This window comes from Pipra filicauda, unplaced genomic scaffold, assembly GCF_003945595.2.
Source record: "Pipra filicauda isolate LSUMZ 115617 unplaced genomic scaffold, ASM394559v2 scaffold388_size762695_pilon, whole genome shotgun sequence".
Classification (NCBI taxonomy): domain Eukaryota; kingdom Metazoa; phylum Chordata; class Aves; order Passeriformes; family Pipridae; genus Pipra; species Pipra filicauda.
Genome location: NW_024104518.1, coordinates 370,535 through 513,532, shown reverse-complemented (window position 1 = coordinate 513,532; position 142,998 = coordinate 370,535). Strand labels below are relative to the sequence as shown.

The 142,998-nt window shown below is 43.5% G+C and overlaps 2 protein-coding genes across 2 annotated transcripts; both read left to right on the top strand.

Annotated features, from left to right (window-relative positions):
* The first annotated feature begins 36,409 nt into the window (after positions 1–36,409).
* Positions 36,410–93,668, top strand: UBR4 (ubiquitin protein ligase E3 component n-recognin 4). Its single transcript, XM_027720551.2, has 73 exons — positions 36,410–36,541; positions 37,000–37,070; positions 37,195–37,342; positions 37,844–38,071; positions 38,269–38,439; positions 38,536–38,718; positions 39,339–39,497; positions 40,097–40,249; positions 40,554–40,781; positions 41,553–41,710; positions 42,713–42,884; positions 43,011–43,212; positions 43,478–43,641; positions 43,845–44,061; positions 44,449–44,665; positions 46,039–46,071; positions 47,178–47,241; positions 47,708–47,842; positions 48,161–48,326; positions 48,559–48,696; positions 49,138–49,259; positions 49,854–49,965; positions 50,456–50,586; positions 50,717–50,894; positions 51,087–51,191; positions 51,684–51,821; positions 52,818–52,986; positions 53,871–53,967; positions 54,386–54,493; positions 54,969–55,085; positions 56,770–56,979; positions 57,902–58,051; positions 58,721–58,948; positions 59,047–59,125; positions 59,868–60,110; positions 61,013–61,181; positions 61,727–61,871; positions 62,585–62,670; positions 63,158–63,245; positions 63,652–63,845; positions 64,846–65,085; positions 66,197–66,335; positions 66,827–66,952; positions 67,110–67,238; positions 67,996–68,339; positions 68,620–68,710; positions 69,058–69,142; positions 69,314–69,441; positions 70,146–70,275; positions 70,790–70,947; positions 71,411–71,520; positions 72,081–72,222; positions 72,953–73,034; positions 73,952–74,125; positions 74,548–74,669; positions 75,616–75,813; positions 75,928–76,008; positions 78,260–78,347; positions 78,743–78,870; positions 79,289–79,396; positions 79,708–79,827; positions 80,531–80,721; positions 81,070–81,243; positions 81,768–81,867; positions 82,459–82,677; positions 82,910–83,023; positions 83,391–83,533; positions 83,799–83,924; positions 84,951–85,145; positions 86,877–87,101; positions 90,805–90,895; positions 91,709–91,871; positions 92,555–93,668. Exons 1-73 carry the CDS (start codon positions 36,410–36,412, stop codon positions 92,617–92,619), a joined length of 10,737 nt encoding a protein of 3,578 aa, XP_027576352.2. The 3' UTR covers positions 92,620–93,668.
* A 10,546-nt stretch (positions 93,669–104,214) lies between these two features.
* On the top strand, positions 104,215–142,592 carry IFFO2 (intermediate filament family orphan 2). Its single transcript, XM_027720567.2, has 9 exons — positions 104,215–104,941; positions 130,572–130,632; positions 131,213–131,308; positions 133,786–133,926; positions 135,551–135,693; positions 138,259–138,379; positions 140,740–140,829; positions 141,449–141,579; positions 142,284–142,592. Exons 1-9 carry the CDS (start codon positions 104,337–104,339, stop codon positions 142,387–142,389), a joined length of 1,494 nt encoding a protein of 497 aa, XP_027576368.1. The 5' UTR covers positions 104,215–104,336; the 3' UTR covers positions 142,390–142,592.
* Positions 142,593–142,998: the final 406 nt, after the last annotated feature.

Below are 142,998 nucleotides of genomic sequence, written 5' to 3'. Positions count from 1 at the left end.
TATCTGATTAGACTATTACTGCAATCTACAGAGAAGCATAGATGAGTTTTACTGTGCAAGTGTTGCCAAATTTACATTCTTTTCAATCAATTGGGAGAGAAGTTAAAGGCAAATAGTCACAGACGTAACAATAACAATTTACCATTATATAATCAGAAAGCAAGAGAGATCAGCTTGATGCTAACTTATAACTAAATTGACAGCTTATGCCCACAATCTAATTTAAAAAACCATCACCATACAATACCCAAAAAAAACCCCACTGAGACAGTAGCCCTGTGTAGGGCAACATATCTATATGACATTTGATACCTTACTTAAGTCTAAGTCCAAGATGAAACCACTACACATAAGACCCAGACCTCCATCCAGGACTGGGACACATCACATAGTTGAAGCAAGTGTCCTGTTCTGCTTGTACCATGGCACTCGTCACAAGTGAACAGGAGAGGCACTTGATTGACATGAATGTGAAGTGTATGAGTAGAATATCATGATGAGACTTACAAAGATTAACAGAAGCAAGCACAAAGTTCTGCACCTACAGAATAAACCCATGCACCTGCACGTGCTGGGGTGAACCACTTGGAAAGTTCAGAAAAGGTCCTGGTGGTCCTGATAGGCAACAAGCTGAACATGAATAAGTAATGTGATAAAGAAGACCAACAGAATCCTGGGTTGTCTCACCAACAATGTAGACAGCAAGGGCAGGGGAGCGATTCTTCCTGTCACTTCTGGTGAGATTCCATCAGAGTTCTGTGTCTGGTTCTGGCCTCCCCAGCAGAGAAGACATGGACATACTGGAACAAGGCCAAAAAGAAATACTGATGATGATTAAGGGATTGGAACACCTTTCATAGCAAAAGCAACAGAAGAGTTGAGAATGCTTAGTCCAAAGAGGGGAAGGCTCAGGGAGAACGTCATGACTGTATGAAAATATCTGACTACAGGAAGACAAAACCTGAAGCCAGACTACTCTCAGTGGTGATCAATGGGAGAAGAAGGGGCAATGGACACAAATAAAAAACCAAAAATTTCTTCAAACATAACAAAAACCTTTTTTTAATATGAGGAATTTGAGCTTTAGAACACATTGCTCAGGCAAGCTTTGGAGTGTTTATTCTTGGAGATATTCAAGACCTGACTCAACACAACCCTGAGCAATCTATTATAGTTGAGCCTGCTCTGAGCAGTGGGGCTGGACTTGGTGACCTCCAGAGATTCCTTCCAGCTTCAAAGATTTTGTAATTCTATGACCGGAAATAAAAATAGATTTTTATCTCAAACGGGAACTGCTATCCACTCACTTTACCCATTCTGCTTAGTAAATAACTTTTAGGCTATACATCATAGTGTGGTGTGGCTTGGGTCTTGCAGCTGCCCTACACAAAAGCCTCAGTGACAGTATTCCATAAATAATATTTCCAGAAACAGTCTTTTAGAAGAAGTGTTTCTTTTTTATACTTTAGTTTGCTTTTCTTAAACTGTTTCCTTAAGAATCCTCTTCATTTTAAAGTCATGCCTGGAGGAATGTGAAATTTAATAATTCGTCTTGCAAAATTGTATGTCAGATTGTATTTCTTACGAAATTCAATTACTCATAAATAAAATAAGCTTCTGATTCCTACACAATTTATACCTTTGTCTAGTACAGGACTTTACAAATTTGTTTGTGTCATAGGTTTATTGTTCTAAAAATCCAAGTAGAAATTTTCCTTTCCTCTCTCCCACTGTAAGAGAAGCAGGTTGACTAAGGAGGGGAAAGGCGTGATTGACTATACAAAAGAACTAGTTGGATGGCCCATCCAGAACTGCAGTGAGGGGAGAGGAGGTTTTTCTCTTCCTCTCCTTGCAAACTGGAGACACTTTACTTTCTGCCTTAATGGAGGCAAGGTGTGTGGTGGAAAAGCTTTGAGGCCATTTTTCGCTCTCTACCTGGTCACCTGGCTGTTCTCTGGCCTCGGCTTGTCTGCGCACTGCCCTGTCTCCAGCCCGAATCTGCTCAGAATTCATCAGAGAGTTTGTGCTCGTCGGGGGAAGGGGGAAATCTCGACTGCAGCCAGCCGCAGACAACGTGAGTTTTGTGGGAAAGAAACCATCATTCTCTCCCCTTCTCCCCTTCCCCTCCTTGGTGCATGGGAAGATCTCCATTTCGGCTTCTCCCGTGATCTGGGGCCCCCACATGACGACCCCAGAGCCCAACAGCACCCCCTGCTGACCAACACCGAGCACTGCAGGCTCTGTTCCCCCAGCGATCCAACAGCGCTCCTGCCGACCGTGATTAGAATTGCGTTAGAGGACAGAGAAGGATCAAACTCTTTCCTTTTTTTTTTTTGAAGGGCACTTTTGGGTGCAGGATTATTGTTTAGTTGTTTTGTGTTCTGTTGCTGTTTTTGCCAATATACATATATCCTTTAATAAAGGGTTGTTATTTCTTCCTTTTTTCCATACTCCATTGGAGCCTTTTAATTTCGGATTTACAATTGCTGAGAGAGAGGAGTTTGGTCTACCTCATAACTCATCCTCCTTAGCAAAACACTTCAGTCTCCTTAAACTGAGACAGTTTTGTTTACAGATATAGTGGCAGAGTGCTGTCAAACAACAAACATATGAAGGTTGAGTTTAGGTGTATGGGCAGCTCTTGTGCATGCTGCTTTGTGAACAAAATGCACAGGAAGAATTTCCCTCTATCATCTGCTATGTGCGCTAGTGTTGCAAAAGTATTGACAGTAGCATGAGAAATGCTAACCCATTAAGCACAAGGTTTCTATGCAGATTGAGTCAATTTATACAAACTCAGGGGTTTTTGTTTTCCAATTAAAAAAAGTCAATCATATAATCTTTTGTTTCAGCATAGGCATTGAAACAAAAGCTACAAAACCATACAGCAAATACTCTCTCTTGCAAATATTGGTAAGCCTTTTTATCTGTACCTTACTAAATGACCTTTGGTTCTAAAGCTTGTAAACAAGCCCTCAAGTGAGAAATTACATAAATAGCTCACGTTATTATTGACAGAGTATCCGTATGTCAGATGACATTCTCCAAAACAAGAAAAAAAAATTTAAATATGCTCAAAATAGGAGATCCAGAAACAAAATTATACAAAGACAAAAGGGAAGACTGAAAGCAACGTGTTAAACTCCTTTCAAACTTAGATTACACATTATATTAATTATTCTGGTTACCTTATTGTTCTTAACACAATTATCATACAGACTTTTCTTCTACTCCCACTGACAAACCAAACAGAGGTATTTTTAACAATGAGAATAGGTTTGTCTACTTTTTCTATTGCCTGAGTACATCATAACAAATGTTGTCTTCATTATACTCCCTTTAAAAATCTGTCTACTCTAGTTGATCTTAACAAGCCTCAGATGTAGATACTTACCATCTTCCCCATTTCTTGCTTCAAATAGAATGTGTCGGGACATAATTTCGTTCTTTGGTTTAAAGAAACTGGGCCGACAAAATAATATTCACACTGTCTTACACTAAAAAAATCCCACAAAACCCCAAAGCTAAAGGTATGTTCACATTCTTAGCATATATAGAGGACAGGAATATTGTGGGAGACTAACTGAACCTTCACATTTTTTTGTGGGCGGATAACAGTATCTGATTTAAGATATCCTCCATGATGAAATAGCATACTTTGACAACTACTCCAAGAAGTCCTTTGCAGAGTCAATGTAGTTAAATCAAAGCATTGGGAAGACATTCTTATTGAGTTTATGACAGCCGTATTTATATCAGGAAATAAAACTAAGGAGAAAACAGAGAAGAAAAAAGCATGAAAAAAGACTAATACATCTCCCATTCAAAAAACCCCAAAAAAACAACAAACCAACTCAAACCAAACCAAATCTAACAAACCCAGAATATTAAAATACCTAAAAGAAAGTCTTCCTGACACACCATCTTCCAAATATCCTTTGATCTTTGTCTTAGAGAATGTTTTTGTGTCTAGATCAAAACTGTGCAAAACAATACTCTAACACTTAAACAGTATGAAACCAATTTTGTGGTCTGGAACTCTTTGGTTTTCAAGGATACATATAGTGTCATGGGCCTGGGCTCCAAGTTCTTGTTTCATAATGCTAAACATTCTTATGCTGCAGTAATCATTACTGTCTAGTAATCATGGAATTTCAGGTTAGCCAACATTAAAAAAACCTAAAAAACAACAAACAACAACAAAAACACACCAAGACCAATAACCCCAACTTAAAGAGAATCTGCATCCAAAATCAGACCCAATCAGATCCCCAATACTATTTTACTGGCAGAGTTGTTGTGATTTTCCTGAGATTTTGCAGCTTATATGCTTCTGACAAATAACAATGAAGTTCTCGAGATGTAGGGCATTCTTATTAAAGAGATCTCTTATTTGACCTTTACCTAACCTCTGGATCTCCTTTTAATGAGGTTCAGTACTTTCAAAATAAACTTTTCAAACTAAAGGTTGTCTCTGTTATCTGTTTCATTTTTCAAAAAATCCCAAAACTTTTCTTCTAAGGAAGAATCAAGAATTTGAAGATAAGAAAGAAACCTCTCATATTTAGGGTTTTAATTAGGTTTTTGGTCTCTACTTTTTTTATTTAATGCAACTTACAGTTATCTCCATCCTAAAATGTTCTTGTTTCATAATGCTAAACATTCTTATGCTGCAGTAATGAAAAGAGATAATATTGTTAACATGGTCAACAAAAGAAAACTTTTCTCAGTAATTTAAAATCAGATGTTCCTAAGACATTGAACCTGTTTGAAAAATAGTAATTAATATTTGCCTTGAGGTTCTCCCTATTGGATTGCGTTTTTCACTACTTTTACCACATGTTGCATTAATTTTGCTCAGATAAAAAAAATGGATAACCATATGCTTATTAATTTTATCCTTCATTTCCTTAGTTTATATACACAATCTGATGAGATATACCAATATGTTAGCAAACAACAGGAAGCATTCATAAAAATAATTTTATTAGTGAAAAATTTCCACGTATGAAGAAAATTTTATTTTTAAAATTTAAAAAATAGACTTTTTTAATTCTGTTAGACTATCACTTGGAATACAAGTGATAACAATACCAAAATAATGTCTGAAGAGAAAGATGCCTGTTTGTTGAAAAAGAGAAATTGGAAATTCTTTCTTCATTTTTTTAGTGGAGTTAATTTGTATAACTGAAAAGCCAGTGAAGCAGAAGTATATCTTCAGAAGTGGTTTAAAGTAACTTTTCTATCTTCTGGGCAGCAATAATATGAATGAGCACTGAATATATATGACCAGCATCAAATCATAATATGTGAACTGAAGTATAATCAGCACCTGGAAAAAAATAAAAATATGGTGGAAAAATATATTGAAAAAATACAAATCTGTTTATTCTGATAAAGTACAAGATAAAAGTATCTCCATTTTGAGCAATTTCTTTTGAGTTTTCCTTAAATTCTATATACAGTAAATCAAATGTACAAAATTTCTTTTAAGAGAATATATGCAGAATCATATCAATTTTAATCAAAAGACTCATATTTTCCTCCTACACCCCTGTATGTGGGTGATAATTCTGAAAGCTCAGAATTATCTTTCTATTGGCCAGGTTCTGACTGGTCTCAAAATGCTCTACCAAATGCCTGGGAACTTTGCCTCGGGGTGGCTGCAATTCAAAGCAGTATAAAACCAGAAACCTATAGCTCTGGTGGGAGATTAAAAGATTTTTTATTTGAGCTTGGCAAACTTGTTTTGTTGGTACACACTAAGGTTTTTTATATCTCTGTGTTGGTTTTGCATATTTGATAAGAGATGGACTATTAAGATTGTTTCTTGTTTTATAGCAACTCTCATAAGCAATTTCCTTTCTACTTTCCTATTCAGACCTTCAAACCACCTCATAGCTTTCTATTGGATTGAAACAAAACAAAAACTATTTTCAGAAACAGAAAGTTCCTGTATGTTTGCCCTCTAGAAATGGAGAACTTGGTACACAATCTCCTCAGGGAAACAATCTTATTTAGTTAATGTCATTTTTAGTGAATCAGAAACAATTTAAAAAACAAACATGAACTGTTTAAAACATTATCATTCTTAACTTGAGACAAAGCAGTTATTGGAGTTATACTGAGCTTGTATTTGAAGCAAATTTTCCCTTGCTTTGTTTTTGTTGAAATTGATGTCAAATTATGTGTTCTTAATTGAGGAAAACTGCTATTTCATATGTTTTGAGATATGACAGGTATCAGGAAAATACTGCATATTGGACCATCATTTCAACAAACCAGTGGTTGTACCCACCCACAGATTAATGGGTTTATGATTGCTTCCCTATTTAAACATGAAAATCCCTCCGTAAATCTTATTAAATTGGTTGGATATAAGACAACTTGAAAGAAGTGACTGGGGTAGAGAAGAAAAGCTAGTCTGTTGAGGAGGAATAGTTTGAAAATGCAAAAGATACAGAAACATGATAGGAATCCAGAATTCCGTTCATATGACTACATTTCTGAAGTTCACTTGTCACTACTTTTCCTGGAAAAACACTTCAAGAATTTATTTTTTCATCAAGAGCGCAATGTCAGTTTGAACTAACACTGCACAAGTGTCACTCAAGCAATGAAGCAAAGAGGTTGTGTGAAATCACATTCCTTCCATAAACAAAAAGGATCCTTCCTTTCATCTGACCAGTCTTGGAATATTTTCATTCCCACCTTATTTGATACTTTTTCTTTTTTTTTTGACTCCAACTGTGTAAATCCCTGCAGTACAGACTTATAGTTTAGACTTCAAAGTTTTGCTGGAAATTTATTTTACATCTTTCCTCTCTCCCATCCAAAAACAGTTCTCTTTTCTGTGTGGGTGGTAGTGTGGGGGAAGAAGGAAAATTAGGAGAATAATTTGTTTGAAAAATTGTGCTTTACATTTACACTATATACAAGGGACGACAGGCTTCTGCAGATTACTAAAGGCTGGTATAAGTGCTGTGGATGCCTAGAGCACCATTGTCATGTGACAGTGGGAGATTGACACTGGGACCAGAAGAAAAGTATCTCAAATATTATCAGTGATGTCACTATGATTTTTAAAAAGAGGTGAGGAGGAAAAAAAGTGGGTGCCCAGAACTCATAAGAAATGTCAGAAAACCAGAGATTTTGAGAAGATGGTACATAAACAGAGCCCTGAGACAAATGGTGTTCTAGTTCAAAGCTGAGCCTGTAGTGTTTTCCTGCCTTAAAAGCTTAGCCTTTATATTGTCAAATATGTTAAAACCAACATGAATTTCTTTCATATGGATAGAAAAATGTATCAATGTCACAACTGTCAGTGGCAATTTCAAAAAGTTTACCTTCCAGTCCCCTATTCCTGACTTTTTCATAGATTAGGAATTTACCTACTGGTGATTTAAGCCTGACTGCACTCACTATGTCACTGATTATTATCCTCTACTGTTCAAGGAAGATTTTGACAGAATTCAGAATACCAATCTCAGTTTGTATATGTATGTTTTTGTCCCTTCTTAAATATTTTTTGCAATTCCTTCTTAAAAATGTATTCTTCTCATTTGCTTTATTTTTTCATCTAGGCCATGCTTATGATTATATTGTTCCACAGTAAAATTTGAAATTCTGTATTTCAAGAGAAGATAAACATGTTTACTGTTGTCAAAGCGATAAAGCAGAGAAACAGAATGAGACACTGAGCAATCACCTTCTTAAATGTTTTGTCTAAGAAGAATATATTATGCTATTTCTTATTGTAGGGTACAGAACTTGGATCATGCTGAGCGTAAAGTAGTGAGATCAGACTTTCAAAAAGTGGGATGCTCAATGTTGAACTGAAAACTATTCTCTAAAAAGCTTGCATGTCCATATTTTTAAAGTTTAGAATTACTTTTTTTTTTCAAAGTGTTCCATAAAAGGACCTCTTCATTAAATGTCATAACAAAGAATACGTTCAAGTCCAGTAATAAATAATATACCTCTGTAAAGTCACTTTGTTAAACACAGGGTCAAATTGTGATGCATGACAATGAAAACAATACTGTAATTTTAGGACAATTGTTTAGAATAGAAAAGTGTGTTGAAAAACAAAAAGAGGAGGTCCCATTTTAAACTTTAAAATTTTAACTTTCTAGTCTACCTCTAAAGGGGGTAAGAGTTGAGTGGTCCCATTCAGGCAGTTTATGGTTAATTTTGGTTCATAATTGTCCCCTAAACCTTTAAAAATTGTTAAAAAGTCCGAATATTATTTTTTATTTCTTGGGAATGCAGAAAAAAATATTTTTATTAGAAAAACTCTTAACTGCCTGGAATCCTGTTTGACAGTTGAAGCTGTCACTGCCACAGCAATGTAATTACAGTAATTTACAATATTGCACCAGCACATGCATTCAGAGAACTTCTCATTTATTTTACTGTAACTCCCACCCAGCTGCTCAGTCACTCACCCTTCTTAGTGAGGCAGATGGTGCAAATAAAGAAAACAAGAACATGAAAGCTCGTTGAGATAAAGACAGCGAAGCTGCTTACAGAATTGACTTAGTCTAAACTAGTTTATCTATTGCCTATTCAGGGAAGGTTCAGAATTGACATTAGAAAGCATTTCTTTGCAGAGAGGATGGTCAAACAATGGAACAAGGTCACTAGGTGGTCAATGCCCCAAACCTGTCAGTGTTTAAGAGGCATTTGGACAATGCCCTTAATAACACGCTTTAATTTGTGGACAGACCTGAAGCAGTCAGGGATGATGTGATCAGAATATTCTATTCTATTCTACTCTACTCTACTCTACTCTAGTCTATTCTAATCTATTAAAATAGATTAATGTAGTGAGAAACAAGACAAATATTAAAAAAAAAAATCTTTCCTCCCCTTCTTTCAAGTGGCATAGATGGGATGGGGAGATTATCTCACACTTCCTCTGCTCTGCCATGGGCTCCTATATGGGCTGCAGGGAGAACTATCAGCTTTGGCGCCTGAAGCATCTTCTCCTCCTTGGACCTTGGTGTTCCCTCTGCAATTTCTTACCCTTTTTCTTCTCTTCTCTGATGTTTTTTGATGTTTCTTGAAAATGTTAACACAGAGCTGCTAACAGCTTGGCTGGTGGGATCAGCTGTGTCCTGTGCCGGATCTGTGTCTGGCCCTGAGTAAATTCTGACCTCAAAGTAGCCACCCCTGCTAAAAAAAACAGATCCCCGGCTACCAAAACCTTGCCATGGACAGCCAACATTAATCTAAATTTACTTCCATAAAATAAGATCTCTATTCAGTTACAATACTTAATTGCATCTCAGATCCCATAATTCAGTTCAGACTCAGAAAGTAAATCTTTATATTTAGGAAATATAGAAGATAAAAAATGTAATACCTGAAGATAAAATGAAATAATTTAATGGAGAGTAGAATCATAACTATACATCTTATAATCTACCTTCAACAGCAACAAATATACCTGCCAGTTCCCCATGACTTCTATAATTTCTGCCTTTTCCATATATACAAAATATGTGATGTACAATGGACATTTTATTTTATTTTGGCAATGTCTAGAGATATTCTTGAGAATAATCCTCCAATGAAGATAATTTCATAATGCTTGTTGCACCATGTGGAAATGTCAGGAGAAGGACAGTGTGATATGGCTAGAAGAGACCATTAAATGTCAGGTTGACAGTAGAAGAGAAGGGGAGAGGATAATAGTGGTCTGGTATTATGACTTTTCTACGATTCAAGAATTATTTTATCTAACTGGTTAGAGCACAGTCATCTGGAATACACATATCTGGTATGAGAACACACTAGAAAGTTAATTTCTTTTTAGTATAGTTCTTAAATCTTATGCTACTATTGGGATGTGGACAGTATTTGTAGGACCTTGATTATACTCAACACTGCATTCCTAAAATTTCCATTATGTTATTTTGGTAAATATATAATGCAGCATTATCTGAAACAAAACACACAAAGTGCACCTCATTAAGAGCATCTGCTAGAACAAATTGTGAAACAAAATACCTGAAAAAAATTATTCAGACAGTCATTGAATTATAATGAGGTACAGATTTTCAGGATTAGAAGCAAGCAGCAGAATACATATTTTCTTCTTTGGTATATTTCAAGACCCAAATGAATTCATATTACTGTTTCAATAGGACTTATATTGAGACATATGTGTTAGCAAATTTTGCTGTAATATAGTGGGGTGATGATTTTAAAAAAACATATGAATATATATATTCATCAGATGGCTTACTTATTCTGAGATAGCAGCTGTAAACAATATTTTCAAAATAAGGGCTAAAAATATTTTTATGAATTAATATTAATTTTAAAACATTATCAGAAAATATCATTATAGAATGCAATCACCATCTGAGTTTAGTTACTCCCTTAGTGAGGATCCAAGTTGACTTTGAGAATAATACCTATTTTGTATTCAAAAAAATAATTAATATAAAATTGAACTAATAGATATAAATAAGTCTCTCTGTATCTGGAACATGAAAATCTCAGAGTGGAGAGTCAATAACTAAGCGATTCCAGATATGGGGTAGAAATTGGAATACTCTATTGAACACACAAACACAATTTAAAGGCCTTTGGGATTGGACATGTTAATGAGGAGGACGAGCTATGTTAATTAGGGAATTACACAAGTTTTTACTACAGTTACTCAATGGATTAATATTTTCCTCAACCAGGATTACATGGGGGGGGAAGAGGATTAAGGAGTTTAAACATGGTCTGATACAATCATCTCCAAGTTGTCATGGTTGGAACGGACTACGACATATAATATTCAGCAAGAAAGTTTATGGGAAAGAGTAGGAAGCAGCAGCAGCTGTGAGCTGCAGTTTACAGTCTCTTAAATACAGCTCTTTAGGCACAGGTATATTACACAGATAGGTCAATTCTCACAGCTAATAGGTAGATTTTAGCTGGACTTTCTTAGTTCTACTTTCTCACAACATTTCTGCGCATCTGTCCCTGTTTTCCTTTGATGTTTATATTTTTCTCAGTCACTCTGTTCAAAACAAGTCCTCGTCCTCATAAGACAGTATCTTTGTTCTCACAGGAACAGTGTCCTTGTTCTCCTGATGTTTTTCTCCTCTTCTCAGGGTGCATGCTGTCAGGACCAGGGCCTCTATTCTCAGTCAGCTTTCCGTTTTATACCAGGGGTCTCGGTTTAGCCGAGATTCCCCACACCTTTCTTATTTTGCTTCAGGAGCCAGGCTAATCCATATAGCTGAACTTCAACAAGTCTTGTGAGGAAGGTCCAGTCCTTCAGGTCACAGGATTCCTCTCAGCCCCTGTTTTCCAAGGTTTTCTGCGTTGACCCATTAAACTCCTTTCTGCAGATATTATATTTTGGGATCCAACATCTGAGAGTGCTAGTTATGAACTGTAGCCAAAATCGGTAATTTTATTCACAAACCATCCCATTTTCTACTGATATAATTCATCTCAAAAAGCCAGAAAAAATATGCAAATTTCCTGTTATCGTATTTTTGTCCATGAATAGTACATTTTCTATTAAATTATACACTGATTTTCATTGGTTGAATAACATACAAAAAGAACTTCAATACTAACAAATGACTAAATGTTTCCTAAAAGACGCTAAAGTACCACACATATTTAAATATGTTAAGAGATCTGGGCCATGCCTCCCAGGATGTTATTTAGATTTGCAGAGCAGAGATTGATTCAGGAGCTGGTAAATTTAGAGGGTCTCACTTACTATAGTTCTTCAATGTTTATTTTCTAAAATAAATTTCCACTCAGACAAATGTCTCACACAAGGGCATACAATGTTCTTTCTGCATCGTTTCCATTATTTCTAACTTTCTTCATCGCTTGATGCTAAGTTTTAAGTAATTTTGTTACGTGAGTTCTCAGAAAAGCTTCTACCAAAATTCTGAAACAGCATAGTTCTCTATATTAATATTGTCATGGTTTTCTCTTTTTTAAGTGGAAAAAGCAGTTGTAAACTGAAGGAGAAAAATTTCTTTTATTGAGCATAGAAAAAAGTTCTCAGTGAAGACCTGATTTCAGAGCCTTTGATTCTTTGTTATCATCAGATCCTGAGAAGGATCAAAAAAAACTAATTTTAATGTATGTAGGAACAGACCTGATAATTTTCTTGTTTGTCACCTGTTTGAATTTTTGTAGATTCAAAAAAACCCTCCTAGAATTCTTATAAAGTGGTTTGGAAACCATATTTTCTAGACTGCATTCATAAATACATTTGCCTGTGTATTGAAAAGACCATTCAAGATGAGCTCCTGGAGCCTAGTAAATTTGTGTCAGTGAGGCAAAATACAGTATTGATGCACATCAAATTTTTCAACCTCTTAGCTTATATCCACTATTTTCTCTGTATACAATATTGCCAGACTAATGGGTAAAAATATTTTTTTTTTCTAGATAAAGGTAGCTAGTATTGTTGCTGAAATAAAAGAATATGCTTCTAATATCAATGGTACTTTATTTCACTTCGTGGGAGTTACGTCTGGGCTAAATGAGCAGATGCTAAGGTGGCTCAATGATTTTAAGAGCGGCACAGAGGCTACTGATGAATGGCTAAAAGACTAGTTAGAAACAAGTCACAAGTGGTGTGTAACCCAAGAGCCAGTACTGGGTTCATTACTGTTTAACATCTTTAGTAATGAGGGACAGAGTATACCCTCAGACAGTTTGCTGATGATACATAGCTGTGAGGAGTGACTGATGCACCAGAGGTCCATACTGCCATCCAGAGGGAATCTGACAGGCTGGAAAATGGCCTGACAGGAACCTCATGAAATCTGAAAGGTGAAGTGCAAAAGCCTACATCTGGGAGAACAAACCAACACAACAATATACACCAGGAGCCACACTACTGGAAAGGAGCTTCTCAGTAAAAGTCCTGGGAGTCCTGATGGACACCAAGTTGAACAGGAGTTGAAGGGAGGGGGCAAAGAAGGCAGAGCCAGGCTCTTTTCAGTGGTGCCCAGTGACAAGACCAGAGTCAATGGGCACAAACTGAAACACAGAAGATTTCTTTTGAATGTCAGGAAACATTTGTTTACTGTAAGGGTGATGGGGCACTGGAACATATTGTCCAGAGACACTGTGCTGTCTCAGTCCCTGGAGACATTCAAAAGCCATCTGGATGTGATCCTGGGCAATTGTCTCCAGGAGGCCCTGCTTGAGCAGGGATGGTGTTCGACCAGATGACCTGCAGTGATCTGTTCCAACCTCAGTCTCCCTATGATTCTATGTTTCTAAATTTATATTTATGTCGGCAAGACAAGACTATATAAATATGTTTGTATTAATTTATTATTAAAACAACTACATTTAAAAAAATTAAAATAGCTTAATGCTACTCATTCTCATGGGTGAATTTTCCCCCTGATTTCAAATCACTTAAGCACATCCTTTTAGAGAACAAAAATTTAAAATGGGATCATGATAAACTCTGAGGTACATTACCGTTTGTTGGCCATGCTTGATGCTTCAGAGAAGGTGGAAACTTCATTTCTTGGAGTAATTACTACAACTTTGTTTGCTCTTTCACCTCTGTCAGCCAGACGCTCTCGTCATTCACTGGAAAATCTTCAGTGCTTTTGCTGGTACTTCACTCTCACTGACATTTATTCATAGCTTAGCAGTATGGTACATTTTCTTCTGTTTTCTTCTTGATTAGTAGAGTAATATCAATTGAAAGCAGAATTTCAGTCTACAAATTGAGGCATTATCCTAGCTTTGCAACAGAACTTCAATGATTAAACCTTGATAAATGTTCTTGGCTACAGGTGTCCTTAACTGAAACTTTAAACTAACAGATATAGTGCAAATCAGACGCTAGCTAGCATGGATTCAGTATTCACTCATTCAGTATACTCAGAAGACAATTTAGACTCAATACAAAAATAAAATTTTACTAATAGATGTAGTTAGATTTATCTGCTTATGAATGCATTACTGCTTTGCCCCTTGACAGAGTCCAGAGCCATACATGAAAATAAATAGATAAAACAAACCTCATAAGAAATGAGGAAATTCATCCTAGTTTCTAAGTGACCCTAATTTAGTGAGGCTTAACCTTTCTCGTGCAAGTGAACTTGTTAAAGACTGATATCAGTAGCTTCCATAATGGTTAAAATGGAAAATGTTCATATTAGTACATCTATATGTATGAAGCTTCTTGCTATTTCTTTTCCTATCTTGCTTTATTGAAATGTAGACAGGTCAGTTACAACTCTTTCCTGCATTTTCTCCCCTATGCTTGCACAATCTCTAACGCTTTCTGTGTCTTTATTAAATCTTGGGTTACTGAAAGAGCATTAGCCAAGGACAATGTAAATGATAGGGAATCAGTGAAGGGAGGAGAGGTTTCATTTTTCTTTTCTTCTTTTCTTGTTTCCCTTCTTCTTTTCTTCTTCTTTTTCTTTTTTTTTTGTCTTTCCTTTTCATTGTTCTTTTTTATTTCCATATTTCCCATTGCATTTTTCACTTTCCTGTTCTAAAATTTTCTCAAGGGTATTTACAAATGCAGATCTTAAGTTTCTTCAGAGACAAGAAAACTCATTGGACTGATGAAAGTTAACACTAACCTCATCATGTTCCAGCTGGTGTACAAGACCATTTTTCTTTGAAAAGAGCCACTAAGTTTCAAAATATATCTACATTGACATGCAAGTGTTTAGCCCCTAAACTTCCCACTTTTTATATTGTTTCATCTAGCAAGATGATGGAAAATAAACATGCAAAAAATTTGAGTTCTTCTAAGTTATTTCAGAAAAAAATAATATTTATCTTTGTTAAACCTCTCTGCAAAGTATATATATCTAATTTAGATAACTATATTGTTCTAGTACATTACTTGGGTAGATTTGACTCTGAAATTACACCACTATATTATCTCTTTATATTTTTACTGTATTTGCTTTGTAGTTTAATGACTTTGAGTACATGAAGACTTACTGAGAAATAAAAAAACACTTACAGATGTTTTCATTGTGTGAAAAATATCTAGGAAAACTTATATCCTTTTTCTTGTTTTTTTTATGCAACAACGTATAATGTGATCCTAGACTGTAATCTCTGAGTTGCACTTTGTATATTATAAATAAAAATTCTATTCATTCATTGTTTCAAAAATCAGGATTTTTCTTCTCTTAGCACCATTTGACGAGAACATTAATTCAGTTCACTCTCTCATGTTTTTCCATTTCACAACGGCATGTGTTGAGTGACAGATTTTCAGTTCCTTTCTTCATCTGTTTTTCACAATTTTGTTTTCTTTTCCAAACAATTGTGGAGGTAAGAAGCTGATGAATCATAAATCTGATCATTTGCCCATAATCCTGCATCATTTCCTTATCCATTTGAGGTAAATTAAAAAGTTTTCAGGATTCTCTTCTGTGGAGGAGGTATTATGCATTGTGATTTTCTTATTCAATCCATTCTACCCTGTCAAATAACTGATGGACTTTTTAATAATACTGTATAAAGTTTGTACATCGTAAATACATAATTTACTCATTAAAACTAATGGCTCAATATTTGACCATTTGACTATTCAAAGTTGTGAATTACATTGAATAAAATCTCCTAATTTACACCATCTTCAGGTTCACTGACTAGCTCGCTGACTTCATTAAAACTGACAAAATAATTTTAAGTGAAACCTAATTTAAACCTTCTCAGAAAATTCAATTGATATGAAATTTCATAGTTTTAGAATTTCAGCACTTTCACTAAAAAGCTGGAAAGGTCTCTGAAACTTTCAGCGACATGATTCTTGTCATAAAGTGGAGTAAAATCTGTGCATGTTTTTTTGCAGTACTTTAAACTTCACAGCCTGACAGAAAAGCTGGATAATTTATTACTAAGCAGATTCAACTTAGAAGCAGAGTGTGGTAGTGCAGTATACCTACTTTGTGTGTTCTTTTGCAATAAAATCACAAAAGTACCCCTGTGGTATTTTGTCCTTTGCTATTCTTTTTTGTTACTTTTTCCCAGGCTATTTATTTATTTTCTTTAGTTTATAACCACAGTCAAAACAATAAAACTATTATCTTGTGTCAAATAATGTTTATGATGTTGTGATAATATACGGAATGCATACAGCACGACAGATATTCCCTTCAATGTCTGATGTATGTACAATACCATATTATATGTATAATTTCACTGGGTGCATCAAATGGTTGAAAGATAACTACCATGTCTAGGTTTCCCATTCTGCCTTCATAAGTCCCTTTATTCTTTCAAAATTTTTGCTCTTTTTAATTTTCGATTTCCATTTCTTTGCAGCATGACTAGGGCAGATAACTTTTACCGTCCTGGATGTTCTATTTTGGTATTATCACTCTGCCAGAAAAGTCAATATAGGCAAGACTAATACAACTCTTCCACAATCAAAGTCCTGAGTACAGGTCTTTAAAGGACTCAGCCACTTCAAATTGCATCAGGCTGAATCTTGATAAATGAGCTGTCAGTTTAAATGCACTTCAGAAAAAGAAGAACCACCAAAAAAAATCTCAATAGCAACAAAACTGCAACAATACCACAACAAACCCCAAACACCTAAAATTATTAAGCTATTTAAAAATATGGAAGATAAAACAGCTAATTAGAGAATTTCAGTTTACTCATACTTTTGACAAACTATAGAAAAATGCCAGTTATTTCTGAAGCATCCTAATATTTTCCAGTACAATCACAATATAATTATTAAGAAAAATATATATGATATATAAATCTTTAAAATGCTGAGAAGCTTTTGGTCAAGTTTTCTTGCATGACAATTGTGTTTTCTTTGTGCTACTTTTCTGTCCATTTGATTGTTTTAACAGTGCAACTTACAACTTGAAAGGCAATGATAGATTAAAAATTCACTATTCCATTTAACAGAGTTCAGAAAGGGCTAGTGAATTCCTTAGGGGCCTCATAAATTCAAATTCTCACTGCATATAAAAAGAACATGAATTAAAACAATTTAAGAATTATTTGAATTTTACTGGTATTATGATTACCTTGTTAGGTCCTTAGTGCTGATAATATGCTCCTTTTCTGGAACATCAGAAGCAGTGGAGGTCTGATGCCTTAGAGATCCAAAATCTGTATATTCTACCAATAAATTTATTACATATGCCCAAAACATAGGTCCCTTGAAGCAGCTGCTAGTATTTACTAGAGGGTTATTGGATTATGCTATACCTTGCACAGTTGAGAAATATTTTACAGAGAAAAGACTGACGACTTCTTTAAATCCTGAATGGTCTTGTAAATAGAAACTATAATTAGAATAATGGAAAGGTACTAATTGGTAATAATTAGGAGGTAAGAATTTCATAAATAACGTGGAAGATTACATTTAAAGTTCAAATGAAAAAATCCAACTGTCTACAAAATATTATAAAATCTTTATTTATGTATCTATTTATTAATTCATGATTTTGCTAAATCATAGAAGTAATTTCTTATGTAGCAGATTAAATCATAAAGTTTGCCTATGCCAAGACTCTCCATAGTGCACTCTATACATCCAGCTTTTTTGATCTCCCAGAAGATATTTGCTCTTTGCCTTCCTAAGTAATTTCATATTTTCCTTCAGTTTTCAACTTTGTTGTTAGCTCTATTGAACCTAATACATTTCAAACTCTTTCCCTCAAATAGCCCATACATTCCCATAAGATAAGATTTCAAAATTCTTTACTATGAATGTTCTCCAAAGAAAATAGTTTACTAAAGATAAGTGGAACTCATAATTATTCATTGTGCTGGATGTGTGAGCATGTCCTGGGGAAGGGACACCTGCAAGAAGTTTCTTCATTCTGAGAAGAATGGAAACATGCTCATGTAAGTTGGTTACAAATGTGGCTAAAATAGCTCCATGAAAACATCCCTAATTATTCCAAAGACATTAATTATATCCCTTTATTTTTCATGGTTATTTACACATATATTTACTTAAGAACATACTCCTTAAATACAAAGAGATATTGCAATAAAGACCAAGCTCCCAAGCTCCAAAGAGTTCATAGTATGAGTTACCAGTATGATAAATTGATTGACATAACCAGATCTCTGGCCCATATATCTACAGATTACAGTAATTTGTTGTCCTAGCTGTAGGGAAAGGAGGCAGGGTTTAACATTAGGTAGGTGTGATCAATTATATATTCTATCTCATTTTATCATTTTTTGATGGACTGTCTCCTTAAGCATGAGAGGGAAGGAGCCGCCACCACTGGAGTTTCAGTCCAGCCCCAGAGCCGCTGCCCTGCTATCACTGGACACCATAATCCCGGAGTTGCTGCCTTGCCTCTGCTTTTGCCCCCAGGAGCCACTGCAAACCCAGAGTCTCTGTTTTATCGCTGCTGCTGCCACTGCCAGTCAGCATTTTTGTCAGCATAACTGATTTCAGACAAAATAGTTTTCCAGGTTTTGCTTTGCCCCTGTTCTCCATTGTTTTCTTATCCCGACCACATGGTCCAGAGGGGAGGGGGAGCCTCTCAGACATATTGTCTTTGTCTGGGAAAACAGACAAATGGCTGCTGCCATTTTGTTTTTGACCTAAGGGTGAAGGGACTAGGAAACAATTTCTGCCTTATTTGACTTAAACCGCTTTCCTTAGTATCTTTGCAATTACTGCTATTTCCTTTAGTAAATTGTTATTTTTTTACTTATATCTCTTTGTATTGTCCCTTCATTATTGGGCAGGGGTGGGAAGAGGTTAAAACAAAAAGGGAGTGACTTGTTTGGAGCCTCAGTCCTCTGGTAACTCTTCAAAGCCATCACACTGATTTTCCAATGTGACCTGATTTACAGAATCAGAGCTATATCCATAATACATAAATGAAGGATGATGGAAAATATGTGATGAGAAAAAAATTGAATAAGATAGATTTATAATCTTAGATTTTATTGTTAATGTTCTTTTCCATTTTACTGACTTTCAAACAGATTTTGTTGTCATCTCAGGGAAAGATTTGACGAGTTCATGGGACCTTCAAATGAATAAAAAAAGTTCTCTGAGCCACTTCGTGACAGACATACTTTTATAACCAGCATATGTTCTGTCCAAAGAAGCGAATATACGCTGCCCATACTCAAAGAACTATACTGAATAACCTGTGAAATCAAACTTCAATATGTAGAACTTGAAGGAAGTGAAATAGCAGACTTTGCAGATTGGGTAAAAGACTGTCTTTGAGATGTTCAGAATAGCTTAGATGAAAGCCCTGAAAGAAGTGCTGTTCTTAACAAACAATGGCAATATATAGTATATTCTGCAACAAATGTTTATAGAAAAGTGAACTACCTTCCTCTCTTAAGTTTTATCTTCCATTATTTAAAACAAAGCAATGTATTAAACCTATATTTTCCTTTGAAGTTAATGTGGTTTTCATGCTATAAAAGTTAAAAAAAAACCCTTATGTAAACCTATAAAAAACATTAATTGGTCCTGCTGTTCAATATGTATTTTTAAATTATAAAATCTCTATGATAGGAATTGAGAACTTTAGCTCTTTTGGTCTTTACTCAAAATAAATAATTAAAAATCCCAGCTTTTTTTTCCTGACCTTCCCATTAAAGATTCATCATGAGGGATAACATTTCTGAGAATCTTAATTTTCAATGTATCATTACTTAAGGGTTGAGTAATCTCCTTTTGGCTGTAAAGAATTGCAAAATAAGCCTTTTTGGATTTTTCTGGGTAGCTAAACATACACAGGATAAAGTATTAATATTTTCAAAATAGTCTGAATGTCTTTATAATACTGGGACACTCCCACAGTAATTCCTGTCTGCAGTAGCACAGATGTGTCTTATTTATGTGTGTATTTCTGGTGTTGTATCTATTTAAAACTACACTAAGCAGAGAAAAAAACATCCTACTGAGCTATGAGGCTTCGTAAAAACTGACGTACACTGAATCACAGATTATGATAGGGTTCGAAAAGACCTCTATAAGTTATCTGGTCCTGATCCCTCTTCAGAACAGGGCTTACTTAAAATTAGATGAGGTTGGTCAAGGTTTTGACTGGATGAGTTTTCAAGGATGGAGAATTCTCAGTTTTCTTGGTCAACCTGTTCTAGTGCTTAATTGCTTTAATTTTGATTTTTTTCCCCCTTGCATTCAATGAGAATTTCATTTGTTTTGTTATTGTTCTCATTGTTTTACATTTTAAAAAATAGTCCTCCTCCTCAAATTTTCTAACCCCTTTTTAAGATACTGAGACACCATAATGTAGTTCTTCCATTGTCCTTCTCTTATCCAGGCTGAATAAATTTAATGCCTCTCCTTAAAGGTATTGTCCTCTATTCCTCAGTCATCTCAGTGGTTCTCCTTTAGATTCCAGTTTTTCAATATTTCTCTTGCATTGAGGGTCCCAAAATGGAAAAACTTATGCAAATGTGGACTCATAAGTGCTGACTAGAAGGGAATAATCAACTCCATGACCATGTGGATAAACTCTTAATGGAGCCCAGCGCATCGTTAGCCCTTGCTGCCACAAGTGTGTACTGTTGACTGAGTTCTGCTTTCTCCTGGCTATTTACCAGGACCCTTGGTCTTTTTTGCAAAGTTTTCTCTAAAACTGTCAATTCTTAGTCTGAAATTTCGAGCTGCTAGCCTACATATTTGTCTCCAGTGAGCTGCATGAGATTTCTATTATCCCGATCCTCTAGCTAGTAGATCTCCCTTAATGCCTGCCAGCCCAGCTATAACAGAAATGAGCTATGCTTTTAAGAAAAATAATTGTTACAGACAATGAAATCATAAAATAAAAGAGTTGCTTGCTCCTGAATATCATCAGCTAAGGTATTCCACAGCAATCTCTTTGAACACATCGTGAGGAAAAAGATATGTGCTTGTGTACGCATTGGTGTAAGGTTTAGGCAGTCTGGGTTGAATTCCAGATCTAACTGGTCTTTTAGTCTCAGGCAGGTAATTCCTCTTTTTACTTTAGTTCAAGGTAAAAAATATTGAACCCAGTGTTTTATTCATTAGGGCTTTGTAAGGTTAAAATCATTGATGCATGGGAGGCAGTCAAACAATATTTTGGGTGAAAAGCAAAACTCATAGCATAGAGAACAGTTATGCAAATAAGCTCCTATGCACCCATATATCCATTAATCAAGTTCACAGTGATTTTCTGAAATATATATTTGCTCCTTAAACTATATTAATTGTCAGTCTGAGTTAAGAGGAAAACATATCCTTTTTATTATTTATTTCATTATTTATATATATATAATCCTTTTTATTATTTATTAAAATTTAAGTCCAAGGTTTTTCCAAGTTTTTTTGCAAAACTTTATTTTCATGGTATTGAATAAATAATAAACAAAATTAATTTCATCTTCAGCTATGCCTGAATCAAAAGTGGTTAAAACTAACCCTTTTCAGTAAACGAAAACAACTTTAGAAAATTATAAATGGAGTAAGTGATATCTAAAGGTAATATTCAGGAAGGTTGTTGACAAAAGCTGATGAATTAGTGATCCTTAACATATAGATAATTGACACTAAGTGAAAGAAAGAAGTTAGGACAACTTAAAATCCATAAGCCTTGCAAAAATATTGGTATAGAGATAATTTCCATAGATGCAAATATTTGTTACCACCTACATATGAATATATACTTCTATGTACTGCATTAGAATTATTTAATAATCTACTTATATAATACAGTTTGATTTTCCAATATTCAACTTTTTATTTCATATTCTTCTCTTTATGCTATTCTATAAGAAGTATGATTTGCTATTATTTAAGTTTCGCTTCCCTTGAATTATATAAACTTTCTTTTCCCACAGGATACATTTTGTGTATGTGTGTGTGTGTGTATGCGCTGATGTAGCCAAAGATTTGTCATATATGGTTTCTGACATGTCTGTTCAATTGTTTATAATAATCTCTTTTCAGAGATTTAGGGCTGGTCCTCAGGGAAATATGACATGATGCTTTAGTGCAAAATGTCCATCAAGCGATGTTGCCAAGATTCATCTTTTTTCCCCAACATTTTACTTATGAATCTGTATGTAGAAAGTCTGAGAGCAATGCCTGCCATCAAATAAAACCCAAATTTGTCCTTTTGATGTTCTAATTAAGTTCTCTATTCATTTTACTGTGATATGCAGATACTGTACCTGATTTCTGACAGTACCCTGATGAAACATGGTTCATCAGCAATGTCTTTCTAAGTAACTACTGCAGTCATTCATATATGCTTCATTAACTTAAGTGTGGTGAGTATTTTAAATTTTAGGATGAAAAGAAAGCAGAATATCCATTTAGGTATAGTGTATTTTGCCTTAGCTGTTCTATGCACATGGTTTAATGACTAAATCAAAGGAAATGGAAGCAGAAACAGCAGCCTTCTGGGTCACTTCCTATTATTTCCTCTCTGATCTTCTTTAGAAAACCATTTCTTGTCATAAGTGCATATATTTTTAAGATCAGATGATGAGAAAGATGTAGTTTCAGGAATGGGAACATAAGTTTTAAAATCAATCCCTAAATAAGAGGGGAAAATGAAGAATAACAATTATGAATAATAATCAACAAGCTCTAGTAACAGACAAAATAATCACAGTAAGAAACAAATAAAAACAGAAGGTAAAATAAACAGAAGCTTCTGAAGTACAATAATGTAAAAAGAGACATAAAATCTCTAAGGAAACCATAGCTGGAATACTAAATTAATTTTTAAAATAAAGAATATTAAAGAAGATTTTTTTAAATTTTTTTTAGGAACATGTCTACATTTTCTCCACATGTCTAGCATTTGACTATATTAATAAACACACATGTTAATAAATATTACTTGTGAGAAATTGATGGGCTAAGATCATACAGATAATTTCATACATAACAATAAACAGCCTTCAGGCTGGGGACTTTCAATATATACTGATGTACTTTTCAGCTGAACTTCCCAGCACAGCGCTCATAACATACAGTTAGCCTAAATTGTTATTTCGGTATATAGCTGTTGATACAAAACTTCTGGAAATAACTATAATTTTGAAAATTTTCAATCTATTTACTGTTACAGTTATATTGTCTTTGTTCTGTTGATTAGAATGTATTAGAAAAGTAACCTTTAAGGACATTTTAACTTGCCAATTCATCCATTTATTATAAAAAGACCCAAATGAAATATAAACTACATCCCCATTAATAAAACATAGTTTTATGTCACAAAGCTGGAGGATGTACTTGAATTGTGACTAATCCAAAGTAGGTATTTATATCATATTCGTAAATTGGACTTCATTTTGTCAGAGTAGAAGCTGAAGAGGACTGAAAGAACCAAACACATAAACCAAGAGTTTAGTGTCTTACATATGCATTATACCATGAGATGTACCTTCGTTGGCTACTTTTCTATCACAAAAGTGAAGACATTGAGGTGATGGATTATAAAGGAGAACCACCTTGATGCTTTTAATCCTGATGGATAAGGTCTCCTAAGAAATCTGAAGAGTACAACAGAACATAGTGGTATAGCTAAGTCTAAGGTCACTGTGTACAGATTTGTCTGTGAGTATCACTGACTACTCAGGATGCTGTGGCACACAGATTCTAGCTTAATTATAATTTAAAACTGCTGTAGCCCCTTCCTGGTTGTTTGTTATCTAGACAGTTGTAGTCTGTATGACTGTAATGGGGAAGCAACAGTCATGACAGATGTGAGCATAAACATTGCTGAAGTTGATGTTCTCAGGATGAGTCTCCAACAGTGAGTCCAAATTAAAAAAAAAAAAAAAAGATATAGAAATTGTGGGAGCAAATTAAGTCAACAGGACCTGCATTTAGTTAATTAGAATCAAAAGCGAGTGCTTTGGCCTTTGAGATGAGAAGGAGTGTGTGAATGAAAACACTGAGTTTGCAAAAGGTCCTGCGAATTCTAGTTAAAGACAACACTAGGTGCTTTTTACCCCAAGAGGTTAATAAAAGGGGAATGCAGAGAGAGCTCTGTGGAGAATGCTGTAAACTGAATCATGGTGTGTGCAGCCTCATTTCTTCAGCACCCATATTTGCCATAAGAAATCATATCATTCAAATAGTTATACAATTGAAGTTCAGCCATGTCAGTCAAGACTAAAGGGTGTCAGACCTGTCTGGGGAAGTGACAGTTGAATATACTTTTGCAAGGTAGTGACTTTAGATAGTTCACCAAATCTCATCAAAATTATGTATGTTTTGATTGGAAGAACAGTACTTTTGAGGAAAAAGTCTAAATTATCTACTGGATCTAGAACCCAGTCAGCACCATAGCAACATTTATCATCAAAAACTCTGCAAGACAACTGCTAAATGATCAGACAATGCAAATACTTTTGGTGCAAATGTGTGTCATTTAAAGTTGTATCACGTACTGATACAGAAAAGTTCTCAGTTGCTTAAATTTGCTTTAATTGCTTTGGGTTTACTAAATTTATTTCATTTTGAAAACATGGCAGCTGAAAAATGTTAAAACAATATTAGTACAAAAAAATACAAACAAAATTACATACAAATCAGCTTTTATTGGCTACATTCTTGGGAAAAGTAAAAAAAAAATTTTGAAGAGGATGTTCTGGGTTTTATTGCCATGGGTTCTTCCACTCAGCCTATGATGTGATATGTTTGTAGTCATTAGAAATTAAACTGAATAGATAAGTACCATAAATCCTGATTTTAAAGATGTTTATTGGACTTAAGGTCGCAGAGGATGTGTGTGTAGGATTAGATACAAGTTATATACATTTGACTATCAGATATATATGAGATAGGTTAAGTATCAAGTATTTACATAAGCATTTAAAGTAGAATATTTCCTCTCTCCTCTTGGAGGGATAGCAACAATTTTTGCTATTAATGTATTTACTATATAATAAAATATACAATTGAAATGTTGATTTACTAATGTAAATCTGTGACACCTCATGAACAATAACAAGCAAAAGAAGTTTTTAAATCAAGTAGTTCGCCAATGATTTATTTGAAAGAAGCACCCTACAAGCAGAGGATGAGCTCTGGATGATGCTACCATAGACTAAATAAATGCCAAAGCAAGAACATTTGAGATAAGGGACGGGCAGGAAGAAGGCATTAGAGAATGGGAGGGGCAATAGAACTGAGCTGCAGTTCTGAATGTAAGAGATAAAGTCTTTTTTTTCTGAGTTTTTCCTACCTACACTTTGTCTTCTTAAAATGCAAGGTTAAAAGTCTTTTTACTTTTTTTTTAAGTGTCTTTAACTTTGCATGTCACAATTAAACTTCCAAACTAGCTTTTCGCCCCCCCCCCCCGTTTTATCCTCTTCCCACATTAAAAATAAGCATTCATTGGGAATATTGGGGTCAGAGATTTTTGGTCTTCAGTATTACATGAATACTGCAGTGCTACTGTAATCTTTGGATCACATTTCCAAAGAAGAAGGAAAAAACTCAGAATTTTTTTCATTCATAAACCAATACAAAATAAAGAGCACACAGATGCGATAGCTCTTTGGTGGCGCATCATGTCTTGTCTGAAACTACCATCTACCAGACAAAATAAAAGAGGGTAGCAGAATTTCTGCAGCTAAAAGACTGCAAACAGTAAATAAGGACATCCATGGCACTTGGAAGTAATTAAATAATTGGAGATTAAACTAATCTAAACTAAAAGCCTCCCAGGCATTGAAAGTAGATCCTAGAGTAAACTTGATTGAGGAAAAATGTTTTTTAAACAAATGATACTTTGAAAGAATAATCTAATCCTGTTAATGCCTAGAGGGCTGTTTCTGAGGCAGTTATAAAGGAAATCAATAAGAAAACAGAAATTCTAATGAATCATAAGTGACAGAACCAGGAAGGACTTTTCTCACTGCACCTTCTGATCCTCAGTATTTTCTGTTGAACTCATTACTAGTTAACGAAAGTTAGTTTTGAGCAATCCTGATTGCCCAAAATTCCTTTGTAATCTGACAGCCTTCTTGACTACTTTCCCTGTTAATAATCCTTTCTCTTTTTCATTTTTGGTTTGTTGAGTTTTGTTTGCTTGGTTTTTGTTATTGTTTTTGTTTTAGTTTGTTTTTTTTTAAGGGATGTGTTTGGGTTTTTTGTTGGGTTTTTTGTTTGGTTGGTTTTTTGGGTTTTGGTTTTAGATTTTTTTGTGCTTTGTGGTTTGGGGCTTTTTTTGTTTGTTTGTTTGTTTGTGGGTTTTTTCCTGTACAGTTTGGACTTCTCAGTTTTTAGATTTTGGCCATTGCTTTTTCTGCTGTCATATTCTAAGGCTGTGAATAACTCCTGTCTTTGATTTGTAATGTTATGCTTTAGAATCTTACATTTCAAGCATTGATCATATCTTAATATTGATTGAGCCTTGCTGAAATGCATCATGTTCAGTCCTTCAGTCCCTTTATACACATAATATTTATATCACTTTTTCAAATCTTTCATTTTATTTCCCACTATAGTTGTCATATATTTCAAACCATGAAATGAACAACTCCGTATATGAACACAAACTTTAGTCATTAAAGCTGTGCAATATATCATTACTGCTTTTCTGAAACACAGCCTTGGTGTTTACTTCACGTCAGCATCACAGTGAGCACTTGCGCTTTTTTTTTTGTGGTGGTGGTGGTGTATTCTGAGGTTTTGTCTGTGCTGTTTATTTCTTTCACTGTTATCATGTGGTGATCTAGAAGAGAAAGATTATACAAAAAGTGTCTGGTTGGTTTGCATCAGGGCTTGCAGCACTTACTGCTCTAAGAAGAAATAACTTCCACATCCTGGCTCTGGGACCCACTGAATATGTACAGAAATCCTGCTACAAGTCAGCTAAAAGGGCAGGCTGATATTCATCCACAGCTTCTGCAAGAAGCAGCTCTCATCTTTTGCAGAGTGCCCACTAAAGCTGTCATTTTCACTGATGTGATATGTCACATGCTAGAAGTTACTCCCATCTCCAGCCGAGGTTCAGTTCAGAAGCAGTAGTGACATTTTGCTATGTTAGTCAAAAACTTAATTTTAATGTTTTTTTCTCAGAAAAAATCAGTGGTTTTGCAAAGAAAAAACATCTATTTGAGGGGAAAAATTAGTTGTTCTTCAGAGAAAAGATTATTATTATGTTATTATTTAGTGCATAAAGATTCCTGAATTCAATCATCAACATAGTTATAAATTTTATAGTATGGGAAAGAAAGAGAAAATACCAAAGGAGGATAACCCTCCTTTTCATATTTATTCATTTCTTCAGCTCTGTACTGTGTTACATTTCATGGCACCTCATTTAGCTGATTCATTTCAGCATTTGTATATAACCTTTCCTATATATTATTTTGCAATAAAATATCAATAGATGTTTAGATAAAAGAAGTGAAGTTTGGAAAATCTTTTGAGATTAAGTAAGGAAAGTATGCAGCAATCAACACGTGAAAGAAAACACCTAATTTAAAATACAGAATATCAATTATTTGCTGGAAGAAATGTAGAGTATTACTAACAGAAATGAAAATGTATTTCAAATTTAAGATGAGACTAGTGTTTTATATAATAGTATATGCTTGAAAATGGCCTCAGATTTCCTAGAATCATAGAAAGGCTTGGATTGAAAGGGACCTTAAAGATCATCTAGTTCCAAATGCCCACACCTTCTACTAGACCATGTTTCTCAGAGCTTTGCATCCTCTACCATATTTTATTATTCAGCTCAGTCTTTGCTTCAATTCAGAAAATTATGAACTGGGCAAAAAAAAAGTTGTGTGTGTATGTGTATATATATACGTGTGTGTGTTGAGGCCTTTGAATTTTTAGAATTTTTAATCCTTTTTAGATTTTAATGTAGCTGGAGTTTTTCTTCACTTTAGACCGTTACTTTTTCACAATTTATGTGTCACATTCCTGAAGCTTCAGTTTAACCATCTTTTAACCACCTTTTCAAGACAATAGATTTTTAGCAACAACATTTCATTGGGATGTGTATCTGGACCAGAATAACAAGAGATATGGTAGAGGAAACAAGATAGAACACTCAAGGCCCTTGGAGGGGCTCCAGTGGGGCAGTTCTGAGGGTGGTACCCCGGCAAAAGGGGTTTTAGGATTGGACGTCCCCATTAGATATGATAATTAGTAAAAGATATAAAAGTGTAAGAATTCTGTATGTGAGTGCATGTACCTTTGTACTCTGTGGTCAGAAGGCCTTCTTTAAAAGAACTGCTCTCTATCTTATCTAATATTGCCTGGAGAGTTTTTCCTCCCTGGATCTTTAGGTAGCAGTGCATATGACTGAAGATCAGAGGAAGCCCAAAGTAGGCTCTTGTTGATATGCTGTGTGGTGTGAAATGACTAGTCATCTCAGAAGGGATATCCACTCTGTACTGCTCAAATTACCAGCAATAGGAAGAGACTACTCCCTGGGATAGATGCTTTTATCAAAACAGATGAAGCCAAATAGTAACCTATTTGTAATGTAATAATTCTCTTGAACATGAGCCTGCTCTTAGTCCCTAGAAATGATTGTTATTCGTCAGATAGATTCTCTTGAAATTATCCTCTTTCACTGCCTGTATTCAAACTCCTAAAAGATAAGATTGGAGCTATATCTCCATAGCACTTCTCTCTGTCTCTCTCTTTGAAAGCAGCATTTTGATAGCTATCTTCTCAGTTTTTGTCATGAGATTTTAATTTGCAATGTGAAACTGAGGTATTAATGCATAAGCAGCTTATGAAACATACATTTTTCAAACATTAAGATGCATTTATGACTTTCATTACAATCTTGTCATCGAGATTTACAAAATATTGTTTCTAAATATGAAGTTGTTTGCCCCTTATGTAATGACTTTACTAATAGTTGTGTTAATATGTTCTGTATACAAGCCATGATTCACAATTTTTTAAACTTCATTGAAAGCCTAAAAGACAATTAAAAATATTAAAGGAGACTATAAAAGTTATTAAGAGCTGGTTTTATCTGCAATGAGATGACCATGAATCATTTTGATGATTGTTCACGTTGCCTCATGATAAACTGCTGTATCTGTTAGACAGAAATGTATATGAATAGATTTAGTTAAATGTAGCACTACACTATAGTACAATACTGTTATTCTAAGGTCTTTAATGGCCTTTCTTTCAACTCTTACATATATTTACAACCACTTTATCTTGATTTTAAAATCTTAACTGTTTTAAGGCATAAATCAGATATATTGTGTAGCTTTGATATAAGATCTTTGTTGGATTGGTTTCAGCAATAGTAGAACAGGCAAAAAAGAGTCTAGTTTTCTGTCTTTCTGCTTACTTTGATTTTTTTCCCCCTATTAAATAAGAAAAAAGAAGCTGGTCGCTTGAAAATAGAAAAAATAATGTTTCAACTAAATGCAGAATCTATTTATTAACTTTTCCTGGGGGGAAAAAAAAAAAAAATTAAATGTCCTACAGTGATTTTCACTGAGATTTACCAATACTTCTATTTCACTCTTAATGAGACTCTCTAATTAAGCAAAACCTTTTAGGCTCCAAGGGCATATATGAATGGTCACTTTTATATCAGAAGATCTTATCAGTCCTGGTAGAATATTCCAGAACTGAAAATTAATTATCTAAGTTAAAAACTTCCCTGACGCTTTAAATGATTGTTCTTAATCACCTTTTTCTTGGGAGGGGGTGGGGGGGATGGAGAAGACAGAGTGGAGAAGCAGGGTTATAGTAGTGTTTCTGCTGGGGAGTAAGGGAGAGAGACAGGGACGGGGGGAGGGACAAAGGAAGCAAACAAGGAAACTTCTGGTAAAAAAATTGAATAAACTTTTATTAGTTACTAAAACATACTCATTTTAGGAAAAAAAAAACAAAACAAAACCAAAACAAGCAAACAAAAAATCATAACTAACCAAACCAAAAAACCCCAACATACAAAAAAAAACAAAACAAAAAAAAACCAAATTGAAATATTCAAATGAATTTAAAGGCACTGGGGTTATCTGTAGGAAAAAGAAATAACAGTTTATTGGAACAAGTCAGTGCAAGTTTTAAGAAATAGCACAGAAAGAAACCAACTAACATGAAATTTAAAGTTTTTAAAAATCAGTTCTCTATTTGTGTCCTGTAGCAGGACTTGTTAGTTTATCAGATCTTCAGGACACACTATCTACAATGTTTGATAGCTGTGAATATATTTCATTCCAGCTAGAGGAATGTGATTTGCTGAAGGCACTATTAATATGAAGGAGTAGGGGAGGAGGCACATAACTAATGTCTCAAATTCACATCCCAATTAAGTCTTTTAAGGATCTGGTGACTGCAGCTATACAGAAACTCTGGATTCTCCCTACTCATATTGAGGTTTTTTGGAAGATTTTGGAGACTTCCTTCAATGTAAAAATAGTTCCAAAGAAATGGAATTGTCTTGTTATAGTTGCTTCTACAGCTCAGACATATGATCTATCTGCATGGAACAGGAAAATAGGAGGATTATTTGATTATCATATCTACTTCCGTATTTCCCTGGATGGTGAAAAATACCAGATAGGTCTAGAGAAAGGCACTCCTTTCTCTTGATCACTCTATCTATGACAGCAGGGACTCCAGTTTTTCTCACTCTACTTCCAAGGTGTAATCTCTTATTTCAATAAAGTGTTTCTTCATTTTATGGAGTGTGCAACTGAATTTTGCTCAGAAATCTGGTTTTTTAGATTTTTTTTCTTTAATTATTCTCGAAACCATCTATTAGAGGCTACAGTGTTGAACCTCCTTGGCTTCTTTGACTCAAAATGTAGGACTTTGAGTCAGAATACCTCTGTTTATTGTCTGTGCCTTAGAGGGATTTAAATTCACTCAATAAATTGGGAAGTTCAGCTGATCATCAGTGTTTATTTCTAAGAAAAAAAGTTTTCCCTCAAACCAAATAATCACTACTTTTTATTGGAATTACACAATGAAAGTTCTGAGCCAAAACCAACTCGAATCATGTTAAAATTCATGGAGGATTTGGAAATGTCCATGGTTTCTGGTATCTACCTGCCTTTTCTCCTATTTTTCTTCTTAAACATAGTCTACATGCTTCTTTTGAAGCTCACTCCAGGGAAGTTTAATGTTAAAAGTTAATGTTCATTGGCTGAGGCTTCACACTGTCTCGGCAAAGGCAACTCTCTAAAATACATTACCTATTGAGTTTTAAAGTTTCTGATTAGACAGGCTGTTTTCCTCTCTTTTTGCCCAAAGCAAGATTTTAATCCATTCAGTTCCCATCAAATACCAACTGGAAATTTCGAGAAAAAAACTGATAATATGCAGTAAATATGAAATATGCAGTAAATATGAAAAATATTTTCCTATTTTCTATATTTCTTACAGGTATTCACAGGACATAAACAAATAATACATACATATATGTCTTCCATGGTGCCTTTTTTTCCTTGACTTCTTTTTACTGAAGCACAGAAGTGTATATTAAAAAAAAAAAAAAAATAGTTAAATAAGACTCACAGGATGGCCTGGGACCTTCAAGATCATCTGGTTTCAACTACCCTGCTGTACGTTAGGACACCTTTTGCTAGACCGGGTTACTCAGACACAACATGAATCTCACACAAACACAAAAACAATTCACAATGCCTTTTACTCAAATTAGCAAAGAAGATAAAACCTTTTTTAACATGGAGCAGATACACAGCTCCCTTCTGAATGTTCCCTATGGCTACATCTGTGCTGCTAAATGAAGTATGGGGAAGCATTCTCCCAGGCACAATGGCCAATGGGTCCAGAGAAGTGGGCATATATCTCTATAAACTCTCTCAGCCTCCAAAACCAACCAGAGATGATACTTGGACTGTCCTAACTTCTAAACTCTGCCTGAGAAGCATTTGAGGGAGTTCTACTTTACACAATCCCAAAGTTCTAAATGTCAAGGACTATTCTGATCGTTCACTAGTAGAGAAAGAATAATTGCTATGCCCAGTAGTTAAACATGGTTCTGTTCAATTAATTGATCCAGTCACAGCTCAGAGGCATAGTGTTGCCACCTGGGTTACCCTAAGGGCATAACCACTCAAATTATGACTGAGCCATTGAATCCAGCACAGTCACCACTTACTAAGGTAAGAACATGTTAGTAATGTTGAAGCCTGACTCTTCCACCTGGATCAGAAACCTTGATAACAAGTAGATTGAGGAATTCATCATATAGGCTGTCTTGAGTCTGATTCACAAAGGAAAGCCTCAACAGGGGTGCCGATAGTTGGCTTTAGATAAAAGCGAGTGAAGGTGAGTCTCCCTAAAGCAAAACTCTGGAGTCTTTTCAGACTATTCATTCCTAGATATTGTTCTCTTCATATTAGCAAATGTTCTCAAGCAGTTCATTAATGAATTTGGAGTTTCACCTAAGCTCTCAATCATAGAATCATAGAATCATAGAATCGATTGGGTTGGAAAAGACCTCCGAGATCATCGAGTCCAACCCTTGGTCCAAATCCAGTCCATTTACTAGATCATGGCACTCAGTGCCACGTCCAATCTGCGTTTAAAAATCTCCAGGGATGGTGAATCCACCACCTCTCTGGGCAGCCCATTCCAATGCCTGATTACTCTCTCTGTAAAGAATTTTCTCCTGATATCCAACTTAAATTTCCCCTGGCGGAGCTTAAGCCCGTGCCCCCTTGTCCTATTGCTGAGTGCCTGAGAGAAGAGACCAACCCCCACCTGGCTAGAACTTCCCTTCAGGTAGTTATAGACGGTGATGAGGTCACCTCTGAGCCTCCTCTTCTCCAGGCTAAACAACCCCAGCTCCCTCAGCCTCTCCCCATAGGACTTATGCTCCGGTCCCTTCACCAGCCTTGTTGCTCTTCTCTGGACCCGCTCCAGCACCTCAATATCCTTTCTGAACTGAGGGGCCCAGAACTGAACACAATACTCAAGGTGTGGCCTCACCAACGCAGAGTACAGGGGAAGGATCACTTCCCTGCTCCTGCTGGCCACGCTATTTTTGATACAGGACAAGATCCCATTGGCCTTCTTGGCCACCTGGGCACACTGTTGGCTCATGTTGAGCTTCCTGTCAATTAGTACCCCCAGGTCCCTTTCTGCCTGGCTGCTTTCCAGCCACTCTGTGCCCAGCCTGTAGCGCTGCAGGGGGTTGTTGTGGCCAAAGTGCAGGACCCTGCACTTGGCTTTATTGAACTTCATCCCATTGGAATCAGCCCATCTCTCAAGTCTATCCAGATCCCTCTGCAGAGCCCTCCTGCCTTCCAGCAGGTCGACACTCCCTCCCAGTTTGGTGTCATCAGCAAATTTGCTGATGATGGACTCAATCCCCTCATCTAAATCATCAATAAAGATATTAAACAGGACTGGACCCAACACAGACCCCTGGGGAACACCACTGGTGACCGGCTGCCAGCTGGATGCAGCTCCATTCACCAGCACTCTCTGGGCCCGACCCTCCAGCCAGCTCCTAATCCAGGAGAGGGTACACTTGTCCAAGCCATGGGCTACCAGCTTTTCCAGGAGTATATTATGGGAGACAGTGTCAAAGGCCTTGCTGAAGTCTAGATAGACCACATCCACAGCCTTCCCCTCATCCACCAGGTGGGTCACCTGATCGTAAAAAGAGATCAGGTTGGTCAGACAGGACCTGCCCCTCCTAAACCCGTGCTGGCTGGGTCTAATCCCTTGTCCATCCTGAAGGTGCTGTGTGATTGCACTCAGGATGATCTGCTCCATAACCCTGCCAGGCACCGAGGTCAGGCTGACAGGCCTGTAGTTGCCAGGGTCCTGCTTGCAGCCTTTTTTGTGGATTGGGGTGACATTCGCCAACCTCCAATCATCTGGGACCTTCCCAGAGAGCCAGGACTGTTGGAAGATGATGGAGAGCGGTTTGGCAAGCTCTTCTGCCAGCTCCCTCATCACCCTGGGATGGATCCCGTCTGGTCCCATAGACTTGTTAGGATCCAGCTGGCTCAGTAAGTTGCTAACTACATCCTCCTGGAATACAGGAGGGCTATTCAGCTCTCTGTCTCTGTCTATCTGCTCTAGAGGCCAGTTGTTCTGAGGGCCACCTGTCTTACTGCTAAAAACTGAGGCAAAGTAGGTGTTAAGTACCTCAGCCTTCTCCTTATCTTTGTTAACTATATTTCCCTCCAAGTCCAACAGAGAATTGAGGTTTTCCTTGCCCCTTCTTTTGCTATTAATGTATTTATAAAAGGACTTTTTGTTATCCCTAACTGAATTAGCCAAATTAACTTCAAATTCCACTTTTCTTTCCCTAATTTTTTTCCTGCATGACCTAGCTCTCTTCGTAAATTCTTCATAAGTAGCCAGCCCTTTTTTCCACAGTCTGTAAACTTTCTTTTTATCCCTGATTTCTTTCAGAACCTCCCTATTTAACCAAGCCGGCCGTCTTCCCCTCCGGCTGGCCTTTCGGCACACTGGAATAGCCTGTTCCTGTGCGCTCAAAATTGCCTGTTTGAAGCATGTCCATCCCTCCTGGACCCCCTTGCCTTTAAGGGTTGTTTCCCAGGGTATGCCCTGAATTAGTTTTTTGAATAGGCCAAAATCTGCCCTCCGGAAGTCCAGAGTAGAAGTTTTAATGATGGCTCTCCTTACATCCCTAAGGATTGAAAATTCTATTATTTCGTGGTCACTATGCCCTAGGCGGCCTCCAACCACTACATCATCCACCAGCCCCTCTCTGTTTGTAAACAGTAGGTCTAGTGGGGCCTTACCCCTGGTAGGCTCATTTACCAGTTGATGAAGGAAATTATCCTCTATACACTCCAGGAACCTCCTTGACTGCCTCTTCTCTGCAGTATGAAGCTCCCAGCAGATATCCGGCAGGTTAAAGTCACCCATGAGCACAAGGGCTGGAGATTTTGAGACATCTGCCAGCTGCTTGTAGAATAATTCATCTCCTTCATCATCCTGGTTGGGCGGTCTGTACCAGACACCCACAAGGATGTCAGCCTTGTTGGCCTTCCCCCTGATTCTGGTCCACAGGCACTCAACCTTGTCACTGCTGACCTCAACTTCAACAGAGTCAAGGGACTCTCTAACATATAAAGCCACCCCTCCACCTCTCCTACCCTGCCTGTCCTTTCTGAAGAGCTTGTAGCCCCCCATAGCAGCACTCCAGTCGTGTGAGTCATCCCACCACGTTTCTGTGACAGCAACTATGTCATAGTTTTCCTGCTGCACTATGGCTTCCAGCTCCTCTTGTTTGTTTCCCATACTGCGTGCATTGGTGTACATGCACTTCAGCTGGGCCATTGATTTTATTCTCAACGCAGGCACTACACCCTTAGGCTTATTTCTGGAGAGCCCAGTTGCCGCCCCCTCCCCCTTCAAACCTAGTTTAAAGCCCTCCTAACTAACCCTGCCAACTTACGGGCTACAGTTCTTTTGCCCTTCCCAGATAGATGAAGCCCATCTGGTTTAACAAGACTAGGCAACATGGAGTTTGCCCCATGATCAAAAAACCCAAAATTTTGACGATAGCACCATCCTCTAAGCCACCTATTGGTAAGCTGTGCTTTCCTAAACCTCTCCTCATTTATCTCCTCATTCATCCCAGCTAGCACAGGAACTGAGCCAATTACTACCTGTGCTCCTGTCCCATGAAGTGATCGGGTCAGAGCCTTAAAATCTTTTTTAATTACCCTGGTACTCCTATTATTGATGTCATCACTTCCAACCTGGATAACCAACAGCGGGTAATAGTCCGAGGGTTGAATAAGCTTAGGAAGTGTTTTCGTAATATCCCTCACCCTGGCCCCAGGAAGGCAGCAAACTTCCCTGTGGGATGGGTCTGGCCGACATATAGGGCCCTCAGTTCCCCTCAAAATGGAGTCACCAATTACAATAACCCTTCTCTTTTTCCTCTTACCTGTAGTTGTAACAGAGCCAGTAGACCAGGGGTAACCAGAAGACCTTGTAGACAGATCTTCCTCCTGACTGTCCTCCATCAGATTTTCTGAAACCAGGGCCATATACCTGTTTTTTAAGGGCACCCTGGCAGGTGAAAGGGGTCGAGAGGGGGTGTTTTTGCCTCTACGACCAGGCACCTGTTTCCATTCCTCCCCATCCATATTGTCCGTTCTGTCTGCCTGATGGCAGGGGGGGCTGGGCTTCACCGCCTCCTGCTGGGCTTCCTTAGGAATCGAAAGGGTGTGACTCCACCAGTCAATTTCCCTTTCACTCTCCCTTATACTTCTTAGCCTTTCCACCTCTTCCTTTAGCTCTGCCACCAGACATAGCAAATCATCCACCTGCTCACATCGTATGCAGGTGTTTCTCACGCTGTCCTCTGGTAACAGTTCTAGGCTCAAACAGTCTATGCAGCCAGAGGCCTGAGTGGCTGCATCCCTTTTAGAGGGTTCTGTCTGTATTGACACCCCTCTACTGGTAATAGGAGCAACAGCTTTCATTTTTTTGGGAGGCATGACTGTGTTGAGCTGTGAGAAAAAAAGCCGCAGAAATAACTTAGGCTTCTGCCCTGCCTGTTTGCCCTGTCTATGGGAACTGCCGTGCCACGCCCTCACTGACGTGCCACGCCCCTGTTTGCCCACTCCTGTGTGGGGTGTGTGAGCGAAGGTCGCTCACGCTCTCTTGGAGGCTCTTATTATGCCTCCCCTATCACCTGCTAATGAGCCTGACCCCTCCCACTCACCTTAATTGGTTCCGAGGAGGAGCCAAGCCTGAGCAGCAAATGGCCTAGTAGCTCTCTTGGAGGCTCTTATTAGATAAGACTTTGAAGTGCTGTTGGCTAGGGAAGAAAAGCTGTTATAATGCATTGTTTTAATTTTGTTGTACCAACATTTTTGTTACTGTTTCTTTTTCTTGTTAACCCTTTCATGTTATTATAATATGTCACCCTCTTTTTCATGTGGTTTGATACCAGCTGCCTTCTCTTAGCTCAGTGTTGCTATTCTTAAAATGCACATTTGGTGTCTGAGGAATTTATTCTGTACCATGTACTTTACTGTAGCTGCAGTTGCAGCGCCTTTTTGAAACAATTTTCTTCTCTATAGGATGAAGATTCTCTCTGTAATAAACTCTGTACCTTCACCATCACACAGAAAGAATTCATGAATCAACATTGGTAAGGATCTGAAATTTGTGTTCAGAATTTCAGCCTGATATTCCTGGCCATTGAGAAGGAAACCAGTGTGGTTTGTGAGCCTCAAGCAGTGTCTTTCATAACTCACCTGGCTTATTTTGGGCAGGTACCACTGTCACACTTGCAAGATGGTTGATGGGGTTGGTGTTTGCACAGTTTGTGCTAAAGTTTGTCACAAGGATCATGAGATTTCTTACGCCAAATATGGGTCGTTCTTCTGTGACTGTGGAGCCAAGGAAGATGGCAGCTGCCTGGTAAAGTGTTTTCATGTCCTCAGCTTTTAAAGTCTTTTGCAGTTTTCTGTTCTGCAATAAGTTATGTCAGGGTATGAGTGTGTAAGAGTCATAAGACTTGAAGGTATTTGTTTTATAATGACCCTTCAGAATTTACAGCTTGCCTGGAAATTAATGTTTTTGCACTGAATAAGAGCACTGGCAAATCTCTGTCCCAGTGACTCCTGGGATTCCACCTACCTTTACAGAATTCGCTACACAGCAAACAACACCTTTTCCCATGTTTTCCACTAGCAGCAAACAAAATAACTATATCTTAATTATGGAGGCTTTTTAATACTTGAGTGGAGAGTGACATGTAGGATGCTGTTTTGTTGTATCTTTAGAATTGCAGTCTTAAGAGATTTGCACTCTATTTCTTTAAAATTACATTAATCTTGCTACTATTACAGTCTGTATTCATTTCATTAGTAGTCAAACTGAGTCTGGTTTAGGCTCTTAGCATTCCTGTGTCATTCCCAGGCTTTGGTGAAGAGAACCCCCAGCAGTGGGATGAGCTCTACCATGAAAGAATCCGCCTTCCAGAGTGAGCCCAGGGTGCCTGAGAGTGTCATTCGCCATGCCAGCACCTCCCCTGCTGAGAAAGCCAAGGTCACCATCAGTGAGGGGAAGGGCCCTGACGAAGAAAAACCCAAGAAGAGCAGCCTGTGCAGAAACGTTGAGGGCTGTCGAGAGGAGCTGCAGTCCCAGGTATGATTATCTGTTAAACAAAGATCATTTATGGTGAGGATCTTAGGCAGAATGTGTTGGTTATCAGCCAAGTTGTTTGATTTTTATGATAAGAGGAGTCATAAAAAGGGTGTCAGGCTTTAAAAAGTGGTTGATGTGTAGCTGTTATGAAGGCTCCCATAGGAGCATTTTGTTCCTCACTTATCTCTTTCTTGTAGGCCAACTTCTCCTTTGCACCTTTGGTGCTAGAGATGCTGAATTTCCTGATGGATGCCATCCAGATCAACTTCCAGCAAGCTTCAGCCATGGGGAGCAGCAGCCGTGCCCAGCAAGCTCTCAACGAGCTCCATACTTTGGACAAGTCAGTAGAAATGACAGACCAGTTGATGGTGAGACTAAAGGAGTGATTAGATTATGGGGGGAGGACGGTCACTTTTTATAGGGCAATTCCAAGTGGTTTACTTTGGATGCTTTTACTGACTCAGGTGCCAACTCTCGGCTCTCAAGAAGGTGCTTTTGAGAACGTGCGCATGAACTACAGCGGGGACCAGGGCCAGACGATCCGGCAGCTGATCAGCGCCCACGTGCTGCGGCGCGTGGCCATGTGTGTGCTGTCCTCCCCGCACGGCCGGCGCCAGCACCTGGCTGTGAGCCACGAGAAGGGCAAGGTGAGCTCTCCAGCTCTGCAGGGAACCCTGCATTCTGAGGGAAAATGGAACAGCGCTGAACAACAGGCAGAATGTGATTTGTTCTGCCTCTCTGGAGAACTGGATCTTCTGTGTCGTATTGCAGCTTAGGGAAGCCTCTCTTAGAAAAAACTCTTCAGGGAAAAGAGTTCTTGCAGTGAGAACAGTGAGAACAACTCACTACAACTACCTAGAAGGAGACTGAAATGAGGTGGGGGCTCATCTTTTCTGCCATGTCTTAAGTGAAAGGATGAGAGGAGAAAGGCCTTAAGCTGTGCCAAGGGGAGGTTCAAATTAGATACTAGAAAAAAAAAGTCTCTGCAAGAGTGGTCAGGCATTGGAATAAGTTCCCCAAGGAGGTAGTGGAGTCACTGTCTCTGGAAGTGTTCAGGAGGTGTCTGGATATGGCACTTGGTGATGTGGTTTGGGAGTGATCAGGGTGGTGCTGGGGTGGCAGTTGGACTCGATGATTTTGAAGGTCTCTTGCAGCCTTGATTCTGTGATTCTGATTCTGTAAATGTGGGGACACATTCATAGAGCTGGAATTGAAGTGCCTTATTCCCCTCAGTTATAACTGGATAACAGTTCATTTTGTGGTGCAGATCACAGTCCTTCAGCTCTCAGCATTGCTGAAACAAGCTGACTCCAGCAAAAGAAAACTGACCCTCACCCGCCTGGCGTCCGCCCCCGTTCCCTTCACTGTCCTGAGCCTCACTGGGAATCCCTGCAAGGAGGACTATCTGGCTGTGTGTGGACTGAAAGTAAGTGCCTCCCGAACCCTTTCCCAGGCAGCTGGAAACATCAGCTCAAAGCCAGCTGTCTTTCTTTTCTCTGAGGAGCTGGCACAGAGCTGCCTCCAAAGTTCTGTCACTAATTTAGCTCCTGAATCACTTTCCTATTCGACAGAGGAAGCAGAAGAAGCAAGAGCTGTATGAATAATATGATAAATGAGACAGTGCCTTGAAATATAGTACTTCTTATTGTATTTAGGCCAGTTTTACGTAAGACAAGAGCCAAGGTTTAGTCATGTCAGACTTAGTGTGCTAAAACTAGTCTGTAACAACCAGTGTTCTTTGGCAAGGACTCCTCTTTGTATTCTCCCAAATTTAGATTCAGCTTTCCCAGTGCAGAATCCACAGATTTGTTATTTAGCTGAGAAACAGCTGCACTCTGTGGTTTTGGTTTTGTGTTTTCTTTACAAACGATCACGTAATTTATCTTTAATGCAGTAATTTTAGATTCTCGCTCTCTGAATCATTATTGGCATAAGAGAAATGCTGACTTTTAACTCCATTCTTGGCTTCAAATGTTTATAAAATGCTTAGTTCTAATATTTGACCAATTTTTTTCATTACTCCAGGACTGCCATGTATTAACATTCAGCAGCTCTGGATCAGTCTCTGATCATTTGGTACTTCATCCCCAACTAGCCACTGGGAATTTCATCATCAAAGCTGTGTGGCTGCCAGGATCTCAAACAGAGCTTGCCATTGTGACTGCAGACTTTGTGAAGGTATGTCTGCTCATAAGCTGTTGATGATATATCTTACTTTCATACATCAGAGCCTGGATCCTTGTGGAGTTGCATGTGGAAGAATGTGATAATATTCTTAGTTAGAAATAAATTGGAAATATAAATTTGGCTATTGTTGTTGCAAGAAAAAGCAAAACTAAAGAATCCAAAGAGTAGAACAATTAACTATAACATCTAAAAGGATTCCCTTGTCTCAGCTCTTGTCTTGTTTTGTATTGTGGTAGTTGATTATTGCCTTAATTCTTCTGTGTCATAGTAATTATTTTCTTGGTTCTTTCTACAGATTTATGATCTCTCTGTAGACGCCTTGAGTCCAACTTTCTACTTCCTCCTACCAAGTTCCAAAATCAGGGATGTCACTTTCCTTTTCAACGAGGAAGGGAAGAACATCATAGTGATCATGTCCTCAGCTGGGTACATCTATACACAGCTCATGGAGGAGGCCAGCAGTGCCCAGCATGGACCATTCTATGTCACCAATGTGCTGGAAGTCAACCACGAGGACCTGAAGGTGCTGGTGACTTCCCTTTCTCTCTGTTTTTTTGCATCTTATATTTGAAGGCAGAAGTTTCCTTTTCTTTTTTCCTTCCTTTGAGCCCCCTTATCTAGATCAAGGAGCTTGCTCATTCCTTTAAAGAGAGAAATATCCTTGCAGTGAAAGGGGGTGGGGGTGAAAATTAAACCCCTTGATCCTTTCATCTAGAAAATAGAGCATGTTTTCCATGGCTGGCTCTGAAGTCATGCCCGGCAGGATTTCTCAGCAGGGAGATGGCTGCAGAGCAGTGCAGTTCTCGGAGCGAGGCACTCCAAAGGTGCAGGAACAGAATGGATAAATCACCACTGCTGGGGCTGCAGAGCTGCAGTGAGCCTTTGTTTCTGGTCTTGGGGGTGACTTGTAAAATCTGTCCAGTGTTTTTACCCCAGCCTGTTTCAAAACTGGAAAAGATGAGAAGACAGCCCTCAGGAAGATCTTTTATGAGCTGGGAACAAGGGGAGTGCTCCGTGTGAGACTGTCACATGGCGTTCAGGCTCCCAGCTGAGGGTGTTACCTACAGCCTACGGGTTTGCAGGCTCAGCATCCCTTTCCAAAGCCTTTGAAGTGTCTGATGGATGAGTTCACCCAACAGTTCAGTTTAGAAAATTGTCGTTTAGTGCTGTGTTCTCTTGCTGGTGGGGAGGAGAGGAGGCCTTGGGAATAATTCCATCATAAATTTAAAAGCCTGACGGTGTTTTGCGGTATGTGAGTTTATGTTAAATGTTGTCATTTCTCTTGATCCCACAGGACAGCAATGGCCAGGTGGCAGGAGGAGGGGTGTCAGTGTATTACTCCCATGTGCTGCAGATGTTGTTCTTCAGCTACTGTCAAGGCAAATCCTTTGCAGCCACCATCAGCAGGGCCAGCCTGGAAGTGCAGAGGCTATTCCCAATCAACATCAAGAGGTGAGGCTCATGTGGAAGACTCCCCTGAAGTGTTTATTTCTGTTTATTATTAATAAATATCACTCATCAACATCCCAGCTCTGAATGGCCAAAGCTTGTGCTGAAGATCCTCTTTCTGACTGATGATTTCCTGCTACTTTTCGTGGTGCTTCTGCCCTAATGGACTTTGGTGATGCTTTTGAGTCCCTTCCAACTTGGGATATTCTAGTTACGGGATGGTTTGAAACAAGAACTCGGTGTTTCAGCAGTGGGGCATGTCTGCATTTTGTCTTCCCACTAGGATTTCCCAGCAGGAAGGTGGCTGCAGAGCCATTGTGCTGCACAGTGTGGAGCTGCTCCTGGTGCAGCCACTGGAACTGATGGGATTACCCCCCCTCACTGAGGCTGCAGAGCAGGAAACCTTTGTTTCCTTTTGCCACCAGTACTGCTGTGGACCTTGTGCACTGTGCATATTAAGGCTTATTTTCAGACTCCCTTGAGGGAAACCAATCTCTTTTGCTATGAATGTGGCAAGAAAAAGCTGTTCTGTCATGTTTTCTGACAGAGCTGGGCACTTAGACCACAGACTCTTTACTAGCCTGACACAAAACCACTGTCATGAGCAGGCTCTGTAGAAGGCTCGTTCCAAGAGCTCCCAAGCCCCAGTCAAGTTTGACTTAGTCTTTTTGCAGCTCTATTTTTATTTTTTCCGGTGAGCAGTCACACAGATTCTGCTGGTTTGGCCTTTGCTTAGTGCTGCTGGGTATGTTGTAATGTGTAACTGTTCATCTGTTCAGATAAAAACATTGCTGAAAGCCATTTTAGAATTGCCTCCTTGGTTTGGGGCATAAAATGTTGCCAAGTGTTCTTCCTCAGGTTTGCAGGGTAGGGATCAGGCTGTGAATTGGAATGCTTGAATTCCTGCTGAGGATGGAGCTTTAACTGGTTTGAATGCTGTATTTTGTGTGTTTTCGCTTGTGCTGCTTGTTAAATTAATGTCACTGTGCCCTTCATCTCTTGCAGTTCTAATGGTGGGAGTAAGACTTCTCCAGCCCTGTGTCAGTGGTCGGAGGTGATGAACCATCCTGGCTTGGTGTGTTGTGTTCAGCAAACCACAGGTGTCCCGCTGGTGGTGATGGTGAAGCCAGACACCTTCCTCATCCAAGAGATTAAAACCTTGCCAGCCAAAGCAAAGGTTAGGCAGAATTCCCTATGGTTTTGGCCCTTAAAATGTGTTTTCTTGTTGTTCCATCAACCAGATCTCTAATGCAAAGAGTTTTCCTTCAAGCAGCAGTTGCCAAGTCCTTGCCTTGCTTTGCAGATCCAGGACATGGTGGCCATCCGTCACACAGCCTGCAACGAGCAGCAGAGGACCACCATGATCCTGCTGTGTGAGGATGGCAGCCTGAGGATCTACATGGCCAATGTGGAGAACACCTCGTACTGGCTCCAGCCCTCGCTCCAGCCCAGCAGCGTCATCAGCATCATGAAGCCCGTCCGCAAGCGCAAGGCAGCTGCCATCAGTAAGGGGCTCCTCACACAAGCTGTAACAAATGGAGGTGCAAAGATTGCTCAGCATCATCCAGATACTTAAAACATTCACTTCTGACAATTACCAGTTAACCCGAGGGCTAAGGACTGGCTAAGTCTGGGTGAAATGTTTCCGTAAATATACGTAAAAATATGTACAGACATCTGCGAAGGAGGCAGGTTCCTTCTGCAGCTCTTTTACCACATTTCTGCCAGTTTAGAATGTATTTCATCAGGACCCTCTCTTTTCCCTTCCAGCAACTCGCACATCCAGCCAAGTGAACTTCCCCATTGACTTCTTTGAACACAACCAGCAGCTCACAGATGTGGAGTTTGGAGGCAATGACCTGCTGCAGGTGTACAATGCTCAGCAGATAAAGCACCGCCTCAATTCCACGGGCATGTACGTGGCCAACACAAAGGTAAGTGGGGCGATTCGGGGATTCTTTTGGGCTTCTTGGGTGATATCATTGCTCATATTGACAGCATGCTGTGTCTTAGGAGTCTGCTTTGTTCAAATGAACCTGTACAAATCCTGTAATTAGGAAGCAGTGGAGACACCTCTGTACAGAATCAGATTCTTGGCTTGAGAGTGAATTTTTGAGCTGTGATTTGTCTTCTGCAGCCTGGGGGTTTCACCATCGAAGTGACAAACAATAACAGCACAATGGTGATGACGGGCATGCGGATCCAGATCGGCACCCAGGCCATAGAACGAGCTCCCTCCTACCTGGAGATCTTTGGCCGCACCATGCAGCTCAACATGACCAGGGCCCGTTGGTTTGACTTCCCCTTCACCCGGGAGGAAGCCTTGCAGGCTGACAAAAAACTCACCGTCTTCAGTAAGTCTTTGTTAATTGCTTAGTTTGACTTCACTGATGGTTTTGTTTGGGTGGGTTGAAACTATCCTGCTTCACCTCACAGTAGGGAATTTCCACAACCTGTTTGACTTGACTACAAAAACAGTTTGAGGGGTGAGCCCTGAACACTTAATAACTTTATTTATGGCCCAGTTTCTTGCTGCAGTGAATGAATGTTCGGTAGCTCAGCTCGATAATTTTGTTTTGAGGCAATAGAGAAGGAAAATGGCCTTGGAAAGGAGATGACTCTGTGAGTGGCTATGTTTTAATGACACAGTGTAATCGCTGTCCTGGCATTGAGAGAAGGCTTGTTTGTATTCAAAAGCAATGGCTCTATTAGTTCTTAAGAAATTTCTCTCATTACTGCAGTTGGGGCTTCTGTGGATCCTGCTGGAGTCACCATGATGGATTCCATAAAAATTTATGGCAAAACCAAAGAACAGTTTGGATGGCCTGATGAGCCCCCCGAGGACTTCCCATCTGCTTCAGTGAGCAATGTTTGTCCCCCAAACCTGAATCAAGGGAATAGCACTGGAGACACAGAGTCAGCTGCCCCTGCTGCTGCCAGTGGGACTGTCCTGGAGAGGTATTTCCACAGTCTTTCCTTTCTTTCTCCTTGAAAATGCGTGGTTGCTCTGGAGGGGACTTAGGTGCACTTGTGTGCTTAACTGGGAGAACTGAAGAGAATTAGTAAAATTGTTCTCACTGTCTTACAAAGCAACAACTGAAAAGTCAAGGATTATCTTGTAAGGAGGGTTTGTGCTCACTCTTGATTTCTCTGGTGGAGTAGATGCATAGATCTGTGTGCCTGCTTTGCGTTGCCAAGTTCATTTGTTTCAGCAGCCTTGGGGAGCTAAAAGAGATTTCTACTGCCTTGGTACATTCTTTCATTTCAAGCTGGCCCTTTTCATTCTCTGGAGCTCACAAAAGTCAGGCCTCTGAAGTTAAGCTCAGTTTTGAGGAGGGCTTTGTGTGTGACCCTGCTTTAGGCTTGTGGTTCCCACCAACTTGTCTTGTGGCCCATGTGTCTCAGACTGAGCTGTTGTGCTGGAGAAAGTGTTGGGTTTTTTCTCAATATCCCTACTGAGAGCCAAACCCCAGGGGCAACCAGGACATATATTTAGTACAAGAAATAAAACTTGTGTTCTGTTTTATATTCATCCCGTGTTCTTCCTCTGAGCTTGTGCAGTCTGTGCATAAGAGTTGTAGAAAGCCTGGCAAGCAGCAAGGACAGGAGGGAAACAGAGCAAGGGGGAACTAGCACTGCTGAAAACTGAGCATTTTAAAGGGATATGCTGCTCAACTGTGAGGAAATGGTGGTTAATTTTTTCTGACTGAAATTCTCAGGTAAAGGGTCAGAGCTTGAAGTGGCAGTTAGCTCCAGCTGAAGGACTTGTTCAGCCATCTTTTAATATTTTGGCTAATAGTTCACGGGAGTTTTTTCCCTTGGTTATTTTCCCTTTACTTCCCTCCTCTGCTGTGACATCCCCACAAGATGTCCCTCTCAACACAGACATGCGTTTTCCAGAGCAGTGGGGATCATAGTCTAAAAATTCAGATCCAAAAAAAATATTCTTAATATTTGGTGTTACAGAACGCAGTATGGTTACCTTCTAAAGGGCCTCCTGAGTGGACACAGCTAATGGCAGTCAGGAGGTAGCTTTTCTGTCAGGCACCAAACCAGAAGTTTGGTGTCTATATTTAAATTCAAGCTTGGGTGGTGCTTTAAGTGATGCTTGGCTTCTCTGTGCAGGTGCCCTGGATCTCCTTTCTTTGTTTGGCTTTAGCCCAGTGTGTGCTGCCCAGGTAGAGAGAGCTGTGCTTAGACTGAGTGTGCAGAGCGCTCTCCTGGCTTCCTGATCCCCCCATTTAATTTGCCTTTTGATTAGAATGTGTTCTAGGGAGTTTTTCTGTGAGCTTTACACATTTTTTTTTTCCTTTTTCTTTGCTCCCCCAAAGTTCTGACACTGAGTCCCTAACCACCCTGGACCGGTTAGTATCCATCCTTTTCTCTGCACGAGTGCGTGTGTGTCAGAGAGACAGAACACATGGTGTGGCTTTTGTTGACTGGGGTTTTCTTTTTGTTTTCTAAGTGACATTTGCATGGCAGATGGTTTAGCCAATGTAAAGATCAGGTGGTTTGCAGATTTTTGCTGTACGCAGCATAACTGTTGCTTGTTTGACAGCAGACTCCTCTCTCTGCTTTGTTCCTTCCTTGCGCCTTCTTATCCCACTTATGTTCCCTGAGAGCTTTCCGGAGGGTGGCTGTGGGTAGGGGGTTGTTATTTATCACCACCAGACCAGACAGTTGTTCCCTCTACCTCGTACCCAATCCTACAGTGCTATTTCTCCCCTTAATGCTCTCTCTTCCCTCCTTTTTCCTGTATCTTCCTGCTCCTTCTGGTGTGTCAGATGGCATTTCAGGTAGTTCTACCTGGAGGCACGGAGTGCTGCTGCAGGGACATTCAGCACTTTGCTGCCAGTTGTAAATCAGCTTTTCCCTCGGGGCAAATGTTTTACCAGCCTGCATTCCTTCTATCCAAACTTTGAACCTCAGCATCTCTCACTTGGGTCAAACCCAGTACTCCAAGTTAATTTTCCTGTGGAATATTTTGTGCTGAAACTCCAAATTAGAAAGAGCAACCTGTGTGAAAACAGCAAGCGAGTAGAATCTTGCTCCCTTAGCAAAGTCGGTTCCGCTTTTTCCCATGTGTCATAGCCAGCCTTGATCTGCAGTCATCTGTACGTCTGTGGGCCATGGTGAATTGGGACTGTCAAGACAATCCAAGTTATCCCTGCTGCAGGCTGCGTAAGGAAATGTTTTATCCTCTTTGGGAGAGAAAAGCCCCTGTCTTTCAGCTGTGGATTATTAAAGCAGTCCTAAGTTTGTCTGTGAGCGTGAGCCAGGTTTAACTCTGGTCTGTAACACAATGAAATGATATGCATGGTGCCTGTGGCAGGTTTTATCATGCTTTGATTTTGTACTTGGCATTCGTTAGCTGTCTCTGAGCTACTCATGACTGTAGCCTGCATAAAGCAAAGTGCTAAGGAGAGAGAAGGGTTGCTGTACTCAAGCCCGCTTTCCTTTCTCCCTTCAGGCTAGTAGTGAGTTCTTTAGAAGCACTGGAAAGCTGCTTTGCTGTAGGACCAGTCAACGAGAAGGCAAGTAACTTTCTGAATACACTCTTGAGCTTTGCGAGCTGGGGGAGGAGGGGCGAGCTCAGCACTTACCTCCTGCAGCCCCGGGGGCCCGATAGGAGCAGAGCTGCATCCGTTTTGCTCAGAGCACTGATCTGAAAGTTGACTTAGCCAAAAGCATTTGAAACTAGTTTAGAATGACAATTGGTATTTGCATTTAGCGCTGGTGGGCTTTTTGTGCTGTAGGGTGACCTCGTTTACAAAAACAGAAGGGTAGGAAGCCCATAAATCTCAAAAGGACTTTTCTTCTGTCGACGCGTGAAATGTCTGTTAAATGTCAAACAGTAAATTAAGGGAAGCTATCGAAAGAGTATTGAAGGAAGGCAGAAACTGGCAAGGAGGGGAGGGAGCTGCAGGTACACTGGGGAATCAGACTCATGTATCACCTTCATGATAAATATACTGAATAATGGGTTTTGTCTGTTCTTAGGAGAAGAATAAGATTGCAGCTCAGGAACTGGCTACGATGCTGCTGTCCATGCCAGCTCCTTCCAGCGTGCAGCAGCAAACCAAGAGCCTCTTGGCCAGCTTGCACACCAGTCGCTCAGCCTACCATAACCACAAGGTAAGGAGGTGCAGGGATTTTGGGGCTCCTCTCACTTGTCCGTTTATGCTTGAGGTGCGGCACGGCCCTGGAAAGCCCTTTCGCCATGCAGTATAAACTATAAACCTGCTGGCTAATTTCCCTTTAACTCCTGCTACCTGCCTGGCTGGCTTTTGTGTTTCACCAAAACTCTATGATTTCTTAGTATTAGTTGTCCTTAGATGACAAGAGTTAAAGTAGCGAGTGCCGAACTTCCCCAGAATCTGTCCTGTGCTTGTACTTCAGCTGCTTTGTTGAGTCAGTTGTTTTTCTTTGCCCGTGTTATCTTTCACTTTATAGGATCAAGCACTGCTAAGCAAAGCCATTCAGTATTTGACTTCCTCAACCAAAGAAGGAAAGGACCTTGATCCTGAAGTATTCCAGAGGCTGGTCATCACTGCTCGATCCATTGCTATTATGAGACCCAGCAATCTGGTCCACTACACTGAATCAAAGCTGGAAACAGGTAGATAAGTCTATAATTTTCTTTAACTTACCGTTGTCATAATTGAAGCTGTCGTAGGGTTTTGGGTTTGGTTATGACAGGGACTGTATTTGACACATTTCTTCGGTGTATGATAGTCCTCGTAATGAGGACATCAGAGCCTCTAACAAAAGCCATTTCAAATAAACTTGATGATACCTTCGTTAAAGCTTTCCGCTGCACATATCTGACACGTGTTTTTTAATCTGTACAGAGAGTGAAGAAGGGCAAGAGGTCCAGAAACACGTGGAAGGAGAGGGCTGCACGTTTATTACCCAGCTGGTGAACCACTTCTGGAAGCTCCATGCATCAAAACCCAAAAACGCCTTCCTGGCCCCTGCCTGCCTGCCAGGTGTGCCGCTCTTCCTTTGCTGTTGTCAAGCTTTTGAAGGATCCTATTTTAAGTTGATAAACAGAGAAATTTGGCTTGTTCCAAAGGAGGCTTAAGGTGCTAATGATACACTGAGTGCTTTCTGATGTACGGCTGCAAATTCTACTCCAAAGCTTTTGTTCTGGAGTACTTGTATTGTGTCAGTAAAAAGGGACTGGTGATTGATTTATCTGCATTTGGCTTCATGGGTGGTGTTAGAGGATATTCATTGGTGGTGGTACATAGAGTTCACAGTATTACATTAGACAGACAAGACTGGCTCAGGCTGGATTGAAAATCAATATATTTGTGGTGTGAACATTGTTCCGCGAAGTCTACAAACAAAAGATCCTTCTGCAGTGTCTCATTCCGTGTTGAAATAGAGAGCGAGCTGATTTCAGTCCTACTTTTATTCCTCCTTAGGTCTCACTCATGTTGAAGCCACAGTCAATGCTTTGGTGGATATTATCCATGGATACTGCACGTGTGAGCTGGATTGTATCCATACAGCATCCAAGATCTACATGCAGATGTTACTTTGCCCGGTGTGTCTCTTGCTCTGCTGTGCTTCAGCCTGTAACTGTGCCAGGGGAGGTTTAGGTTGGATATTAGAAACAACTTCTTCATGGAAAGGGCTGTCCAGCCCTCGCACAGGCTGCCCACTGGAGTGGTGGAGTCACCATTCCTGGAGGGATTTAAAAGATGTGTACATGTGGCACGGGGGGGGACATGGTTTAGGGGGCTTGCAGTGTTCAGTTTATGGTTGGACTTGATCTTAGAGGGCTTTTTCAACCTAAATGTTTCTGTGATTCTGTAATTACGTAAAACTAAATACAGGTAGAATGAGAATACATAGTACAGAATCAAAATAGAGCTGTTCAGCCCTAAACACACAGCCAGAAGTGAATGATGGAGAATTTCTCTCTCTTTGTATTTTAGTAATGTTTGTCACGTGCTGCATTTGGAATTTTAAGTGTTGCTTTATGGCTCTTGAGGGAAACAGGGAGTTAAGGCAGTGACTTGTGTCTTACATGAATCATGACCAACAGAGGGGCACAGGTGTTTTAGCCATCTTCCCAAATACTGTGAATAAGCACTTACAGCTTAAGAAGTTTAATGATTAACTGTTAACCCTCTAGGATCCAGCAGTGAGCTTTTCTTGCAAACAAGCTTTGATCAGAGTGCTGAGACCACGGAACAAGCGGAGACACGTCACTTTGCCATCCTCCCCTCGCAGCAACACTCCCATGGGTATGGCAGATGCATTCCCCTGCCTACTTCATGCATCAGAAAAGACAGGAAAATAAAGTAGTCTTATTATAAATTGGGACTAAAATCAATCTTTCTCCTTTCTTTTGCTTTGTCTTGTCCCCTAAATGCCTTTTTTAACATTTTATTTCATAAACTGTCACCTCTTCTTTGATATTCTGGGATGCAAAGAGGACATTTCTCTGAGGTATTCCCCGTTCAGTGATAGGGAAATCTGATTATTTTATTTAGGGGATAGTAATCCAGACTTAGTAATTTTGTGCATGTTTTCAAGTTCTTATAAATCAGAGATGTGTGCAAACCAAAAGTAGGGTATCAGAGCTCCATCCAAGAGATGTTTATTGATATTGAAGCAAATTGTGGGTGTCATGGAATCTATTGGTAATTGGAGGTAGCTTAGTTTTTCCCAGCATTAATTGTTTGGGCTGATGTGAGGAATTGTGCATTTATTAATGAATCCTTTGTGACTCAGGAGATAAGGATGATGATGACGATGACGACGCAGAAGACAAGCTGCAGAGTTCTGGGATAGCAAATGGTGAGCACATCCGACAGGAGAGCCAGGAGCAGAGTGAAGTTGACCACGGGGACTTCGAGATGGTGGTGAGTCCAGAGGTTCTCTTTGGAGCCTTTTAGGTGTGCTAGGACTTGAATTTAATTCAGTTCTGATAGATCAGTTTGTAATGCTCCATTACTGGTTTGGGAAAGCTCTTGCTGTGTTTCCTCTCCATAGTCTGAATCCATGGTTCTGGAGACTTCTGAGAATGTGAATAATGGGAACCCTTCTCCACTGGAGGCTCTTCTGGCTGGAGCAGAGGGATTCCCTCCTATGCTGGATATCCCTCCAGATGCAGATGATGAGACGATGGTGGAATTGGCTATTGCCCTGAGCCTGCAGCAAGATCAGCAAGGTAAGATATGGGTGCCTTTGTCAGGCGAAAAGGGAAGTGGAATATGGGGAAACTGGGAATGAAACAAAAGCAAAGCTGTTGGTGTTACCACCAATGACCCAAAGACAGTAGAACTATGAAATGTACAGAAAATGCCAGAGTTAACATAATTCCATAAAAGAAGGACGCTCATGACTGGTTCTGTCCTTGCAGGGAGCAGCAGCAGTGCCCTTGGACTGCAGAGCTTGGGACTGTCTGGCCAAGCCCCCAGTTCCTCTTCTCTCGATGCCGGGACGCTCTCGGATACAACAGCATCAGGTAACTGTTCACTGCGAGGAATTGACCTCTTCCAGATTTTGACCTAAAAATGGCTTTAAATTGGTTTGTAAATATGGTTTTGAAGAGCCACTTCTTACTGTTGGCTTCTTGTATTTTTGACTGTATTTATGGCCTTTTCCTACTTTGATGGACTCTCAGTGTAGACTTTTGAGGAAGTGATTTCCTCGCCTTAAAAGAAAACAGCCAAAACAAAACATGTGCTCTATTTCCTTCGCATTTATAAACAGCCAGACATTGTTCATCAAATAACTTGCATGCCTCTGTATTTGATGAGAAGGTTTCCTCTCAGGATATCTCCCCTCCACTGCTCTTAGCAGGCTTAAACGTACCGAGTTCCCTTTTTGTTTATGGTTGAAAATCGACACAAAAACAAAACCAAATATTCATGTCTTTCTTTTCATAGCTTGTGTGTCTTTTGAAGTTCTCTCCAGGCAGTGTTTTTACTTGTAACAGCTCTCTTTATTCTCTTAGCTCCAGCATCTGACGACGAGGGCAGCACAGCTGCCACCGACGGCTCAACCCTGCGGACGTCGCCCGCGGAGCACGGCGGGAGCGTGGGCTCGGAGAGCGGCGGCAGTGCCGTGGACTCCGTGGCTGGGGAGCACAGCGGTGAGTGGCTCCTGCTGCACCAGCTCTTCTCTGCTCTCCCGGGGCTACCACAGTGAGAGGATGTGGGTAATCCCTGGCAGAGAAGAGATCTCAGTTCCGAGTAGCTGCTGCCATCCATCATTTTATGGTTTCTGCCAAAGTGCCGTACAGACCAAGCGTTTCCTCGCTTTTTGTGGTTCTGTAGAAGTGTGGAGTCAGCAGTGGATTTGGCTGACCTGTACAATCATGGAATCATGGAATGGTTTGGATTGGAAAGGACCTTAAAGCTCATCTCGTCCCACCCTCTGCCATGGGCAGGGACACTTCCCACTATCCCGGGTTGCTCCAAGCCCAGTCCAACCTTGGACACTTCCAGGAATTGGGCAGCCACAGCTTCTCTGGTCATCCTGTACTAATTCTTCACTCACCACCCTCTGAGTAAAGAATTTTTTCCTAATGTCTAATCTAACCCTGCCCTCTCTGAGCTTAAAACCATTGCCCCTTGTCCTGTCACTATCTACCTGTATAAAAAGTCCCTCTTCCTCCTTTTTGTAAGCCCCCTTAAGATACTGAAGGCTGCTATGAGTCTACCTGAAGCCTTCTTTTCTCAGAATGCAGTAGCCTAGAGCAAGACTGAGAGAATTCACTATACTGCTGGTTAACTCTGGATGGGATAGTATTAATTTCTCTCTTTTTATCAAGGGACTGACACCTGGGTAAAATAATCACAGATAAATAGTTGTCTGCACTGCCCATCCACACCTTGTCTGACTCGGTTTAAGTTACTGCTGTGGGACCAGTTCAATTTGGGCCACAAAGATGAAGATGGCAAATGAAAGAATGGCAGGAGTGTGAAGCTGCATCTGGAGAAATGATTCTCTTGTAGCTTTATGAAGAGAGCTAAAGACCCCTTGACTCCTATTTACAGTTCAGCTGTGCTGGTTGCTGTGAAGCAAGCCAGATGCGTGGTCAATCACTCTGACATTGTGTTTCCCTGTTTTTCTCTCTCTTTCCCAGTGTCTGGCCGAAGCAGTGCCTATGGGGACACGACTGCTGAGGGCCACCCGGCTGGGCCAGGCAGTGTCAGCTCGAGCACAGGCGCCATCAGCACCACCACGGGCCAGCAGGAGGGAGAGGGCTCTGAAGGGGAAGGGGAGGCTGAGGGGGATGTCCACACCAGCAACAGGCAAGGGGCTTTGCTTTCCTCTTCTGGAATAACACGTCTGCTCTGTGCTTACACTGTAGAGGAGTGGGCTACAGGTGCTGCAATTCATGGTGGGTTCCTTGTGCTGGAAAATGAAAATGGAAAGTCAGAAACACAGACTAGAGCCAACTGACATTGCAAAAGCATGGAGTCCGTAAAGTGTAATATCCTGAGCTAGAATATTCTGAGCTGGAAGGGACCCACAAGGACCATCCAGTCCAGCTCCTGGCCCTGCACAGACACCCCAACAATCCCACCCTGTCCCTGAGAGCATTATCCAAACACTCCTTGAGCTCTGGCAGCCTTGGGGCTGTGACCACTGCCCTGGGGAGCCTGTTCAGTGCCTGACCACCCTCTGTGCAATCACCACATAACGTGGTGCACACACCCAGCATGTGTCCCACAGAACTGCTGCCTCTGTGAAGTGATGAGAGAGTCCTGCATGAGTCTAGTTAACAGAGGAATCACTACAATCTTGTGAGCTTGTGAAATTCACTGTTAGGAAAAAAGCGTGTACAAGTGTCCTGAGCACTTTGGAAACATCTGCAGTTTTTCATTCTATGGGAGTAGATGCTCAGTCACTTGTACAGAGTAGTGTGGGGCTGATTTGCAGGATCTGCTTCCAGGCAGTTGGATTCTGCAGGTGGCCAGGCTGGGCAGTGTAGCTCTGAAGTGAATAACTACATCCATTGTCAGATGCTCTGTATCTTGACATCACTTTACGGGGAAGCCTGAGGAAGTCCACTCCTCTTTGGGAGGATTTGATGCCCTTGGGATTTCTGTGGCAAATTGCAGTGCTCTGTTGGAGATGCTGCTGAGTCTGATATGTTTTGAGATGTGTCTGATTGCTGGCTCTGACTTCCCAGGCTGCACATGGTGCGACTGATGTTGCTGGAGAGGCTGCTGCAGAATTTACCTCAGCTGAGGAATGTTGGAGGGGTCCGAGCCATCCCTTACATGCAGGTGAGTGAGGAGGGTCAGGAGTTCAGCCTCAGTCAAACAGTTAATCACTACTAATACTTCAGGTTTCTGTTTGCACATGCTTTTTCCCTTTCTCTTTCCTGCCCAGTCACAATGTGTGTCTTTAAAGTGTTGCAGAGCATTCTTCACCCATAGATTTTTGCTGGACTTGTACCCTTTCTCAGTATGACTTTACAGCTGACTGATGACCCTGAGGGCTCAAATCATTGAACTCTGATGTATTTGGAAAGATCTTTTGGGTTTATACTGAATGTTCAAATTAGGGTGTGATGTCTCAGGCAGAATGTAGGAAAGAACATAGATAAGTCAAGATAAAATTTGTGCTGTTTTTAAAAGATAATTTATTTATCTTGGAAACATGGAACCTGCCTTGTAATAATTCTCTGATTTTTATTCCCAGGTAATTCTGATGCTCACAACAGACCTAGATGGAGATGATGAGAAAGATAAGGGAGCTTTGGATAACCTTCTGTCCCAGCTGATTGCAGAGCTGGGCATGGACAAAAAGGTGTGTGCACGTGCTCTGAACTTGCTCTTTCTAGACAGGGTTTCTGTCCATGGAGGAATTAGATGTGTGGGGGTCATACAAACACAAACACTGCTGTGTGGATGAGTTCAGGCATTTTACTTCTCTTGCTTTACTTCACATAAAGTAGAAAATTACGTGAGTGGAACTCTCACAGTTTCCTGTTTTTGGCATCCACGAATGAGCATGAAAATTTGTTTTGCTTGAATTAAACTCTGAAAACAACCATGATCAGTGATGTATGGTTGACATAGGTAGCTTTTCATTTGTGTGGGACTGTTTTTTGGCAGCCAGGCCACTGTTTATGCTTCTGTTAAGGCATTTGTGCTTCCTTTTTAGTATTACTGCTTGAAGTTAAATTTGAAATGCTTCCTGAGGACCAGAGCACTGAACTTGAGAGGCTTGGGTCACTGCTCAGCTCTGTGATTGAACAAGCAGGATGTGTCTGTTGTTGCAGGATGTGTCTAAGAAAAACGAGCGCTCTCCTGTGAACGAAGTGCACTTGGTGGTGATGAGGCTACTCAGTGTGTTCATGTCCAGAACCAAGTCAGGATCCAAGACTTCCATTTGTGAGGTATGTTCTCCAAACTGCTTTGTCAGGGGATGATTTTCTCCCCCTCTGCTCTGCTCTCCTGAGACCTCACCTGGAATACTTTGCGCAGTTTTGGGGCCCCCAACATAAGAAGGACATGGAACTGTTGGAGCAAGTCCAGAGGAGGAGCTGGAGCACCTCCCCTATGGACACAGGCTGAGAAAGTTGGGGATGTTCAGCCTGGAGAAGATTGTATGGAGATATCACAGCACCTTTTGGTGTCTGAGGGGGCTACAGGGAACCTGGAGAGGGACTCTGCATCAGGAACTGGAGTGCCAGGACAAGGAATGGGATCAGATTGAAAGAGAGAAAATTTAGGTTAGATATATGGAGGAAATTCTTCCCTGTGAGGGTGGGGAGGCCCTGGCACAGGTTGCCCAGAGAAGCAGGGCATGTGGTCTGCCCCATCCCTGGAAGTGTCCAAGGCCAGGTTGGAGGGGGCTTGGAGCAACCTGGGATAGTGGAAGGTGTCCCTGCCCACGGCAGGGGATGGATGGGATGGGCTTTAAGGTCCTTCCAATCCAAACCACTCTGGGATTCTATGATGCGCTTGGGGGTCTTTTGTTCATCATAAAAGATCTAAAATCTGCTAACTGAAATAACAGGTCTAAGACTGAAAAAACACTTCAAAGTGCTTTGGAAAAATTTATAAGAAATCTGTAACGTTACTTGACTCTTGTGGAAAAAAATCTCTGAAACTCAGAATGGAGGAAACAGACATGTAAAGACAACTGGATCCGCTTGTTTTGTGCAGGGTTTCAGACTGAGCTCGGGGCAGCACGTTAACGATGTTATTTAAAACGGTCAGGCAGATTTTTTCCCTTGCATCTTACCAGTGCTGAAGGGGTTAAAGAGGATTTGTAATGTGATTATTGGAAAGCAATATGCTGCTGTGTCAACGTAAAAGTCGCTAAGAGGATTCCTTAGATATTTGTTGCTAAAAGGTACAGTAATAAGGCATAAAAAGCAGTATGTGTGGTGGGAAGGAGATTAATAAAAAAGCATAGAGGTTAAAAAATTTAGTCTGAACTGCATCAAATTTTAATGAGCTTATGAGCTGTGGGGTTTGTTTGGATTTACAGGGCTCCTTTAATAGTTTTATTTACAGTAGCTTTTTCTCCAGCCTTTGTTATTCACTTGAGCTTCCCACAGAAATCAAAGCTCCTCGTCTCTGAGAATGCAGGTGGAGCAATACCTGGGTGGAGCAGAGCCTGTGAGCGGCAGCTGCAACAGGGACTCTTTCTCTACCAGAATTCATGCCCAGCTGGCCAAAACCCAGATAAACAAATAGAAATCCCAACTTTAAAAAAAAAAAACAAGGAAAAAAAAGAGAAGGGAAAAAAGCCCTAGTCGTCTAATCCATAGCAGAGTGGCCTCTGGCACATGTGTCGAGGGGAGATTAGACTTAAGAGGAGATTTTATTTGTTTTCCTTTACTAAGCACTTGTTCAAAAGAGTCTCTGTAAATATTTGAGTTGCTTTTCATAAACACAAAAAAACCCCAAAAACTCCAACCTCAAACAAACTCCAAACTTAAAAGCTGCCTGCAAAGTTTCATCAAAACCCGCTCTCTTATCCTCACTGTCAGCAAGTGCTGTCTGGTGCTCCCAGCTCTTCCAGCTCAGGGTTCTCCGCTATGTCACTGATCCACCTCCTCTCTGTTCCAGTCTTCCTCCCTCATCTCCAGTGCCACTGCTGCTGCCTTGTTGAGCTCTGGTGCTGTTGATTACTGTCTGCATGTGCTGAAGTCGCTGCTGGATTACTGGAAGAGCCAGCAGAATGATGAGGAGCCAGTAGCCACCAGCCAGCTCCTGAAACCTCACACGACTTCTTCTCCCCCTGACATGAGCCCTTTTTTCCTCCGCCAGTACGTGAAGGTGAGTCCTGCCCTGTGCTCTGAGCTGTATTAAAGGGTGCTGCACAGAAGCAGGGAAAAGCATCCTTGCACAACTAGTTTTCCCTGAGTAGTGCAACCAAAATCCATTCTCTTAGTAGTTACAACTGGGATTGCTCTGAGCTCTCCTAGAGCAGCCCAGCACACTGTATCTCTTGGTGCACTCCTACACCAGCAGTTCTGTGGAGCTGCTGTCACTGTTCCTGGGTGAAGTGTTAATCCTGAAGGGAAGCTTCTCCGTCCTGTGATTCCTTGTGCTTGGCAGGCAGAATTCCTGAAGCCTTTCTGGCAAAGTAGCTGAGCAGTGGATGGGATTTGCACACTAAATCCTAGACTTGTTCCACTACCGTGGTGTCTTTATGCCAAGATGCTGGGGGGGTTTGATGTATGCACAGGTGCAGTGAAAAAAGCCTAATTAAATGTAAGAACGTCTCCTAAGTTGAAAGCTCATATGTTAAAATGCCTAATTACTCCAGACCAGCTTGGTGCATCCTCATAGTTGCGGCCCAGTTCAAGGCCTAATGTAGGTATATTGGCCTCGTTGTATTGATCAGCTGGAAGCATTTCTTTTGGTTGTGAAGAATTCTGAATCCATGAACCAGGATAACAATCATTATTAAATATTGTATGTGTGTGAAAGAAGTAAATCCCTGCTTTAATAAATATAGAATCTAAATGCAGATTTCTCATAAGGACTGTGTTGGAATTTTCATTAATATGATTCTTAATGCCACAGTCCCCAAACTGTCAATTCCTAAACTATCAATTGACTATCAAAGGGAAAAGTGCAGAAAAGCTTTGTTTTTAAAAAAATCAATAAGTGCACCCTGTCACTTGTCATGGCACCACACTGGGAGTGTTCAGTGCCAGAGCCTGGGGGATTGATGGGTTGCTTCTGCTTTCAGGGTCACGCTGCAGATGTTTTTGAGGCCTACACTCAGCTCCTGACAGAGATGGTGCTGCGGCTGCCCTACCAGATCAAGAAGATTGCAGACACAAACTCCCGCATCCCACCTCCCATCTTTGATCACTCCTGGTTCTACTTTTTGTCCGAGGTAGGCAAGAATGTGCAGATTTTTAACAAAATAGTTCCAGTAAGAATTTCTTTCATGGGAGAGATGAGCTTTTGCAGAACTGGTCTCACATCCATCTCGGATTTTCAATCCCCTTGAAAGAAGGTGAACCCCTGACTTTGTGTTGTTCCTATTGAACAGGAATCTATGGGAAAACACACATGAAAAATTAGGTTGCTATTATTTTCTGGAACTCAGTGTTTGCTGCCACAAAGCTCAAAGAGAAAACCTTCTCTGAAATGGTAAAATGTAACATCATGTTTGGCTGTTGGTACTGAGTCCTTAAAAATATCAGGAAGATATTTGGAGTTTTTATCTTTTCCATTACTTTGGTTTGCTTCCTCCTTGAGATAACAAGTTATCTTACGTTTACACAAGTATGAGATAGGATTTCTTAATTAGGCTTGTTTAGCTATTTATTTGAGGTTGTAGATGACAAGGAATGGTTTTCAGCAGTGGTTTCAGGATGCTGCAGTATTGCGGTGCGCTGTTTCTACTGCCTGTGACTTACAGGTGACTGTGAGGTACCTTAAATCTGTTGGATTGGTGAATCCATCTCCCATATCTTTTCTTTTTGGAAGAAAGCACACGTTTTTGTTGGCCAGGTGTCCCCTGGTGAGTCCTGTGCTGACATGGCTGTTCTTTGTGTAGTATCTGATGATCCAGCAGACTCCATTTGTGCGCCGCCAAGTCCGGAAGCTCCTGCTCTTCATCTGTGGCTCCAAGGATAAGTACCGGCAACTCCGGGACCTCCACACCTTGGACTCCCACGTTCGTGGGATCAAAAAGCTCCTGGAAGAGCAAGGGATTTTCCTTCGAGCCAGCGTGGTGACGGCGAGCTCTGGCTCTGCCCTGCAGTACGACACCTTGATCTCCTTGGTGAGGAGAAGTGCTGCTGTCCCAGGAACAAGGGCGGGTTGTGTTGGTGTGTCGGGAAGGCTGATGGGATGTGTGATCCTGTCCTGTTGTCCTTTCAGATGGAGCATTTAAAGGCTTGTGCAGAGATTGCCACACAGCGCACGGTGAACTGGCAGAAGTTCTGCATTAAGGATGACTGTGAGTTCTGTCTCTGGGGGTGTTTGAATTAAAGGTGACTGTGAGTTCTGTCTCAGGGGGTATTTGAAGGAGCAGAGGGGGAGGCCTTGGTGTTGTGGTTTGAATCAAGGCATCTCAGATGGGGCAGCTCAGCAGAGAAGGGGAGACACAGCTGAGAGTTTTGAGTAGGACTGAACTGCTTCCAGTACTAATTATCCCAGTGCCCTAATTGCATTTAGTCCTTGGCTAAAGAGCACAATATGGTGTATTGATAACTTACAGGAATAGGAGATCTGTGTTCTCTTCCTTGTGCTGCCATTATTCCAGCGTTTAATTTGGGATGAACCCCTTTACCTTGGTGTACCCCCACATGTTAGGATTCTGTATTGTAGGGACAGGAAGGTTCTGTGAGTTTGGTCCTTATGGTCAAAAGATTTTTTGGTTTAGGTTGGGTTTTTTTTGCCTTTTTTTAAAGTCAGGCTTCAATGTCCTGAAGCTGTGTCAGGAGAAGTTTAGGTTGGATCTCAGGAAAAGGTTATTCCCCCAGAGGATGGTTGGCACCGACCAGGCTCTCCAGGGCAGTGGGCATGGCTCCAAGGCTGCCAGAGCTCCAGGAGCATTTGGACAACGCTCTCAGGGACAGGGTGGGATTTTGGGGGTGTCCTGTGCAGGGCCAAGAGTTGGACTCGGTCCTTGTGGGTCCCTTCTAGCTCAGGATATTCCATGATTGTAGGATTCAGATATTTTCTTCTTTCCTCCACAGCGGTTCTCTATTTCCTGCTCCAAGTCAGCTTCCTGGTGGATGAAGGAGTGTCGCCAGTTCTCCTGCAGCTCTTGTCTTGTGCTCTGTGTGGCAGCAAAGTGCTGTCTGTGACTTCATCCTCTGGATCATCAAGCACCTCTTCCACCTCTGCTCCTGCAGCATCAGGCTCTGGGCAGGCGGCAACACAGAGCAAATCCTCCACTAAAAAGAGCAAGAAAGAGGAAAAGGAAAAGGAGCGAGAGGGTGAGCTGTAGCTGGGCCTGTCCTGTGGTGGGTTTAGGGAGGAAGTCTGCTCCTCCCAGCCTCTCTTACTGTTTAGAGAGAGCTGCTTTGTCTTGTGGTGATAAATCCCACTGTTGGGGAAGGGTCATGGACTGTGGCACTCGCAGGCCGCAGCAACAATTAGGAGAGAAGAGCAATTTCACCATATGTAGACGGGAAAGGGGCAAAGATGAAGCTCTGTGCCCTAAGAGTTGGGCTGAAATTGAGTGCTGAAGACTTCCCAACCCCCCCATGTTTATTAACTTGAATGGGCTTGAAGTTGTCTAATGGAAGTTACTTCATCTAATAATGAAGTAGCTCCCACTTAACCTGCCTGTCCTGGGTTGTAGGAGGCTGAAATGCTCATGAGGATTAAAACAAGTCCTGGAGATGCACACCCAGTTAGTTCTGCTCTTCAACGATTGTGTTCAGACTTGTTTCCTCTGGCTGCCTTGGAAGCTCTGTTGGAACCAGGGCTGCTGCTTAATGAATATCCACAGTCCTGGGAAAGTAATTAAGCTTTCCTATAAAAGTCACGGGCATAAATTCTGCCTTGGCTTTCCTTCAAGGAACCATTTTGGCTTTCACTATCAGATGGTTCTCTGTCAGTCATTTTAGTGCCTCATGGTCAATCCTTTTCTTTTTATCAGGATGTGTAGCACATTTCTCACTTCCTTAGTGGCAAGTTTTCCAGCATTTTTTTCTGTTAGTTGGGAGAACTAGGTTATATTTTTGAAAAAGACGGGAATGTTAAACTTGCTTGATACCCAAAACACAGCAATTTGTCCCCATTATCCTCTCTTTGTGATGTATAAAATAGGAAAGTGACCTGACTCTGAGATACTGCATTTATCTTGTTTCTGAAGTGTTCCTTGTGCCCGCAGGGGAGGGTTCAGGCAGTCAGGAAGATCAGCTGTGCACAGCTCTGGTGAACCAGTTGAACAAGTTTGCTGACAAGGAGACCCTCATCCAGTTCCTGCGCTGCTTCCTCCTGGAGTCCAACTCCTCCTCGGTGAGGTGGCAGGCCCACTGCCTGGCCCTGCACATCTACAGGTGAGCTGGGGCAACGTGGCCTTGGCAGGCTCAGCTCTGTCCTTGTCCTTGTCTCTTGAAGGAAGCTGGAGCCTGCAGGTTATTGCCTCCCCTGGAATTGCTCCCATCATTTTGCAATTCTTGGTGCCGGAGGTAGAAGTCGTGACTTATTCATGATTAATTTGAGTTGTGTTCTGCAAGAAGCATTTTATTCTATCTGCAAAATCTGACTCCTCACATGTGCTGGAGTAGGTGTTTGTGGGCAAGTGGACTTCTGAGGCAGATGCAGACTCATATACAGTTAAAAAGTTGGGAGTTATTTAGGCAAAGACACTTCAAGGTGCTGAACTCCTTCAGAACTCAATTCGGTTGTTGCAAGACAGCTGCTTTCATTTTGGAGTGCTAGAAAACAGCTGGTTTCGAGGAGTGATGGGATTTAACTCTGTTAACTAATAATAATCCCCAAGTTTGGTGAACTGTAGTTTGTGTTTTCCTTTTGCGCAAGATCTTGTGCCATGTTATACATCTGTCTTCAGGAGCCTGATTATCTGTACTCCTTTCAACAGGAACTCCAACAAGTCTCAGCAGGAATTGCTGTTGGATCTCATGTGGTCAATCTGGCCAGAACTTCCAGCTTATGGAAGAAAGGCTGCCCAGTTTGTAGATCTCCTGGGATACTTCTCTTTGAAAACACAGCAGACTGAGAAAAAGGTACTGTCATTCTAGAAAGGAGGTGCAGCATCCCAGGTCCTGCATCAACATAATTCCTGTGAATTATGTTGATGCTTATTTATGATACAACTGGGACAGATTTTCTGTCAAAAGAGCTTCTGGTGGAAATTTTTTTGTTCCTAAAATTTGAATGTTAGAAAAGGCGGGATCCTTAAAAAAATGAGGAGTGTGATTTTTTTTATTTTATTGCTTTGATGTTTTTGGTGTTTTTAGGATGAAAATGGTGTTGATGGGTTTTTTATTTATCGAGGAGAAAATTTCTTTCCCACAGGAAGCCTTTGTGGGAAAATACATTTATCTACCAGCTCCAATTTATAGATTTTCAGTATTGCAACTCCTAGAGATCTTTTGAAACCATAATTTTTGAGCAAAGGAAGGGGTGGCATTTCTTAGGAGACTGGTGGATTTGAGAACAAATAATTTAGACTCATTGAATGTGGGTGTTTAAATTCAAATGCTGTTCAAATCTTGGCAGGCATTTGCAGTGATTGGCTGACAGCACTGTTATTGTGGTACAAGTCTAATTTTAGGATCTATCACATTCCTGGGTAATGATTTAACCACATAAATTCCTGTGGGTATCATGTGTGCATCTTCTGGGGGACCAGGAACGCCACAAGATGAGGAATATTTTTGTCTTAGTAGCAATAAAACAGTGTTGAGAAGACAGTATTTTCCTTATTGTATTTCAGTTGAAGGAATATTCCCAAAAGGCCGTGGAGATTCTCCGGACTCAAAACCACATTCTCACCAACCACCCGAACTCCAACATTTACAAGTGAGCTCCTTTTGCCTTTGATCTGTGTCACTAGGGAACTGCGATCCATGGGGACACAGAGTTCTGCTAATGCAATGGTGGTGCTGGATGGAGCCCTGCTGAGATTCCATGTCTGCTGCAGCTGGGCTTAGGAGAACAACAGGATCCTTTCTGCCAGCTGAAAAACCTGACATTCTGTGCCCCATCAGCAGAGCTTGACTTTAGCTTTTTTGCTTTCATTGGCAGTAAATTATGAAATATTAGGACCGACTGGAAAATAGAGATTTGCAGAATTAAGTGTTGTGCTCTTAGTCCTACCTTGGCAGTTAATAACTACATCAAAAATGCTGCCAGTGACAAATGATTTTCAATGTGATTTATATTGTAACACTTCTGTTACACAGACTGGGACCTGTAGGGAAATTAAAGCAATTCTGATTTGATGGCATGTGTTTCAAACACAGCAAGCACCAAATTCCATATATCAGTGTTGTTCTCCTCATTCCAGCACACTGTCTGGGCTCGTGGAATTTGATGGCTATTACCTGGAGAGCGATCCTTGCCTTGTCTGCAACAATCCGGAGGTGCCCTTCTGTGTGAGTAACCATGGAATCATAGTCGTGGAATATCCTGAGTTGGAAAGGACCCACAGGGACCCTCCAGTCCAGCTCTGGGGGGGAGCACACAGGACACCCCAACATCCCACCTTGTCCCTGAGAGTGTTGTGCAAACACTCCCTGAGCTCTGGCAGCCTTGGGGCCATCACCACTGCCCTGGGGAGCCTGTTCAGTGCCCAGTCACCCTCTGGGTGAAGAACCTTTTCTTGAGATCCAACCTGACCCTCCCCTGACACAGCTCCAGTCATCCTGCATGACACAGGCAGTAACTGCTTTCTTAAAGCCTTTCCAGTGGTAGGGATCCCAACCATTTACAGGCATCATTCACTGTATTCCTGAGGTTTTGGGGTGTTCTCATATTGCCTCTGTGTCCTTGTCCCCTCAGTACATCAAGCTCTCCTCCATTAAAGTGGACACACGGTACACGACCACCCAGCAGGTGGTGAAGCTCATTGGCAGCCACACCATCAGCAAGGTGACAGTGAAGATTGGGGACCTCAAACGAACCAAAATGGTCCGAACCATCAATCTCTACTACAACAACAGGACAGTCCAGGCCATAGTGGAGCTGAAAAACAAGTATGTTCACCCATGTTTTTGTGTGCAACCTCTGAATTTGACATTACGATTCCCATTGAGGTGCCTTTCGCTTCTTGTTTTTCCTAAGGTTCCTTAGACAGTTCCTCATCACTCTCAGCCCACATTGGGTGGGATTGTTCTGAATCTCCTACAATTTTTGAAAAAAATCCTCTGAAGCTTGAAAAATGTCTACACAATTTGTGGATTTCAATTTCTACAGGCTCAGTTTTAAGCACCTAAATGTCTATAAAATTGTTGTGTAGTTTGAACCCAAAAAGGATTTGGACATTGCAGCATGTCCAGGAATGCCAAAAGCGTTAACATTGTTTGAAGCCACAGAGTAGAATTAAAATTAGAAGTTGGATGGTCTCACTCTCAGTTCTGCTTTACCCACCAAAAATGGCTTCTTTTCAATACACTGCTCATTCTGGAGCCAGTCCTGCTTATATGCTTTCCCTTCTTACTTCTCGAGATGTTCTCACCAGAATCAGATCACTCTGGCTTAGGGATTAATCTGTGCCTGCCACTTATTGCTTATTTGAAGTCTTAATCCTCTGTGACATCACAAGTGGCTGCTGTGGAGAGGATTATGATGTCACAAAGAGAGGATTCTGACTTCAGGTTGAGAATAAGCAGTGGGAGCAGATGAGATCTTTAAGAAATAAATATCCTGTTTTCATGCAAATGTCCTTACTAATAAAAAAATGGAGGTGAAAATCCCTAGAAAATGTCTGTAGAATTAAAGTTTTTCCATGAGGCATCAACAGCTCTTTAATCCCAAACAGTCTCTCTCTATGAAGAGGATAAAGGCTTAAAATGTATTTCTGGCTACATATCATGTCAATACAGAAGCTAAGGAAACGAATCCTAGAACTGCTCTCCATTCATCCCTTTTAAAGTAGATTTGGAGCCGAGACGGTTGCATTTGGCTTCTCTTCACATGTGGGCAGGGAAGGAACTTCCCCCGGGAAAACCATGCCGCTTCCTTTCCCTTTTCCAGGCCGGCTCGTTGGCACAAAGCTAAGAAAGTGCAGCTGACCCCGGGCCAGACGGAGGTGAAGATCGATTTGCCGCTGCCCATCGTGGCCTCCAACCTGATGATTGAATTTGCTGATTTCTATGAGAACTACCAGGCGTCCACCGAGACCCTGCAGTGCCCCCGGTGCAGCGCGTCCGTCCCGGCCAACCCGGGTGTGTGCGGCAACTGTGGGGAGAACGTGTACCAGTGCCACAAGTGCAGGTGTGTCCCCCTCCTTCCTCCCCACACAGCCCTTGCCAGAGCCCTCATGCCCATGTTGGATGTTCAGCAAAACCCTCCCTGCTATTTAAATCCATGATTCTGGTTAATAAAAGCACACAATCAAATTAGTGGAGAAGTATAAAACAGGCTTACAGGGATTTAAGGTTAATACAGACTAACAAAGGGAACCCGATGCCACAGTATGAAGGGAGCATAGAAGTTTCAGGTCAAGCCCTCAGAAGTTCAAACCAGAGAATTCCCAGGAGGAGGTTGGCTTTGGCCTGGCTGGATATGAGGCTGGAGTTCAGTACAGGATTGCAGGGGGTTCCCTCCAGGACCCCTTGCTCAGTGCTGGACAGACAGTGCTATTCAGACAGTGCTATTCAGACAGACAGTGCTTTTGTTGTGCTCTCCTCATTCAGAGCAGTCTCAGGGGTAATCTACTGTGTTCTATACACACTTCCACTACAGGGTTAGAAATCCTTCACTTTTGTCAGTTTTGTCTCTTTATTCGATATCTCTCCTCCCCTTATTGTTATCCCATATTCCTCTCTAAATTTTATGAGATTCAAGGTGTTCAGCAAGTTCTTTCCATAGATCAGGTGATTACTGATAGGTAAACTGAAAGGTTTCCACATCCCTTCCTGGATTATAGGAGTTACAAATTGGTCTCTGTCCTGCTGCTCTGGTCTGCAGGGGATAATTATGCTGCAGCCAGTCCCACTGCAACTGGGTAAGGAGTGAAAGCATTGAAAACCCAGACCTTACAAACCAAAACGGTTCCTTTTATCTGTGCTCTCCTAAAGGACACGGTGCCCCAGGCTGATGTTCTGCTGGGAATGACTGTCGTTCAAGCAGAATTGTTGGGAACAAATTCACATCTGTTTCTGCTTTTTCCAGCCACAATGTGACACTGCTGTAAGGATTTTTTTTGCCTGATTTGTAGGTTTTGATTTTCATGGACCTCATGTATTTCACTTCCCCAGGGCAGTTTGGTCACTTAGATGTTTTAAAAATCACCTGTTTGTTTTACCTGAGTCTGTTCAGAGTTGAGTTTATTGCCTCAGTTAAGTTGAGCTGCATGTTTTGACCTTCCTGGCTTGCCTTTCAGATCCATTAACTATGATGAAAAGGATCCCTTCCTGTGCAATGCCTGTGGGTTCTGTAAATACGCTCGCTTTGACTTCATGCTCTATGCCAAGCCCTGCTGTGCAGTGGATCCCATTGAAAATGAGGAGGATCGAAAGAAGGTGAGACTAAGAGCAGGTTCATCAATGAAATGCTGTAGGTCTTGGTCAGGGCAGCAGTGTGGGCACATCAGAGGTCCATCCCTCTTGGAGCACCTTGAGAAGCTTCTCACTGACTAATGCATTCCTTATTTGTTGTCTTGCTCCACCAAATAAGTAATTCTTCAAAAGACATTATTCAGTGCTTCACTTACAAACCCTCTAGCACTGCATCTCTTTGCCTTGCTGTAGAAGGGGATGAATTTGGGTTGTACTGTTTGCTTCACCAACCCACCTGAGCAGCTCTGCTAAGGAATGAAGAGCCCACTGCACTGTGTGTCCTATCCCAAAGGATTAGTGTGCTCATTGTGGTGTCAGCAAAGTGGTTCTCGTGGCAGGGTGCAGGGTCACCATTTATTTATGTTTTTCCCATAGAAAGACAAAAGAGACAGAAGACTTGGAGCTTGGTAGTTGTAGTTCTGAATATAAAATAACCTTTCCTTTTTTCTTCTTAGGCAGTAACAAATATCAACACCCTCCTGGACAAGGCTGACAGGGTGTATCACCAGCTCATGGGACACCGACCGCAGCTGGAAAACCTGCTGTGTAAAGTGAACGAGGCAGCTCCTGAAAAACCCCAGGTAACAAGGGACAGGTGGAGCGTGCACTGATCTCCAGGCTAGTGCCACACTGGCCTTTACACTGCCAAAGGTCCTTACCTTGGATGCTGCTCTGAAATAGTTATTTTTGTGTGTAGCCTTCATATATGATTCCTTTTTGTTTTACCTTCTGTTCCAGGATGAGTCTGGAAGCAGTGGAGGGATAAGTTCTACCTCAGCGAGTGTGAATAGGTACATACTCCAGTTAGCCCAGGAGTATTGTGGTGACTGCAAGAACTCTTTTGACGAACTTTCCAAAATCATCCAGGTATGATGTTCTTTGATTTGAATTTGGGTCGTGGGTTAATCAGAAATCAGGATGTTGCCACTCTGCATTTAATAATATCATTAACAACAAGCGATCAGCTGTGTATTTTCAGGGAAATAATTAAATAGTCATTTCTGAACGTTGTGATTGCCATTAGTGGATTTATCACATTTCCAGTGTTGGGCCCCCTGGTGGTCTAGTGGTTAGGGTGCGGCACTCTCACCGCCACGGCCCGGGTTCGATTCCCGGTCAGGGGACTTCCCCGGGCAGATGGAGCTCGTCAGCCCTGTAAGGCCATCCATCTAAGAGAAGGTCACTCCAGACAAACCTACGTCCTGAGGACCTCGCTGCCACTGTCCAAGCTCACTCGACCCCGGCAGATGAACCTCAGGATTAAAGGGTGGGCTCAGTTCAGCGCACACTGTGTCTCACCTAAGAAATCCACTGCGCAGGCTCGAAGGGTAAAGACCTTTCCCAAATCTTCGTTCGCGAAGACTGGCCATGATAACATTTCCAGTGTTACACTGCATGTAATATAGACAACACGGCAGATAACTGGGAGTTAGGCTGATATTTCCAGCAGATTTCCCAAATCTGCCATCGCCGTGAAGGATTTCGAGTTTGGAGATACTTGGTTAAAAATGTTTCTTCACAAAATATACAGTGAAAATAACCTGTGAATGGAATTAACAAATTAACAATTATGTTAATTTGTTACCTGCCTCACTACTCCCCAACTCCTTCTCTGTGTTTCCAGAAAGTGTTTGCTTCTCGAAAGGAACTCCTGGAATACGATCTCCAGCAGAGAGAGGCGGCGACCAAGTCGTCACGAAGCACCGTGCAGCCCACGTTCACCGCCAGCCAGTACCGTGCCTTGTCTGTCCTGGGCTGTGGCCACACGTCATCCACGAAATGCTACGGCTGTGCCTCGGCTGTCACGGAGCACTGCATCACCCTGCTCCGGGCCCTGGCCACCAACTCTGCCATCAGGCACATCCTGGTGTCCCAGGGCCTCATCCGGGAGCTCTTTGACTACAACTTGCGCCGGGGCGCAGCCACGATGCGGGAGGAGGTCCGGCAGCTCATGTGCCTTCTGACCAGGTTAGAGCTGCTTCAGCCTCTGGAAAACCTCATCCTTGTCAATACACGATCAGGAAGGAGCAGCTTTATAAGGGAGTTATCTTAGAATCATGGAATCTCAGACTGGTTTGGGTTGGAAGGGACCTTAAAGACCACCTAGTCCCAACTGCTTGCCATGGGCATATTTTGCATCAACAAACTACACTCCAGCTCTTTGTACATTTGTTATTGGCTCCCAGGAGCTTTTGGTATTTAGTACAAGCACAGCATAACAGTGTTCTCTTTCTCCTTCTGGAATTAGGGACAATGCAGAGGCCACACAGCAAATGAATGACTTAATCATTGGGAAGGTTTCTGCGGCTCTGAAGGGACACTGGGCAAATCCAGACTTGGTGAGTGACTCCAGTGTTTTCATGTTTCTTTTTTCTGCCCCTCTGCACTGCTGGTGTATTCTAATTATACGTGTTCTCTCTTACGGTCTGTTTGTAAGAAAAAAATTGGAGCCTTGATAGGAAATAAGATAAATGTCAGAGTAGAGCACAAAATTATGTGATTACGTACATGCCCAAGTTTCCTCATGAAGTTCTGCCCGGCTTAGCTTGCAGCTCTCAGTCACCTCAAATGGGCATAGGATTAAATTTTTTTAGATCCATGTGTTTTGAGCCTGTGGTTTTTACGTATCAGAAGGCAAAAAGGGCTGGGGCATCACCAACACTTTGAACACGTGTCTGTGTTCCAGGCTAGCAGCCTCCAGTATGAAATGCTGCTGCTCACAGATTCCATCTCCAAGGAGGACAGTTGCTGGGAGCTTCGGCTGCGCTGTGGTGAGTTCGAGTGACCACTGTGAAAGGTGTATTTTACAGTGCTGTGCCGAGGTTCAGGCACTGTAGTGAGATTTCTAACTCTGGACACATTTAATGTGCTATATAGAGCTGTAGATGTGTGAACTATTTGCAGATCTCAGAGTGGAATGAACATTTCTGTCTGTCTTTCAGCTCTCAGCCTCTTCCTGATGGCAGTGAACATCAAGACTCCAGTGGTTGTTGAAAACATCACCCTCATGTGCCTGCGCATTCTTCAAAAGCTCATCAAGCCACCTGCTCCAACGAGCAAGAAAAACAAGGTACTGCCTTAGATGCTGAGCAAAGCATCTGAGAATTTACTGATTAAAGTCTGGCACTGAGCTCAGTGATTAATTACTTTGTGAGGAGGCCAGGGCTTGCTTTTCCTGGTCATGGTTACAAGGGAAGTGCAAGCCCTGTGACTTCTGTCTTTGCAGACTGCAGATTACAGGTGACAGCTTTCCATTTTTTATTGGCTTTTGCTGACTTTGACCACTACTGTTCAAACCCAGGCTTTGCTTTTTTCCCCTCAGATCTGAGGCAAGGGGAAAGAGCTACTTCAAAGCTACAGCTTGGTTACTTTGGGCAAGTTTTTAGTGCTTTCAGAAGCTTGTACGATCAAGTACCTAAACATGATGGAAGCACTTTTGTCTCAGATTTTTTAATACAGAGCTACATTCTGATAAAAATATATTGATTGGTGGTTTCTTCATTGTAATTTAGATAAGATTTGCAGGAGAGAAGGTACGTTTCTGCTGCGATTTGGCTGTCTGACAATCACAGATGGATGTCAGAGATCGGTTTACTGGTATTTCAATAGGAACTGGAATGGGGCATCTCTTAGTTCATCATTAACAGACCCTGCTGTTGTCCAGAGCTGCATTTACCTCTTCATGGCACAGCCCCAGTGATTGACCTGCAGGAGTTACTCTTTGAGAACAGTCTGTAGTTTTCTGAGTAATCACAGAGCTTTTTTGTTTATTAGGATGTGCCTGTGGATGCTCTCACCACTGTGAAGCCTTACAGCAATGAAATCCATGCACAGGCTCAGCTGTGGCTCAAGAGGGACCCCAAAGCATCATATGAAGCTTGGAAAAAGTGCCTCCCTGCCAGAGGTAGTTCTGTGCTTTTAACTTGCAGTTTTGGGAAGGAATATGTGTGTCCCTCCAGGTTTAATTAGGAATGTGCTTCTGCAGAGTTGTGTTGGCTTCTGCCCCGTGACATCTGATCCCATCTTCACGTGCAGCTGGGTAGTCCCCAGAGTTTGTAGCACTGACTTTTCCAGGCTGTGTTGCTTAGACCCTAAGCAGAAAGTGCTCTGAAGATAATCAGGGAAATGTAAAAACTGAAACTTGTTGCTTATTTAAATTGACACCAGCCAAATGGAAAGCTGGTTGAATTCCCTGAAAGATCCTGGGATTTGCATCTGGCTTGGAATTGAGCATGGCTTCACACAGCAGTGAAAATGGCAGCAGAAAGAGATACGAAGCCACTCAGCTTTCCAGCTGGAGTTTGGAGAGTTCCAGTAAGATAAAAATACACTGCAAGTCTGATAGGAATTATGACAGTTACAACAGTTTGCAGTTTATAGCTGCTGACAGTTCTCTTGGGCTGTGCTCAATATTGCAGGTGTAGATGCCAACGGGAAATCTCCCAGCAAAGCTGAGCTTCACCAGCTCTACTTGTCAGAAAAATACGTCTGGAAATGGAAACAGTTCATGAGTCGCCGTGGGAAGAGAACCTGCCCTCTGGATCTCAAGCTGGGACACAACAATTGGCTGCGACAGGTAAACGTGGCTGAGAACTCCCATGGGCAGAGTTGACAGAGTGTTGGTAGTTTGCTGCAGCTCATGTGCAGGGTTATTTGGGGAGGCTGTAACTCACTACCTCTAATTCCGAGTCAGATTTGCAGCTTTCTTCCCTTAAAAATAGTACATCAAATATTTATCTGGAAGTCTGCATGTCCTTAAAGTCTGAAACTTTAATCTCCACAGTGCTTCTCCCTGCCTAATCAGCTGCATTTTGGAGGGTCCTGGGCAAAAATGTTTCTGTGTGTGTGTGGATTAGCACATCAGCCACACAATGCATTATCTAAACATTTTGGTGGTAGTATCAAGCGTTTGAAGAACAAGAAAATGCTACCACCAAGTCACCAAACAGCTCTAGTGTGTGCAGTGCCTTTTTGATAAGCTATCACTGGTTTATCTGTGCACATCAAACTGCTGTGGTATTTTCCTGCCCTTGCCCCAGGTGCTGTTCACTCCTGCCACACAGGCTGCCAGACAGGCTGCCTGCACCATCGTGGAGGCTCTGGCCACCATCCCCAGCCGAAAGCAGCAGGTCCTCGATCTCCTCACCAGGTATTTCTGTGCTGCCACACTTGGCTCCAGGATTGGCCTTCTCTAGTTCCCATGAGAATCTCTCCCTTCTTCCAGCCTTTCTTACATCTCTCCCTTCTATAACTGTATATACCTTGTATACCTTGGGTTCACAGGTCTTTTTGAGCTGGATTTTAAGGCTTGATTAGCTGGGAGGGTGTAGATTTAGGGAGACTTTTTTTTTTTTTGCTGCCTGGCAATAAGCTGTTGCAGTTCTGTACTTTCTCCAGAATTAAGCAGTTGGTGTTCAGCTGTTTGGACAACATTTTCTCTGCCTCTAGGACAGCAAAATAATAAGGTGAACTCTCTTCCAGTTCCTGTGACATAACTTAAACCAGCTGATGCTATAGCACAGTTGGGGAACTCTTTTGGGGACAAAATACCAATTTATCCTGCAAGTAATGAATATCAGTGATGGTGTTAGGAAGGACAACAGGGAGGATGGATTTCTGGAGGCTTTTTCTTTCTTTCCATGGTGTCTTTAAGCTGGAATGCCCCTTGTTACTGTGAAATGGTTGTCAGCTTGTGTTTCTCTTTCCCAGCTACCTGGATGAGCTGAGCATTGCTGGTGAATGTGCTGCTGAGTACTTGGCCCTTTACCAGAAACTCATCAAACCTGCCCACTGGAAGGTCTACCTGGCAGCCAGGGGGGTTCTGCCCTATATTGGCAGCCTCATCACCAAGGTGTGGACTTGTGTGGAGGAACTGACCTGCTAGTTTGGCTTTTATTGCTTTGAAATCTTCATCTCTTTGTTCAGTGCCCTGTTGCTGACCCTGCCAGGGTTTTGAAGTTCACACCTCAGTGCTGTTACCTCTGAACAGAAGGAGCCACAGAGGTTTTAGCCCCAGCTTTAGAATTCCTCAGCACTTTAATGAACTTCTCTGGGGGCAGCTCTGCTGAGGGGTATAGATATTGCTGCGCTGCCTTGGCACCGACTCTGAGCTGGAAGCCGTTGTCCAGCTGCAAGGCTGGACTCCAAAAGCCTTTAAAGGCAGGGGAGGATTAGGTGTACTGCCATTCCTGGAGTGGGAATTACAGCCTATTGGAGAAGCAGCACATTTAATTTGCAGTGTTCAGAGTGGTGGGAGTTTCCTGTGGGGATCCCTGGTGCACTCCAAAGAGGCAGGTAACACTTTCCATGTCAGTGGTGGCCTTGAGTCCATGATGGAGGCCACCAGAGCCAAGCAGTGGTAGTAGGTAGGTGCAGGGAAAAAATAAGGAGGTTATTTGGAGTGGTTTTCCCTCCTATCCCCTTTCCCTCCCCACTGCTGCGTTGCAATTCTGCTTTCCCTGTGACTGGCTCTGTTTCTGTGCTGGGTTCCTTTGCACCTTCTGTTAGACACTCACCAATCATGACTGGCATTGCAGTTTCTTGCTCTAATTTCTATTAACTATAATGTTAATTGTTTTCAGGAAATAGCTCGTTTACTTGCCTTGGAGGAAGCAACACTCAGCACTGATTTGCAGCAGGGATATGCCTTGAAGAGTCTCACAGGTATTTGGTGGCACCAACAGGAGTCCTGCAGCAGGATTAGGGTTGGGGTGATCCTTATTCTGTACCAACATGTAGCAGAATTTCAAAGAGATGTGATTCACTGTGTTGCAATTGTCGACACTGGATTTTTGCCATCAGTTTAGCACTTAATCTCTAAATGGCTTTTTCCATATTTTGTGTGGTCAGTTTGAGTTTTTAGTTGAACTGTGGTAAGCAAACTTCATTATTTCACTTTATTATACAGCACGGTCCCTGAGACCATTGTAAACACTGCTGCTTTATTCCTGCCTGTTGTTTCCTACCTACCTATTCTATGAGAGTTTTTTTTTTAATCTTCTAGGGTGTATACTTTTTTCAAAAATTTGTTGGGGATGGAAATACTTCTTTAACAAGGTCATTCTTTTTTGTATCCTGTGCCAAATTCTTCAGACATTAGTGGACTAATTCATAAAGCCTGGCTTCTTGCAAGAAGCAGCATGTTGATCAGTGTGTCATGGGAAAGAATCTGAGTGTTTGCTGATTCTTTGTTTTATGATAGGAGTGGCCAGTTTGGTGATGTCACTGATCAGTCATGTCACATCATCAGAGCTCACTTAAGTATTAGAAGAGGAACAATCATCTGCTTTTGAAATATCTTGCAACAGAAAAATACCAGAGTGTGCAGAATCTTGTATCAAGCACTTAGAAAGCTCCTTAGACCCTTTCTTCATTCCAGAAACTATTATTCCTTGTTTTATAATTTACAAGACACTTCTCCCAGGCCGGGGTTTTTGCCTCCAGCCATTTGGTTGACAGGAGTGAACTTTAATGGGAGTCGGAAGAAGTAATTTTTATGATATTGTGCCCTGTTTGCTGCCTTGAAATTTAGAAATCGAACCAAATTCTCTCCCACTTGCTGAGTTTTCACTGCTTTCTAGGTCTTCTCTCCTCCTTTGTGGAGGTGGAGTCCATCAAACGGCACTTCAAGAGCCGCCTCGTGGGCACGGTCCTGAACGGGTACCTGTGTCTGAGGAAGCTGGTGGTACAGAGGACAAAGCTGATTGATGAAACCCAGGACATGCTCCTGGAGATGCTGGAGGATATGACAACAGGTAAAACTACCTCTGTTCCATAAATTCAATGTTTGGGTCAACCAAGATGAAAAAGCAGATTGTTACAGCCACACAAAGAACTTACCTAAATGACTGCTGTAGTGAGGGGGTTTTATGGCTTCCAATATTTCCTTTTGGCACAGAAAAGGTAGATTACACTCATGGTCATCTCTTATTTTTCAGGAATTTAAGCCTCCTCCTTTTTATGGGACTGTTTCACTGCAGCCCATCCATACAAAGGCTTTTCCTAGTAATAACCATACCAATAAATAGCCTTTCATCTTTTATGGAGTGGATACACAAAAGAAGAGAGCACCAAAGTGTGGGGCTGATTGCAGAAGGATTTATTGTGTGTGCTGAGTCTAAATAGAACCTATAAAAGTGGCTCCTGTGTCCATTTTAATGTTTCCTTTTCTTGGCAGGCACAGAATCTGAAACCAAAGCATTTATGGCAGTGTGTATAGAGACTGCAAAGCGTTACAGCCTTGATGACTACAGGACTCCAGTCTTCATCTTCGAGAGACTGTGCAGCATTATCTACCCTGTAAGTGTGGAGAGGGCTGGAGGTCACTTATAAACTCACACTTCTGAAGTAGAATCTTAGAATGGTTTGGGTTAGGAGGGACCTTAAAGCCCATCCCATTCCTTACCGTGGGCACGGACACCTTTCACTAGCCCAGGTTGCTCCAAGCCCCGTCCAACCTGGCCTTGGACACTTCCAGGGATCCGGGGGCAGCCACAGCTTCTCTGGGCAGCCTGTACCAGGGCCTCCCCACCCTACCAGGGAAGAATTTCTTCCCAATATGTAACCTAAATTTCCCCTCTTTTAGTCTGAACCCACTCCCCCTTGCCCTGTCACTCCAGTTCCTGATGCAGAGTCCCTCTCCAGCTTCCCTGTAAGCCCCTGCAGATCCTGGAAGGTGCCGTGAAGTCTCCACACAACCTTCTTCTCTCCATTCTGAACAGCCCCAACCTCTCTCAGCCTGTCTCCATAGGGGAGGTGCTCTAGTCCCCTCAGGTACTTCATGCCCTCCTCTGGTGCCCTCCCCTTATGTTGGGGGCACCAGAACTGTGCACAGTATTCCAGGTGGGATCTCATGATAGAGGGAAAAAATCACCGCCATCCGCCTGTAGCAACCGTAGATTGAGTTCCTTGCATTTTGGCAAAGAGCAACAGTGTCTACAATCATGATTTACTATTAGCCAGTGCAGAGCTGTATCCCAGTGTGTCCCATTTGGGGGGTCACTGTTCAGGTTCCCTGCTGTGACATGCTCTGTGCAAAAAAGCAGAATCAGTAGTATTGTTTCTTCCTGAGGAATTTGGTTACTGAATGATCCTGGATATCCTCTGAGTGCCACATGTGTGGAATGTACAGCAGGTGGTGGAAGGACTGAAGGTTTAGGGACATCCTGTCACTTGCTGCCATAAAAATACCAGAATCGGAGTTGGGAAAAAACTCATTCACTCTGTCTCTGCTGCTGTTCTTTAGGAAGAGAATGAAGTCACTGAGTTCTTTGTAACTCTGGAGAAAGATCCTCAGCAGGAAGACTTCTTACAGGGCAGAATGCCAGGGAATCCCTACAGCAGTAACGAACCCGGCATTGGGCCACTCATGAGGGACATCAAGAACAAAATCTGTCAGGACTGTGACCTGGTGGCTCTGCTGGAGGATGACAGTGGGATGGAGGTGAGGATGCACATGTGGATTTCTTGCATAGATGTGTGGGGACACCATTTTTGGGCAGCTGGGATGGTAGTGCAACTTGAGCCTGTTCTTCACTTGTTATTTTATCCTTTTCAGCTTTTGGTGAACAATAAGATAATCAGTTTGGATCTGCCTGTGGCTGAGGTCTACAGGAAGGTGTGGTGTCCCACAAATGAGGTTTGTGTTTTCTTTATACATGTTAACAGCAGAAAGCACCTGTCCTTCATACTAACAAAAAAATGGGGGAAAAATCATAGTCTCACAAGTCATTTTTTTGGCATATAATTTATTGGTATAATAAATTTATTTTTTGGCATATAATTTATTGGTATAATTGGTCAGCACCGTTTGGTGCTCTATTAGGATAGATTGTGCACAGTCCTGCAACATGAGTGATTTAAAAGCACATAGTGTTCCCCAGGTGAGCTGTGTAGTGTATCAGATATAGACTGTCTTCCTGATAACAAACTTCCTTAGATTCCTTTGGGGAAAGAGCTGAACTTTGTCACTGCCTTTCAAAGCACGTTCCACACTCCATCTGCACACGACAGTTTAATGTGTGTGTACAGACAGGGACACCAGGTTGCTCCATCAGTCTGTGCTTCAGTGATGAACCCAAGTTATTTATGCAGAGAACAGCCAATGTTTCTCCATATTTGCATATTTTCTTATGGAAAGCACTTGACAGATTCATCCTCCCAGTTTGCTGTTTGTAGTGTGTGTTGTCTGTTTTTCACATGAAGGAATGGACCCAACAGCCTCAAGAGTCTAGTCCACCATGTCACAGTAGGCTTGTTCCAGAGGTGGATGTGGTCCAAAACAAGCTCTTCCCTTCCTTTTCTTGTAGCCACTAAAATAAACTCCCACTGAGACCATCAAATTAAATCTTGCCCATTACAAATCTGTTTTTAGAGGCACTTCAGATCATAAAACCCCCTGATTTGCCCAACATTTCTTGTTCATCCTTCATTTCCTCCTGCGTTCTAATCACCTTTGGAACCTCAGTTTCCTGAAACCATTTGTGGGGAAGAAATCAAACAAAATGCCTGTTTTCAGTGAATGGTGCTATGGGGAACAGGTTTATTTCAGTAAAATTTCAGTAAAAATTCAGCTTTATTTCAGTAAAAACCCCTTCAGTACTGCAAAATCAAGCCCAAAACTTGTGCCAGTGATAATTCTTTAGTAGTAGGGATAGGGAAGTGATGTGTTGGTCTCAATCTGTGAGTTCTGATGTGAACTCTGATCAAGTCACTGATGGAAATCATCCCCTGTGCTGCCCCAGCCCCTGGGAGCAGCGAGGTGCTGTTTCCATGGGATGCTGGGCTGGAGCCGCTGTGCAGCTCTCCCAGGATGCAGCACTGATGGTGAAGGCAGACTTTGCTCAGCATTCCTGTGCATGAGCAGCTTTCATCTGTCTTCCTTTGTGAGCATCTCCCGGAGCCGCGGCTCCGGTTCCCTGGGAATCGACAGGCACACAAGGAACGCAACCTCAGGCCCCTTTTTGTTTCCCTTGTCTCTCACTGGCTTTTTTTGTTCATCTGCCATTTTACCAGGGCCCCTGTGGAGTTAATTGCTGGTCGCCAGCGTGGCCTTTGAGCAGATCTTCCCCCCGGGGCTTTCCCTGTGTTCTGTATTTGCTGTGACATTAAGCTCTGCTTATTCCACATTAGGCTTAGCGCACTCGCTGACAGGTTTTCTCTCGAAAGGTCTCTTGCTCCCAAATCTGGGATTTTTCTTTTCTGCTTTTTATTCAGACCTATGGATTAAAAATGGAAAGTTTAGTGATATACTGTAAGTGTTTCCAGCTGGAAATGCATCTGGAAAACTAGTCCTTTCCCAGGGTAAAAGCACAGCTTGTTTGGCTGTATCATTTTAGTGATGTACTGTCTTACTGAAAGCTCATTAAATTGCTTTTTACTCCTCTTCCATTTTCCATCACTGCAGATTTTATCTGTATGAAAGCATTCACCCAATTAACCTGTCCTGCTTCATTTCTTAGGCTGTGCCTATTCTCTGTATTTCCCAGATATGCTGTGCCATACCCTCAGAGGAAAGGTTGCCATGGAAAGCAGGCATTTATCTGTAGATGAACCCATTTTCCTTGGCTACATCTTTCATTCGTGTCAAAAGAAACTTGGAGGAGATGTAAGGAGGAAGAGGCTGTTTATTACCAGCCTGTCAATTAATTGGCAGTGCCAAGAAAAGCTGGACAGACCAATGGATGAGTTATTGATGTTTTTGCAGGTGGCTTTACTGTTGTTTTTAATTCATCTCAGTGAGGGGAGAATGAGGGAGTGAAAGATTTCCCTGTGTCAGGGAAGGAGAAGGAGAACTGAGGCTGGGGTGTCTGTTACATACTGTAATGAGAATCAAACTTGTCTATAAGTGCCCAGAGAGATATGATTAATATAAAGCTCTGCTCTTGCAGGGGGAGCCGATGAGGATCATTTACCGCATGCGGGGGTTACTGGGGGATGCAACGGAGGAATTCATCGAGTCTCTTGACTCCACCACTGGTAAGGCATTTGTCTGCTGAAAGCTGGGATTAGATTTGAAATCTGAGTTCTCTGCAGAGCAATGACATTATCCTCACAGCAGTGAGCTTAACGTTGATTGATGCTGCTTTTGCTGCATTTACCTGCTTCACCTTAAGTGAAGGAGGGTTTTAACAAGGCTTTAAAGACATGCTTCAAATGGGAACACTTGCATGGCACAGGGACCATTCTTCCCAGCCCTTCTTCGTATTCCTGCTCTTAATTCTTTTCAAATTCAGTACAACTGAAGTGACTTGAACTGCTGATAGATGTGTTCTGTTGTACTCTCCATTTTTCCTTCACTCTTTGCCGTGTGCTGCATGTTTTTTTCACGTTGTGGCTGCTTCCCCTCCTCACAATTTATGTCTGTCCTGTAGATGAAGAGGAGGATGAGGAAGAAGTTTATAAGATGGCAGGAGTCATGGCCCCGTGTGGAGGCTTGGAGTGCATGCTCAACAGACTGACTGGGATCAAGGACTTCAAACAAGGCCGACACCTCTTAACTGTGAGTCCCAGCTTTGGCTCTGGGGGGTCAGGAGTTACACAATGCAAAATGCCACAGTGAAGTTTAAACAGTCTGCCTTGTGTTGGAGCAGAGGTTTCAATTCATTATTGAATGAAAACCTGAGAAATCCTTTCTTTGCCTCTCCTGTTCCTCTTGTTTAACAATTCCTTACAAATACTTGGTGTGTCAAAGCTGAGGAGTTGGTAAGACTAAATCCTGTCTCGCTGGTGATTATTTTCTGCCTTGACCTTACCTGAAAACCAAAGCTGTGCTAAGAATTATATTGCTGTAAAAATCTGGCTTGTACTTTACCCCACAAGTTTGGAAATCAGGTATATTATGGGTACTTTTAGCTGCAGCAAAATTCTCCTGCTCATTTTGAAGGTACCATAGAGAATCCCTTCTCTGTATTTTGTAGGTGCTGTTAAAGCTGTTTAGTTACTGTGTGAAGGTGAAAATAAATCGTCAGCAGTTGGTCAAGCCAGAGATGAATACTTTGAATGTGATGCTGGGAACTCTGAACTTGGTAAGGACAACCTGGGCTTCCATAAACTGTTTTCCATGGACTCCAATGAATTTAAGCTACTTCTGCCGCACTGCCTTAAGACAACTACAAGAGATCTTAAATATTGCTGTGATGGCACTGCAAATTATATGTTAGACATTCCTGATCTGTTAGTGGCTGGGAGCATGTGGGTCAGTTAAACCAGTTACTGGTGGTGTTCCTCTAACTGCTGCCATTGTCTTAAACCAGTTAATGCTGGTGTTCTCTAACTGCTGCCATCTCTTTAAACTAGTTGCTGCTGGTGTTCCACTAACTCCTTCCATCTTTTCCAGGCTCTGGTGGCTGAGCAGGAGAGTAAGGACAGTGGAGGAGCAGCTGTGGCAGAGCAAGTGCTCAGTATAATGGAGATCATTTTGGATGAATCCAATGCAGAACCTCTGAGCGAGGACAAGGTGAGTGCCTGGGGCTCTGTGCACAAATACAAATGTTGTTTGGGATTCAGGGCTTCCATATAATCTGATTACAGGGATGCTGAGCTGCAGGAGCTGGAGAGGAGTGTTCACAGGGCGTCTAACCCTTGTTACACTGGCATGTCTTAGCAGGCCTTGGAGGAGGGGCATGAGGAGAGCCTTGAACCAAAAGCACTATGAGGCTTCTTTAGGCTGAGTCTTGCACAGTCGGAGTGGGGGTTGTTGGGCACTGCTTGGATCCCTTCCTTCCTGCTTTGGGCCACAGGCCAGAGTCAGACAAGAAAAGACACAGCTTGGCCGTGTTTTTGTATGTGTTAAAAATGTGTTTGATTTTCCAGCTAGTTGAGGATAAAATTGTATCTCAGCTAGACTGAGAACGAAAAGAGTTTCTCACTCACCTTTTGAAACTATGGGAGGATAGGAATCTGATGTCCTTTGGGTTGGAATTATTAGACTTTGACTGGAAAATGCTTTAACAGTAGGTGGAATAAGTCAAGTGTCAGCTTGAGGGGTTGATACAGCCATTCCACAAGATCTTTGGGAATGAGGCTGGGTTTTGTTCTTCATCAGGCTGCCTTTATTTGGGACTAGACCTGTAATCCTTCAAAACTCACAGCTAGTGAGGATTTTATTGAGGGTTGTAGATTTATTCCTGAACATAAATCCTTCTCTTCTTCCTTCGCAGGGCAGCCTCCTCCTCACGGGTGACAAGGACCAGCTGGTGATGCTGCTGGACCAGATTAACAGCACTTTTGTCCGCTCCAACCTCAGTGTCCTGCAGGGCCTGTTACGGATCATCCCGTACCTGTCCTTCGGGGAGATGGAGAAAATGCAGATCCTGGTGGATCGATTCAAGCCCTACTGTAACTTTGATAAGTATGTTGTTCATAATTCAGCTAAAAGCATGTGAAATCAGTCATACTGACATGGCTGTCCCTTTTTTTTTCCTCATTGATTCTTACTTCAGTGTAATGCAAAGCTTCAGAGATTCCTGATGCCTTAAGCTTAATTTGCTGTTTAACTTCTAAGCCATTTTTATAAGAAATGTGTGCACTTTAGCATGAGAAATAGGTCTTCGGGGTATATTCTGAGGTGATAGGGGTCTGAGTAGCTTTTCTGAGTCTCTGAACTGGAGTAGGTACATCATTCAGCAATAATGTGCTGAGAATTACAGGCAGGGGTTTTTGGAGAGCCTCCAAGTTACCATTTCTTCTCTTTATTCAGGTATGATGAGGAGCACAGTGGAGATGATAAAGTTTTCCTGGACTGCTTCTGTAAAATAGCAGCAGGAATAAAGAACAACAGCAATGGCCATCAGCTGAAAGATCTCATCCTGCAGAAGGGAATTACACAGAATGCCCTGGATTACATGAAAAAGCACATTCCCAGTGCAAAGAAGTAAGAGACACTACTTAATGTATGTGATTACTCTGTGAGACTATCCTGAACGTGCTTCTCTCATTCCATCACCACAATCTTCCAAGGAAGCTGTTAGTAAGTCCCCATTTAGAGTTGGAACAGCTGTGGTGCAGCAGGTCTGGTGAGACAATGCACATAAGGATGGGCTAAAAAGCCTGAAATCTTCCTGTTTTATACCCATCTGAGCTGATTCCTTGGATATCACAGTACTTGTGTTTCCTGCCTGTTCCCTCCCATTGCACCATAACAGAGCTTTTGCTGGAAGGGCCAACTCATGAACATAAATCTCAAGGCTCAGAGCTGACACTGTGTCTACCAGTATGCACAGCCTGGAAGTGGGAATGGGAATGTCACTTCGTTAATTAGCAGAGGAGCGACACAAGGGGAAAGGAGCTTGTCTTTCCTGCAGCCTCTGCTCCATGAGCTGTGCTGCTGGGTGGCTGCCAAGCCTCTTTTGGGAATGGTGACTGTCCTTCAGCTGCTGCCTCTTGTTTTCTGTGCAGTTTGGATGCAGACATATGGAAGAAGTTCTTATCTCGACCTGCACTTCCTTTTATCCTGCGCCTGCTCCGAGGACTGGCGACGCAGCACCCTGCAACACAGGTGAGGGGGCTCTTTGGAAGGCAAGGAGGACATGGCTGGCTTGTTACTCTGCTTTTGTGGCTGTACCTGAGGATTAATTTCTATGGGAGTTGATTCTACGCTGATTTTTGTTGGGCTTGGAGAGACACACCAGCTTCAAGTGTCATCTGCTAGTCTGGAAGAGTCAGAGATTTTGACTTAAAGATTTTCCTATGCTTAAATATTTCCTTATGTGTGAGATTTACACACCAGTATGAAGAGAAGGTAATTTAGGACTGTGAACTACATAGTAATGATAAGCTTCTAGGGGCCTGCTTGTTGTTTTAAGACATCAACACAATGTCATAGCACAAAATAGAACAAATGTTTCATCCAACATTCCCATCTGAGCTCTTAGTGACAACCAGTGGAGAGGCAAATTGCCCCAGTCTCATACACAGTTTTAGGGCCCAGGTTCATAATGTAGGAGCATAAAAAAGGGAAGGAAGACACTTGCCAAAGGTTGTTGCAGCTCAGTGCTGCTGCCCAGTTGTCACGGTGGGATTAGAGGGGACAGCCACTGTCCTGGGCACCCCTTTCCTGAACAAAGTGCTGTGCTTCCATCCCCATTAGGTGCTAATAGGAACAGACTCAATTACCAACCTGCACAAGCTGGAGCAGGTTTCTAGTGACGAGGGGATCGGGACGCTGGCAGAGAATCTGCTGGAGGCACTGAGGGAACACCCAGAGGTGAACAAGAAGATCGACGCTGCCCGCAAGGAGACTCGAGCAGAGAAGAAGCGAATGGCCATGGCCATGAGGCAGAAGGCCCTGGGCACTCTGGGGATGACGGTAATGTCTGGTGGCACTGCCAGCAAACTGATGATCTCATGGCCTTTTCTTTCTGTCTTGCTAAAAGTGCCACACAAGGAACTGTGTGAAATGATTTATTGACAAACATCACAGAGCTCAAGCCTCCAGTTCACCTGGGAGAGTAAACACAAGATGGGCATTCCAGTTCCAGTGGTGGGGATGGTGGTGCTCATCGTTCTTTTTAACCTACTTGAGCTTTTCTCTCTTCCAGACAAATGAGAAGGGTCAGGTAGTGACCAAGACTGCGCTGCTGAAACAGATGGAGGAGCTGATAGAAGAGCCAGGTCTGACCTGCTGCATCTGCCGGGAGGGATACAAGTTCCAGGTAAAGGGAGATGCAAGTTCTGGGCGATGGGAGACACGAGTTCCAGGCAATGGAAGATGCAGGTTCCAGTTACAGAGAGATGCCTTTTCAGAGCCCTCTCACCAGCTGAGGGGACTTGCCAGTCAGTATCTGGCTGCACAAGGGCTGGGATTTTGGCACAGAGATGAGGAAATTTCAGGTTTGGTTCTTAAGATCAGTAATTCCAGAGGTGGTTGGGAATTTGAAGTGCTTTCAGTGAAAGCTGGAAAAACATCTGTTGAGGTTGGGACTGAGAGAGGTTAAATTTAGTACAGTGTCAAAACAGCACAAAATGTGAGCTGTTGCAGAAGTGAATGATTTTGAAGACAACTGTGTTTTGTCATTGCAGCCCACCAAAGTCCTGGGAATTTACACCTTCACCAAGCGTGTGGCACTTGAGGAGTTTGAGAACAAACCACGAAAACAACAAGGGTACAGCACAGTCTCTCACTTCAACATCGTCCACTACGACTGTCACCTTGCAGCTGTGAGGTACGTTCTGGTCATTGGGGGCTCAACTTCTTTTCCAGGGCAGTTTAGGATCATGGCGCTTGACCTTGGAACTCAAGATGGATTTGCTTAGTTGTTGATCTTTACAGCCACAGGCTTCTCTGTTGTGGGCTGCTTTAATATTGGTCAGGCCTGGACACTGGAGAGTGAAGTCCATAATTTAAAGAAGCTGTGGAATTGTCATTTTTTGGATGGTTTTTTTGCATCCTTCTAACTTGCCTGGGTGTGGCTCTCTCTCTTCATGCAGACTCGCTCGGGGCCGTGAGGAATGGGAAAGTGCAGCCCTGCAAAATGCCAACACCAAGTGCAATGGGCTCCTGCCAGTCTGGGGACCTCATGTGCCAGAGTCTGCTTTTGCTACGTGCTTAGCACGGTGAGTACAGAAAGCTTTTTCTCCAGCTGGTTTGCATTTGGGAAGGTGAGTCAGTACATTGCCACAGAGGCTCGTTTAAAACCAAGGAATCAAGGGTGGTGGCAGCTAAGTCAGTAAAACTGAGCCATTTCAGGTTCTGCTATCTAGAGTGGATCTCCTAAAAAAGTGCAGGTGTTTGTTTGCTTCTTGACTTCATATAAATAAATAATTTCATTACCTCCTTTGCCCTCAGTTACTCCTGAAGATGCAGTTTGCAGTAACAGTGTTGATTAATTTGTGGCCCAGAGACCCCCTGCTTTACAAAAGAAACCTGTCTGACACCAAGAGATTCCCTAATGTAGGTTTCCAAACCTCTGCTGGATGGTAGTGAGGTACCTCACCTCTTACCTGGAGCAGATGAAGATCAGGATTTTGTTGTCAGGATTCTGGTCCACCTTGTGCTGGGTTTGTACAGTCACATTAGAAATTCCTAAACTGAAAGGGAGTAGGTTTAGATCAGATAATAGAAAGAAATCCTTCCCTGGGAGGGTGGGGAGGCCCTGGCACGGGCTGCCCAGAGAAGCTGTGGCTGCCCCATCCCTGGAAGTGTCCAAGGCCAGGTTGGACAGGGCTTGGAGCAACCTGGGCTAGTGGAAGGTGTCCCTGCCCATGGCAGGGGGTGGGATGGGATGAGCTTTAAGGCCCCTTCCAACCCAAACCAGTCTATGATTCTGTGAAATCAGGGGTGGTAACATCTTGAATGCATATCAGTTGGGGAACTGTATCCCAGACCCTGGGCATGAGGAAAGAGTATTGGTGAGTGTATTTGTGTCTGCACATGGAATTGGATTTGCCAGAGTAAGAGTAAGCTGAGAGAGCCTCCCTTTGGGGAGGTTAATCCAAGGTAGCAGGGGCTGCATTTTTATAGCCTGTTCATTCTTTAAAGCTCTGTTTCTGTGAAATACTTGCTCAGATTCAGAGCTGTGCTGTGGCAGAAGGATTTCTATTAAGGTTTTTGTTAAAGGAGCCCTTCCTGCTGTTTTCTAGGCACAACACGTACCTCCAGGAGTGCACGGGGCAGCGGGAACCCACCTACCAGCTCAACGTCCATGACATCAAACTGCTCTTTCTGCGGTTTGCCATGGAGCAATCCTTCAGCATAGACACTGGAGGGGGAGGAAGGGAGAGCAACATCCACCTCATCCCCTACATCATCCACACGGTGCTCTACGTCCTCAACACGTCAGTACCTTCACTTAGCAACAACCTCTGCCTTCACTCTTAGTCTCAAAAAGGTCTTTGAGTGCTGCAGTCTGGGCTTTGTTACGAGTATGTGGCAAGAAAGATGGGAAATCACACAAAAGTTTTAGGAGGAACCCAATTGCACATCTTAAGTAGGTTGTTAGGGATTTACATTGTTTGGAGTGAGGCGTTGCTGCCTGGACATGCAGGATAACAGGGAATCTATTGAGTAAAAGCAATTGGGAATTAGCTTCTCTTTCCATTCTAGATGTAATTATTACCTCTGGGGTGAGCAACAGGGTTATTAGATTAAAGAAACACTGCCAGCTTAATTTTCTCCTGAGCAGACAGAAGAGACACTATGGTGAAGTAATTGTTAGCTGAAAACTTAACCCTGGTATTATATTATTCGGTATTAAAATAACACAGTTTTGTTTCCAGTTTTGACATACTGGAATTCTCCTGCATGTTCGGGTCCATCAGATTTTCCTGATATTTTTAATTATTGTTTTTTTATTATCATTAGTATTTTTTACCAATAAAACAGTGCTTTGGCATGACATGGATCCATAGGCACCCAAATGCTTTGGAATGCATGAGCTGGTTCTGATCATGCAAAAATGGATTGCCCATATATATCTTTTATTTGAATAGTTAGAGTAGTAAGTAATAGTAATTAGATGAGGGTATAAATATTAAAATCCACACATCTTCAAGGTTACTCCAAACGCAGTGCAGTGGAATCTCTCTCCCTTTCCTACCTGGAACTAATCAACATTTTGGCTCTAATACAATTTGTCTATTATTTTTAATATCTATCTCCAGATCCCTGTGCTATTGTTTTCCCAGTCCCTTGGGAGACAGATAAGTGAAACTATTCTTTTCATCTCATTGGCTGCTTGTTGGCACCAGAGAGCCCTCAACCCACTGGGCAACCCTGGAAAACTGCATTCTGTTTTTGATATTAAATGGAGAAAATAAAGAGCTGCCAGTTGCATCATGCAGCAAATGGAAAGGTCACACAATCCTGTTTTATGTGCTGGGATGCTGCTTTATACCTGATAGGGAGGTAAAATCAAAGGTCCTACCTGGCTGCAGCCTCTTCCTGCTGCAGTAGAGTAATAGATGTGGGAAAGTGTGATCCATCTTCACAAAGTGTGCTGGAACGCAGAGTTTACACAGTTAGTCCTGGGATGTTGGAACTCCTGAAAAGACTGGAGCTCTAGGGGAAAGGAAAAAAAATATGTATGTAAGCTTGCACTAAGTACAGTATCTTTTTGTGTTTGACAAAACAGGCCAGTGCCTGTATATCTGAGGGATTGCTTTTGCAGTAGATAAATAATATAAATGGATTCTCAGGTGTGGCTGTAGGAGCTGCAGCCACGTATGTAGTGTCTGATGGAAATGGTACAACTCGAATGCATGAACTTGCTGGCCTGACTCCATTTATTTTTTGCTTAAAAAAAGGAGAAATAGCTCTGTAATGTATTACACTCTATTGGGGCAATGCCAGATGCCTTGCAAACTTCTCCAAGGAAAAGGAGTCGCTAGGTTTGTATCTCCACTGGGAGCAAATCCTCACCCAGTGGATGAATTTGGGCCAAAACTGCCCAGGTGGCACTGCTGTTCCCTGTGCAGGACTGCATGGATACAGTGCCCTAAAGCTCCTGGGAAGCAGCAGATGAACCTGTCAGAGCCAGAGCAGCTGCTGAAGCTTTTCCTGTGTTCCAGAACTCGAGCAACTTCGAGGGAGGAGAAGAACCTGCAGAGCTTCCTGGAGCACCCCAAGGAGAAGTGGGTGGAGAGTGCCTACGAGGTGGACGGGCCCCACTACTACACGGTGCTGGCACTGCACATCTCCCCCCCGGAGAAGTGGAGATCCATGAGGGTGGAGATCCTCAAACGGCTCCTGGTCACCTCCCATGCACGGGTGGTGTCACCAGGGGGGGCCAACAGGTCAGTCACCACCCCAAAGCCACTGTATCACTGTCACTGAGGCACTGGTGTCACTATCACAGAGCCTCTTGTGTCACTGTCACAGAGCCTCTCGTGTCACTGTCACTGAGCCCCTCGTGTCACTGTCACTGTCAGCCACTCATGTGGCTGTCACAGAGCCACTCGTGTCACTGTCACAGAGCCACTCGTGTCACTGTCACTGAGCCCCTCGTGTCACTGTCACTGAGCCACTCGTGTCACTGTCACTGAGCCCCTCGTGTCACTGTCACTGAGGCACTTGTGTCACTACCACAGAACCACTCGTGTCGCTGTCAGAGAGCCACTCGTGTCACTGTCACTGAGCCCCTCGTGTCACTATCACTGAGCCACCTGCAGCTTATGGGGAGCAAAAGGAAGGAGTGTGTGTAGTTACACCACCAGATATTTACCCTTCTGAGTAGCTTCGTGCTCAGAGTTGCAGAGCTGTAGAATCCCAGAATGGTTTGGATTGCAAGGGACCTCAAATCCCATCCAGTACCACCCCCTGCCATGGGCAGGGACACCTTCTGCTATCCCAGGTTGCTCCGAGCCCCGTCCGGCCTGGAGTGGCTGCAGCCACATCCCAGTGCTGGTATGAGCAGGAGCATTTAATTCTGGGTGGTTTTTGGAGTGGATCAATCAACTGATCAATGGAAACTATGCTTTTTCTAGGAGTATAGCTAAAAGTTGGGAAGATTCTTATTCCCTCTGAGTGAAGCACTGGAGTAACTCCTGCTGTGTGCTGTCTCAGAGCTGTAACACTCCCTGCTTGCCTTATTAAAGAAGCTCTTTCTGTGCTCTTTTGATCAGTGCACCAGCCTCCCTCAAATAGGAAAATAGAAATAGAAATCAAATGCCATTGCTTTTAAAAAAGAAAAAAAATCAATAGCAGCTGTCAGGCACTTGAAGCACAAGAATAAGTGGCTGTGCCTGCATGACAAAGGCACGTATTTCCAGAAAGGGAAGGGGAATTCCAGTTTCTGAAAAGATGATTTTAAATAGCTGTCATAATTAGGGATCAATTCATTATTATTCTAAGTCGCCTTAAAGGGCATTCTTATGCTGATGACATTAATTATGTGTTTGATAAAGTCATTACAGTGTAGTTACATACAACCCAGCACGTGCCAATGCTCTTGGAAGAGGGAAAGGGAGAGAGCCCTGTGCTAGTTTCAAGCTCAACCTGTCTCCTATTTCCCCCTCCCTGCCTGAATTCTGGGAAAGGGGGTTTAGCAGATCCAGGAGATGTTGTCCTGTTTTACTAGGCACAAAGGTGTGGGCTGGGAAAACAAAGCCCCTGAGTGGGTTTGCTGTGGGTGTTTGGTGTTTTTTAAACCCTCAGTAAACGACTGTTCCTTCTCCAGGCATTATGCAATAAAAGCTGATTGAAACAGACACAGCAAAAAACTTCCAAAACCATCCAAGCTCTGGAATTTTAGGGGAGCACTCAGAAACAGTGCTCGGGAATTATGTTAAGGTTTTTTCAAGGGCTTTCTTTAATCTCTGCAGACTAAGAGAGCACAAAGCCTTCCTCTGGTAAAGGCTCTCAGAAATAGCAATATGGCAATTCTGATTTCCAAGGTCTGTGCTTATCTATTCTTGTGGAAAATCAGGAAGAGAGCAATGGATGGTGAAATGCTCTGCAGATAAGTCCCAATACCTTGAATTTGTAGTCTGAGGCAGAGAGGAGGCAGTGGCTGTGACACCACAGTAACATGTCTGCATGCGAAAGATTAAAATTAGCATTCCACATTCGATGGGGATGTCTGGGAGCAGCTCCATTCTGGGAACACGGGGGTGAAGGTTAGAGAGACCCAAGGACTCACTGTTACCTGTGCGGGGACAATGGAGAGGAGTCACTACAGGAACCAACAGGGCATTTCAAAGCAGCTGAGGATCAACTCATGATCCCCAAAATCTCGTAAATCATATGCAAATGCAGCAATAATCTGCGTTCCCTTGTACTTAAGGGAAGGCAGCAAATCCTGCACGTTCCCTGTGGGGAGGGAGTCCATCCAGCTCCTCAGCCAGGGTAACACAGAACTGGGGAGAATCCAGCCAAAAATGGCTTCTGGCTCTACCAGCAGTGACAGTGTCACAGGTGTCTGCAAGAACAAAGGGAGAGATGCTCAGCACGTCCTGTGTTTTAGAAACACTTTCTATTTAAACACAGAACTAATTACCAGAATGGTCCAAAGAACTGAATCAAGTGACCTGCTCATTATTACTGAACCAAGAATTCTAACTTGAAAACTCCTGTGGACACTTTTCAATGTAGCTTTCATCTGGAGTTTGGAAGGAAAATACCCTTTTGATTTTTTTAACCTTTGCTCCTGACCATGACCTTTCTAAAATATTCCCAAGTGTCCATGTCTGGCTTTCTGCTGGCAATCCCTGTGCACCTGATGAGCTGAACCAGCTCACAGGAATGAAATGCAACAGCTCTTACATGAAATAGCTGTTCCAGAAGGTAACTACCAGCCTTAACCCACAAGGGCCTTTTAGTTTTCAATTAAAGGACCAGACTCCAATTAGATCAAAACCATTCACATAAAAAGAGAGCCTGTCTTGCAGTATTTGGGAGGCCAGAATTAGCCTCGCTCTAAGTTGCTGTTCCTCCCGTGAAAATTTAGTCACCTTTACTAATTGATTTTCCTTTAAATAATTAAGCTTAGCTGCCTGAGCAGGCTGCCACCTACTAAAATGTCTGTTTTAAGGACAGACACACAAATGTAGCCTTTAATAAGAGCCAAAAATGTTCATTTCCCTCAAACAAACCCCAACCTGTGGCCAATTGGAGTTGGGCCGTGATCAGGATGCCCTGTTGTGGTGCTGACCTGCTGCAGCAGTAGCTGAGCTGGTTCTGGATGCATAAAAAAGGGCTTTTTATTTTTCCAAAGCTTTTAAGTGTTAAGCAGGAAGTAGCATGTGATGGGGCAGATGTACCTGAGAAACACATGCAAGAAAATTCCAAAACCATTAGAGCTGCTGGCAGGAGGTTCCACCTTGCCAGAACCTGTTTGTGATTAATCCTGTAAACTTTGGAGCTGTTATCCCAGCACTGCTCTGCACCTTTTGGAGCATTCCTGCAGCCAGATGCTGGATTTCCAAGAGAAGTCCTTTGCTGGTGAGAGAATAACCAAGAAGATATTAAATGGAAATTCCTCCATTTCTTAAAGGATTTTTCCTCAGAGTCTTTCAGAAACACTTTTGTGGTTTAGAAGCAAAATTATGTTCTCTGACATGGACACTGACTGTGTCTGAATCCTAGATATTCCTTCAGGAATCTGCTGTTCTCCAAGTAGTGAACACACAAACAAAGGCTGTAAATTGTTTTTCCTACTTTGCTGTTGACTTTCTACATAGTCTTAGCAGTCACAATTCCACTTCTCTCTGTGATTGTTTCCTTCCTGTGAAATAAGGTTTTGTTGGCAGACCTGCTCTAGTTACACCAGGCACAGTTGGAGTAAAGAGCCTTCCCAGCCTTAGGAATGGTTGCACAGAGAGCTCTCGGGTGCCCAGTGTTTGTTTCATGTCCAGGAGGACACAGCAAAGCTCACTCAGAGCTGTTCCCATGGTGTTATTGATGGGTTATTTGGCTGTTTCAGCTTTTGTGCTATTCATCAGATGGGTTACAAAACATAATAAAGGGATCAACTCCCGGATTGATTTTCTTGTCTTCCAGACTGGCAGATAAGGCAGTGAAGGAATATGCAACGTACCGCTCTGGCCTGCTCTTCTGGGCGCTTGTCGATCTCATTTACAACATGTTCAAGGTAAGGAAAACCTGGAAATTCATCTGTATCAGCTGGAATTCTTCTATCTCAGCTTTCTAACCTGTGCAACTACAGGAATTTGAAATAGAAGACAAACTTTGAAGCCCCTTTTTCCAAGATCCTTGTAAACACAAAACTTCACAGAATCACAAGAATGGTTTGGGTTGGAAGGGACCTTAAAGCCCATCTTCTTCCTCCCCCTGCCATGGGCAGGGACACCTTCCACCAGCCCAGGCTGCTCCAAGCCCCGTCCAACCTGGCCTTGGACACTTCCAGGGATGGGGCAGCCACAGCTTCTCTGGGCAACCTGTGCCAGGGCCTCACCACCCTCATAGGGAGGAATTTCTTCCTTCTTCCTTTTTCTTCTTTACCTTGTAAGAGCATAAAGGCCGCAGGAAGCTGCCTGTGCTTATTGTACCCCTTGCAGTTCAGTATCTGAAGAATTGAGAGACTTTGCCAGTTGGCAGCACTCCTGTATTGTGTATTTGCTTATTTTTCCTATTCATTGTTCATAGAAACAGGAACATTCCAAGGGAAACTGTTGGGTAAGGTAGGAGGAAGGGGCATCCACAAGAAAAAAACTGCAGCTTCTAAAGAATGTTAAGTAGTTGATGTGAGAAAATGCCTGTGACCTTGTTTCGTTCTGTACAAGAAGATGGTCAAGTCACACATGGGATAACTTGTTCTCTGTGGTGTGTTTGCAAGAGGCAGGGCATGCAAGTCCAGGAGCAACAGGAGAAGGCAGCAGGGTTTGCAGTTACCGTTTTAAATAGTTATTTTTTAGACTGATTTGGTCTCCTGTTCCCCTCTCAGAAGGTGCCTACCAGTAACACAGAGGGAGGCTGGTCCTACTCTCTCGCTGAGTTCATCCGACACAACGACATGCCAATACACGAAGCTGCAGACAAGGCCCTGAAAACCTTCCAGGAGGAGTTCATGCCAGTGGAAACGTTTTCTGAGTTTTTGGATGTGGCTGGTAAGTGTGTGCTTTCCCTTTTATAGGCTGCCTCGTGCAACTCGTGACTGGAGACAGCAGCATTCCTGACACTGCTGCAGCTTGTTTGGATGAGACAGGGAGAGCGGAGACACCAGCAGTCCTAAACTATCTCAGAAACAGTTGGGACACGCACTTGAGCATCCCCAGACAGGAAATTCTCTCCCAGCTGATCCTGCAGGTCCTCCCCCTGCTCTGTTAAACATACAGACTTAGAGCCTGAAGGTGTTTTGAGGGGTGTGTGGTTTGATAAATAGATGTGACCATGCACTGGAGGCAGCAGTTGGGTGCATCCAGTGTTCCTGCTGAAGGGATTTTGGTACCCCCAGGAGTCAGGAGATGCTGAAAACATGCAGAGAAGCTGTTCTTACTTCTGTCAAGAGTTGTGCCTCAGGTCTCTTCCTGTTCAATGTATGGAGCATAGCAGGATCCCTGTAGCTGCACAAGAGCGAGTGCCGTATGGATTTAATGCACACATTTCAGTCCCTCCCTTCTGCTCATGAATCCAACAAGGGTTTTTTTATCCTCGTTGTATCCAGACTTAAAATAAGATTGCAGCTGTCCTTAGTGACTTACTTACACATGCCCAGCACAAATCCTCAGTGTGGGCAGGAGAAGCAGTGTTTTGGATCTAATTCTTCTGTCTTGTCTTCTTTTGTTTAAAGGACTCTTGTCAGAAATCAATGACCCCGACAGCTTCCTCAAGGATCTTTTGAACTCCATCCCATGAGCAGCCAGCACAGAGAAGCTTTTGGCAGAGACTACACTAGCTTGCCTTCCACCCCTTTGTGTTCCTTCTCGTGCAGTCTGTCCCTTCCCTGAGGAGTGCTGCAGTTTTTTGTTGGATTTTTTCTTTATTTTTCCTTTTTTTTTTTTTTGGTTTGGTTTTGGGTTTTTCTGTTTTGTTTTGTTTTCTTTTTGTTTTTTTATTTTCTACAATTTTTCTTCATGGAGTGATTTGGAGTTTAGATTTGTTTTATCCTGTATTTCAGCACTTCTATCTGTAAAGCCTCGTGCATTCAAGCTGGTTGAAAGAACTTGTACAGAGAGGAATCCAAACCAGTAAATCTTAATGCTTTAGCGTGCACCTCTTTGAAGTTCAATAAATCGAACAAATGGGTAAGCTGGGTTTGACTAGTACTTGAAGTAGCCTAAATGCCAAGTTCTTTCCCACATTTTCTTTTGGAGCTCCTTCTCCCAGGGCTCAGAGCTGCTGCTCTGTCCAGCCCTAAGTCTGGACAAGGAGCCACAGGAAGCAAAAGGCTCCCAGTGAGTGAGGGAGCACTGGGCACTGACTGACTGACTGTGTGTGCAGGTTCCCCTGTGGGACACGAGCCTTGCCCTGCAGGGACCTCCCACCTTCCTTCACCTGGCTGTGGGCAGGAGCTCCATGTTCCCCTCTCCAAGGCATGTTGGATCACGGGGCCTGTCCTGACCCCGCTCTCACCAAGGCTGTATCCAAAGCATGTTGTGCCTCCCATGGCAACAGCCCCTCTCAGAGGGGTCCTACTCGCATCACACTTATCTTCTCTCTCTGATAAAACTTTCAGCTTCAGCAAAATGCATGTTCAAGAGACCCTGCACACTTCTGGAGCCTGCTGAGCACCTGCATCCCATGTGCATGCCCTGCCCTGGAGCCAAGCTCGTGCTTGGAATACAGCCTTGCCCTTCTCACCCACCTGTGCATGCTGGAAACCTCCCCTGCCCACCAGTTGTTCTCCTGTAACCAGCTGCCACATGGTGAGGCTGGAATCTAATAAAGCTTTCCCTGTCTTCCTCGTCTCTGTTTGAACTTGAATTTCCGCAATCCTAATGCAGTCCCATCCCAGAAAGAAGAAGAATAACAATAATTTTACAGGCTGAATAACTCCCCAGCCTATTTGATGCCTTTTGTTGGTGTTGGCCCCGCACTGTGATTTGGCAATTAGCAAAGGGGTGAAGGTGCAGTGTTTTTGTTCTCACCTCCATGGGTGCTGATGTCACTCCTGGCAGTTGGATTTGCTGCTGAGGAGGAGAATTGAGGAGCAAACAGCCTGGAGAGGTTTGTAGTAGTGTCTTACAAGGGACTCAAGGTCTGATGGTGGGTTGGGTAACTGTCTTGCCTTGTGAAGTACAGGAGGGTCTGATGTGGGGTTTGTTCTGTGTCCTGCACCTCACCTGCCTTTGAGCCACATCAAAGAGCAAACCTTGTTTTAAAAGCACTGTAAAGTGAAATATAACAGTCCTCTCTCCAGATGAGCAGCTCTAATGTTCCCACGGGTGGATGCACCAGTGTTTCCAGCACTGCTGTGCAGCAGCCTGGGAAATGCTAAAACCCCTTTGGAGTCAGTGACCCTCCAGATCTGTGATTCCTGAAGGCAGCAGGGAACAGGTAACAAGAAACCAGGTTTTTATGACTGTGGTTCTAAAGGTTCTCTCAATTCAGTGCAAGGCTGAAACCCCACCATGTTTTGACTTTGTCATTTGAGTGGTTAAGCTCCACACGAGAACTGTTAAGGAGTTTTGGGGAGCTGGGAGGAACACCAGGCTGCCTTGCTGACCTTCTCAGTCTCTTTTCTGACAAAAATAGATCTCTTCCCCTTCAGCCACAGCCTTGATGTGCCAGCAGTCCCTCAGCTTTTGCTCCACAGCTTCGCCTCCCTGGCAAAGGAAGGATGTTACACCTTGGCAGTGCCTTTGTGCAGCTTTTCCCTCTGAGGGAACTTTAGCACAGCTTCAGCACAGCACAGCTGATGGGAACCCTGGTTTGCTCTGTTGGTGTTGGCACAGGTCTTCTGCAAAAACAGGCTCTGCTGCTGCAGGAACTGGTAAAGTTTATAGCAGCCAAATAATTCTGTTTCTACCCATTCAGTTGGTTCAGCAGATTCTTAAACTTACCAGGAGCAGAACGTGATCACTGTTTGTTCACTGATGTTTATAAGACAAGGAGGAGATGGAATCTTAAAGGGAGGTTATAAACTGTGTTCTTACAATTACAGTTGCAATAAGCTCCTCAGAGCTATTCTGGATGGTTTTGCAAAGGCCCACAAATGTGTTTTGGAAAATAAAGGTGGCTCATCGAGTACCTCCCTGCCCAGAGCACAGGAGAGATTTATGGACAAGCCAGGGCTGAAAAGAAGGTGGGAACAGCCTGACAGTGGAGCAGAATAGCCTGGGAGGGACTAATGGCTGACAATAACAACCCCAGAAGACCTAGGGAGGGACAAGAACAAAAGGAAAATGTTTTGGAAAGTTTCAGCTGACCAGGCTGACCACATACAGAGGCTCCAATGTTCTTAGTGCTGCACAAAGGCAAAGAGCTCCAGGGGAAGTCAGCAAAGACTTTGGGGGAGTGTTATTAAATTAGAAGTAAGAGAGAAGACTGAGGGAAAATGCCTCAAAGTGGGTAAAATTACTCAAACTGATTAACTGTTGTCCAGGAGCTGGACAACAGAGTCAACCCCCCCTCTCAAAAAAAAAAAAAATCAGATAATTTCCAATGACATTATTTGGGGGAAAATCCTTTGTGATGCACAAGAGGCACTGTGAGCTGTGGGATTGCTTTGGCCCTGACTGTGGGCAAGAGCTTCCCGAGGCGATCTGACATCCCAGCTGTTCACACTGGGCTGGACTTGGGTGATCCTTCCTGAGTTTGGGAATGATTAATCACTCCAGGGAGAACAGGGTGCCCTGTCCGCGGTGGGGACACACCAAGCCCTCCCACCTGCAGGTGACGAGGCCTCAGTTCATTCATTGTCACTTCCATGGCTCATTCCAGGCTCCAGCCCCTCAGGCACCTGGGACCTGGACAAACCACTTGGCTATTCCATAAACATAGGAAGCTTGACCTTCCCCCTTGTATTCCATGATGGTTTCCTTGTCCTGCTGCTTTTTCCCTTTGTACTTCCCTTCTCCAAGCCAGGCAATGCCCTTCTGGAAGTGTTGCAGGGCTCTTTCCCACAGCTGTCCCAAGCCTTCCTCCTGCTCCTCTCTCCCTGCTCCCGATGCTTCCGACCAGCTCTCCAGCCAAGTTTCTCCTGTGTTTTGTCTTTCACTGCAATTGCCTGCAAGTGTTTTCAAACAGGCTGTGGATTGGAGCTGCCGAGCATAAACGCACCGTGAGCTGCAGTGTTTCAGTGCCATAAAAGATTCCCTGGACTTTTTCCAACGGGGAAAAGTGATTTGTCTCCCTGGATGCGCATCTGCTCCACTTGTTTTTCAGGCAGGGGAGGACACCTGGATCATTCAGCAAGACCATGGTGGAGCCAGGTGGATGTACTTGGGTTCATTTTGGGATTGCAGTCCCACAGACCTGGATTGAGTCCCATGTGCCAATTTTGTCTGTTGAGCTCCTTTTCCTTCAGGAATGTCCCAACAGGCTTTGCCAGCCTGGCCCATTCCAACTCCCCAGCAGGAATAACCCTCTGACCATGAGCCTCCAGCACCCAACTCGTGTCTGCTTTGGCAGTAAAGCAAATATCCTGGAGAATTCCCTCTCTGCCTCAGCTTTCCCTTTTGGACCAGCCCTGTTTCCATTTCAGGGAGTTATTCCTTATCAGTTTATACTCCATGGAGCTCAAGGACTGGATGGGACATTCTCCAAGCAAACAAGCATCAGAAATGAGTACAGAAAGCATCAAGTCCAGGTTCCTGAAATAAATTCACAATAATTATTTAATTATTAAATTCCAGGGGCAGCTTTCCCAGCACATCCAGCACATCCTAGGACCCAAGAGACCTCTCATGGTCCGTGTGGCTTATTTAGGAGCCACCCGAGATACGAAAATCAAGATTGGCCTTGACTTGTTTGCTGCACGTTGCTGGACCACGTTCTCACCCGAGCAGGGATGATTCACACCTCACGTGTAAGGAATCAAGGGTACAGGAAAAAACTCACTGTGCAGCTCCTAAGGAATCAAGGATACAGGGATACAGCTCATAAGGACTGCTGGTAAAGGGGCTTGGGTCAATTAAGTACGAAATCACTTTAGGAACGTCCCCCCAGTACATGAAGTTGTTGGGAGAAAGCAGCTGCAACCACCTGATCCTCCAGGAATAGTTACTCCCTTATTTCCAAGAGGGGGAAAAAAATAATGATTAAACCCCTGTTTGTAGATTGTTTTAGCCAGAATTGGTCCCATGTGTTCACACTGACAGCTCAGCTCAGGGAGGAACCAGCTCCATCCCTTTTATCCAAACCCCGCATTTCAGCAAGGATCCCTCTCCCCCTCCCCATGGCCAGTAGGAAGAGATGCTTTTTGTTTAAAATTATTTTAAAAATGGTGCAAATGACATGTTGAGGGGAAGCCTTTGTGCTGTGTTTTAACCCCAGGCACGTTGGGGTTCTCCAGGCATTGCCTTCCCAAAAGACAGCATCCCCATCCCAAATGGGAAGCTTTTAGGGTGTGTGAGGAGCTCTGTCTGCTGCCTCTAGAAAGATTTTGTTTATTTTCACAGAGCTTATTAATTTTTTTAGAGCAGGATCATCCTGTGCTCACAGCTGTTCCTACATCCCGGCTCTGTTGCTGCAGGTCCCAGAATTGGAGTGGGAATTACAACCTCTCTCTTACCCTGCAGTGATTTTCCCCTTCATCCCATCCCACCATCGTGACAGATCCAGGAGGAATCAGACACATTCCCATCCTGCCTGATTCCCACAGCCAGGTGCTGCAGAGCTCTCCTGCCCCTTCCTATACCCCCTGGGAGCATCAGGCACCTCACGATGGATTTCCCACTCCAAAAAGCAGGGCTTTCTTTCAGGGAAGGTGTCACCACCCGACACTCCTTGGCCTGACTCAGCCTGGCCCTTTCCCTTGTGAAATACAAACCACTTGTAGGTGAATCACTGCCTGAGCTGTGGGAGAACACCAGCCAAACTTGGTGCAACCCTCCAGTGAATCCTCAGTGATCCACAAATGGCCCTGGAGCTGCAGGAGAAATGGGGTTGATGCAGAGAGCCCAGATCTGCTTTTTGACCTGCAGCAATTAACCCTGACCTGCTCCATGGGGGGAATATACTGATATTTTTTTGCTCCTGGGGAAGCAGGATAACACTCTCCCTACAGCCCTTCTCCAGTGGGGAAGGTGTGAGATATAGAAAAGGGCAAATATTAAGCAGAAATTGGAAAATTAAGCTGTTTGTGGTTTAAGCTCAGCTTTGATATATGAAGAGAGGCCGAGCTTTAAAAAAAAAAGGAATATGAGGAACATCGTGTTCAGTCTTGGCTGCTCTTGACTTGAGAGCAATCTTGGGTCCAACATCTTTCCCATCTCTCCCTGTCATGGGGACATGGTGGGACTGGAGAAGGAGTAAAGGAGATGTTCCAATGTGGGACAGGAGGTAGAGGGCAGGGCAGCCAGGGATACCCACTCCTTAAAGGGCTGTTAGGCTCCAGTCATTGAGATGTGAGATCTTTACCATAATGATAATAGCCCAATAATTACTGTTATTCATAACAATAATCCCGCTCGTTCTTTCCCAAGTGTTGTGCCAACAGGACCTCAGTCACCCTCAGCACGTGCCCTGGGGTAAGTGGGTGCTGTCCCCAGCCCAAAATGAGGAAAGGGCTCAGGATGCTCCTGTGGAGGCTGAAATCCTCTGGGGCTTGAACACAAATTACAGCCCTGGGTAGAAATGACAGCCAAAAGCAGCACCCAGGGACTGATTAAATCTCATTTTCAGCCCTGAGGGGTGTTTGGGATGTTGTCTCTAGTTATCTCTTGTGTTGGTGTTGGCCACACCACCCAAATATCCATGTTTGGGACACCCCACAAGCCCTTCTCTGAGTGTTTAATCCCTGCAGCTTCTCCCAGGCCGCCTTTTTTTAAATCTTATTTAATGAGCAAATAGGAGTGCGTTGTAAACCCAGCAGCATCCTTTAATTATTCCTAATATTTGATGGCAACAAGCTAATTTCTCAGTGATGACATCAAATACTAAAGGCACATTTCCCAAGTGCCAGGTCATTCCTATTTTTCTTCCCTCAGTCCCTGTTTTGCTGCTCTCAGCAGATCAGATGTAACGAGCTCAGGAAGGTGTTCACCAGCCCAGGGCTCCATCACAGGCTGGGAACCACTGAAAACTGGGCACTGGGCTCCACCCGAGCACCTCTCCCTCAGAATCACCCCAGGACATTGGGAAATCCAACTCCCACAGCTTCGGCTCCTTGACTCACTTCACTGACACCAAGTTTTCCTGCAGCCACCACGAGCACCCCTCCAGTTCAGGGGGGGAAGCCTGAGTGCTCCATGGTGTGATATCCACTGCACAGGGCAGATCCTGCTGGCCCATACTGCTGGAGAAGGAGGGGAGGCAGGAAATACTGGTCCAAGGAGTGGGATACCAGGAGGAAACCCAGCGGGTGCCCACTCCAGCCACACCCAATGCTCCCATCACCAGCTCCCACAGGGAAGCTCTTCTTCATTGTGCCCTGCAAAACCTGTCAGGCTGAAAACCCCACAGTGCAAGGAAGGAAAATAATTAGCTAATGGCTTCTGGAAGAGAGATTTAGATAGGGAGCTAACAGTAAATCCCAATTCAACTTACCCCTCTTCAGTGCTCTGAGCTTTGGATGTTGCTCAACCCAGCACAGGCTGCAAATCTAGGAGAAGAACAAGAAAGAAATCATCTATTCTATTAATTTAAAAGTTGTTCTGCATTTAAATTAATCGGGTCAGGGTCCACCTGCTCTCTGAACACTTGGGGGATTGAAACTGCACTTGGGCATGCCCAGATCAGCGATGCAGCATCCTGCAATTATCCTGGATGAGCTGCCAGAGTGATCCCTGCCTCCTAAGACACACCTGCAGCGACCTGTACAGGCTCAGAGAGGCATATTTGCTGCTCTACTCACTACAGATGCAAATGTTTGGTTACTAGGGAAGCAATGAGTCGCCACAGTCTCCAAGGAAATGCTCCGGCGGCGTCTCAGCCGCTCTGCCCGCAGATGCTCTGCTTGGCACCTTAATCTCTTGCTGCATCTCTGCCTCCTCAGTTCACCCACCTTTTGGGGTTGCACCTGGTGCAGAAGCTTGTCTTTCCAAAATATTTACACCTCTCCGTGGAGAAGATCAGCCCCAGTCCAGGTGAGAGGGAGGTGCTGAAAATAAGCCAGCCTGGGACCATTCCAAATTCTCTGCTCGTGGGCTGAGGGCACATGGAGCTCTTCGCCCGTGCATGAGCAGCATTTCCCTCTGTGTCTGAATTCTACTTTGTGGTGCTGATGCCCATAAAACCCCCAATGCCCATAAAACCCCCAAATGTGGCCAAACGATGTTTTTGTGACCGGAGCAAATGAATAAACCTGCAGTGGGAGAAGGTGCTGGGTTTAAGCTGCAGCTCCTCTTTTGCCATGAGCTGGTAGAACTAATAGAAAATATACTGGGGGCCAAACCACCATTTTAGGAGGAGAGACCTCCTTTAAAGGCAATAAGGAACCTGCAGGGAGGAAACCTGCTGGGTTTGTAGCTGTGATGTAACTCATCCCTCCCACATTATTGACGGTAGCCAACCTGCCAAATACTTTCTGTTTTCACAACGTTACACTGTGACCAATGCAATTCTCGGCAGGATCCAAAGGCTTCCCTTACAGGGTTGGGAACAACCACCGTGGTGACTAACGCAGCCCTTTCCCCAGCGAGTGACACCTGGAGATGGGCACAGCCTTTGTGTCCTGGTGCTGAGGCGGGGTCTGAATCACGCGAGGCGTCGCCGGGGCAGCCACCGAATTCCTGCCCCTCTTCCCTTGTTCCCGCGCAGGGCACAGGCGGCCAGGGATGGTTTCTGCTCCCAGTGCTCGAAAAGCCCTGATGCTGGTGCAAGCATAGGAGTGTGTGGGGAAAAGGGGCTGGTGGAGTTGGAAATGCTTTGCTGGCCAAAAATGCAGCTGGGATGTGACAGGACCCGGTGCAGCAACTCCTGAGCTGCCAATGCCATCATCTCACTGGTGCCTGTGCACCATCCTATGGGGCTGGGTTACAAACCAACCATTTTGGGGGTGGAACTATTAAAAATACTGCTTGTTTCAGCAGCCTGGTTTGCTCAAACACTCTTACTCGGGCAGGCAGGATGTGGTGGAGGGAGAGCCCCGGGGGTGTGACACGAGTCCCAGTTTCACCACTGGAGGTTGTTACATGGCAGCCTCAGGAAGAAGCTGCTTCTTGTTCCTGCTGAGCCCAGGGTGGATAAATCTCCCTTTTCCATCTCTGAGGTCAGTGAGGTGCTGGCTTGGGCAGTTGCTGCAGTCCAAGGGATGAGGGAGGGGTGTGAGAAAATCAGAACTGAGCAGGACTCCACGAGGTGATTGAGTGGGTCATTCTCGAGGACTGGGGAGTTTTATGGATGTTAAGCCAAAGGATTTTTCCTTGTTTGTTTTAGAGGGAGGTTTATTCAAACACACAAAACTTAACTCTGTGGTGATGCACATTGGCCCAGGAGCATCATCTCCTTGCTGCCACTCAGCACAGTGTGGGGGTGCTGGGGATGCTGCTGGGTTTGGTTTGGTTTGGCTTGGCTGAAAAATGGTTACTTTACTAAGGAAACAAGAATTTTCCATGATGGCCAGGCTTAAAAAGCGTCAATGGATATAACCAAACCCAGGAAAATTAGTATTAAAAAACCTTAAGCAGATGCAGAGAGCAGCCCTGAAATGGTTGCTGAGAGTTGGGAGTGAAGGATGCTGCCAAAGCAAAGGTAAAATGAGTGTAAAATCAAATCCAAGGATCCAGATTCCTCAAGCCCTGCTCCAGCCCATGTTTGGGTAGAGCAACTGCAAGCAAAAATACAACCAGTATGTTATTATTATCAGCATCACTGGGGTGGTCACTTATTTAATTGCTGGATAGTTCCTGCGTTCAGAAATAGCCCCATTTCCCATCCCTTTTCCTCCCTGTCCAAGTGGGAAGGGGCTAATCAGTGCTTAATTATTTATATCTGCAATTGGCAGGCAGTGAAGAGCTTTCCATGGCAGGAATTGGAGGAATCCCTACAGGAATGTCCCTGACTGCCACAGGGTATCCCATGGACAGTGGCTGCTTGGCATGGGGTTGGTGGTAGCAGGTCAGATCCAGGGCTGCCTGAGCCCTCGTGGAACAGGGACTTCCATTTCTCCCAGCCTGAGTTCAATTAATTGCTGTGATTAATTCAGGATGATTCACTTTCAGGGGCTGGGATGGAACCTCACCCTGGTGGTGGAGCAGGAGATGCTGGTGGTGACCGTGGGCATCTCAGAGATGAGCCAAATCCCATCAGGAAAAGACTCATTGATTTAACAACTTTTGGATGGGGTGTTGGTAGATCCATCCTCACCACCTGGTGATGGGCAAGGAGGGATCATGGGAAGCATCATCTCACCAGAAAGGTACAAAAGCCTTCATCAGCTGCTTTATCATTCCCTCTGATGTTTTCCTGCTTCCTTAAGGGAAAAAAAAAAAATCTCTTGTTGTTCAACAGGATTTTCCTACCTGTTGACTGAAATCACCCAGCTCCTTCCAGCACCACCTGCTAGGGAAGATGCCAGGTGTCTGAAAACAGGGAAATCCATGAAATCCCAGGATGGTTTGTGTTGGAAGGGACCTTAAACCCCATCTTGTTCCATCCCCTGCCACAGGTGGAACCTTCCACTAAACCAGGTTACTCTAAGCCCCATCCAGCCTGGCCTGGAAATGACCCAGATCTGGCAGAAACCTGCTCTTGGTTGGCTGCTGCCCCAATGAGACCCCTCGTATTGGCAGGTTTAGTCAATTCTCGCATTTTCCAAGGATTTCTGTGGATCTGCAGGGTGGTACAAGCCACGGAAACATTTCCCATTGAGCTGCAAGGTTTTTTATTTAAAACTGGCTCTATTTGATGCACTGATGACACCCACGATCAGCACCCACAGCCCTGCCCTCACAACCCAGGCATCAAGAGCTTTTCCTCAGCACTGAACACAAGTTCCAGTCACCACAAGCTGAGGCTGAAGTGGTTTGTGCTCAGGGAGAGATAATCTTTCAGGTGTTTCTTTGAGTCACCCTTTTAATAAAGCACCTCCACCCAGCACATTTATTTTTTTTCCCAGGAGATGCTGCTGGGAAAACACAGGTTTGTAACACATTAACAGAGCCCTTTGAAGAGCCTTTGGTTTCAGTGCTGAGCCTGGCTGGGGGTTTTGATGGTGTTTCAGCAAGTGGGTGCTGCTGCCTGTGGAGTCAAATATAAATATTACCTGGCAAACCCCATGTTTTTATTTCAAAAATGGATTGAATTATTATTACTACATCTTTACAGCAGTGTTACTGAGAGCTTTCCGTGGACCTCACTTGCATCATTCCATGTGTGGCAGCACAGTGGAGGAATCACATCATTCAATTAAACAATATCCTTTGATTGCCCAGTGGGCCAGAGGTCCAGGAGCAGCAGTTGGGAAACACTCGTTCAATAACTCAATTATTACAGTACCAGTATTGTTATTTAGCACTTAGGCAGGGCTCTGCTTTGGGATAACAAAATTCACCCTTATAATTTAATCTGATCTGAACTAATTGTAGAACCATAGAATGTTATGGGGTTGGAAAGGACCCTAAAGATCATCTATTGCCACCCCCCCTGCCATAGGCAGGGACACCTTCCAGTAGCCCAGGTTGCTCAAGGTCTTATCTAACCCGGCCTTGGACACTTCCAGGTATGGGGCAGCCACAGCTTCTCAGGGCAGCCTGTGCCAGGGCCTTGCCACCCTCACAGGGAAGAATTTCTTCCTAATATCCAACCTAAGTTTCCCCTCTTTCTATTTGTACCCATTACCCCTTGTCCTGCCACTCCAGTTCCTGACAATGGGTCCCTCTATGGCTTTCCTGTGGCCTCAGCAGACACTGGAAGGTGCTGTGAGGTCGCCACACAACCTTCCCTTCCCCAGGCTGAACAGCCCCAACTTTCCCAGCCTGTTTCCATCGGGGGTTAGTAAGGGATTAATAATAAGGTGGTTTCCCAGAGAGCCAAAAGCAGGGATGCAAGGCCAGGGGCCTTTATCCCATTTATTGCACATTTGCCAATTGATCCGGGAGCACACCGAGGGCTGTGGAGCGCGTTGGACCCGATTACCCCCAAAAACCAGCGCCCCCCCCCCGCCGTGGGGACACGTGGAGGGACCCGCGCGCGGCTGCGGCACCGCGGGCGGGGGCGGGGCCTGCAGAGGGGGCGGAGTTATGCAAATAACACCGTCCTGCATGGACTGACGGGGCGCGGCCATGGAAATAGGAGACCTGATATGGAAATATAGGCGTGGTTATGCAAATCAGAGGGGCCGCGGGCGGGGCGCGGCCCCGGCGCGGGGGGGGCGGGGCCGCGCCGGTGTCCGCTCAGAGCCCGGGCAGCGGCGGCGGCCGCGGCAGCGACGGGAGGCACCGGCAGCGCCTCGCTCGTCCCTCGCCGCCTCCATCGCCTCCTTCTTCATCGCCGCCTTCTCCATCCCCTCCGCCACCGCTCCCTCCGCCATGAACTCGCTGCTGTTCGGGGAGATGGCCCGCGCCTTCTCCCCCGCCGCCGCCGCCTCTTCCTCGTCCTCCTGCCCGCTGGGCCCCGGCGGCGGCGGCCCCGCGGCGGCCGGCGGGGGCCCCCCGGTCACGGCCGCGCTGCGGAACGACCTGGGCTCCAACATCCACCTGCTGAAGGGGCTGAACGTGCGGTTCCGCTGCTTCCTGGCCAAGGTGCACGAGCTGGAGCGGCGCAACCGGCTGCTGGAGAAGCAGCTGGCGGCCCAGCAGAGCGAGCGCGACCGGCGGCTGCGCTACAAGACCTTCTCCCGGGACCAGGCGGTGCAGACGGACGGCGGGACCCCCCCGCTGCTGCCGCCGCCGGGCCCCGGGCACGGCGCGCTGCCCTCGCCGCCGCACTACGGGCGCCTGCCCGGCACCATCTGGAGCTACACCCAGGTCCGCCGCACCGGGGGCGGCGGCTTGGAGACCGTGCAGGGCCCCGGCGTGTCCTGGATCCACCCGGACGGGGTCGGGGTGCAGATCGACACCATCACCCCCGAGATCCGCGCCCTCTACAACGTGCTGGCCAAAGTCAAGCGGGAGCGCGACGAGTACAAGAGAAAGTGAGCGATGGGGAGAGGAGGGGGAGCGATGCGGGATATCCGTGCCTGCACTGCGGGGAAACGGGGCATCCTTCCCTGGGAGCGTTTGGGGGGAGCCTTGGGGACGTGGGGACAGCGCTCCCCCCTCCCCAGGGCTCCCTCCCTCCCTCCCGAGAGAGGCTTGTCCTCAGTGGGGGTCGAGCCTCATGTTGGCACCCAAAAAACCGTAGGATCCGTCCCTGGGAGGATGGAGAGTCTGACTGGGGTTGAGCCTCATGTTGGCACCCAGAAAACTGTAGGATCCATCCCTGGGGGGGATGGAGAGCCTTGGTTTTAAAAGGAGCATTGCCAGCTTAACTCCAAAAAAAAAAAATTGGAGAAAGGAAATAATCTCTTATTAATATTGCATTGCATAGTTACTCCTAAATTTAGCTCAGTGTCATTTTCTGGTCCGATTACTCCAGTAGTCAATTTTTTTTTTTTGCCAGCTCCCCGAAATTAGCTCAGTGCTGCAATATTTGGGTTGCAAATACTGCAGGGGAGGGTTTGCACTCCCAAGATGTGCCTCGGAATTAGCCAAAACAAAAGCCTTTGTAAGCCCTGGAGGTCCCTCTTGGCCTGTGGGCAGCCCTTGGGTTGTGATGGTGTTCTCCCTCACCCTCGGTGATGGATAAGGTTCCTTCGGATTGCTGGATTTTAGCTTATGGCAGAGATGGAGGCCAGAGGGAAAAAAAAACTAGCTGCGGTTCTGCCGGGAGATTCCTGCATTGTCTGACGAGCAGGCCCTTTGGGGCCGAGTTTGGGCATATTTAGCCTTAAAATGCATTTCCTCCTCTCTTAGCCGTGTTTTTTTCCTGCAGAACACACTGAATCTGTTGTTCCTTCCCTGGAGGCAGCCGGCATTCCCGGCTCCTGGGCTGTGGAGCGCGGCTGGGTTCCTTCTGTCCGGGGTGACAGACTGCAGTGAGCTCCTGCACACCTGGGTTCACGGCAGCTTTTGTAACACACCTCCCTGCTGAAAGAACTCGGCTCTAGGCAGGTTTAGTGGTGATTCGTGGCCTGTAAAGTGCTGTCTCCTTTCAGTGCATCTCCTTAGAGCTTGTGTGCCCTGATTGCTCCATGGCTGGAGCTGCTGATGGGGATGGAAAGCAGCAGTTGGCCTCTGTTTTCCAGCCTGGGCTTGTGGGTGCCATCGTGGCAAGGGGTTGTTTTTGTTTTTCTGGTTGGTGCCAGGGAGATGGGAGTTGTGACGCCAGAGGAAGTTGTGCTGGATGGTGGCTTGGTTAAAGGAGATACGTGTGGGCTGTGTCACCAAAAGTTGGGAATGCTTCTTTTTAATGGCTCCATGATTTATTTCTGCTTCTGGGTGAAAAGGAGACTTTTGGGGCTTCAGGTTCGGTCTTTCTACTGATATATAGTTGATTTTTCTGCTTTTACTTGCTTGTGTAAAGCAGATTTTCACCCCAGTCTGTGTTCCTGCACACTCAGGGATTGCACAAACCAAATAAACTCAGTGGAGTGGAGAGGAACCTCAAATCTTATTCTTGCTACCCTCCTGCCCCTGAAACAGGTTTTTCTCTTGAAAATAAAATGTGGTGAACACATATTAACACATATCACATCAGTGATGTGTTTTATGGATGTTCATTACTTTGTAATTGGAATGATTATTCCCTTGTTCTGTGACCTTCATGGACCCACCCACATGGACATCACAGTCTTTTTTGGGGGGATTGGCTCTTTCATCTGGGGCCTTGAGCACACTTAGGGAGCAGTACTGTGCTGTTTAAATTCCCTTCTGGCACTCAGAGTGGATTAACCAATTCCATTGAATTTCCATGAGCTCACGGGGTGTTGCAGCGTCTGTCGGCAGCCCTGCAGACATTGGGATTGGGTTTGTTTGTGCAGGGCAGGGATTCTCTGCCCTGGCACATTTGTGTGTCTCTACCTGTGTATAAATACGCACTTTGGGGTTCTCTTATCTTGCTGTGATCTCTTTGATGCTCAAGTTTTGTTTAGGGAACTGAGCTCCAGGTGGAAAAGAAGCTTTGTGCCCATCTTCTGCTGGGGCTGTTGGGGCTTGCAGAGAGTTGGGCGCGTGCACAAGTTCTCAGCACAGGTGGGTGACCAAGAAAATAACTATTTATTGCTTAATTTGGGAACAAGCAAAACCCGCAGCCTTTTTGGAGCAACCAGGCCAAGGACCCACCAACCCCACATCCAGGGGTGCTAAAGCAGATAGTGATAATTACATTGATTTCTTAAAGCAGTGGAGGCTTTTCCCCCTTTCTGGGTGACCACTTGATTAAGGAGGTCAGGGCTAGCAAATGTTTCTGGTTTGAAATATTTGGCCACCAGGAAACCACCAGGCAGGTGATGGCAGGGAGTGCTACTCCAGGAAATACTGAGTTTCAAAGACTCATCTGTGATGTGTCTGTTGTTGTTGGAGACAAACTCATGGATGTCACGCTTGTGAACTGAAAAATTCAGTGATGGAATTTGAAGGAGAAATAACCCCTTTTATTTCCTTTCTTTTAAAAGAAAAACAGCTTTACTGCTATTAAATAATAGTGGAAGATCATTCAGGATGCTCTCTCCAGTGAAATTCTGCCTGTGCAATTTTTGGGCTTTGTTCGGGGAAAATTCAACTCCTTTGTTCCATTCCCCAAAATAATTGTTGTTGGACATCCTAACACAAGGAACTGGAGTTCTGAGGTCTAGGCAATAGTAGAGTGCACAGTCAGTCAAGCACATAGATCATATTTTACCCAGGCTTGTGCTTGTACCTGAAGTAAAATGTTCCCTCTAAGGAGCCCTATTTCAGACCAAAACTGCTTTTTCTTTCCCCCCCGTTGGTGTTATTTTACTGAAATGGTGTATAAATTTGAATCTTTTTCTACTTAACATGTTGTATAATCTCATATTTTTTAGTAATGATTGTGATTTTACACTGGGGGTTATGATTTCAGCTGGGGGAATGAGCAACTGGAAGAGTTTTGTAGGGAAAATGAAGCTTAATTTTCTTTAGTTTTTGTTCAAACTGCTGGTATTTAGAAGAGCTTTTCATCATAGATCTGATTCCAAATCAGATAATTTTATAGTTTATCAGATCTTTTGTAACATTTTATCTATTACTACCCTTTTAGCAAGAAAAGATCAAATTGTCTTTTTGTAAATTTGCACTTTTGCAGTCAAACCAGATCAATAAAAAAATACTTTCAGGGACAGTTGACTGAAAATGGAGGAAAGTGTCAGATTTTTTAATTTGAAACATGCAGGTGAAATGTTTTTTTTTCCAGACAGAATAAAAATAATAATCAACTGTTCTGGTTCACCTCCTTTGAGGTGAGATGGAACAACTGGGGGGGGGGGGTTATATGAGCAGTGTTGCAATCTTGGATCTCTGTATCCCTCTGTCCATGGGGAACCACAGGAGGATAAACAGGTTTAAGTGTGTGACCCTGTGAGGGATTTGAGGTTACTGTTCAGGTTATTTAGAGGGAAAATGCGGGATCTGAGGAGCAGTTGGGGTGTGAAACCGGCCCAGCCCTTGTTGTGTTACTGCCTGTCCCTGTAACATGTTTTTTGAGAGCTTTGTTCAGGTTTTATGGAGCTGAGAGGCCTCAGCACCTCAACTGGCAGGTGCTGGGGAGGGTCCACCTGAGAGCTGAACTGGGAAGGGGAGAACAAATGGGATTTTCCCCCCTGTTTAGTTAAATCCTGTTGCTGATCAAGGCTGAAGTGCTGCTGAAGGCACAAGGAATGTGTCGGGGTGAGCCAGGACACCCCAGACCCGACTCCTTCAGGTGAGGTGTCCCCCCTTCCACCTGGAGACCTCCCTGGAAGTATCCAAGCAGATCCCTAGAAGATCCCAGCTCATCCCTGTGTGTTGTGACAGTGGAGATGCTGCTGTGTGTGGCCGGCCCAGCTGCTGACTTGGTGAAATCCTTCTGCAGTCATTCCCTGCTTTTTTTTCCCCTCTGAGCTGCAGGAAGGCAGAGCTGCCTGTGCAGAGCTCCATTCTCAGCACTTGAATAGGTTTGTGTATTATGGTTTCACAATTATTCTTAATTGCTGCAGATATTGTGTCTGCCAGATGTTGGTTGTCTTTTCCAGCACGGGCTTAACCGTTACTAAGAGCTGAACTGGAAATAATTGTTTTACCTCAGGATGGTATTTCATTTGGAAGATTAATAAAGTCCACTTGAAGAAGAGATTATCTTAAATTTGCTGCAGCTGGAAAGGACAAAGATTATCATTGTCAAAGGCAGAGAGCGTCAAAACTCACTGGAGCTCGTTTTTTTAGAGAAGGGAACTTAATAAAAATGTGCTTAAGATAAGCCCTGGAGGAATGTCTGAAAACTTCTAAGGCTAAAATATCAGTGGTAACAAGATGCAAATGTTACACATAGACCCAATAAAAACCAAATAATTTCTTCATCCCTCTGGAGGAATGTGCCCAGTGTGGCAGACTGTCCCTGCCCCAATTGGTCACAGAGCTGTCTCTGCATAAAGCCACACTTAGATATCAATTTAATTCTGCTATTTCTGCTTTTCTTTTTATGTTTTAGAGGGATAATTACATTTCAATGTGGCTTTTTGCTGAAAATTACTATTTTTTACAGCTTCCAGAACAGCCACTCAACCTGGTCTGGGGGATTTTTGGCTCCCCCTTACAAGATGTGAAGTTTGATATTAAATGCTCACTCTGGTGAAACCTGAGACTCAGGCTTGAAAAGCCCTTTTTTCAGAGGACGTCTGTTTTCACTGTGGAGAAGGGATAAAATTGTCTAATGTGAAAAAACTTGGCTGTATAACACAAATATCCAATTATAATTGTTGGTTGGAAAGTGGTACTGCTTGGAGCTGTGCAAATTAAGCACCGTAAGAATAACGTTGCCTTAAATAATACCATCTTTCCTTCTCCAAGGCTGCTGCAAAGACACGTGTGTGTACACGGGTATCTGGAGCACTCTAACAAATCTCAGGTTTAGTAATTTTTTTTCGATGGCTGGAAACTGGAACTTCTGGGTGGTAGTAACGGAGGAGAAGTTTTGGAAGGAGAGGAAGATGTTTGCCTTTGATCCTGCTTTCTACTGGGGCTGTACTTTAAGTAGATAAATCCCTGTGTGTGCCTTAAACTGGTTTCTAAGGGGAGCGGCCAGGGAGGGCTGAGATTGTCAGGAGTGATTTGAAGTAACTGTCTTAGCTCTGCAAGTTATTTTGAGCTTTATCTTTGCTCTGAATTCTAATTAAAATAGTGAATTTGTTGATGAACTGGAAGAAAAATCACCCCCTCGTGTTGTGGTTGAGTTTCAGAGAAACTTGGGCCAGGATTTGTGCTGAGTTCTTCAAGAAAAAGCTTCCTCTGCTGCAAGAGAACCACAGGGCTTTCTCTCTGTGTTTTGAACTTACCTTTGGGTTCCTTCCATGACTCACCCTGGGAAACTTTGGGCTTTCTGAAGGCAAAAACCCCAGATTTTCAGAGCACAGCGTAACATTGAGTAGGTCTGGGAGCAAAACCCCTGTGATAGCTCTGATCTTAAGCTCAAATAATCTCCCCAGACCCTTGCAATTTAGGGCTGAGGTGAAAACAAACACAGAAACAAGTTATTTCCAGCTCTTCGTCATAGATAATCATGGGCTTTTGGAGCAGGATTGGAGCTAAAGAGAGCCCTGAACCCACCTATGGCTCAGCAGCTGCTTTTTTGTGGTTCAGGGTTTGTGGTGATGATCTGCCAGGTCTCAGTTTGGCTTCCTGCATCTGCTTTTCTCTGACAAAATTTACTTTTATTTTTAAATTTTGCTAGAAATATTCACAGATTGTTGTTTTTTACAAGGGACCTCGAGGCTCCCTTCCCACCTGGGATATTCTGATTAAAATCTCCATTTTAATGTTTAAACCCAGCTTCTTTTGTTTCTACGTGAAAGGAGGAGATTTTTTCCACTTTCTTTAAGTTTAAAAGCTGAACAGTGTGTGTCTGTACGTTGTTCAGTGTAACCGAAACTCTTCTTTAGCCTCATGACCTTGTTCCAAGAACTCTGAAGTGATATAAGTAAGGAGCAATAATGAAAGGTAACAAATGATAGGAGATGTTAGGAAAAATGGGTCAAGATTGCTTGGGAAACAAGGCACAGGGAAATCATGGAATCAGACTGATTTGGGTTGGAAGGGACCTTAAAGATGATCCAGCTCTACCGTCTGCCATGGGCAGGGACACCTCCCACTAGCCCAGGTTGCTCCAAGCCCCGTCCAACCTGGCCTTGGACACTTCCAGGGATCCAGGGGCAGCCACAGCTTCTCTGGGCAGCCTGTGCCAGGGCCTCACCACCCTCCCAGGGAAGGATTCCTTCCCAATATCCCACCTAAACCTATTCTTCTAATGCACGGCTGTGTTTTTAAACCAGTTTTCGGACTCTGCCCTCCTCTGCCCCACCACACACGTGGCTTCTGCAGGGGGTTTGCTTCATTTTCCTGTCTCCAGTTTCATTTTGTATCAGTGTTTCAGTGCTCTCCAGCTGCTTTCCTGTGCTGTGTTACCTTGATCATGTTTTTCTTAAATTTCTAAGCATTCTGTTCTTGCGTCTGAAGGGAAGGAACTTGCCTCCACTTTATTATATATTTGGAATAAGGGGCAGAAACATGATTACTTTAAGATGGCGATAGCCTGGGCACACTGAGGGCTTGTTGAATTTCAGGTACCTTGTTAAAAGGCTTTGATTTGGATCTGTCTTTGCTCACAGCGACAGGACAAGAGGAAACGGCCTCGAGTTGCATCAGAAGAGGTTTAGACTGGATATTTGGAAAATTCCTTCATGGAAAGGGTGGTCAGACACTTGAACAGGCTGCCCAGGGCAGTGGTGGAGTCCCCATCTCTGGAAGTGGGGTGGGGGGAACAGGATTTAGGTGCCTGTGCCAGCTGCTGATGGAGGAGTCATTTAGGAGGGTGGGATTTGGTTTTGATGATGAAGAAATAAGTGTTTCCTAATCCCTGATGTCACCTGGTCTAGAAACAGTTCTTATCAGATCATTCTGCTTCAAATTAAACTTGAAAAAAGCTCAGGTGATCTGCTGGGGTGTTAGCAGAGGCCATACTGGATGCTTTGTGGAAATTATGGAGATTCAATGACTTCTTCTAGTGCTGTGGCAGAAAGTGGCAACTGGGAGACAGGTATTTTACCACAACTGGGTTACCAAGGTGATTAGTTTCAAAAACCTTTTAAAAAATTAAATTGTTAGCTGTTGTTTACAAGACTTAAAGTGTGTGGGAATCTTTTGTGTGTTGTGTTTGCTGTGAGTGGTGTCAATCCATTTACAAAAATGACTCTGGATCTCCTTCAGTAACAGAAAATCAAGAGGGCTGGGAGTGAATGGTGCTCTGTGCCCATTTAGGACAAGTCCTGCTTGTTAGTGACACAGGACATGGACCAGTGACAGTGTCACTGTGTGAATCACAGATGATGTGATTCCTGCAACCCTTTTGTTCCAGCATCTCCACACGAACTCATCTCCATGTGACTCGCTGGGGACTGGGCTCCATTTGGAAGCAGCTTGCTGGACTTGATGTGTCCCAAAACGTTGTTAATTTGAATCCTCATCCAAGGAGATTTTGGGACTGAATGGAGTCACATCAGCTTTCTGTGTCATGGCTTCAAAAATAGGCCCAGTGCTGCTCATTCCCTCTGGAGACATGTTCACTTGTCCCTTTTTTTGGCTTTTTCTGCCCAGAAAGCAACAACATTCATTGTTTTAGAGAAGGACTCTAGCTGGGTGGGATCAAAAGCTTGAACACTGCTGTAGTATTGGAGCTCAGAGTTTAACCTTCAATCGATGCTCATTTCAGTGTGTTTATTGTGAATTTGCACTGAAATTCAGTAGAAACCAAGACTTGATGCTACAGCCTGTGCCTAAATTCCATGTAACTTCCCAAATCTCTTGGTGCTGTGGACAAACCATTTAAGATTTCCCAATCTTAAGCTTACCTGGGAGCAGGTAAACTTGAGCTAAAGCTCTGTATTATCTGCTTATGGGGCCACAGGGCTGCCACAGCCTCACAAACCCAGTTTTATTTGCTGTGAAAGGTTTGGGGGTTGTGTGTGTCCCAGGACTGGGTGGAAAACATGACAGCTCAGAGATCCTGGACTTCTTCATGTGGGCAAGAAAAGTTGTTAATTTGCAGTGGCTCATTAAGCCAGAGGAAGGGATGATGAAGGCAGCCATGAGGTACAGCAGGACTGGATCCCCCTTTCCCTTAAATACAGTGTTTAGTCCATGTGGTGACTCAGGCTGGAATTTGAGATCAAAGGGATCCTGGCTCAGTATTTATTCCAAATCAGTGGTTCCAATGGAAAATCTATTTCTGCCTGTGGATTCTTACAGATAAAATTTGTCTCTGAGGGGAGAAAATAGAACTATGCATTTTTTTTTTTAAACGCAGCTCTCTTTTACACAGAGAACAGAATTTAAATTTATCAGGCCCATGTCAGTTCAATCATTAGAAACCAAGCCCTGACAAGTCAAATCTAGTTAAAAAGAAGACTAGGTATTGGTGTAAATGTCAATAATTCTATAAATTGGCAAGGGCACATTAATATTGAACCATAATGGGAAATATTTTAATATTAATGTTTAATATTTCAAACAACTGTTGTCATTGAAACTGCTACAAGAAAATCCCCCTCTTGCAGGAAGAAACTAAATCTTTATTTTCCCCTCTAAACTTTTCCATAAGGCACTGACCATATGGTGAAGCATTGGGCAGTCTGGATTCTTTTTCCAGCTCTTCTATTAAATTTTTTTCCCAGATGACTATTCCAGAATCACCTTCCCTTTGGCTGTTTGTCATCCACACAATTTTGAAACCATTCTTTTTTTTTTTATTATTTTTCTCCCTTTTTTTATTGTTTTGTTTAAGGAAAAGGAGGGGGGAAAAAAGCACTTCAGAACTCCTTAATGCCCTGGAAAATGTTTTCCCACTAATCTGTATTCTTAGCTGCTGGCTGTCAGTGGGAGACCAGCTTTTCTTGTTAAAGGGACAAAGTGACCATGGGAATGACGTCCCACGTGCAGAGAGGCTGTGGAGTGTTGTATCCCCTTGGGAATGGCCGTGATTCCCGTGGTGAAACTGCCCCGAAGGACAGTGAGCTCTGCTGGGCCTGATCTGCAAATAGACCCATTTTCCTTCCTTTTTCTCTTCCCTTCTGGGCATCAGATCCTTCTCTCCATTAATATGCAATGCAGGCAGGCTCTTCCCTGTTCAGTTTTGATGGCTGGAGGGAATTTTCTGTCTTATTATTTACTGATTCCTTTTAAGGTAGGTGGGAGCCTCGCCCAGGACAGACCCTTAGCTGTGGGTGCTGAGGGACTGAGCTGCTGTTGTTTTGTTTCAGCCCTGAAAGAAGTGTCACCCTATTTCCTTTTCCTTTTCCAGTGTTCAGTGAAGCATTAATTGCTGTTTGATCTTTCTCCTATAAAATTCCCAGTGAGATACAGCTCTAGGCCTGGGGGCAGGGATTTAGCCCCGTGGTGAGCTCTGATTTAGGGGGGGTTTAGGTCCATGACTCAGCTTAATTCTCCTGTAATTGTATGGCAGCTGAATGAGGTCACTGTCTCAGTCACTCTGGTCCTTTTCCCTGGCCTTTTGCTATGAGGGAAGGCTGAAAGAATTAGGATTGTTCAGCCTGGAGAAGAGAAGGATTTGGAGTGACCTAATTGTGGCCTCCCAGTACCTGAAGGAGCCGACAGGAAAGATTGAGAGGTAGTATTTATTTACAAGGGCCTGGAGTGACAGGACAAGGGAATGGCTTCCCACTGACAGAGAGTAGGGTTGGATGAGATATTGGGAAGGAATTCCTCCCTGTGAGGGTTGGGAGGCCCTGGCACAGGTTGCCCAGGGAAGCTGTGGCTGCCCCATCCCTGTAAGTGTCCAAGGCCAGGTTGGACAGGGCTTGGAGCCACCTGGGACAGTGGAAGGTGTCCCTGCCCATGGCAGGGGGTGGAATGGGATGGGCTTTAAGGTCCCTTCCAACCCAAGCCATTGTGGGATAACCACGTTTACCCCAGAACTCTCTGCTGTCCATCCCTTCCCCTCCACACATATCCCAGGGTTGTCACTGCTCTCACTGTTTATACCCCCCAACTACTAAAAATCAAGTACTAAACAATTTTGTTCTTGGAAACAGAGCAAAAAACAACTATTACATTTGTGTGAATTTCAAACTGTTTTGCCTTTGTACAAGTAAAATATGCCTAATGTTGGATGTTATATCCCAGCTGTCATCTTTATTAATTCTCTTCCATCTAAATGGCAGGGTGCTGTGGTTTAATGATAGTTCTCTAAGGCTGGTCACCATAATTAAGTAGGAATACTAAACTTTATTAATCTGCCCGTTGTAGAAGAGGTGATTAAAACAGTTTAAACAGAACATTCTTCTATTTGTTGAAGGCCCATGTGAAGAGTGTTGTGTGTTCCTCAGGTGTTGTCGGAGCCCTTGAAGAGCAATTTATTTTTTACTCGTTGTTAGTATTTGTGTTCTTACAATCCTGAAACTGCACTTAAATATATTTACCTTTGAAAAGGTAATAAAACTCTTAAAATGCAGATACAAGAATGGATCTAGAGGAGCACTGTTAGGAGTTCTGTGTGTTCCTCAAGTGTTGTCGGAGCCCTTGAAGAGCAGTTTATTTCTTTTTTTATTACTTGTGTTCTTACAATCCTGACACCACACATGAGAAGTACAGTTAAATATATGTACATTTGCAAAGGTAATAAAGCTCCTGAAATGTAGATATTGGATCTATAAGAGCCCTATTAGAAGTGCTGTGTGTTCCCTCTAGTGTCCTCAGAGCCCTCAAACAACAGTTTGTTTATTTTGTTGTCAGAATCTTGACACTACACATAAAAGGTGCCCTTAAATATATTTACTTTTACAAAGGTAATAAAACTCTTAAAATGTTGATGAGATAATGGATATATAGGAGCACTGTTGGGAGACTTTGATACGTGCTGGATGTGTACTCCACCTGTCCTCCTGACTCCTGAGGGCAGATAAGCATTATCTTTTTGTAATAAAAAGCTTATTTGATCTTTAGTAGCTTCAGTAAAAGTATTTAGTATTGGAGCAGAGATTAAGGTGACTAACTCTTTGGTTTGAGTTTGAATGACTTTAGCTCTCAGTTTTGAGGCTGGTTCTTAAAGGATATGGAAGAAGAGGGAGGGCAGAGGAGATACAGCTAAAGACAAGGAGAGCAGGGAACACTTCAACTGCAAGTTGCAATTATTTTTGCCATTTCAGGCTGAAGAACTGCAGAAGTGAATGAAAATGGTGCTGTAATAAATTCCAGCTGGATCTCGGGTTCCTTTGCAAAGAAGAGTAATCCTGATCTCTTATCACTTGGTCTTATCAGAGCCTTTGAGAATTCATCATGGCCAGGCTTCGCGAACGAAGATTTGGGAAGGGCTCTACCCACGTTTGTTGCAAGCGCGTTGGTGGCTGAAAAGGCCAATACGAGACAGGCATGTCCGGTTGCAGAAGGCACAGCAGAAAGACTCCTTAGGTGGTAAATTCTGCAAGACACGGTTCTTTCTGCGTTGCCTTTTCTCCTCAAGGGTGATCCTGCTGTGTTCTCAAAGGCATCAGCAGCGTTATAGATGAGGTGTCTCCAGGCCTCCCCATTGGAGGCCAGAGTAGACCAGTTATGTTGGTCAATATGGCCAAGGCTGCGATGTTGTTTCAGGCAGTCCTTGTATCTCCTCTTTGGGGCTCCTCTCTTGCGGCAGCCGGTGGCAAGTTCACCATAAAGCAGGACCTTCGGGAGGCGGTGGTTGGTCCTTCATCCTGGAGACGTGCCCTGCCCAGCCCAGCTGTGTTCTCATCAACATGGCCTCAATGCTTGTGACTGCTGCCTGTTCTAGAACAGATGGATTGGTCACATCATCTGAGCAGTGGATGTTTAGGATCGTACGGAGGCAGCGTTGATGGAAGCGTTCCAGGAGTCGCAGGTGGTGGCGGTGGATGACCCATGATTCAGATCCATATAGGAGAGTAGACAGCACTATGACTCTGTAAACACTGATCTTGGTACTTTTCTTCAGGTGTTTATTTCCCCAAACCTTTGAGAATTACTGAGGTGATAACAGCAGTGGTTACAGCACAGCTGGGAAGGAAGGGCTATATACAGAAAGCATTTACTCATGAAATCAGTGAGTAAATAAAGGCGTTTTATGAGAGAGGATGTTAAAAACCAGTGTTTTGAACTTGGTGCAGGTTCCATTCTAACAGCTAAGTTTAGCAAGTCTACGTTTAATTACACAGTTCAGCATTTATTTACAGAATGGATCAGTTTTCCTGGAATGGATCAGTGTTTCCCTGAAATGGGTGATTTACCTCATTACTGAAACGAGAGAAGATGGGAGTATCTCTTGGACAGGAGGTGGGGTCCATGTGTTGGTGGGTGACAGTAACTGTTGGAAATGGTGCTGTCTTGGGTTATTTTGTGCTATGCCAATGATGTATTTCTTTTTCTTTTAAGGTCACCAGGGAGCTCAAATGCAGCATGTGCCATTTCAGGTGTATCCCTGAAAGCAATCCTTCAGGAAGGCCATCAGTGGAACTGGATTTTTTTTCAGCTGTGGGAATCAGGCAGAGCCTTGGTTTGCTTAGTGACCCCGAGCTCACTGTGCAAACCTCTCCTCACAAGGGTCCTACCTGGGGATCCTCTGGGGAAACTTCCCTTGGACCCACAGACTCAATGTGAGTTTACATTTCAGTTCCAGAGAATCCCTCCTCCACCTGGAGAGCAGGAGAGCCCTAGTGCAGCACTCACAACACCCAGGGCTCCCTTTTCATAACACACTGCCCTGAAGTCACAAGGCAGTTGTAAAAAGAAATAATCCTCACCCTACATGGGAAAACTTTCCTGTAGTTACAAGCCTGGTGGATGATTCCTTAGAGCTGTGATGTAAGAATATTCCATGGAGTCACAAGCTGAGATAATGCACTATTTTAACTTGGCAGCCTCTACCAGGACATTCATGAGAGCTTTCATTAGGTGTTTATAGGAAAGAGAAAGGAAAAACATGCCACAGAAGTTTGCCTGGACTTTCCGACAGCTTAGCCTTAGATCTTATTATGGCTTTAAATCTCTCCTGGAACTACTTGTCTCCTCAGCTGCCAGAATTTTGGCCAAGTGTCTGCCTGGTGCTGAGAGGCCTCGGCAGCAGGAGGTGTGAGATTACAAGTGAAATGTAGTTTGCCCTAAAAATACAAATGGATTTTTAAAACAGTGATGGTGAACATTAGAGCACACTTTTATATCATGTTTTTTAAGTGGCTGCAAGGCCAGAACTACATAGAATTGTTCTCCTTTGTACTACAGGTGTTGTTGATTATAAGTAGATTTCCAATCTGGTTTATTGTGTGCTTTCTTTCTCTTATTCTTTTTCCTCTTGCACAAGAACCTTCCTCCATACTGATGTTTTTATCAGCTCTGGAAGTCTCTCCTGTGTTCTGGGGATGATTAAAAAAAAAAAAAAAACAAACAACAAAAAATTCCCAACAAAGTAAAACAGAAAAAGAAACAGAGAGTTCAGGTAAAAAAAAAAAAAAAAAAAGGAAAAGTGAGGGAAGAGGGGAAATTTTTTTGTGGAAAAATATGGATTCTTCTTGTGTTGCTTAAAAACTTGAGGAAAAACCTTGCAAATCAGCTCAAGTCTCATGTTCTGGATTTTGTCTCGAAGTGATGAAGTTCTTGGGGTTCTTGGCCTCAGAAACAAGTCCTGCCATATTCTGGTGTAGTCCTGGGTGCTAGTAATACCTTCACTGGCCTGTTTGATTTTTTTAATGGCTATTTTATATTGTTCTAAAATGAATGTGCTGAAATGGAGGTGAAGGACTAAGAGTTTGAAGGGAGTGTGCTGGGAGAGGATAAGCAGGATGGGACCCCCTGCTTTGGAAATCACAGTGTATCGAGGCCAGTTAAATTTTTAGCTTGGAAAATGGGAGTTGAAAGTCATATTTGATGGAGAGCTGCAAAGAGCTTTTATTTATTGCAAATATTTGCTTAACACTATTTAATGTGGATTTTTCCTAAAGTCCTCATGTTATTAGTCTTGCATCTTAGCAAACTATTAAAACTGTATCGAAGGCTGGAATAAGATTGAGGTTTTTGTTGGTTTTATTTAATTTTTAAAAATTTATTTACTTTTTTTATTTTACTTTTTTTCTTTTAAGCTTCAGCTTCTGGGCCAGGCACGCTGGCTCCTATCTCCTGCCGTTGAAATACATTTGATTAAATGAAGAGCATGAGGCAATTCTGAAGTTTCCCTAAACAATGGCTGGATTTTGCTGGGATTGCTCTGTGACTCAGTTATAATAATCCCTTTCCATTGTGCAGTTTCATTGCTGTGCTGGAGTTTTGTTGGGAACTCCCTTATAAACAAACCAACTTCCAATTTGCAGGAGATGCTTCTCCTCGCTCCGTTCTGTGCCGCCACAGCCTGTATTTATTCCAGTAATGATGTGGATGCTGGAGATGAGCTGTCCAAAGGAATCACATGGCTTTACTGGGACACTGGGATAATGACACTGTGTTCCCCAGCCCAGCCTCCCCTTTGTCTGCTCAGGGGCTCTGAAGCTTGTTTTGACCTTTTCAGTGCAGGAAAACAACAATCCTACAAGTTTCTCACGTTAGCACTTGGACCAAAAAAATTGGAGATGATGAATAGCCTGTGCAAGTGAAATGAGATTTAAAAGCACTGGATGGGCTTCTGCTTCCTGCCCTGCTATTGCAAAAAAAGAATACTTCAAGATATCCAACTTCTGCTTCTCATTTGTTCAGAGATGCTGAACATGTCTATAATGAAATTTAACCCCCCTCCATTCCACAGGTGGGAAGATAAACATAAAGCTGTTTCTCAGGCTGGTTTTTGGATTTTCCGGGAAGCTTGAAAAAAATATTGACTTAAATCAGTCCTTTTCTTTAGGCTCACAGTCCTTCACCTTAAGTTTTATAGGTCGATGATCTTAGAGATCTTTTCCAGCCTTATTGATTCTATAGCATCTGTTGCTGCATTTTGGTAATATTTTCTTCAAAGAGAGTGGTCATTAGTGAGTTTATTCAGCTGAATTTCCCAGCAGTTTCATATATTTGCCTGTGCCACAGTATTAGGGCAAAACACCTGAACGCACAATGTACTAAATACCATAAGATTGCAGCTTTTCCATAGGCAGAGCTGCAAAAGAAATGTAAATAAATGTCTATACATGCTGAGCTGTCATTGATGCAGGAGGTTTGTAGTCCTCATGTTTGCTAGAGATTCCCTTACATGGGAATTCAGTATTTGATAATTAGCTCGTAGCCAGCAGCACTCCCAGCAATGTAATCCTGTGCTTTTCGGATTACCTGTTTCCAAATGAGGCAGAGTAATTACTTTATCTGCACTTGTGACAACAGTTTTACAGGAATGGGATGTTCTTTGGGGCTGTTCCCTGAGCTGTGCCCTCAGTTTTCTCATGCAGGCCTGGAGGAGAGCTCTGTGTACCCCTTAGTGGTAAAGGAGATAAAGAGTTGATGTGTTAATGTGGAAAAATGAGTGTGGAGCTGCTGTTCTGTAGAAAGCACTTTGGTCAGACAGCAAGGACTTGTCTGTGAGCTGAAAATGAGAGTGTGGCACAGGGACTGCTGGTCCGGGCTTTAGAAAAATGGGATTCCTTCCCAATTTTACTAGTTCCTGGAGTTCTAGTGGAACTTCCCCCTGCTTGCATGATGGGGGTTGGAATGAGAAGGTCTTTGAGGTCCCTTCCAACCCAAATTGTTCTGTGATTCTCCGTTCCCTCTTTGTTTTCTAATTTTGCCAGTCCATGGGTCGCTGGCCCAACATTCACCCTGAGACCTCTCGGAGGTAAATGAGAACAGCAGCACAGGAAAAACCCTGGGAAATATGAGGCCATCTTCCAATATTGTGAAGTCAGGATGTGTCCACTTTAAATTTCCTTTTCATTATTATTAGAAGTATGTGTAGAGAGGGAAAGGAAAAATAAGCGGATATATCTACAAAATGGGGGAAATGCCTTGGACTTAATTGATACAAGAGGAGAAGAACTGGGAATTTGAGCATTTTCCCAGGAAGGCTGAAGTAGTAGCCTCCAAGGCTACAGTAATATTTACAAAGATGACTTAATTCTGCACAGTTGAGCTAAAGAGAAGCCCGACATGCAGTGCTGTGATTCTGATCATGCCAAAAGTGTCATGATCAAATGGGTGTTTGGGTACAAATATTAGACCAAATGGTATTGATTGTGCCAGGTGTGGGCATATTCCTGCAGTCAGAGCTGACTTGTCAAGCAAAGTGTCTGTTTGCCATCTCCTTTCAGAATAAAATGTCATTGCAGATATCCTGGAGACACTGGAAGGTCCCACTTCCCTGCAGTTGCCTGAATTCAGACTAATTGTAGGAACTGAGTATCCTGGGGGCACAGGGAGTAGTAGTGCCTGTCTTAATGACAAAGAACAGCTTGCTAGAAGTTGATATTTTAGCTAATTCGATTCTTTTGCAGCACACGTCTCTGATGTGTTCCTGATGGCTCCAAGGCTGTCTTAAAAAAACCTAGGGGCTGTCTCAGAAATTGGAAGTTTAAAGTTCATCATAACATTTCCCTTTTGCAGTGGAGAACCTCGCAGAGGTTGTTGGCTTTTGACAGATTCTTCTTCTCTGTTGCATATTTTCCCCCTCTCTACTGATGGTTTTGCCTAGTCTTGAGTTATTGATATTTTTCTAATTGTAGACTGGTTTATCCATGTTTTCTCCTCCCAAAACAAACACCCAGACCAACCTTGTAAACCTTCCTTTGCCCAAGCTGCTGTTTCTCACAAGGCTCTTTTGTGAGGGCTGGTTCTGGGAATGCTGCAGTTCCTGGGAAGCTCTCTGGCAGTGGGAGGCAGGCAGTGCCTCTGCTCGTGTTACCAAACAAACCCCTCTCCCCTGCCCTGGGGGCTGCTCTGCCTCCCCCAGAACTGCATTTCAGCTGTCAAGAGCTGCAGTAGATCCCCACTGCAGTTATTTGTTCATGCTTAAGAGCTGTATATTTTGTCAAGGGTTGTAAACACTGTCAGGAGGAGTTTGACAGGAGAGAAAAATGAATTGAAGTTGCTGTTGCAGAGAGAAATAAACCCAGTTTTAGCTCTGCCTGCTGGGGAGGGGGAAAGCACATGGAAGGAATCCTTCCCTGGGAGGGTGGTGAGGCCCTGGCACAGGTTGCCCAGAAAAACTGTGGCTGCCCCAGCCCTGGAAGTGTCCAAGGCCAGGTTGGACGGGGCTTGGAGCAACCTGGGCTAGTGGAAGGTGTCCCTGCCCATGGCAGGGGGTAGAGCTGGATCATCTTTAAGGTCCCTTCCCATCCAAGCCAGTCTATGAAATCTAATTCCATGAAATCCAGCTTGATCTCTTGTTTCTTGTGGTTTTGGTGCTGGGACATTTGAGGAGAAGATACAGAAAGCAAAGTTTAGTTTACCTTCTGTATCCATTATCATATCCTGAATTACATCCCAAGCCTTTCTCCACCAGCTCACAATTGGTGGTATCTTATCAGCCAGAACAGTTTATGACTAACCCCAAATCATTTCGCCGCAGGAAAACGTTGTATTCCTGTGATAGCACAATGGTGGGAGGTGTGGAGGACACTAGTGATAAAATGTTAATTTTAATTATACTCCCCTTCTAGAGTGTGGATACTTTATTTATAAAGATTGCACAGACAGAGGCCTTTTGTGGTTTTGTTCCTTTTGTTCCTCCTCAGCAGTTCTCCTTTCCCTGTTCCTGAGATGACCAGGAGTAGCAGAAGAGCAGGCACAAATGTGCACATGCCATGAGTTTCCATGAAACACTAAAAACAATTCCTGTAGCTGCCCAGGTTCTCTTCAGGAAGGTCCTCCTGGCTTCCATGGGTAGGAGTTGTGACTTTGAACACTTCTGATGGGTTTGACCTGTTAAACAATATTTGAAGTCTTTCGTAGCTGCAGATGAGGCACATCAGTGATAGGCAGGTTTGAGTTCTGTTGTCTTTGGCCTGATCTTTCTCTCCAAGAGAATATGAACTGGGATTAGGAAGGCAAAGTGTGAACATCAGAGAGGAAGCTGTGCAAAACTTTTCTGTCAGTGAAAGTAACTTTCCTACTGGCAGAAGATCTGGATTCTCCGGCAGAACGGTTTAGAAACCAGGCTGGTGATTAGATTTTCTTTCACTTGGCTGTGAGATTGAAAGTAACTCAAGCTCATAGTCAAGCACTTTTCCTTTGCAAGGACAGGAGGTGTTGTAGGTGCTTTCTGTGTTATATAAAATACACTGAGAACACCCCAGAGCAGCCCTACCTGCTGTTTTAGACCTGTTTTGAATGAGTATCTTGTGTCTTTGTGAATGGATTTCTGTGTTGGGGGCTGGGCACAAGCACAGAAAGAGAGATCCAGAGCTTATCCAAGTATCAAAGGACACCTCAGCCTTCAAACTACCCTTTCAGGGCAGTGTGTTTGCAGGAATAAGTCACCCAGGAGTGGTGACTAGCTCTGTAGCTTCCAGTGTGTTTAATGTTGCTGAGAGTGTTACACAATTCCCTGTGGATTCTCCTGCTGTATTAAAAGCCCCATAATTTTCTCTCTGAAGGAATGCAGGCTTGGCTGCTGCTTTTACTTGATGTTGTTGACCTCTGGTGTCATTAGGCTTCTGTTTAAACACCTCGTGTGGTCAGCAAGGAGACGCAAAGGAACCTGGAGATGATTTTTATTGTGGTTCTAGTAACAGGCTGGAGCATCTTTCTTGTTGGGTGTAATCAGGAGGCATAATTAGGCAATGTTTTTCTGTAGAGTAAGTCCTTTTAGCAATTTTCTTCACAAGGAATTGCTGTTCAAAGGTCTCTTTGACTGTTTAAAGTAGAGCACCAGTCTAGAATAAGACTTGAATATTAACTTCTTCTTTATAATGGAACACCCAACAGTGCCAAAGGTGCCAGTTCTGCTCTGCAGTGATTTTGTGTCTCATCTAGACCATTGCTGGAAGTTTGGGGATAAACCCCCATTGCCCTGTTGTTTGGGAAATTTGATGCTGGAATGACTTCTAGCAAAGAGGTTCTGTGGGAGGATGTTGCAACAGGCAGAAACACCTCTTCACTCGAGTGCTGCACCCGCTGTGTCCCAGCCAGGCTCTAATGGAATCAGGCCTTCCCATTAATTAATACCTTTTACATGGAGCCCATCAACTAACATTTAATTTGCTTCAATAAAAAGGCAGGATCAAAATGATCAGTGCTTAGGATAATCTGGAAGAATCCCTGTATTTTACAGCATCTTAAAAATGCTCATTTAAACAAGAGGTGGCATTTGGAAGGAGCCAGTTGGTTAGTGCAACTTTATGTCTAATTTAGTGCAAAACTATGACTGTAAGGAAAATGATCTCTTAAACAAGGATTCTAAAATCAGAGAGAATAGTGAATTGTTCGTTTGTTTTGGGGTTTTTTTTGGTTGTTTTGTTTAACAAAAAACCAGGAGGTTATGGACTCCCCATCCCTGGAAGTGTCCAAGGCCAGGTTGGAGCAACCTGGGCTGGTGGAAGGTGTCCGTGGCCATGGCAGAGGGGTGGACATGATGGTCTTGAAGGTCCCTTCCAACCCAAACCATTCTGGAATTCTGTGAAAGTAAAGAAGGCTTCACTGAGGTTCTTTTTTAATGAAATCCATCTTGTGTGGTCCAGCTCTATCAGCTAATGGAAACAGGCAGGCAGCTGTTGGTATTTACAATCCTGAACTGCCTTCCAGTCTCAGGAATGGTTTAGGAGATGGCAGATGTGGGCTCTCCTCTCAATTAACAAACACCAGTGCAAATGGTTAAATAGAGGCTGGTGCTGCAGCACAAGTCTGGTGTCATGAGGGTTTCTCTAAATCTGCCCAGAAAGTCTTGACTGTGATTCTTTCCCATCCCAAACTCTACCACAGTGTGTCTCTCCCCATGCCATGCCCTGGCTGATTCTGGGATTAAACTGTGGATCCTTTTTGTGTGGGAATCTGAGTCTGTACATCTGATGGGCCGTGAAGTCAGTTCCAGTGAAATCAGTGGGTAATAACCAGAGTTAAAATAAACTGTAATATTGATATTTATTATCCGGGTGTTGGAAAGGGGATTAGTGGGCATGTTCCTACAGCCCCACAGGGGAGGTGTGAGTAAACTGTGTGTAACGACCGTGAGTAACGCAGGGATTAAATCGTTGGGCTGGGGCGGGTTGGGTGTTAAATCTCGTGCCAGTGCTGCCTTGGGGCTCCTGTAAACAACAGATGGGCGTCAGAAGGAGCCCAGAGTGGTAAAGAACAGGCAGGAGCACCAAGCCGGGTCTGTAACCCATGACAAACCCTCCCGGGCAGCAGGGACGTGTCATTACTTGGCCCTGGATTTGCCTCCATCTCCCCGAGGTGTGACCCGTCCGAGAACACATCGGGGTGCTTTGTGTCCTCCCTCTCCTCGAGGTGTGACCCGTCCGAGAACACATCGGGGTGCTTTGTGTCCAACGTGAGCAGGGCTGGGAGCAGCTCCTGCCACGGATGGGTTGGTGTTGTCTTAGTGTGCAAGAGAAACCAACGCTGCTGTTCCTGGAGCAGAGTGGGGGTTCCGTGGGTTTGTGGGTTTGGGTATCATGACTTGGTCATGTTTTTGTGAGCCTTTTATAATTATTGCTCAAACTAACACTTTAGTTTCCTGTTGTGGACTTACACCTAACAGCTCTGGAGTGCTTTCCTGTCTGCTGCTGCTCCTCTCTCCATAAACTGGTGGGAGGACACTCCAATAAATGAGTGAAAAGCTTCAGTCAGCACATGAGAAAGTGGCAGGGGAGATGCTTAGACCACTATAAAAATATCCTCTTGTTCCCTTTGGAAGTTTTCTCCTCTCCATGACTCTCCATAAAACCACCAGGAAGAAGGGACTTGTCTTCCTAAAGAGTTTTGCTTATGGAATAAATATTTTGTCATTAAGTATTACCTGATGAATATTTCATTCCTTGAGGGATATTTTAAATGAAAGAATAATGCAGTTGATACCATCGGGTAACTGCTCTGCTTGTGCCTTTCTGCCTTGAGCAAAATAATTCTTAAACCAGTGTGTTTATACCTGGTGTGTTCTGTGAGCATGTTGCTTGTTGTTTGAATCAAACCAGACATCTGAAAATCATTTAAAAGACAATTACTGAACATTTTTTGGCAAGGAAAACTCCTCTAAAACTTTCCATTCCAAAGGGGTTTTACCAATCTGCTGCAGTGGGTGATGCCCTTCACTGGTCAGTATTCCTGAACTGGCATCAGTTCTGGGAGAGGAGAAAGGAAGATGGAACATTGGAATGGAAAATGGTCATGTTTGGTGTTCACAGAGTGAGAAAGTGTTCTGAAGCTTGTTGTGTCAACACAAACCGCTCAGTTTAATTTCATGGGCATTAAGGCTTGAACACTTAGAGAAGCTTTGAAGGGACTTATCCTGAGATGTCTCCGTCTCTTCCCTGGGAGCTACAGAGGATGTTGGGATCGGTGAACTGGTTGCTACTCTTCCCATTTCAGAGGAAGCACAAGTTTGTGGTGTGACTCAGCTTTACGAGAGCACTCTCTAAGCAGCGTTAATCCTGGCTGACTACTCGAGTGTTTTGTTTGCCCAATATCCTTCCCGTTAAAGGGAGCCGGCATCCTTTGTTCTGTAAGACAGGACTGCAGCAGGAGCTGGTTCTGAAGGGATGACGGAATGCCACCGGAATGTGATGTGTCACATCTGGCAAAAAGGCTCCAAAAATTCGGACTAGCCCTTTATTTGGGGGTGGTTGGAGCTCAAACATCCTTAGGAGGTGGTAAAGAAGGAATAAAAGCCTGGTTACATTTAAAATTCATAATGCTGAACTTTTTTTAAGAAGAAATAACTGAAAAGATAATAAGAAGCCCTAAAGTGCAGTAGGTTTGAGTTAGAAAAAACATTTTTGGATGCAGCTGGAAATCATTGCAATTGCTGCATCTGAGCCAAGAAATAAGTATATTTGGGAGCAACTGGAGCAGCTGGGAATTAATATCCTGCTGCAAGCATGGGAAGACTGCTGGTTTTCCAGCCATTTCCCTCTTGGGTATTACAGTCCTCAACAGACAACCACAGAGTCATAGAATATCCTGAGCTGGAAGGGACCCACAAGGATCATCCAGCCCAACTCCTGGCCCTGCACAGACACCCCAACAATCCCTCCATGTCCCTGAGAGTGTTGTCCAAACCCTCCTGGAGCTCTGGCAGCCTTGGGGCTGTGCCCACTGCCCTGGGGAGCCTGTTCAGTGCCAACCACCCTCTGGGGGAAGAACCTTGTCCTGAGATCCAACGTGACCCTGCCCTGACACAGCTCCAGCCATTCCCTGGGTGTGGCCACAGAGAGCAGGGATCAGTCCCTGATCATGCCCCTTTTTCCTGGCGTTATCCGGCTCTGGAGTTACCTGGCTGCTGCAGAGGTGATTATTCAGGTGGTGCTTCCCTATTCCTTGGGATGAAGGGAGCACCAGGAGCTGCCGGTCCCTTTCCTGGACATTTTTGGCTGCCCCACGTGTTTGCCAAGGAGCTGAGGGCATCCACAGCTTGCTGGGATTAAGACTTGTGGAATAGTGTCTTCTCCTTTTAGATGGTAACTGAAGAGAAAAGTGTTGACTGATATAAATGACTGGGAGAATAATTTAGTCTGTTGAATAATAAAGACATCAGAGCCATAATTAACATCCTCTCAGTGGATGCCGACTCCATACTGCTGGATTTTTGGAATGTGCAACAGCACAGCTGCCAAGGTCCCTTTAAAGTCTGGTGTCTTCCAGCAAATACAGGATGATCACAGGAATGAGCAATCTTCCTATTGTCTCACTTCCTTGGAAGTTTAAATGGAGAATTAATCCTCTGCTCCATTGTCATCCTCTGCCTTCCTGCCCAGTCTCCTTCCTCTCCTCCCTACAAATAGTCTCCTGAGGTTTAAGTCTGAGGAGAAAGTAAGATTGGCATTTTTAGCTGTTAAATGAGGTTAATCAGCTTGGTGGTGGGTGGAAGAAATATGCTCTAGGGTTAAGAATGTGATATTAATGGTTAGTATGACCCCTTTTATCAATCCAGTGAAAATTTCCTTCTCTTAGGCAGGAACTTTCTGGTTAAAAATTGTCTGATTGTTTTATTGTCCCTATAATAAGCGGAACACAGGACCTGTGGGAGGGTGTATAGAAGGTGCCATCCTTTCCCCCTTCTCTTGAAGACGCTGTTTTGAGTTTGACGGAGGGGGATTAGGGCTGTAAATCCCTACTCTGTAAAATGCACTTTAACTGGCACAAAGCAAAGCAATGGAACTCCTGGAATTTCTGCAGGATGGGGAAGGTTAGTCTGAGCAGACTTGGAGCTGTGTAATCTTGGCAGCTGCCTGGAGTGGCTGAACTGGGGAGGAATGCTAATCCTTTTTCCTGACTTTTGCCATAGTCAGGAAAAATATGCAGATGATGTTTTCCAAAAATACATCCCTCTGCAGAATGACCAGGGTGAGGATGCAGCAGGATAACCTGGATGCAGCCAGGCTCCCTCATTCCAACAGTTCAAACCTTGAGAAGCAGCATATCCATTTTTACAGTGTCTGCTCGACTCCCATCCATAACTGGCAGCAGGAACAGGGAGAATGATTCTCCTGTAACAGAAGGAGACCTTAGAATCTTATAGATTGACAGTATAATTGCCTGCTTTAATTAATTTCACCTTCTTACCTTTGATATAAAAATCTGAAAAGCAAAGTTACTATTTTTATAGGAATATACATGTAATTAGTAGTCAAAAAAACAAACAGGTTATGGAGATCCGAGCTCAAACATTTGATGACAAATGCAAATTTCAGCATAAATATTTTACTCTGCTTGGCAACGAATCAATGCTGGTAAAAAGATGCACAACAAATCTTGCTGCATAAATCCAACTTACACATGTTGTTGTATGGGATATTCCTGCCCCACAATGGCAGGGAAGAGTGGATGGAGCTGCAGTGCCAGCTTGAAGCTCCAGGGAGGTGTGACCTGTTCAAGTGCCTCTGGCTCCTGGGGACAAACTGCACCAGCACCAGTCTGCCCACATCCTTCCCTGCCCAAAACTTCCACCCTGCCTTCCATTCCAGGTGGGATTAAAACTGTGGAGGCAGAGCTGTACCCAGTAGCACAGGGATGGTGTGTGCATCAAATCAGCCTCCACTGGACATCCTGCAGTCCAGTCACTGCCAGGCTGCTGTGGAAAACAGGATGGATCCATGCATTTTGGCACACTTAACCCTGTATTTTCCAGAATGCTTTGATTTGATGGATTTCTGGCCTCCCAGTTCGCTGTTTTCAGTTAAACTCTAAAAAGTGTTGAAGTGGCAACCGAAATTATTGTGGTGGCACTTGGAGAGTCTGTTCACAGGGTTGTTTTTAATCATGTGGTATGCAAAGTTTCTTTTCCAGGTGTGTAATTCCTGTTGTTAGACCAGGCAAGTCTGGTGTGGCACTACTGCCCATTCAAAAAGAGGGCAAACATTTTGCTTTCTCTCTCCCTCCCAAACTCAACCACATCCATGTGTATGAATGTGTATTGTCACGTTTTCAAGACTCTCAGCTTTTGAATTCGTGTTGTTTGGTTTTTGTTCTTTAGGGAGTTTCAGTGCTTAAAAAGGAACTGTTCTTTTATTTTTAACACTTAATCCAATTATCGTAGAATCTTAGAATGGTTTGGGTTGGAAGAGACCTTAAAATCATCTTGTTCCACCCCCCTGCCATGGGCAGGGACACCTTCCACAGACCAAGTTGCTCAGAGCCCCAGTAACGAAGTCAAACATGCTGATGTTTGTAGTGTGAGGTTTAATTGAGCAGTTTATAGCTCTGATTGCCTTTCTTCCACTGCAGCCCTGCTGCAGCAGCAGTGTGTGTCCCCTGCCCTCAGAGAATTTGTCTGAGTGCTCTCCTTGCAATGCAGTGCTAGGAAGTGACTGGAGCATGGAGATTATTGAGGTTCTTGATACAGAAGGCAAATGAATGTGTGAATGGATGGCACAAACTGGTAAATAGTAAGATTACTAATTCACATAACTTCCCTTGAACTGATTCTTTGTGCACTGAAAATTTCCCGCCTTATTTGCAACTAAAACTGAAACTAAAAGAGGGAAGATTTAGGTTACAGATGAGGAAGAAATCCGTCCCTGTGAGAATGGGGAGGCCCTGGCACAGGTTGCCCAGAGAAGCTGTGGCTGCCCCATGCCTGGAAGTGTCCAAGGCCAGGTTGGACAGGGCTTGGAGCAGCCTGGGCTGGTGGAAGGTGTCCCTGCCCATGGCAGGGGGTGGGCTGGGCTGGGCTTCAAGGTTCCTTCCAACCCAAACCATTCCATGATTCCATAATGTGTAGGAGATCAGGAGGAATGCTGATCCCAGTGGAAGTGGAATTAGCTTTTATTCTCTCACAGACTCACTGTTCCTTGTTTGAGGGGGAACAAGTGGGGGAGATCATCTGCTCTACATTTCAAAGAACTGTCATCTCCTACAGCTCTCAGACCTGTGATTTTGAGGGGGAAAATACTTTTCTGTATATTTAACACTTTGCCTGCAAATCTTGTCTTTCAGGTGGGAGGAGGAACTGACAAGAAGGATGAGTCTGGAATCTATGGTAGAAACCTTGCGAGAGGTAAGGTTTGAACAGTTTGTACTGAAAAGTTTTTCTGCACGTTTTATCATGCTGGTCATCATTTAAATTTGTGTTTTAACTAAAAATCTGACTTCTAGCCAGAGTAGCTGCGTGTGCTGCTCTAGATGACAGTGATAAAGTTGGGAAGCTGGAGCAGGAAGGTGCTGAAGTTGGTGACAGAGTGGATGGAGGGGGTGGTGATGTGCTTTATCAGCCTGCTCAGGATAAGTGAGGAGCTTTCACCTTAAGTCTTTGCTTCAGCCAGGTCTTCCTTATTCCCTTTTCCCAATTGCCACCCACTTCTTACTTTTCTAAATTGATACCTACCTCTTTTAAAAAACGCTTGGTTATAATTATGTCATTAGTATAGGCTGTTTCATGGCTCATCCCCCTCTTTTTTTATTCCTGATTATAGTGTTGGACCTCTAATCCAGGTGTATTGGGTTTGGGTTATTCCAGCTGGTCCATCAAGTCTAATTTTCTGTGAAGAATTTTCAGGGGAGCTGAGTTTTTCTTAGTGTTGTATTTTGGACACAGTAAGTTGAGTTGGGCTCTCACCTCTCTGTGCTTTCTCTTGCAGGAGGCACAGGAAGCAGAAGCTCTCCAGGAGGAGTTGAATGAGAAGATTGAGAGACTGAAAGCAGAACTTGTGGTCTTTAAGGGTCTGATGAGTGATGTAAGTACTGAGTGGCCCCTCCACTGCCTTTGTGAGTGTGTGTGTCATGCCAATGGCTTCATTCATGGAAAGGTGATTAGTGAGTGCTGCTATGTAATTAGTGTGATGCTGCCTCTGATCTAATGCATCAGACAGATCTCCCTCCCCTGCTTCCTGTCTGGTCTGTGTAGAGATGCATTAACTTGCTGCTTAGCCCATAACCCAGACTCTTCCCTCCCTTCCCCTTCTCCACAGTGCCAGCATTCAGAGCTGCAGCCCTGGAGAAAGGTGTTGGAGAACTCCCAGGTCAGGACAAAGGGCTCAACACTGTGCAGCTCCATGTGCTGCTGACATGGGGGGTTGGGTCTGAGTTATCCAAGAAAATCCTGTTCCTAAAGGAATACACTGTATAGAATCATGGTTTGGGTTGGAAGTGACCTCAAAGCCCATCCCATCCTACCCCCTGCCATGGGCAGGGACACCTTCCACTGTCCCAGGTTGCTCCAAGCCCCGTCCAACCTGGCCTTGGACGCTGCCAGGGATGGGGCAGCCACAGCTTCTCTGGGCGACCTGTGCCAGGGCCTCACCACCCTCCCAGGGAGGAATGTGGGTTTAATCTCCTTTAATGAAAGCTCTGAAGAGAAGAATCCAATATCCCTGGGTCAGGTATTAGCTTTGTGCTGCTTCAAGCTAATGGTTTAAGAAAAAGAAAAAAGACTGGTTTTCAAAGGAATTTCCTCATGTCTCCTTAGATATTGACCTCCCTTCAAAGCCAGAGGGTCTTTTAGGCTGTGACTGAATAATTTTCTGACATTTAGGCCTGGTGAAATCATGTACTCATGCAGGTATCTAGAGAGATAAACAGGTGAACATTAAGGTGCCTTTCTCTGGAAGTCTATAGTAGTGCTGGTGCCAGTTGTCTAACGAATAAATCCTATTACGCTTATTTATTCTGTAATTTTGCATCTAACTGCCTTCTCCTGCCTTTATATAAACCTGCAGAACCTGCTCCCAGTGTCAAATACATTCTCCCTGGGCCACTGGATGTGTTTATGTGAAATCCAGCAATTAGCTGGCTCTTCTTTTGGTGTTTAATCGAGGATGGCTGTGCTTGGCTGGAGGGTGTGAAAGGGAGAAATTGGTTGGGGCTCCATCCCTGGGAGGACTTTTTGCACCGAGGAACAAACGTTGCTCCGTGTGTACAAAAAGGGTGGTGGTGAAGGCAAACATCCTCCTTTGGGCTTTGCAAACTCTTAAGGGAGGAAAAAAAGCCCAGGGAAAGCACTGTGAATGCTTGCTTTGAATCTCACTGGGTAAATATTTAGAGCAGAGAAATGCAAAATGTTGGCACGTGGCTCTCGCTTTCCTATGGATAAATCACTGGTACCTGTTCAGTGGATAAGATTGTTTTGAGTGTGTCAGTGTTTAGAGATTTCTTTTCCTCAGTGTGTTCTGGAAAACAAAAATCTCTAATTCTAAAGGTGGTTGACAGGGGCTGGAGAAGACCGAGTAATAATTTAATTAAAAAAGGAGGAAAAAACCAAACCAGGCCAACAAAACCCCCAAAGCTTTCCCCTTAGAAAGGGGATTTAGTATTTAAAAAGTTTTTCCTGCTTTTCTGGTCCAAGCGGAAGCTTTGCCTGGCCATTGAAGTGGGACTTTCTAACAGAGTAAGTCTCAACTAGGCTGGAAAATTTGCTTTGTGGGGTTTTTGAATGTTTCTTCCTAAGGAGCCAGATGTACTGTCTGAGTGGGAGTATCTCTTATGAATTGTGTTTGTAACTACCCAGAGTGAAGCAGGGCAATATTAAACTTTTGCCAGGCTGGAGGGCAGGGTAATGCCAGAGAGGAAGGAGTGTTTTCTGTGTCACAGGCTCTCATGGATCTCTTCAGATCCAGCCTCGATTTGATGACTCCGTGGTATGTGTAAAATTGCTTCACCTTGAATCTGATTTAAGAGCAACTTCTCTGTGCAGCACAATTTTTCTGTTTGAAAGAGGGGAAGCTTTGCATCCTCACCAGGCTTTAGATTTCATTCTCTTCTGCACGTGCTACACAGGGGTTTTCTCCATTTTTAAAGTGTTATTTATAGAATCACAGAATGGTTTGGGTTGGAGGGACCTGCAAGACCATCATGTCCACCCCCTGCCATGGGCAGGGACACCTTCCACTAGCCCAGGTTGCTCCAAGCCCCGTCCAACCTGGTCTTGGACACTTCCAGGGCTGGGGCAGCCACAGCTTCTCTGGGCAACCTGTTCCATTGTTACAACCTGTTATTGACCCATAAAAGTTCCCTGTTGCCTCATTAGCAGTTTTTTTGGGGTGGGTAGAGGTTTTTTTTGTGGCAAATCCCTGTGAGGAATTATCATCAGGCATGAATGTTGGTTGTCAGCTGTCAGTCCATGAGGTTGGCCTGGGGTTAGAGAGATACTGAGGGGTATCTCTTCTTTCCTGAACTGTATAATAATAGAGGATAATCACTGCTGTCCTTCCTGCAGCCCATGACAGACCTGGACACAAAGATCCAAGAAAAGGCCATGAAGGTGGACATGGACATCTGCCGCCGAATCGATATCACGGCCAAGCTGTGCGATGTCGCACAGCAGCGCAACTCGGAAGACGTTTCCAAGATATTCCAGGTGATTAGGCCATGAATTTTCCACAGGGTAGGGCAAGAGGGAGCCAGTGTTGAGGAGTGTGGTCCAGGTCATTTGCCTTTCTTGAAATTTTTCTTTACAGACATATTTTCCTCTCTGGGTCTGGCAGTGTAGCTCTCCTGCTGTAGCACTAAGAGCACAAAATGGAGAGAGTATAAAAAAGTCTCAGGATGACCTTTAAGACATAAGTCTGATGTTAGTCTGCAATGAATGCAGGGCAAGAAAAAAAAGCAGCCTTACAGGGTCTAGGCTTGTATAAATTACTCCCTCACATTTGTTCCCTTCACAAGTGAGAGATTTCAAGCTTGTAGAACTGTCATCTGAATGTTCTTATTTCTGGCTCGAGCTCCGTGGCCAGAAATAACATTTCTCTGGCTGCTCTGTGAGACAGAAGCTCCAGTTGCTTTCCTTGACCTACTGGGGCTCCTTGGTGCTGGAAGGAAAGTAATTTAATTTGCTCCAAAAGCTGTGACAGCTCTGCCTGGGGCAAACTCCCAGTGCAGTTGGTTTTCTGTCCCAACTGCAATTTCAGTTGTGATTAATCCACCTTCCTTCTACTTCCATCTCAAAGTGTCTTGTTCAATCTTTCAATAAATCTGATGCTTTTCTCTGTATAGCGATGCCACAATGTGCCAAGTGCTGTCCAAACCCACTGTAAAAGGTCCTTGTGGTCTCTACTAATGAAGCTGCCTGAATGTTTGATGTTTTTTTTCCTTATGTACTCCAAAAGACTCAAATCTTATAGAAGATAAGTTTTTTTATGGCATGTTGAGCCACTGCATTGTGGTTCCTTCTTGTCTCTGAGTAGAGTTGCTGAGTCTTTCTGCTTCAAGTTACCTGCAGGACACACTTTTGGTCAGCCATGCAGGGGTTAAAATGATCAGGAGAACAATACCCTGGAGAACAAGGCCGATAAGGGATGGTTTAAATGCCCATTAGAGGAAAAACTGCAGTAGGTTGGCAGTGGAGTGTGTGTTTGTGACTCTGTGGCACCAGCTGTGAATGTCCTCTGTGTTCACAGCCTCAGATCCTCTGTGCCCCTTGCAGGGGTGTCCCTTGAGTTCTCTGAACCTCATTTCTCTGGGGCTGTCCAGGCGTTTTCTGACTGATCCAACCCTTCTTCTGTCAGCCTGAAGATTCTCAGCCTGCTTCTGCTGATGGGGTGGGGATGACCCTGAACTAAAGGCTCTCTAGAAAGGTTTCCTGTCTGTCCCTTCCTGGTGGTTCAACGCTGGAGGCAACAGCCTGTGGTGGTGGCAGGAGAGGGAGAGTTCTGTCGCTGCTCTCTGCCTGGGCACTGCTGCCAGCTTTTGCTCGTTCCTGTATCATTCCAACCTCTGCATGTCCTCTGGTAGATCCCAGATGAGCAGATGAACATCTGTAGAGCCCTGGCAGCCTGCAGCTTGCTTTGCTCTGTTCTGAACTGCTTCCCTGTGCTCTGTGTTCACCTCTCGTGGCAGACACAATTCCTGATCCCTGACCTGCCTGGGAACTGATGGACGGTTGTATCCACTCAATCCTAACGCCTCTCCTTTACTTCCACGCCTGTATTTCCCACACCCTCCTCAGCTGAACCTTGTAGTCACTGCTCCTCTCTCCAACTCAGGTGGCTTCCAAGAAGAAGGAGCGCAAGCTCCCGTCGGACGACGACCTGTCGGAGCAGGACGGGGACAATGGGCGGTTCTCTGACGACGAGGTCAGCTGCTCCCTCAACATCACAGATGAAATGAAGAGGATGTTTAACCAGCTGTGAGTACCCTGGGCAAAACCCCTTCTCAAATGCAGGCTTGGCCCCAGAACACCTGAGCTGCCACCATGGCACAGGCCTGGAGCTTTTCTGGAAGTTCAAATAAAATTACCTGATTTTTGTTCCTCCCTTAAATAGGGAGAACTGCAGAGAATATAAAAAATACAGGCAACTAGTTTTGCTACTACATGTTGCTATAACAGCAGCAAAAGAAGAAACATGAAACAAAAAAATAGTAAAACCCAGAAGTTTATTCTGTATGTTTGGCTGAATATTGGATTTCTAAAGGTTTGGAAAGAAACTTGCTGTTATTTGGCAGTTCAGTTTGAACTGAAAGCTCAATTTGAAATGGATACAAACTTCTCCAGTATTTTGGATGATTTTTCAGTTGAGCTGTAGGCAAGTAGGAGTGGTGGATCTGTCTGGAAGATCAGTTCTAGCAGTGGACAACACTTCATAGATTTCAGGAATGTGGATGGTGTCAGCTGTGCTGCAAAGTCTGTTGCTCTAAACTAGAAGAATTGGAGTTTCTTTTGTTTAAAGCTTGGCCCCAAACCACAGTGTTTGGAAGCTTTTAGCAGCCAAGAAGGGATTCTCTGTATGTTGGTGCTGCATGGAGCAGTTCAGGAAGGTGGTTGTTGATGTGCCTTGTGTTCTCCTCTCCCATTCTGGGTAGGATGGAGGTGGCCACAGCCTAGTGAGACTTCTGGGGGTCTCTGCTGTTTTCTTTTGGCAGAGAAAAGCCCCAGGAGGCACCATAGGTCTGATTTCCCCAGCATTTGAATGTGGGTCTCTTCTGCCAACTTGTGCAGTGAGTGCAGAGAACTCCCAGTGCTTTCCCACACAATGTAGGGCAGTATTTCATGTGTAGGAGTGCACAAGGAATGGTCCAAGAAGCATCAGCTCCTCTTCTGTTGTCAGACATTGCCAAGAGTTCTGTTTTCAGAGGGAGTGTCTCCTCTTTTCTGCCCCAATTCACTGTGTAGAAGGGCATGCTTTTTGCAAAAGTTGTAGATAATTTCCCTTGTTAGGACTCATTTTACATGTCTTTAGTCCCTCAGTAATAGTCAGTGCAATAAATACAGATTTTTAACTTCTCCACTACTAAATTCAGTGTGACAGCAGGTAGTGAGTGGACTTTTTAGAAAAGCAAGAAGCTAAAATGTACCTGGATTGGTCATGATTTAGTTTTTAATTTTGTTGCTAACCCTGTCGTGTGATACCAGTGCTGCTCATGAAATTCTTATCTCCTGGTCCTATATGGCACAGAGTACTACAGGAATCTCGTGGATATATTTAACTTGGGCTGGGTATTGGGGATGTATGTTGCTGAGGAGTCTGGGCTTGGGGTCTTTGTGAAGTAGAAAATAATAGTTTAGAAATAAATGAGGAGTTTATATCAGTAACAGAAGCAATGCAACTTGCATTTCCTGTGTAATGAACTTAATCTGTAAGTGTCTGGTAGTAAAAGAGTCAAACTGCAGTGGGTTTTGAGCAGTGTGTGTGTCTGAAGTCAGCCTGGGAGCCTCTGTGCTCTCTGACCAGGACAGATCTGGCAAAAAGAAACTCATTTGAGGAAGTTGAGTGTAAAAGGCACAACCATGAATGTACAAGTTTGCTGGGGTTTTTTAAATGATTTTTTTCCTGTCATGCTGACTGTAGCCAAACATTTGCCTGTCTCTTGCCAAGCTCTGCAGCCTCCTAAGGACAGTAAGATGCCTGCCTGCCTAAGATGTTATCTGTGTGGAAGGAAGTGAGCTAAAGTACTAAAAATGCATCAGTCTGAGACCAGCAGGCTGGGTCAGGAGCAGTTTCAGCTTCTCGTCGAGGCTCCTGAGCCAGGATGAGAAGCAGCTACTGGTGTTGTGCTTTGCTGCTGTTCCAGCCCCTCTGAAACTTTCCTTTATTGCACAACTAAAGGGTTTTGAGCAAACAGCAGTGTGAAAGGTCACTCTTGCCACTGTTTGCTCTCAGTCTGAAGTGACTGTACTTGTATTTTCATTGTTCCAGTGAACAAGGAGTGTTTATGCTCACCTGCACATCACTTCAAGGTTCATTTTTTTCATAGTTGTTACTTTTGAAAATGATATTTTGCCTTTGAAAGTGATGTTTTGCTTTGGAAAAACACATTTTTAAGTACTGCAGGGAAAACGTTGGCTGAACTCCCTCGTGAAATCACAGAGTCTTGTGGTGCCTGGTCCTTGTAAAATTCCTCGTGCTGTGTTTGGGCTCGTTTTCCCATGGATAAAAAGAATAGTTTCAAGCATTTTTGTGGTTTTGCAAACAGGGGAAACTACTGTGTAGCTCCATCTGGAGGTCAGAGCCAGGGCTGTGTGCTTGGAGCAGCAGCGCCAAAAAGGATCTTTTATTCTGCTTTGGGTGGCAAAGAGCCCAGGAAAGAGGGACTTGGACAGTGGCAAAGCCTGTTTGTAAAAGCTGTGAGGATTTTCAGCTGCTGCATTGTCCCCTTCATTCAGCTCTCATAGTCCATTTTTCTAGACAATTAATTAAAGGACTGAGGGAGTGGGGTTGGAGTGCTTTCATTGATGCTGGGTCTGTTCTCACAGACGGGAGACATTTGATTTTGATGACGACTGTGATAGTTTAACATGGGAGGAGAATGAGGAAACACTGCTGCTCTGGGAGGACTTCACCAACTGCAATCCTTCAATCGACCTCCAAGGAGAGGTGAGTTCCTGTTATTTTCTCCAAATATTCCCTGCAGAAACTATCCCTCAGCTGCTGCTTCAGCCGTTTGAGCCTGCGGATGTTTCACTGGTGACCTGTTTGCCACATAAACTTGCTTTGTTTTAAAATCCTCTCAGTGCTTTCTCTCCATGGTTGATTTTTCAGTCTGTGCAATCAGTTTATTTGCCAAACTTAATTTCTTTGGCCCCTTCAAACTGAGTATGTGAAGGCATTGTCGAAGTGAGTGCCAAAAGATCCCAGTGTGTGGCTGTTGCAGGAGATCAGGGAATCTGTCACCCTGAGCAGTCCGTTCTCTAAAGCTCAGTACTGACAGAGAGGAGGTTTAGGTGGGATATTGGGAAGGAATTCCTCCCTGGGAGGGTGGGGAGGCCCTGGCACAGGTTGCCCAGAGAAGCTGTGGCTGCCCCATCCCTGGAAGTGTCCAAGGCCAGGTTGGACGGAGCTTGGAGCAACCTGGGCTATTGGGAGGTGTCCCTGCCCATGGCAGGGGGTGGGATGGGCTGGGCTTTAAGGTCCCTTCCAACACAAACCAGTCTGGGATTCAATGATCTTCCACACAGCATCTCACTTTGTACATTATCTTTCACACTTTAATTTTTAAAATAATGTGTAACAGGGGATGGGATTGCACAGTGGCCTTGTGGGGAGCAAAACAACCTGAGTGTGGTCTGAGGAAGATGTTAAGGGATGTATTTCCCACCCCAAACAAAGGAGCTGTGGCTGCAGGACTGCATAAAGCCCCACGGGTCTTCTGAACCTGTGAGTCTCGTGCTTCCCTCTTCCCAGTCAATAGGAATCTGCTGGATAATGAACAGCTTGCTTTTAATCCTTAAGATCCCACAGAAAGCCAGCTAATGGCTGTATGTGCTGCCTCCTTTTTAAACAAGCCTAAAGAGGGATGGAAATGGCCAGGGAAGGCTGGAATGGGAAGCTGGTATTTCATTACTGAGTAGCACAGTGGTGGGAGGTGAGAAATAATCCTGCAGCCTTCCATCAGCACTGGGGTGTGGAGGTGCTGAGGCAGCAGTCTCAGGAATATTGTCTGGTGGTGCCTGCTGGGGTGTGTTAATGATACATCTCTCGTTTGTGACCAGCTGTACACTCGGAGACTGCAGAGATTAGGGGAAGTGCTGGAGCTGCGGAAAGCGGGGAGAGTGGCAGTGATAATGTGGAGCCTGTGCTGGAATTAGTGACAGGCTGATTTGCATAGAGCCCTGTGCTGTCTGAGCTATCACAGGGATGGGGCCGAGCCCAGCCTTATGTGCGGAAACTCTAAAGATTTTAAGAAGCTTAAATCCTTCTAAATGAAAATTATACAAGGAAAGGGTAGATTTTGCTTGTAGATGGAAATTCAGAATAAAGACTGCTCCGGCTGTGCCTGGTCTTTAACATGTGCTTTACATGCCTGAATCTTCCTTCCGTGGGCTTTATTCCTTTCAAGTTCTTACATGCTGCCCTCACCACCTTCTTTTATGACCTTCCTCCTTAAAGCTCTTCTGAATATAAAAGGATCAGTGCAATGATTCTTGTAACTCCAGGCTGGATAGCCTGGTGTTGGTACCAGGAACGATCCCAATAAATCTGTCACAAATGTGGCCAGAGGATGGAAACATAATTAACACCCATCAGTGCAGTTGCATTAAATTGATGATAATTTTTTTGTGGAATACAGAGGCAGGTAATAACCTGAAAGAGAGAAAAATGACATTCTCTTTGTGACAACACAAACCAGGTCTGTGTTTTGTAGTACAGACTGTACTGTCAGTGCAGAGCAGTGATGATCCAGGAGCAGGAGGTTTCCTTTGGGACAGCACTTGGTCCTGGGTGTAGTATTTCCCCAGGAGTGAACTGGCTTTATCCAGCAGTGCAGGGAGGAATTTCAATGGGAAGCAGTGCGTGCTGAGCATACCTGTGAGGTGTTGGAGAGTAATAATATGTCATTGGAAAATGAGAATTCCAGTGCAAAGCTGTAAGTAGCAATGTGGTCAATGGAAGGAAAAATTTAGTTTCATGGCTGGAGAGCAGCTACAGTCTGTCCAAGTGTGATCAGACTGTGAAAAGCTGAGGGTTTGGTGCCACTAGGTATATGGGTTTAATTGCTGGAGCCTTGATCAGACTTTATCTTTGTGTGTCCAAAGCCGTGGTCGTGGCAAAAATGTGTTTCCCAGTATTCCAGTTTGAAGAAGCAGAATATTCCTTCTCTGTGTGAAAATGTCTTTAAGAAATCTTTGCATGAAAGAGCATGACCTGCATTTCTAGGTGAGCTTAAATAAAATCTTCAGTCCTGAAGTCTTTGTTGTTCCTTGCTGATTCTTTGTGTCCTCCTTTCCCCCCTGCAGGAAGAAAACCTGGGAAACCTGATCCATGAAACAGAGTCTTTCTTTAAAACAAGAGACAAGGAATACCAAGAAACAATCGGGCAGATAGAGGTAAGGAAGGGGATCATGACAATAGAAATTGTTCCTAATGGATGCAGACATGCCCGGTGTTCTGCTCTGGTGTATCCCAGAGGGAAAGAGGAATGTCTATATATGTAAGAATGCAAAGGCATTTCCCTCTGACATCCCCTGGGGATTTTCTTTATACCATTATTGCTCCATACTTTAGCACTGAGCATAAATCTGAGGCTGGTAGAGACAGAACCTTCAGAACAAAGGGAATAAAGCACACTGTTATTCTTTTTCCCCTCTTTGTCTTGTATATCCACCCTCAACCTGGAAAATGTTTCACAGGTTGCAAGCTGTAGCTTCTCAAAATCCTTGCCCTGCCTACAATATGCTTTCATTAATTACTGCATGTTGACAAACAAGATGCCAAGCAGCAGAAAAAAACTGTAGGGCTGTTTAAAAACCACTGTGGAGCCCTGATTGCACTTCACGAGCTGAGGAATACATTGGCAATAAGGAACAGTGAAATTAAATGTATATTATGGGTTTGTTTTGGCCTGGCTTTGGGAGCTGTAGCATCCCCACCAGTATGGAAAATGGACTGAAACTGGGAAGAGCTGCCACTCAACTTCAGGCTGATTATTTCCCCTTCCTTTTGCAGCTGGAATTAGCCACAGCCAAGAGTGACATGAATCGCCACCTTCATGAATATATGGAAATGTGCAGCATGAAAAGGGGCCTGGATGTCCAAATGGAAACCTGTCGGAGGCTCATCAAAGGCTCAGCTGACAGGTAACAAGGCATTACCCCTCTGCCTGGGGGGCTCCAGGAATTTATTTCCCTCTGGGTTCCTGCCAAGTTTAAAGGCAACAGTATCATTTTGTCTCTTTGTCCTTTGGATAATCTTGTTTTGTTCAGGGTCGAGTATCAGCTTTAAAGGGAGCCTGTTAGAGTATGTAGGGTCCTACACATTGTGCCACCTTTAAGGATTTGGCACCTATTGGTAAGAACAGGGATCTCTAACTTTTAGTCTTAACATCTTAGATTTAGAACTCTTAAAAGCCCAAATTAAATCTTGACTGTGGACTTACATGAAGAACTCAGGTTTTAATCTTCTCATATGTTAAGAACCTTAGACTATGAGGGATTTTTCTTATCTCTTGCTCATGCCCAGTAGAATAAGATGATAAACTTTCAATTTTTAAGACTGCACATATTAGGGATGATGAGAGTCTCTGTTAAGAGACTTACTTTCCATTTCTCCATCAGTAACCCTATGGCAGCCTTTATGTTTGTTTGTATAGGAGATAAGTGGGGTGGCAACTTAATTTTACTGTTGGTATTTACTGTAAACCAAATATTTAATGTTAAAAAGTGCTTTTTTTCAAATAGTTTTGGGAAGTGAAAGTGACTATTTTCTTTAAACATTCCCTTTTTTCCTTCTGTCATGGGTATGTAATTTTTTTGTCTGAACCTTTCTGTGCATTTTTCTGCAGGAATTCTCCATCTCCCAGCTCTGTAGCCAGCAGTGACTCAGGAAACACAGATGAAATTCAGGATGATTTGGACAGAGAAACGGATGTGGAGCCCATGGTCAGCTGATACAAAGTTGGAGCATTTTGGTGAAGGCGAAGGTGGAAGAAAAGATTCAAACCCAACACATTGATGGAGGAAAGATGAAAGACTTGCAAGCCCTTGCAAGTCTCTAAGGACTCATTCCTACACGCATCCCCACCCCACCCAAGGATTGGTGCTGTAAATTTCTATTGTTCTACAAACCATAAATGCAGAGTCCTGTAAGAGAACACGGGGTTTTAATTGTGCCTTTGCCCCAAGCTGAGCCACTTTGAGCTCCAGTGGAATATTATTAGCAGGTGTTTTTATAAAATACATTGTTTAAAAAATACAAAGCTGGAAGCAGCAGAGAATGGTGCTGCAAAGGCTCTGGGTACTTCAACAAGCTGCTGGTTTTATTGAGCTGCTGCACTGATGGGCAAAAGGAACACTGGCAAAAAGAGCAGCAAACCCAAGACAATTCTGGTGCAATCACCAATGTCTGGCACAAAAAAAGAATTGCCTCCAAATTGAACTAACATTTAAAAATAACAGCAGGTTTAGGGACAGCTCTTAGCAGTAAGCAGCTCTACAAGATTAAAAGGGGTTTCTTCGTTCCATCTTTGGGGGTGAAGGAGCCTTTGAGACGTGTCCAGG

What these genes read in the sequence shown, in the direction of transcription:
- UBR4 (XM_027720551.2), top strand. Translation starts at nt 36,410, where the DNA reads ATGACTGTGTTGAGCTGTGAGAAAAAAAGCCGCAGAAATAACTTAGGC. An exon ending in TGAATCAAAGCTGGAAACAG is followed by an intron (nt 48,327 to 48,558) that starts GTAGATAAGTCT and finishes TAATCTGTACAG; the next exon opens with AGAGTGAAGAAGGGCAAGAG. An exon ending in AAAGTGCCTCCCTGCCAGAG is followed by an intron (nt 70,276 to 70,789) that starts GTAGTTCTGTGC and finishes TCAATATTGCAG; the next exon opens with GTGTAGATGCCAACGGGAAA.
- IFFO2 (XM_027720567.2), top strand. Translation starts at nt 104,337, where the DNA reads ATGAACTCGCTGCTGTTCGGGGAGATGGCCCGCGCCTTCTCCCCCGCC. An exon ending in TTAAGGGTCTGATGAGTGAT is followed by an intron (nt 131,309 to 133,785) that starts GTAAGTACTGAG and finishes TCCTTCCTGCAG; the next exon opens with CCCATGACAGACCTGGACAC. An exon ending in CAATCGACCTCCAAGGAGAG is followed by an intron (nt 138,380 to 140,739) that starts GTGAGTTCCTGT and finishes TCCCCCCTGCAG; the next exon opens with GAAGAAAACCTGGGAAACCT.